This window comes from Ascaphus truei, chromosome 2 (assembly GCF_040206685.1).
Source record: "Ascaphus truei isolate aAscTru1 chromosome 2, aAscTru1.hap1, whole genome shotgun sequence".
Lineage (NCBI taxonomy): Eukaryota > Metazoa > Chordata > Amphibia > Anura > Ascaphidae > Ascaphus > Ascaphus truei.
This window is the reverse complement of record NC_134484.1, coordinates 202,764,857-202,909,035: the sequence shown is the minus strand read 5'-3', so window position 1 is coordinate 202,909,035 and position 144,179 is coordinate 202,764,857. Positions and strand designations below refer to the sequence as shown.

At 44.3% G+C, this 144,179-nt stretch overlaps 1 protein-coding gene across 1 annotated transcript; it reads left to right on the top strand.

The window, feature by feature from the left end:
* The first annotated feature begins 35,717 nt into the window (after nucleotides 1–35,717).
* Nucleotides 35,718–97,890, top strand: SERPINB5 (serpin family B member 5). The gene is made up of 7 exons (XM_075585842.1): nucleotides 35,718–35,866; nucleotides 48,202–48,372; nucleotides 52,011–52,148; nucleotides 82,402–82,519; nucleotides 84,054–84,196; nucleotides 88,163–88,330; nucleotides 96,884–97,890. Exons 2-7 carry the CDS (start codon nucleotides 48,205–48,207, stop codon nucleotides 97,274–97,276), a joined length of 1,128 nt encoding a protein of 375 aa, XP_075441957.1. The 5' UTR covers nucleotides 35,718–35,866; nucleotides 48,202–48,204; the 3' UTR covers nucleotides 97,277–97,890.
* The last annotated feature ends 46,289 nt before the right edge of the window (nucleotides 97,891–144,179 follow it).

Sequence of the window (144,179 nt, the reverse complement as noted above, 5' to 3'; positions counted from 1 at the left end):
AGCCATTGGGGATGTGAGGATGACACTCCACCTACCCCTAATCCACTAGAAAGTCCTGTTGTAATTAAATGTCACGTCCTCTTGAGGATCTATGCATGTTTCCCTCTGTAACGGATGTACTTGCCACAAACCCGACTGGACCGCAGGGCCTAGTTGGGGATAATGAAACAACGACCTGGAGCTGTGAAGCTTGGCCAGATTGCGGGTTCCGAAGTTGTGGGTAGCCAGGTCAGGGTTGGAGAGAGCAGCATAGTCGATATCCAGGCTGGGGTCAAGCCAGGTGCAAAGGAGCGATGGTCGGTGTCACAGACTGGGGCCGTACCAAGGAAGTCCTCAGCAAACAGGGACGGCAGGGTAGGCCTCAGGAAAAGAGAAAGCTTCAGCACAGGGGCTTCAGCACAGGGAAGGTCTCAGGAACTGAGAAGGCTTCAGCACCAATAGCCACAGGCCAGGAAAAGCAGAGGTGCTTGTGAAGAGCACAGGTCACAATGAATTATGCGCCCTTCCTGGTGGAAGAAGCTGACCTTAAATGGCAAGGAGAGACAATTTTGCAAGTCAAGCTGCAACTCAATTCCAGGAGCCGCTGCAGCCAATCACAAAGTCCAGGGAGAGGTTTGCCTGGAACCTCTTCAGCCATGTAAGGGTAAGTTCCATTCAAACCCTTGACTGAAAACCTTACAGTTTTCCCCCCTTCAGGAAAGACCATACGGGCAATTAGAGACTGGCTCGCTTAGTGATTTTTGTGATTTAGAATAATTTCGGAAACGTCTCAGACAGGTAGTAAAGTTGAGGCATGCCCATTTAGTGGGTACCATCTCTGAGATAGAGACCATTAGCACTATAAATCTTGATATGCAGAATGCATCATAGGAAGACTCAGGCACAGGCTGCATAAGCCTATCAGAAGGCCGCAATGCGGATGCAAATTTCTCAGTAATAGTCACAGAGCATGGAGCAAGAAGCACAGGTAAAATCCTCACATCAAGGTCCAGTCCAGTCACACATAGCAACTCATCAGCGACAGTCGAGTCGACAAAGTTGCTCCAGCGTTGGGCTGGCTGACAGCAAGGGACCTGTGCCTTAGGCAGGTGAGCATCAGAAAGGATGCATTCAGATGCCAGGGAATCCACGAGCAGTGAACTTGACTTGGTCATTGGAGACCTGGTATCTGCCATAGACACATCAAGCTCTGGAAGAGAATCAATGTGCAGGAAACTTGTCTCTGCAGTGGGAGCAACAGAATATGCAGAGGAAGCACCAGACACTGAAGGGTAATCAGAAAGAAGAATGCCTGTCCCCACAGCGGGAGCACAGGAAACAGGAACAGATATGTCAGGCAAAGCAAGGAAATCCAAGAGGACTGTGTCCGTCTTTGAAGGGGGCACCATGAAATAAGGAAAGGACACATCAGGCATTGCACAGGAATCAGTGAGCAGAAAATCAGTCTTGAACACAGGAGCCTTTGAATCAGAAAGGATATGAGGTACTACAGGAAAATGTGTGAGAGGTAAACCTGGCTTTGAAGCAGAAGTTTTTGAGTTAGTAATGGGTACCTCAAACACTGTGGAAGAATCAACGAGATACATTTGTCTTTGGAGTGGGAATCCCAGACTCAAAGGTTACCTGAGGTAATGTAGGGAAAATGGTGACAGGAAAACTGGTCTTTGATGTGGGAATCTTAGCATCAGTAATAAGTACCTCAGATGCTGCAGAAAAATCAGTGATACTTAAAATTGTCCTTGAAATGGGAGTCTCAGAGTTATCAACGGTTATAACAGGCATTGCAGAGCAGTCAGTGGAATATATGGTTGTCTATGAAATGGGTGTATGAGAATCAGCAGAGGGATCAGAGAAAGATACGCTAGCCTCTGAAGTTGGAGTCTGCAAAACCACATTAGGTATACCGAATACTGTGGATAACTTTAAGGAAAAAGGCTTAGAATCAAGGATAGGGGTAATAAACATTGCAGGGAACCCAGCAGTAGGGGAACTGGTCTTAGAAGAATCAGAAATAGGTATTTTGAACCATGTGGGAACATCAGTGAAAGCTGGACCTGTCTAAAGCAGAAAACCCAGAATCAGCCAAAGGGAACTCAGACATTGCAGGACAAGCAGAGAATGAGAAAGTTGACTGTGGCGGTGAAAGGGTTAACCAGGCCAATAATTAAGGTAGTATGCCCGGCTGGTTAACCCTAAACCTTGTTGGGACTGAAGGGTTTAAATTGTATATTATCATAATGCCATGTTTTCCCCTACACTATATTTATTGTCCCTGTTTTGCAGCCCAGAAGCTAGCTGCAGTTATGTGAATATATGTGAACTGTGCAAATTGTATTCGCGACACAACGGGGAGCTTCTAGCGCTGTGCCTAGCATTTATTGAATAAGCGTGCCTGCAAGTAAGTGGCTGCCTTGAGATGGGTATCACTTTCTAAGCCGCAGACGTCTAAACCGCAAAGTCAATTGAATAAGTGGTGTGTGGTCTAGCTGAAGTACCTTCTCGCTACATTGTAACCAGCCGTCTCGTTATCCACTTGAGGTGAATTAGTGGCGCACGTCTGCGGTTACCGATCAAACCCAGAACGGATACATTGAATGCCGGCTTGTAACCCAGACAGATTATAGGTCAAACCGCAACACACATCATAGAGCCCCTTCAATTAAGTGGATAACTTGCGCTAGGAAAGAACTAGGAAAGAGCTAGCACTCTAATCTTTGGACTGCAGCTAGTGAAAAATGTAACATGAACATACATATTGGTTTTATATTTGTTGAACATACAGAACCTACATATAAAAATAAACTGTATTCCAATGGTGTTTTAAATGTAAAGGCAGGAACCCTTTCCTGTCAGCCCGGCAATGAATCCATTAACATGCCCATATGTTATGGATGAATGAGCTGAGGAATTTTTCATCTCCGTACTTTAAAGCTAACCCTGCTAAGTTGGTGCACCAGTGTCTAGAGAAGTCCGGAGTTGAAAAGCCTGAGAGACCCTAGGTGCTAGGGTGGCTGGATTATTGTCATGTATCATATACCGGTTCAAAGTATGGGCACTACACACTTGGTAGCCAAACCCCAGACTTGCTGTCGCCAGGTAAGAGGCTGGGCCCGGTATGCTAAGCAGCTCAGGTGTAAGGTGTAAGGTTAGCGCATGCTTTCCCTAGCCAATTCCAATCTGGCTTTCGCCCCAAACACTGACAAGACTGTAACAATGGTATTTGGGACCAAGACTAAATTTTTAAAGCTTCCAGCGACTGAGCTCCAAATTAGAACCAACGCTAACACCACCCTAACCCCTGTGACTAGTTTTAAATACCTGGGCATATGGTTTGACTCCCACTTAACATTCGGGATGCACATTGATACACTGACAACCAAGACCTATGCCAAACTAGGGGTACTTTACAGGAACAAATCCTCCCTAAGGGCCTCATGCAGTAAGCGTTGATAAGGTATTTTTCGGCATTTTATAGCCAAAATTGGGTTTGAGATTCAGTAAGCGCCGATAAGTGCTTGATTTCGCCAGGTTTCGGAGCCGATAATTTTGTTATGGCCAGTCGGCTGTCGATAAGCCTGTTTTCGTCACTGATCGCCACTTTTTTAAATCGGCTGGATTCAATAAAAAAAATCAGCTTATCGGGGCTGATTGGCACTACGAAATTGAGATGTTATGGCCAATTTCTCCCGCCAACTAAAGTTGGCAGGTTGGAGGGGAGAACGATCGCTAAGGCTGCCGGAACGGCACTTAGAAAAAAAAAAACCTTCTGTACATCAATGGAGTCAATGGAGCAGGGACGTATAACACGTATAACAGTATAGTACTGTTTACGTTTCATTGCTCACAATACAAACGTCATTTGCATTACAGTGTGGGGGGCATTCCCTGCATTGTGTCACAGCTGACGTGTATTATTTGCATAACATTCTACTTTTACATGTTGTCAGCATTTGCGGGTCACATTACTCATCATGTGATGATGTGTCAAGGGAAAATACTATACTCAACTCTTAAAGGAGAACCTCACATCATATCACACATTTTACTGAACTGACCGACAATTCTTTACATTATGTTACACATGTCACACATGTCACACATACACAGTATATTCATGTTCCTTTACATTACACAATGCTTGTAATGTGTCACGCATCTTTAAACGTTCATGTACATCTTTATTCTCATGTTTACATATAGGTTTGGTCCTCCCTATTTTCATGACGTCACTTATTGGACGCGCAATCACATTGCATGTTTACATTATAACCGTTGCATTACAAGCACTTCAACCTAACTTATACACACATGTACAGTAATTCATCATTGGGACACCTTGTAAACTCATTCTACAGCAACTATCCTCATTACAGAAATGCATGCATATGCACACGACTATTCATTGTTGTCAACATGTGACAATAACATGCCTAATTACACATGTTACACCAAACTTTTCCCACGTCAATCTCAGCCTTTTTGTCTAATTACATGACTGACTGTTGCGTTCACAAGTGTTACATGCATTGCACATTACACTATTTATTTTCAAGCAATCTTTGTACAAAGCTTCACGTCACAACATTGGCAAATATCATCATTCCCTGCAGAATACACACAACAAATACTTCTAAGAACAACTGCACACAGCTTGCCACAGAAGTACTTTATTATGTTAATGTAACACCTTGCATTTTACTATGTCACCTGACATCATCACATACCTATTTAAAGGACGCCCATTACCTGCTCATTCACAGCTACTCATTTCAAAATGTTGAGATTGTTTAGGAGACGGAGGAACATTCTTTTCTATGACATGCTTGATGATCAAGAGAATGATATAGGGCAAGGGAGGGACACACCGAGGGACAGGGACAGGGACAGTCACGCGGATACGACAGGGACAGGGAGAGGGACAGGCCGAGGGACAGGTAGAGGGACAGGAGATCAGAGGAGAAGACAGAGGATACAAGTTGTGCCTCGTCCGCGTGTGTACAGGGAGAGAACCGTGTTAGATGGGATGAGTGAAGAGGAGATAGTAAGTCGCTATCGTTTGAGTTCAGCAGCAATCTTATCTCTTTATGAGGAGATAAGGGGAGATTTAGATTTTTTCACAGCCAGAGGTCGTGCAGTCCCTGGGCTTGTTAAAATGCTGTGCTCATTACATTATCTTGCTTCCGCGTCATACCAGACAACTGTGGGCATAGTGGGCGGGGTCTCGCAATCTACATTCTCGCGGGCCTTTACCCAGTTTCTCTATGCACTCAATAGACGCGCTAGGAATTATATTCATTTTCCTACAGAGGCAACAGAGTGGCTGGAAGTCAGGACTGGCTTTTATAATATAGCAGGGATACCATGTGTGCTGGGTGCAATCGATTGCACACATGTTGCTTTGATTGCACCTAGTCAGAGTGAGCATGTGTACCGCAATCGTAAGCACTACCATTCACTCAATGTACAGGTGGTATGTGATGCCACGATGAGGATAATGCATGTGGTACCCAAATTCCCTGGTTCCAGTCACGATTCCTCTATCCTGAGGAACTCTTCAGTCTTCCATGCGTTCGAAGAGGGACATTTTGAACATGGTTGGCTGCTGGGTGAGTACACATTTACATGTTATAACACAAAACACATTTTTATTTAGGAATGTTGGCATTGTACAATTTGATCACTAATGTCAGCTTATGTGTGTTACATTCATTATAGGTGACTCAGGATACGGAATTAGGCCGTGGCTCTTGACTCCGGTGCTAAACCCTCAAACTGAAGCAGAGGAGAGGTACAATGCAGCCCATATCTCGACAAGATCTGTTATAGAGAGGACATTTGGCCTACTCAAGACCAGATTTAGGTGTCTGGACAGAACTGGTGGGGTTCTTCTATACAAGCCTCAAAAAGTGTCTGATATTATCCTTGCCTGTTGCATTTTGCACAATGTTGCACTCAGGCACAATGTACAATCAGACCTAGCTGAGCCTTTGGTAGACGAGCATCCCACCCATGTAGCTGCTGAAAATGAACAAACAGCCAGTGGTGGCCAGACACGCCAGAATCTCATCAATTCATTTTTTTCTTGTAAGTAAAAACATATATGTTCCAAGTTATACTTTTATAGTTAAATTATGTTATCTTAACAATAATGTTTTTTTATATAACCTTCTGTTAGGACACAGATGAATATGGGTTGCACACCTTTCTTTTCTCTGCTGTGTGCACAAAGGGATGTGGCACCGGTATGTTATTGTTGCACAGGTTATATAATCCCTCTTCAATAGTACTTTAGTTGTGTGTATGTGAATACAACTGGGGTAACAAAGCACTAATATTTCAGCATTGTGTTGTTCCTTATGCTAACACAATACACATATTATGCCCATACTCATTCATGCTTCTAGTATGCTTACATACAATGTTATTGGTGCAGTGTAACATGTACATCCATATGATGTGTACACCAGGCTGATTAACATTTTGAATGTCATTAAATATACATGGTGTTGCACATTTAACACCAAATACACACTTTGCTGTGTTGTTTACGGTACTGAAGATGGCATGTCAATGTTTGCAATTTATATATTGTTCCTTTGCATTATAGGTATATCTCCAGTATGACTGATCATGGTATGTATATTTGCTGACATCTCTCATAAGATGTGCCTACCTCAATCTTCCTATAATTATTTGAAGTAAAAACACAACATATTGGTTTAAAGACAAATGTAACATACATGTACTTTCTGTATCATGTATATGCATTTAGCTACTCTTGAGGTTTCATGTGCATTGTATTAGAAAATGATTACTCACATTTCATCACATTTTATGTATGTTTCCTTATAAATTCCATTAATGTAATATAGAGGTGTTTGGAGAAAAGGGGCAACTGTACTTATTTGTTTACTTACGGGAGCTCATTCATCACGGATGCAATTGACTGATCATAACACTCCATGCATGAATGCCTGTAATCACAACAATGCGTACTACATCTTATATTTAGCAATGTAGGTGTTTATTAATGCTAGGAATTAATAGTCAACATTAATTTAAATTTGTGACATGTGTATGTATAAATCACACGTGTGTGGATGTGTCCTACATGTACCAAGTTGTGAGGAATCAGGGATCGCGGCGCCCGCGCCCTGGTTCCTCTGCTGATATATTCCCTCCTGCTGCCGTGGCGCGCACACCTCGCCAGCGCCACTCACCTCCGTCGGTTCTGGGGGTTCCCCGGCGTCCTCGGCGTCCCCGGTTTCCAGCAGTACCTCACGCGGCCGCCATGTTGCTCGGGCGCGCGCCTGAACAGCGCGCGCCGGGCGAAGTTAATTTATTCACTGCTCTGGCAGTGAAGACCCGCCCCCAATACAGGAATATGATCTCCTGTCAAGACAAGAGTCCTCACCTGTCTGCCAATCAAGGGAACCTATCCAGGATGGCTCCACGCAGTCCTCCAGGTCTGCCTTCACTTCTGATTGGTCAGCCACACTTTATAATGCCAGTCCTTCCTATCATTCATTGCTCGACATAGTTTTCACTTGGATTACTACTCTGGCGTTTTCTCTCTCATTTACTCAGGTTACGACTTGGCTTGGCGGACGTCTCTCTCTGGCTCTAGACCCCTGCTTGGACAAACGACCTTCCAGTATTCTCCAATCCCAGACCTTGGCTAACGGCAACGACAACGGCATTTCTACACCGGTACCGGCAAGTATTGCTAGCGAAATACACCTGGCCTGGCAACGCCAAAATCACCACACTCCGGACACGCTCCCTTTGCTGCGGGTGCGTGCTTCTATACGTTCCTCACCTCAGTGAAAGGAACGGGTCTGGTCTGCGGGCAGCACCGGCGTAACATTATGTCGAGCCCACAAGACGCAGACCAGACTGTGGACTCTATGATGACGGCCATGTACCAACAAATACAGGCCTTAACGGATCAAGTGGCTCTCCTCTCCCAACAGGTATCGGACCGCCCTTTACAGGCTCCGCCTGCGGCTGCACCCCCGGCGCAGCCTGACTTATCTTCCACTTCATTTTCAGTTCCGAAGATTCCGGCTCCAAGGCCCTACGCAGGGGATCCACACACCTGTCGTGGCTTTCTCAACCAGTGCGAGATCCAGTTCGAGATGGCTCCCCAGCTGTATGCTACTGGCCGGAAAAAGGTAGCCTACGTATATAGTCTGCTCACAGGTAATGCACTGGCATGGGCCTCTCCGATCTGGGAACTACGCCCTGATATTACCCGCGATTACGCGGCCTTCAGACGGGACTTTCGACAGGTTTTTGATATCCCCGCACGTCAAGAGACTGCTTCTGATACCCTGCTAGAGCTTACACAGGGACGTCGGCCTGTGGGTCAATACGCCTTGGAATTCAGAACCGTAGCAGCTGAGACTCATTGGGGTCAGGAGGCTTTAGTCGCCGCCTTCTGGAAAGGTCTATCGGAGTCTCTGAAGGATGAACTTGCTTCCCACACCAGGCCAGAGTTACTGGAGGATCTCATCACCCTGGCTTCTCGTATGGATCAGCGCCTTCAGGTACGCCGCGCTCAGCGTCAGCTTCCCCGGGCTACGCCTTTCCGTGCTTCCTTTTCCAGGTTCTCTACTAACCAGAGACCCGTCGTATCCCCGTTACCGGCGCTGGAGGCTCCAGAGCCGATGCAACTTGGAGTTCAGCAACCTCGGGTACCGTCACGACAACTTCGCTCTACTGGGGAATCGTGCCATCATTGCGGAGCTTCTGAGCAGCGTACCCGTAACCATCCTCCATCTCCGGGAAACGACTAAGCCCAGTGAGTACGAAGGGGCGCTCTCTGGGTACTGAATCTCCTTGTCCCCCTCCCAGAAGGGAACTTCCCAAAAGATTGACTATTCCCGTCTCCCTTTCAGGACCGACTTTCCGCACCTCCACTGCCGCATTTATCGATTCCGGCGCAGGAGGGAATTTCATAGATCAAACCTTTTCTGAGCAAAATCAAATTCCGCTTTCCAGGAAGGACTCTCCCGTTGCCTTGGTCGGGATTGATAATCGACCTCTCACCCCAGCTTATATCTCCTTAGAGACCGGACCTATCACCCTTTCTACTCATTCTCACAAAGAGACTCTGGGTTTTGATGTTATTCATGCCCCAGGAACACCTATCACGCTTGGCTTGCCCTGGTTACAGAAGCATAATCCACTCATCGATTGGGTGTCTCCTAACCCTATTAACTGGAGGTCAAGGTCAGAGAAACCCTTTTCCTCTATCAAGCAACCATCCTTTCTATTAGCCAATACATCAAGTTCTCTGAGGGAGTTGCCTTCTCCATACGCCGAATTCTTGGACGTTTTCAGCAAGGCTCAGTCTGAACTTCTACCTCCTCATCGTTCCTACGATTGTCCGATTGATCTGGTACCTGGTTATACCTTGCCGAAAGCCAAATCTTATCCTCTCTCGTTGCCCGAGACCAAAGCTATGGACGAATATATTCGTGAGAATCTTAAGCGGGGCTTCATACGTCATTCCAATTCTCCTGCGGGGGCTGGATTCTTCTTTGTCAAAAAGAAAGATGGTACTCTCAGACCATGTATTGATTACCGGGGTCTGAACCATATCACGGTGAAGAATCGTTATCCACTCCCACTCATCTCCGAACTCTTTGATAGACTTCAGGGGGCCAATCTCTTTACTAAACTGGATCTCCGTGGGGCATACAACCTCATCCGCATCCGGGAGGGCGATGAATGGAAGACTGCCTTCAACACCCGTAGCGGACACTACGAATATCTAGTGATGCCCTTCGGGTTATGCAACGCACCGGCAGTTTTTCAGGACTTCATCAATGACATCTTCCGAGACGTTCTTAATATATTTGTCATTGTATACCTGGATGACATCCTTATTTTTTCTCAAAACTTACAGGATCATATCATCCATACGAAGTTTGTGCTTTCACGCCTCCGCGAGAACCGGTTGTTTGCTAAAATGGAGAAATGCATTTTTCATCAGTCTACCACTTCTTTTCTCGGATACATCATCTCCAACAAAGGTTTGGCCATGGACCCAGAGAAGCTAAAGGCCGTCATGGATTGGCCACAACCCAATTCCCTCAAATCTGTTCAACGGTTTTTGGGTTTTTCTAATTATTACCGGAAGTTTATCCGCAACTTTTCCACCATTGTCGCTCCTATCACGGCACTGACCAAAAAAGGTGCAGACCCTTCATCTTGGTCTCCAGAAGCTGTCACGGCATTCGAGACACTGAAACAAACTTTTGTCTCTGCTCCCATCCTTCGACACCCTAACACGAATTTCCCCTTCACCTTAGAGGTTGACGCTTCGGACTGTGGGGCTGGGGCGGTTCTGTCGCAGAAATTTTCTTCTCAGGATAAACTTCATCCTTGCGGGTTTTTCTCCAAAAGATTTTCATCGGCAGAGAGGAATTATGACGTGGGCAATAGGGAACTTTTGGCCGTCAAAATGGCTCTTCAAGAATGGAGACATCTTCTGGAGGGGTCAAAAGAGCCATTCACCATCCTTACGGACCATAAGAACTTATTGTACATTGAGAATGCCCGTCGCTTAGGTCCTCGCCAAGCTCGCTGGTCGTTATTTTTCTCTAGATTCAATTTTGTTCTCTCATACATTCCCGGCACTAAGAACGTCAAGGCGGATGCTCTCTCCCGGCAATACTCTTCTGAAGAGAGATCAGAGAAAACCACTGAGTCCATCCTCCCTAAACAAAGAATCTTAGCAGCTGTGGCATTCAAGAATCTGGAGAGGATCATCAAGTCTCAAGAGAACATCCCGTCCGGTCTTGTGGTTCCTAAAGACTCTTTGTATGTGGAACCCAAATTTATCCCTGAAATACTGGACTGGGGACACGCCGTCCGTTCGGCAGGGCATCCTGGATTCAAGAAAACCTTGGACCTCATCCGTCGTACCTTTTGGTGGCCCAATATGGCTAAAACCATTCTGGAATTTACACGGTCCTGTCCGGTATGTGCGCGTAACAAGATTCCTCGTCAGAAACCTCAGGGTCTTCTCTTACCTTTACCTATTCCGGAGCGTCCCTGGTCCCACATTTCGATGGATTTTATTGTGGAGTTGCCTAGGTCGAATGGCATGAATACCATTCTTGTGGTAGTAGATCGGTTTTCCAAGATGGCACACTTTATCCCTCTCAAAGGATTACCCTCCTCACCCGCCCTTGCGGATATTTTTGCCAAAGAGATTTTCCGGATCCATGGGATTCCTACATCCATCGTGTCCGATCGGGGTTCCCAGTTCGTCTCCAAGTTCTGGAGAAATTTCACCAAGAGACTAGGTATCTCGTCTTCCTTTTCTTCTGGATATCACCCTCAATCCAACGGACAGACCGAGAGGGTTAATCAATCCCTCGAGAAATACTTAAGGTGCTTCGTCTCTAATTCTCAGGATGACTGGGCAGAATTACTTATCTGGGCTGAGTACGCATTCAATTCTTCCAGGAATGAGTCTACCCACGAGACTCCCTTCTTTATCAACTACGGATTCCATCCGGCTCGCCTACCTATTACTAAAGAATCCTCTGGGGTACCAGCCGTGGACGAACATATTGCTCTCCTACAAGACTCTTGGTCCAGAATACAATCTGCATTACAAAAAGCATCCTTGACATCTAAAAATCAGGCTGATCGTCACCGTCGTCCGGCACCCGAATACAAACCCGGGGACAAGGTTTGGCTATCATCCAAGAACATCCGTCTCAAAACGCCTTCCCTCAAATTGGCTCCTAGGTTCCTGGGTCCCTTTTCCATTTTGGAGCAGGTTAATCCGGTTTCTTTTCGACTCCAACTTCCTCAAAGCATGAGAATTCCGAATGTCTTTCACACCTCACTTCTCAAACCTTTTATCTCCAGTAGCCTCTTTCCGGATCACACTTCGAAACCAGATCCTGTGATGGTACAGGGTAACGAAGAGTATGAAATACAGGCTCTACTGGATTCCCGTCTTTCAAGAGGTAAAGTCCACTTCTTGGTCCACTGGAGAGGTTTTGGACCCGAAGAGAGGTCATGGGTACCCCTGAAAGATATTCATGCTCCAGGACTCCTCAAACGCTTTCGTAAGAAGTTTCCATCTAAACCATGGAAGGATCGTCCTGAGGCCGATCCTGAAGGGGGGGGTACTGTGAGGAATCAGGGATCGCGGCGCCCGCGCCCTGGTTCCTCTGCTGATATATTCCCTCCTGCTGCCGTGGCGCGCACACCTCGCCAGCGCCACTCACCTCCGTCGGTTCTGGGGGTTCCCCGGCGTCCTCGGCGTCCCCGGTTTCCAGCAGTACCTCACGCGGCCGCCATGTTGCTCGGGCGCGCGCCTGAACAGCGCGCGCCGGGCGAAGTTAATTTATTCACTGCTCTGGCAGTGAAGACCCGCCCCCAATACAGGAATATGATCTCCTGTCAAGACAAGAGTCCTCACCTGTCTGCCAATCAAGGGAACCTATCCAGGATGGCTCCACGCAGTCCTCCAGGTCTGCCTTCACTTCTGATTGGTCAGCCACACTTTATAATGCCAGTCCTTCCTATCATTCATTGCTCGACATAGTTTTCACTTGGATTACTACTCTGGCGTTTTCTCTCTCATTTACTCAGGTTACGACTTGGCTTGGCGGACGTCTCTCTCTGGCTCTAGACCCCTGCTTGGACAAACGACCTTCCAGTATTCTCCAATCCCAGACCTTGGCTAACGGCAACGACAACGGCATTTCTACACCGGTACCGGCAAGTATTGCTAGCGAAATACACCTGGCCTGGCAACGCCAAAATCACCACACTCCGGACACGCTCCCTTTGCTGCGGGTGCGTGCTTCTATACGTTCCTCACCTCAGTGAAAGGAACGGGTCTGGTCTGCGGGCAGCACCGGCGTAACACAAGTGTAAAACTGTTAACAGAAAACACAATTTTGTCGCAAATGTTACTGTCATGTAGCATTTCTAATTTCCCAATATGACATTGTTGGTAATATTTTTGGAATGTCAATCACGTCACTTCATCATTATCATGATGATAATTATCAAGTATTCTCACAATTGTAACGTCAATCACGTGCACATTAGCATAGACACACTTTTTAAGACAACTGTTTGTGTCTGTATCAATTTGTGTAGGATCCATGTATAACACCGACAAATGATAACAGCAGCTTTATTATGGTAGCTTATATGATCATATTGACTATACTATTTATTTTTAAAACCTTTAATAAACACAGTAAACTATAGTTAGTTAGGTTAATGAAATATACACAGAAACGTACTTCATTACATGATGTTGATGTAATATTCAGAACATCATGCATTGTAGGGGACCACAACATCTGGCCAATAACATTATTTGCTACAGTCCCAAACCATTTTATCAACATACCCATGTAACAACAGATTTTTAACAAGAAATGGTTAGTTGGTTGTAAGTGTCCTTTACATTGGGAGAAGGAGTGGCTCAGTGAGTAAAGACACACACTGGCACTGACAGTTTGAAGCAGGGGAGTCTGGTTCAATTCCCGGTGTCGGCTCCTTGTGACCTTGGGCATGTCACTTTATCTCCCTGTGCCTCAGGCGGCCAAAAATAAATTGTACGTTCCACGGGCCAGGGACCTCAGGCTGAAAAATGTGTCTGTAAAGCGCTGCGTACAACTAGCAGCGCTATACATGAACATGCTCATATTATAATTATTATTATTGTTACATAGTTTCGACAGTCATACGTTCCATTACACAATAGAATACACAAATGTGTTAGCAGAGTGGGAATGGTTGTTATATATAAAACACACCATGCCATAAAATGCTAGTAGTAATTAAAGAACACTTAAGAAAAATTCATGAGGCACTCTTTTGCAACATCATTATGTTAATTAAGTGCTTATGCAATATAGGCATAAGGGTATCACATTTTTAATTGTTTGTTAATAAGCGCTGCAAGCAATTTAAAATTAGTTCCATATGTAGTATAGTAGTCGGTGCCTCCTCCTCACAATCATCTCATATAAAGGTAGACTCTTCTGAAATCATACATTGATCCGATTGTATCTTCCCCGACATCTCTGAAATACAGCAAACACATGATGGTCAAAGATGGCACCTTACTATATATGTATCCGTGACAACGCGTTACACAGCTCTATATGATTGTGTACATACACACGTCACTCACTTATATGTTAGAAGTACAAGTGTACATCAGTATGTAATGTTTCTTTAAATTTGTAGCAGGCATAACTATGTATATGAAGTGAACGTTGCCTGTATACTGAAAAATGTGCGCGCACATCTTAGTGTGCGCACGCACTTCACGCTTGGCTCCACTAACTGTTAGCGCATGCGCAAAACAAAGCGTACGTTGTGCGTTCAATACATGTTGAAAATACCAGTAAACATAAAATCTTTATTTCAAATACAATGAAGACGAAACTACATTCGTTCTAAACGAGTACATCTGTATTCTTTTTAAACAGACGTGTTTGGACAGAAAGCACGGCCGATAACACAATGCGCAAATGCAATACGTGTGACGTCATGTTAAGCCAGCGTGAAACGCACGCTAACACTCCTCCCACTCAATTAACATTCGGCTAACGCCCAGTTGACGCCTACAAACACTGAGCCGCACGCATGACACACTGCAGTTACCGTTACTATAACAAAACATGACAGCCAATAGGCTTTGAGGCGCGCACGTCGCTTGGGGGCGGGACTTACATCCGTAATCCTTTTTAAGGACGCCTTGGCCCATGACAAGTGTCCCACGTCATACGTGGTGGACCCGGTTTTAAATGTTGTAGATGTTGCATGATAACAAAACAGGTATGTGTTAGAGTTATGGTAAAATGTTGCTAATATGTTTAAAGGTATAGGAAAGTACGTATATTTATTCCGTCAGCAATGTGTACTACTCTTTCAGGTTCTACTATATTGTATTAGGAAACAATTTCTTTGTGATCGCTACATGTTATGCAGTCTGCAATGTTACGCTGTATCCACGCATTGAAAGTGAAAATGGTGGTTACAAAAAAAAAAAAATTTAAACGCAGAGTCAACGCATAACGATTGTTATATTTACCATTCTTCTAGAATTAACTCTTCATCTGCCTGCAACTGGTCGCTCCAGAAATGCAAGGCATTTTCATCCACGCTTGACCCAAACGCTGAATCCAGTATGTCACACATCTCCTCCATGAAGCGCTCATAGGAATCGCCACTGCTTTCTTCAAACAATTGGTCCGGAGGTAGGTTCATTTCTTCGGGTACCCATTCCAATGCATTTTCTGCTGAAAGGCTTGCTACATAATCATAGTAGTTTTGTTCTTGTACAATGTGGGTTTCAGGAATGGAGGGTGCAGATATTGCAGCAGGTATCGATTCACACGGAACAGTAGTAGCGGATCCATTGCTATTGGCATTAGGAATAAATATGCCTTTAAGCACAATATGTGTGCCCTCTTTGACGGTGAAATGTTTTTCCTTCGCAATCTTCCAGAAACCATACTTGTCTTCTAGCTTATCCTGCACAAGTTCAAAACAGTCATTAGTTGATAAAGTGAATCTTACTGAGGAATTAAAATTGCGCGCATGCCCACGGTCTTAGTAATAAGGATATTTTGCTCGAATCAAATCATAGATTTGGCGTGTGCTCGCTTTGTGTCCGCAAGTTGATAAAATTGCTTCTGATACCATGTATTTATACCCTAACTGCGGATTCTGATTTTTAACGAATTCTTCAGCCATTGCAGATTAGCACAAAAGATGTGTGCAGGTATCTGTCCTTTGCTCATAAAAATGAAACTGCTCAATGGCTAACAAATTTCTGTGTTTCCTTTTCAAGGTCAACAAAAGTATAAACTTTTACTCCTCATTTCAAACGCCAATTGGATCTGTAGTTTTAATTGGTTGAACATTTGTGGTTTCTGATAGCCGCTTGTGGGACAAACATGTATCCTTTTTTTTATCTCGTTTCTGAAAACATTCCTACACTTGTAATTAAGTAACATTGAGTTTTCTTGCAAAATAACAAAGAGCACTGTGTGAAAATAGTGCTTAGACAGCCATATCAGTAAATACACACACCTGCAAAATGAAATGTTTCTTTCCCGCATACATTTCTGTGTGTATTTGAAAGTCTGGTTAACTCCCTGTCTGCATGAGTTTAAATACGTGTGTATCTATATATATATATAAATATATCTCTCTGATAAATATATATATATAAAGTGTATATTGTACTATATGTATATTGTGTGTATATATATATATATATATATATATATATATATATATTGTGTGTATATATATATATATATAGTGTGTGTATATATATATATATATATATATATATATATATATATATATATATATATATATATGTGTGTGTGTGTGTGTGTGTGTGTGTGTGTGTGTGTGTGTGTGTGTGTGTGTGTGTGTGTGTGTATATATATATTGTGACATAGTCCAAAGATGTTAGGCAGCTTTCTGCCCCATTTTAGAGCAGAAAGTGCAGGAATAGTTAAAAATGATCCGTTCCACAGCTTCCCATTAACTCAGGCAGCTGGATGGAAAATCCAGACCACAGATTACAATGGCTCTAGTTCTCCCTCACCTGCTCTTCTAATAACATGCACAGGTATTTAGAGCAGAGAGGTTTTGCATCTCACTCTCTCTCCTTAGAGCCTGGGGGCTGGGGGTGTCGCTGCTCCCCTGCATCCAGTGTCGGGGTTGACGGCCCCTCCACGTATCACAGTACCAGAGGATTTGCCTGGACACCACAAACAGATAAGACAAAACAAATGGTTACTGCTGTTGCTAAAAGACTGTGCTGTATCTTGTGACCCTAAATGAGAGAGCATTATTTTAAGCTGGGGAACCAGTTTAGTTGGCCAGCAGCTGTTAGAGAGACTGATTCTGATGTGTAGTTAGATCCCTGAAAGGGATAGGATTTTGCTTATATGATTTTGGTTTTATTTCTTGAAATAACAGTGGGGGGAAAAATTGTAACACTGAAATATGTGAACTGCTGAATGAAAGTATCTGAGTACCTCTAACCTTCACATGTTAAAGCTGCAGTACCTTACTTGGATGAAAATAAAGCAGGCAGAAGCCTGAGTTAAGCAGCATAATACTTTGCATGATCCTGTTTGTTGTATAATTAACCCTAGAAGACTGTGTCGGGAAGAACCCAGACAGACCACTACAAAAGAGGGGCGTTTGTCACAATATATATATATATATATATATATATATATATATATATATATATATATATATATATATATATATATATATATATATATATATATATATATATATATATATATATATATATATATATATATATATATATATATATATATATATATATACTCATCTGCATGTCTTAGGCAGGTCTGCAACCCCGCCTTTCCCCATTATCACCCAGCATACAGCACTTCCACTGCAGCAAGGGATTCTGGGAAATGACATGCAAATGAGCACACAGTGTCACTTTTTGCCTCAATAACCATTTTTAACATGGTTCCCTATAGGCTTAAGCTTGCTGCATGGTCACAGCTTTGAGCACAGCCAGGGTTAAGGTGCATACCCAGAAAACCACCCACAGACAGCTGTTTCGACCTTGATGGGTCTCATCAGTGTGGGGTTGATTTTACTGGGATGCAAGAGAGGCTTATGGGATAGGCCAAACCATAATACTGAGTTAAGTTATGGTGAGTAAAAAAAGTGACAAAAACCCTCCACAGGAAAGCAAATATGCAAATATAGCTGTATGCTCATCTGCATGTCTTAGGCAGGTCTGCAACCCCACACTGATGAGACCCATCAAGGTTGAAACAGCTGTCTGTGGGTGCCTTGGCCCTTTGGCTTAGATCAAGGCGATATGAGTGCTCCTCTCGGCCTGCACAGCTATGACCAAATGCAGTACTATCCTATCTGGGGCTTCAGTAGGAAAGGTCTGTGGCAAGCATTTGGCCCTCTAGCTCGTTGAGAGGTGGTGTCCAGGCCCCGGACCACAGAACCCCTGAGCGTTCGGGCTAAGGGGGGATGGCATTCGAACAACCAGCCCTTCGGGGCTGGGGTGCACCCGCACAACCCTCAAAAGAGGGGAGACGATGCGAACTCCCTTGCGGGCCTCGGGCCAGAGGGAGGAAGAGACGGATGTCCTGAATCCTAACGGAGGAAGGCATCAATGTCCCTGGAGACCTAGGCTTTCGGGCTGAAACATTCAGGGAAACTGTGCACTGAGGGCGGGTCTGACTTCGGTTGGACAGTCCAAGGGCAAGCTCCCTATCCACTGAAGTGGACTGGGATCCGATGAGCGAGAGGGTGTACCCTCTCGGGAGGGAAAAAAAAAAAAAAAAAAAAAAAAAAAAAAAAAAAAGCTGTCTGTGGGTGGTTTTCTGGGTATGCACCTTAACCCTGGCTGTGCTCAAAGCTGTGACCATGCAGCAAGCTTAAGCCTATAGGGAACCATGTTAAAAATGGTTATTGAGGCAAAAAGTGACACTGTGTGCTCATTTGCATGTCATTTCCCAGAATCCCTTGCTGCAGTGGAAGTGCTGTATGCTGGGTGATAATGGGGAAAGGCGGGGTTGCAGACCTGCCTAAGACATGCAGATGAGCATACAGCTATATTTGCATATTTGCTTTCCTGTGGAGGGTTTTTGTCACTTTTTTTACTCACCATAACTTAACTCAGTATTATGGTTTGGCCTATCCCATAAGCCTCTCTTGCATCCCAGTAAAATCAACCCCACACTGATGAGACCCATCAAGGTCGAAACAGCTGTCTGTGGGTGGTTTTCTGGGTATGCACCTTAACCCTGGCTGTGCTCAAAGCTGTGACCATGCAGCAAGCTTAAGCCTATAGGGAACCATGTTAAAAATGGTTATTGAGGCAAAAAGTGACACTGTGTGCTCATTTGCATGTCATTTCCCAGAATCCCTTGCTGCAGTGGAAGTGCTGTATGCTGGGTGATAATGGGGAAAGGCGGGGTTGCAGACCTGCCTAAGACATGCAGATGAGCATACAGCTATATTTGCATATTTGCTTTCCTGTGGAGGGTTTTTGTCACTTTTTTTACTCACCATAACTTAACTCAGTATTATGGTTTGGCCTATCCCATAAGCCTCTCTTGCATCCCAGTAAAATCAACCCCACACTGATGAGACCCATCAAGGTCGAAACAGCTGTCTGTGGGTGGTTTTCTGGGTATGCACCTTAACCCTGGCTGTGCTCAAAGCTGTGACCATGCAGCAAGCTTAAGCCTATAGGGAACCATGTTAAAAATGGTTATTGAGGCAAAAAGTGACACTGTGTGCTCATTTGCATGTCATTTCCCAGAATCCCTTGCTGCAGTGGAAGTGCTGTATGCTGGGTGATAATGGGGAAAGGCGGGGTTGCAGACCTGCCTAAGACATGCAGATGAGCATACAGCTATATTTGCATATTTGCTTTCCTGTGGAGGGTTTTTGTCACTTTTTTTACTCACCATAACTTAACTCAGTATTATGGTTTGGCCTATCCCATAAGCCTCTCTTGCATCCCAGTAAAATCAACCCCACACTGATGAGACCCATCAAGGTCGAAACAGCTGTCTGTGGGTGGTTTTCTGGGTATGCACCTTAACCCTGGCTGTGCTCAAAGCTGTGACCATGCAGCAAGCTTAAGCCTATAGGGAACCATGTTAAAAATGGTTATTGAGGCAAAAAGTGACACTGTGTGCTCATTTGCATGTCATTTCCCAGAATCCCTTGCTGCAGTGGAAGTGCTGTATGCTGGGTGATAATGGGGAAAGGCGGGGTTGCAGACCTGCCTAAGACATGCAGATGAGCATACAGCTATATTTGCATATTTGCTTTCCTGTGGAGGGTTTTTGTCACTTTTTTTACTCACCATAACTTAACTCAGTATTATGGTTTGGCCTATCCCATAAGCCTCTCTTGCATCCCAGTAAAATCAACCCCACACTGATGAGACCCATCAAGGTCGAAACAGCTGTCTGTGGGTGGTTTTCTGGGTATGCACCTTAACCCTGGCTGTGCTCAAAGCTGTGACCATGCAGCAAGCTTAAGCCTATAGGGAACCATGTTAAAAATGGTTATTGAGGCAAAAAGTGACACTGTGTGCTCATTTGCATGTCATTTCCCAGAATCCCTTGCTGCAGTGGAAGTGCTGTATGCTGGGTGATAATGGGGAAAGGCGGGGTTGCAGACCTGCCTAAGACATGCAGATGAGCATACAGCTATATTTGCATATTTGCTTTCCTGTGGAGGGTTTTTGTCACTTTTTTTACTCACCATAACTTAACTCAGTATTATGGTTTGGCCTATCCCATAAGCCTCTCTTGCATCCCAGTAAAATCAACCCCACACTGATGAGACCCATCAAGGTCGAAACAGCTGTCTGTGGGTGGTTTTCTGGGTATGCACCTTAACCCTGGCTGTGCTCAAAGCTGTGACCATGCAGCAAGCTTAAGCCTATAGGGAACCATGTTAAAAATGGTTATTGAGGCAAAAAGTGACACTGTGTGCTCATTTGCATGTCATTTCCCAGAATCCCTTGCTGCAGTGGAAGTGCTGTATGCTGGGTGATAATGGGGAAAGGCGGGGTTGCAGACCTGCCTAAGACATGCAGATGAGCATACAGCTATATTTGCATATTTGCTTTCCTGTGGAGGGTTTTTGTCACTTTTTTTACTCACCATAACTTAACTCAGTATATATATATATATATATAATGTATTATTTTTTGTTTTTTATATTGCAGGAGTACACACAACATATTGATGGCAGTAAGTAGGCCTTGTATGAAACCTATTTAAATGGTGATAAACATGAGTGAATTAAGTAATAAACATTTGTTTGCGCCCAATACTGTTAGAGGCTCACACTTAGTATAGTTCTCAAACATTAGGCCTGTATTATTAAAATACTGTGTTTTCACAAGGAAGCATGAAGTGTATGTTTTTTGTAAATACATCTATACCAGTTTAGATAGTACTATATATACATACACACACACACACACACACACAGTGTGTGTGTGTGTGTGTGTGCATATATCCATACATACTACATATATATATTAGTATACATTCAGAGATGTTCTTGAAACAAGAACACATAAATGATTAAAGGACAACATTACAATGCCCAAGCAAGGCAAAGGTAAGTAATATTTTACACATAATCCTGCTGTACACGTACAAGAAAGATGTTTGCAGTTAAATAGGTTTTTTTTTAATTGCATGTGAATAATATGCACATGCAATGATTACATCAAGTAACACACCCAAATGCAATATTTTGCTGCAAAGTCAATGGCAGCTTCTCTAAACTTAGCAACTGGCTCCTGGTGGACCATTACTGAACAGACGATTAATACATCAATATTTATAACACTATTCTTTAATTAGGACTGTTAACATTTCCAAAACTTCACGTGTACAAGAACATACTTGAAAGTTTGGAAACAACACAGTCTTCTGCATACATACAATATTAATTAGATAATCTGAAGTCAACAAAACAAGGCCAAAGACATATTTAGTGAATTATAACATTTTTTTTTTCCTTTTGAGAGCGAGTAACAGGCCTGCTTGTTGTCTCTTGTATTTTCCTTTTTCGTTTGGCAACAACTTTAGCCACAACAGAGCCACTTTGAGTGGCCTCTGGCACTTCACGGGCAGGGCTTGTGGCCAGTGACTCACCTACAGGGCTTTTGGCCAGTGACTCACCTACAGGGCTTTTGGGCAGTGACTGTTCACCGACAGGGCTTTTGGGCAGTGACTCACTTACAGGGCTTGTGGGTAGTGACTGTTCACGGACAGGGCTTGTGGCCAGTGACTCACCGACAGGGCTTGTGCCCACTGACACATGTGAGCAAGTTGGTAGACACTGCACAGGTGATGGTTGGTCTGTTTCATGTGTGTCTTTTTTTGTTTTTGACCAAAAACTGGTCAGTAGTAACTGCTTGTGCTGTTTTGTTTTTGTCGCCTCCTTTGTAGGTGTCAGCTGCTGATTTTGTACAGATGGCAGCGGTAGGATGTCGTCAGGAACCTGCACAGCAATGTCTGCTACTTGACCGGTAACATTCGGACCTGGTGAATGAAGATCAGAAGCATGTGGTGAAAACTGACCAGCATGTACAGATCCTGCCTGTGAGGTGTTCAAGTTGAATTGTGGTACATTAGTCATTCTCAAGTAATTTGCTTGGGTTTGCTGAACAACTAATGCTTCGAATGAGGTGTTGATTTTTTGCAACTGTTTAGGCACTTCAATGAAGACTCTGTGGAGATGTGCCAATTGTGATACTGTTTCTTCCTGCAGTGCAATCATCCTTTCCAGCACTGTCATCAGGTCAGAATGGCGACGATTTTCTGCTTCCACAATTTTTCCCTCAGAAGCTACAATTGCATCGTATGTGGTAGTTGCTGGACGATTTGGCGGTAAAACAGTTTCAATTGGAACCTCTTCATGGTCACTTGCTTGTATTTGTGTGTCTATGGCGGCATCATCATCATCATCATCATCATAATCCTCATCATCATGTTCTACAAATAAATGTACACATTATTAAATGGCATGTTAATCTCTGCTGTGTTACTATGTAATTATACTGTGTCATAAGTAACAACTAACATGTTTGCATACGTTTTATAACCTCACATTAAAAACTACCTTGACTTAAGAATAATGTTTGGACTCAGTATGAAATATGAGTGAATGAAAACTTGCTCTAAACTCACAACTCCTACATGATAGTTAACATCACTAACACAATACATGTTGCCTTACACTTCATTTTCACTGACACTAAGTTATCCTATTTAAAGAACATGTGCAAAACAAATAATGAACATGACAACATAACATATAGAAGAGCACATATTATATGGCCACCAACTGATACACTCACCTTCTAGGTGTGTTGAGCTGGCTGACCCAGGTGAAGACACTTGTTCCGTCTCAGGTGACACATGTCCTCCAGGGGCAACTATATATAACAATAACATAAGTTTCACATTTACATGTGTAAATATTGAACAAACAGTTATTGTATGTTCTGTATTTATGAGTACCTAACAGCATCAGTTCCTTAACCCAAAATGTGTGTGTGAAAGTGAACATAAATAGTTGTAATAACAATGTACATGCATGTGTACTTAGAAGTTTTGAGTTCCCTAACATACAACATACTATGTTTCTGCAATAATGCGTGAGGATAAATAGATTAAATTTGTACATAAAAATCATATGTTGTGAAGTGATATCAGTATCATAATGTACATAACTATCATGAGATGACCATTCACAATGGTTATCATGAAGGTGGTCATATTGCAAAAAGTTTTGTTTTTGGTACAGGATATGTGTGGTACATTAATAGAAGATGTGGCACACCTGAATGTGGCTGTCACTCAACAAGACAACACATGCAGTGTGTGATAATGTGTCGTTGATAGTAGTTCAACTATAGATATGAGTGAACTAATGTGTGACGTACGGTTTGATAAGTAATGAGTTGTTGGGGCATTTAGTAGCTAGAGTTAAGCTTTCAAATGAGTGTGATTAACTTCAGTTGTGCTAGTCAGGTTGTAAGAACGGTATTCCCTTCCCCAAAAAGCCTAATCAGCCACACCTTTCAATTACTTCAAACAGGTGAAAATGGTGTGAACTAAGTTGACCCTAAAATGAGCCTGTAATTTGTGTGTGTGCTGAACCCCACCCCCTCTGTTGAAGTGTATGCTGTGATGAGATATTAATTGCAGCTGCTTTAACACAATGGTAGAGGAGCTAAATAGTCGTCTGCAGTGTTTAAGTTATGAAAACAATGACATAACATATGATACGTGTGCCTCATTATGCTGTCTGTATATGACTGAAAGCAAAAATGGACCTTTTCATAAACAACTATAGATGTGTTAGTGCAAGTGATGTTTGTAGGCCGTTGCATGCAATATATTTGATGCATGCTTAAAATAGGCAGTAATGTCATGTTTGTAGGAGTAAAATAAATAAAATACACAATAATATTATACATATTTATGTTCTGTACCTGTAGCTAGTAATAATTTCTCATTAGCATGTGTTACACATGTGTACTACCCTGTTGTTCGCCATCTTCGCCCACCATCAATTGCTTCCACTGCAGCAATGCATTTTGGGAATTCACATGTAAATGAGCACGCAATGGCACGTGCTATATTAGTTACTGCTTTTAGTAGGACTACAACATATATGTCTATTTTGAGATATATATATATACAGAATCAGACATATACATATATAGATGCAGGTATGCTTATATTGTGAAGACAGTATAAAAAGCAGTGTAAATATGCAAAATAACTGTAAGCAACGACACGCCTAGTACAGTAATATTTCTCACCTGGTGGAAATTGTGAGGGATAAATTCCAATATCACGGTCACCAGGCAAGCCTTCCACGACGACGGGAAGTAATTTTGCCCGAAGCAGCTCCTCCAATGGAGTTAATATCAGACGTTGTGGTGTCGGCCCACCTCCAGTGCCAGTAGCATGCACGCGTTGGTGTTGTATTTTCTTTTTCAATTTTGACCTAATATCATCAAATCTCTTGTGACAATTCCGCTTGTCCCTGACATGATTCCCACACGCATTGACACCAATGACTATTGTGTCCCACATTTCTTTTCTGCTTGATGAACTTGTCCGCCCTTGAAAAACATATAAAATATATGAGGTAAATTAATAATAATAGAAGCACCAGTTTCCTACACTGCTAGCTGTTCCAAGAGATAGCAAACATGCTGTTTTAGGTGTAATATGTGAAGCACATGAGCATTCACTACTAAACCTATACATGTAAGCAAGCTTGCATTCATATTGTATGCAGTTATGGCAAATTGACCGCCTGTGTTTAGTTGTCCTTGTAACGCATGATAAAAAGCTGTGTTTCCAGACTAATTAACATAGAAAGATATTCTGAACCCATATTTGCATATGAACAAAACTCAGATGACCTAGGATTACATGTATTTGAATAATAAATGTAAAGGTACACTTACCTAGTAAATGTCCATATATACTGTCATAGTGCTCCAGAATGCCAGTGACAAGAGCTGTATTTTCCTGGTCATTGAAGCGAGGATTACGTGGCTTCTCCACACGTTTCTTCCGAGCAGGTTTAGGCTCAGAGCTTGGCTGGTGCTGACTGGACTCTCCTTCTTCCAATGGAAGAGCCTCCAAAAGCTGGCCACCAGCAAGCACGCCACCACCAGACACCCCATCAGCAACTGCGCCACCAGCAGCACTCCCAGCACCAGCACTCCCACTCCTAGCACCAGCACTCCCACTCCTAGCACCAGCACTCCCACTCCTAGCACCAGCACTCCCAGCACCAGCACTCCCACTCCCAGCAACAGCACTCCCACTCCCAGCAACAGCACTCACACTCCCAGCAACAGCACTCCCACTCCCAGCAACACCACTCGCAGCACCAGCACTCCCACTCCCAGCAACACCACTCGCACTCCCAGCAACATCACTCCCCTGAACAGTACGTTCACTCCGACGCGTACTCGCACGAGTAGCACTCCCACTCCCACCAGCATCACTCTTCCCACGCTTTGCGGGCATACTTACAGCACTCACAAAAAACAGACAAGAAATATACAGCCAATCACACGAAACACTTCCACATATAAAACAAGACAAAGATGTAAACAAAACAACAAAGGACAAAGCTCTCCCAATACACAACAAGTCTCTCAGTCAATATGCAAATCTTCAATCAGCCAGCTCTGTGCGTCTCTCTCTCTCTCACTCCCAACAACACAGAGAATGATTAGCAGTACACGTTGCCTTTAAATAAGGCGCGCTATCCAATACATGCTTGTTTCGCCTGATTCAGCAAGATTTGTGATTGGGCAACCTAACAGCACCCCGCCACGCACGCCGATACACCTGTGTGTGATTGGCTAATCATCGTGAGAGTGGGCGGATTTGTTTTCGGGTTGATTTTGAATGTATTCGGCACTTACTGCATACGGAGAGGAAAAATCGCCAATAACATGACTAATCGGTAAGCTTGCCGATTTCACATAATCGTCGCTTACTGCATGAGGCCCTAAGTCTCCTGGTCAGAAAGCATATTGCACAGCAGAAGCTAATGCCAATAATTGACTATGGAGACAAACCCACCTTAGCAAACTTGACACCCTCTACAATTCAATTTGTTGTTTTGTTCTCCAATGCAACTATAACACACATCACTGCAAAATTCTCAAAATACTCAAAGAACTAGATTGGTCATCACTAGAGTCTAGGCGCAAAGTTCACCTTTCCTGTCTTGCCTTCAAATTCTTTATGGGCAAGCTACCCAGCTACCTGAACAAGCTCCTCACCCCTACCACATGCAGCACCTATCATCTGAGATCAGACTCCAAAAGACTGTTCATGGTCCCAAGGATCAACAAAGTATCTGACGTTCTTCCTTCTCTTACCGTGCACCCCAAAACTGGAACAACCTACCAGGGACTCTCACATCCACCACCAGTCTAAGTTCTTTCAAATATAAGGCTGTCACACATTTTAATCTGGTCTGTAACTTTTTCATACCCCCATAATATATATTATCTTTAACTGTGCATGCAATGTCTTGTATATAATGTATACCCTGTTCATTTATGTAACTGTATTTGTAACAATGTATTATTTGGCTTAACTCTGTGCCCAGGACATACTTGAAAACGAGAGGTAACTCTCAATTTATTACTTCCTGGTAAAATATTTTTTAAATAAAAAATGCTCTTAGCAGACTGGGAAGCAACTTCTGCCCATTCTCTGAACTCCTGGCAAGTCTGGGATAGGTGGGAAAAGTTATTCCTACGGGGGCATTGGCTAGGTATGTTAGAGATAAGACCCTTAACCCTATAAAGATGCCTGCAGCCCAGTCCCTGTTAGTTCCATCTCAGATTTGTCTAAGAAACGTCCAAGTTACAGCGTCAGCGGTTCTGGAGTGTTAGGGGTTAGCAATATCGTAACCAAGGATCGTGCCCCTCTTTCAGAATTTGTTTGAGCTAAGGATTTCCAAACAAATCCTGTAAGGACTTTACGAAATTATTCCTTTCGGCAGAGATATAGGGGTGGCAAGTTGCACCCCTAGCCAAGGACTGTCGCACAGCTCAAATCGGGCACCCACTTGCATGCGTGCTGGGGTGTCCAGAGACTTTGTTTGCAAGTCATTCATTCCATGGAAACAAAAGAAAACAGCGCACAACGCCAAATAGTAAAGCAAATTCAACAATATATTATAGAATTAAAAAGGGGGTAATATATCTGCGTACATAAAAAAGGTTGGTAAAAGGCATGTAGTGTGTATCACACTGTTTACCACTCGGCTGTTAGCTGTAGATTCAGGTGCTTGCTTCCCTCTGCTGCTGCAGCTCAGTTGATTCTGGGGCAGGACGTCAGTCTTTTCACTCCCAAGGGGATTTCCCTTCATGCAGCCAGGTTCAGCAGCTGGTACTGGGGCTCGGTGAAATCGCTCCTGCTTCCTAGCCGATATGAAGCTGCTCCTGTACCTTGGCAGGTGTATCCTCTGCAGAGAGGTTAAAACGCAGCTTGCTGCTGTCTTCACAGCAGTGGTGGATTCAATAGGGAAGTTTGAACAGTCTTACAGAGTCTCTCACAAGTGTCCAAAACAGCACACAGGATGAAATAAAAACAGGACAGGCCAACACATAGACAAAGGCCAATGTAAGCAGATATAAGGCAATAGAATGTTACATCCAACTAGTTTCGTAGAATTAACTACTTCTTCAGGGAATTTCAGAGCGATTTCACCGAGCCCCAGTACCAGCTGCTGAACCTGGCTGCATGAAGGGAAATCCCCTTGGGAGTGAAAAGACTGATGTCCTGCCCCAGAATCAACTGAGCTGCAGCAGCAGAGGGAAGCAAGCACCTGAATCTACAGCTAACAGCCGAGTGGTAAACAGTGTGATACACACTACATGCCTTTTACCAACCTTTTTTATGTACGCAGATATATTACCCCCTTTTTAATTCTATAATATATTGTTGAATTTGCTTTACTATTTGGCGTTGTGCGCTGTTTTCTTTTGTTTCCATTCTCTTAGTGTGTGTGGGGTGCTGAGCCACCCCTGCGTTTACAGCTGCAGACGCCATTATCCCCAACACGGTTATGTGGCACTTATTATTTAATGTTTAACTATCTCACTGTGGGAGTTGTGGTTTAATTTTTTATACATTTTTTATCACTAAATTGATGGTATAGTCACTGCACTGTATATATTTATACATTTAAACTTTATAGGTAGTTAGGTAGTAGCGCACAGTTTTGTTTTTTGTATTCATTCCATGGACATTTAATTTCGTTTCTCCATCCCAGTAAGAGTTTATTGATTGTAATTGTAAAGATTTGTGTGTTGATGAGACCTGGTCTACAGTGACATTGACCCAGAAACAGGAGCCGTGAACAATTCATCTTTAAGCTTCAGGAATGCAACATTAGCTTGGGGCTCGAAGGGAAATGAAAGGGGTACCCCAAGTGGTTTTGGAGCATGACTTGATGCGCAGACTTGTCCACAGCGGGACTGCAACATAGTAGAGACGGTGGGGGCAGGTGCTGCTGTTGAACGCTGTACATATTGTGATGCTTCCTGGAAGGGGGTTTGGAGCTGATCCATTTGTTTCCCATTCCAGACCAGGTAAAAGTCCAATTTATGGAGCAGGTTTACATGCGGGGCCAGGACTCAACCCACCTCAGTGGAGTCCCTGTTTGTGGGGCTTAGCATACTGTAACGGATGTGCTCGCCACAAACCAGGACCAGACCGCAGGGCTATGGTGGGGATAATGAAACACCGACCTGGAGCCGCAAAGCCAGGTCCTGATTGCAGCTTCTATAGTTGTGGATAGCCAGGTCAGGGTTGGAGAGAGCAGCGTAGTCGATATCAAGGCTGGGGTCAAAGCAGGTGGCACAGGAGCAATGATCAGGGTTACAGACCTGGGTTAGTACTGGTGAAGTCGTCAGCAAACAGGGAAGGCAGGACAGGCTTCAGGAAAGAGAAAGCTTCAGCACATGGGCTTCAGCACAGGGAAAGCCTCAGGAACCAAGAAGGCTTCAGCGCAGGGACTTCAGCAAAGGGAAGGTCTCAGGAACCAAGAAGACATAAGCGCAAGGCTTCAACAAAGGGAAGACCTCAGGAACTGAGAAGGCTTCAGCACAGAATAGCCACAGGCCTGGAAAAGCAGAGGTGCTTGTGACAAGCACAAGTTACAATGAATTATGCTCAGCCCCTTCCTGATGGAAGAGGCTGGCCCTAAACGGCAAGGAGAGCCAATAGGTGCAGGACTGCACCACAGGCAGCAACAAGGCAAGCTGCAACTCAAATCCAGGAACAGCTACAGCCAATCACAAAATCCAGGGAGAGGTTTGCCAGGAACCTCTACAGCCATGTAAGGGTGAGTTCCAGTCCAACCCTGGACTGGAAACCTTACACCCTCCTCCAGTTGTATGATGAGGTAGAATAGGAAAATTGCACAAATTGTTGTGAAACATAAGATAAGCAAGTACTTACTCACTCCCTGTTATTTGATGAATCAAAAGATGTGCTCCAGCCATATGTAGAAAAGCAAACGAGAAATAGGATGGGAATACAGAGCTCAAAAACACAAGACTTGGACTACAAATGCTAGGTGCAAAAAACTTGAATGGCACATGAAAAAGGGGAAAAGAAACACCCCACCGGGTTTCGCACCAACTGTGGTGCTTTGTCAACGAGTATACTCTTCGTCACCGCAGTACAGTAGGTGCATTTGCATCGCCAATACAGAAAGTAGTTTATGTACTGTATGTAACGGGTATTCCACCCCACCCAATCTCATATATAGTGTGGGTGAGTAGAACATGTGGTGTTACCGGTGTGGTGCGTATACCTGCAGGCTCACAAGAAGTCTGAGCCTCCGCTAATGAGAGCCTGGGGTGACTCCTCTGGAACGTTTCTTGTTTCAGCGCCTCCACCTATGTAGGATTCTATGGAAGTGTAGAATGACCCTAACATAGGAACCCACTCAGAAACCACATACACCAGTATTATGGATAACAGGTTTACTAAATGAACAAACACTTTACTAACACACATATAAGACATTACACAACATCATAACCTTATGCTATAACCGTATCACCTTCTGCCCAATGTCTGGTGTTCCCACCCAGTGTCCGGTAATCCCCACCCAATGTCCCGTGCTCCTACGGAGATCGTGGGTGACTGCGCAGTCACTATGAACTAATAGGCCTGTTGGTGCACATATAATACAGAGGTACCTTCCGAGCACTCCGATGCTCGGGCCTGCAACACTCTTCTCAAAGGGTCAGACGTGCGATGCATCCGTCTGATCCTATCCAGATGATATTCTCCAGAACCCCAACGGGGGTCCAACCGCTCACGGGAACAGCAACCGCCGCTGAATCCCTATCTCTCTACTGGGCAGTAGCGTGACAGGAACCCTAACCTAGGGCCTGTCCCTGATGTACCGCAACCTGAGGTGACTTGGGGAAAACTCCTAGGGCCTGCGGGGTTAATAACCTAACCCTCTCCCCTAGCTACCCAAGTCCCTAATCCTCCCTAACATATAGCTACTCGCTACTCCTAGATACTAACAGCCTGCAGCAGACACACCGCTCTCACCGTCAGCCTGCAGACATCCACACACGCTGCACACACTGCGCCCAGCACATGCAGCGACACACACACAGCTCTATTTGCCAGTGCGCACAGCATTACCCGCTGTGGCACTGCAAAACCTGCACCTTACACACCTAAGGGTGACCTTCCCTATCTAGGGCCGTCCCTCTTCAGTTACCCCCTACCCTAACATGGAATTGGGACCTGCCTAGGGACTGGGAGAACCCTTACCTGGTGCAGGAGCCTCTCGCACCCTGCACCCTTCCTCCTCCTTCCTCCTCCTCAGCCTGACTGACGTGCGCAAAGCCCGCGAAATGTATCTATCTTCCCGGGCTGGGCATCCTTCAGCCCTATTGGCCGCTATGAGGCACCTGGTGCCTGTCTCCCTATGCCTCCTGGGAGTTGTAGTTCCCAGGAGGCTGCTATAGCGTTGGGGCCGCGTGCACGCTTCTCCTGTGCATGAGCGAACTACTAATGGCTGCCTCAACCTCTCCTGCGCCTTCCCTGCCCTCACACAACTTTTCCCTACCTCTCGCAACCTCCCTGCGCATGCGCGAGCTATCTGGGGCTCTCCTGATGCTGGGCCATCCCTGCGCATGCGCGAGCTAATGCGCAATGGCGGCGCCCTCGCCGCCCGGCTCCGGGAGCGCCAGGAGCCCTGTGACGCGCGTGCGGCCTTGGCAACCGGCCGCACGCGTCCCCGGCAACCCCCGAGCCGGGACCTGACCGCCCTCACCCGCGCGATTGGCTCGCGGGGCCGCCTTGGGACTCGGCGGTACCCGCGGTCACCCTCCCGGGGAGGGGGTGCTGACAGCCAGAGGAGACATGGCTACATGTATATTATTTTTTATTTCTTTCATGTTTTTTTTCCATATTATGGTTTTTAAATATATAACAAAAATATTTGTTATTAATGATTAAACCTAAATTCATTGGTTTAAATTATTTCTATGGTGTTAATGTTGTTCTTTCGGTGGGCTGGAAGAGACACTCTGGACATAGCAGTGGGACTTCCAATGCTTAGTACAAATGGTTATATTGAAATGATCTCTTTTTAATGTAGGATGCAATACCACATCATCGCCACACTGCATCTTCCAGCCACAAGACGACTTACAGACATAGTGAATATGGCAATAACTGAAAGGTATTTTGTGGTGCTGGAAGAAGTGGTGTACTTGGACAGGTTGTAAACATAACCAAAGGTGTCAACATTTTCCATATGTGACAGAGTGATGCTGCAGAAACAGGCACTAACACTACTAGTGATCACTGATAATATAGTGAAATATATAAACAATATAATATTTGTGACTTTAGTGACTCAATTAGAGCCAACAATGAGGTGATTATTAAAAGTTGCAACTCCCTGCTCAAACCCTCTGGAAGGGACTGTCTTCACTGGTCCCAAAAGGTAGATATGTATTCTCACAACCCAGGGGTACTGGGTACTTATTTCCGGTAAGGCTTTTGTGATTGATAGCTGCTCGGCACCAATCCTCTCTAGTTCTGGGCGGTCCTACTCTATGCGTTTCGCCAATAGAGTGTTCGGCTTCATCAGGAGTTTAATTGGATTGGAGCCGAGCCACTGTAAATCACAGAAGCCTTACTGGAAGTGACATGACGCATTGGAGACCGCAAACTAAGCCGAGTTACCAAACGCTGCTGAGAGGGCTGAGCAGCAGACGGCGGAGTGTTGTGGAATCCACTAGACACAGAACGGAGGCAGCGGGGTGAGGTTCGGTAGTATCCGACCTATGCTTCATTCACTTGAAAGTGATATATGTTGTTTTAATATTTTTATATTGTAAGTGTGTATTCTTAAGCTTATACATAAAGTAATACCATTTTACCATTGATCTGCACCATGGGTATTTTTCTCTGTCCTTATATTTCACCATCCTAATGATATCCGGGTTGGAGTGAATCTGTACCGGTGTGTAGAACATTGAACACATTTCCTATTGTTGCCCATACACTACTGCTATCTTGTGAGTAGGCTGCACATACGAGCCAAGACATCCAGTGAATTACCATAAACCTGATTTTACGTCTGCACTTACATTGTTTTTCATATGCTCCCTGTAGACGGACGTTCACAGAGGTACACAATTAGGAGGCTTTATAATGTGAAATTATAATAGGCTTTATTGTGCCTGTTCCTTTTCATCAGGAAATTATCCAAACACAGGGGGGGGGAACAAAGCTTCCATTCACTTGGGAGTATTTCTAGTGAAATCCTATGCAATTAGTTCACATCTCCATTAGTTAAGCATGTCTCGCAGCCCCAAAACATATAGCATGAAAATAAGCAGATATAAGCAGTCTCTTAAGAATAAAAGTCTTATCTGTTTCTTGGAGGGAAAATCTTCTCACTTCCTGGTTCAGCTTCAGGTGTAGTAGTTTTCCCTGTGTCTTGAAATCAGCTCTGCTGTGCAGAGCTCAAGACCGGTCAGCTCCAAAGGTCATCTCTCAGTCAGAGCTAAGGAGTCACTTCCTGTCTCAAAGGCAGGCTTTTTGTAAACAATCTAATCAGGCAGGTGGTGTTTAGTAATTAACTACCCCACTGCTAGATTAAAGGCACATTACTGAACAGGGATAAGTCCCCTGTTACACTCCCCCTGGGTTGTGAGAAAACAACATGTTCCATATCCCTTCTTCAAAACCTATCATTGTGTATATCAGTATTTTGGAACAGGATTTCCTAGGAGCCCTTGGGTTCCTCGGGCATCTCCAGGGCCGCTGACAGGGGGGAGAGTCTGTAAGCTGTGCGTGGCCCAGTCTGTGGTGCTGGAAGTTTGGCGTGGCCAAAGTTCGAGCCTAACTTCTGCGCCTGGCTGTCAGATCTCTAGTTGCTACTTGGCCGCAGCTGCTCTGAGCCTCTTTCCCCCAAACAGACCTAACTCTCCCTCTATCCATGCAGGAGGTTGGGCCTGACCGTAACTGCACTTGGTAGAAACTGTTGTCCTGGGCCCTGGGCATCCCTTAATGGCATACATCACTAATGCGACCCTGGGTATCCCTAAATGGTTCCCTGCAATTTTCAGGTAATTTGAAAATGGTACCAACACAGAAGAATTTACAATGCATCTGATATCAGATGCACTATTAGAGATGGTTGGGATTCCTGACAATGCACCTGATCTCGGGCACGCTATTACTGAAGGTTGGGGTTCCTTACAATGCATATCATCTCAGACACGCTATTAGAGAGGGTTGGAGTTTCTTACAATGCAGCTGATCTCAGGCACGCTATTAGAGAAGGTTGGGGTTCCTTACAATGTATCTGATCTAAGGCACGTTATTAGAGAAGGTTGGGGTTCCTTACAATGTATCTGATCTGAGACACGCTATTAGAGAGGGTTGGGATTTTTTACAATGCATCTGATATCAGACGCGCTATTAGAGAGGGTTGGGGTTCCTTACAAAGCATCTGTTCTCAGGCACGCTATTGGAGAGAGTTGGGTTTCTTACACTACATCGGATCTCAGACACACTATTAGAAAGGGTTGGAGTTCCTTACAATGTACAGTATCTGATCTCAGATACGCTATTAGAGAGGGCTGGGGTTCCTAATGTACTGTAGCTCTGTGTAATTTTGGGGTTACATGCCTCTCTCCTCCTGTGCAATAATCCCTGTTAAAAGGGCAAGTTTGCCAGGAGTAATCATGAGGTTTGACCTCATCCCATGTGATGTGTATTGTGTAGTGAAGGAAGTGACATCATGCTCTGTGTCCAATTACAGTGACACAGGGGTGGTGCCTACTGGAGCTATATAGTATGCATCACTTCCTGAATTTAGTGTGTTTGTGAGTGTCTCATCCCACTTGAATGAAACTGTCTGACCCAACACAGTGCCAGTGCTCTGGCAAGGATTGTGGCCCTCCCTTAGGGGAGAGGTGGGTGGACTATTCCTCTTACTCTATTAGAGAGTAAGGGAAGAGCAAGGACAGCTTCTAGGGCCCTGACTAGGAGTGGTGTCCAGGGACTTCCTTGTGGTGGGCAACATTTATGATGTGCGGCTAGAGACCGGCCGCAATGATGGGCAGTCTGCCACTAAAGATGACAATAAAGAATGTCCAAATTGAAAGAACCTTCTTGCCTGAGAGTGGAGTCATTCAGGGAGAAGCTGCACCCAGAGTTTCTCTTCCAGAGACTCCTCCCTGCTGTCGTGGGGACCTGGGAGAGATGGAAGCACTGTACCAGAAGTGAGTAGTTCTCAGCATTACCTCATGAGCCAGTCCTGATGTATTTCCCCATATCAACGCAGAAGACTCAGGAGTTCTGTAAGCCAGCAGGTGCACCACACTATAGTTCATGTAACATGGGGCAGTTTCTTCACGTAAGGGGCCAATATGAGATTGGGGGGGGGGGGGAGGAAACACAGTTACACTATCAAAAAGTTAAAAAACCACTGTTGTATAGCTTCCAATGCTTTTAATCAATAACGATAGTAATGAACCTATGAAAACACTTATTAAATAGCTAAGAATTTAGACCTGCTCTTTATCGTGTACATGTGTAATACACAGGTTGTATAATTTGCTCAGGCGTGGCATTGATCAATTATACAGTTAATTACAATATGTTTGAAATAGCAAAAACAATATATTCAATTGATATCCCGTTTAGTCTCAGGTTCATCTTTTTAGGCATTACTGCACCCATTCCTCCATTTATGGTGAGATATTTTAGTCATAATGGATACTATTTGGTATGCTGTGAAGACATTTTCCCTTTTGCTCAGGATAATTTTAGCTTAATTTAAATTGAATTAATTTGAATGGATCTGAAATGTGCAAGCAGAAGACGGCTGCATTGCATATTGTATCTGCTTGTGTTTCAGAAGACTTGGCCAAAAACAACTGCTTTCTTGTATGAGCATGTTTTACTTCTCAGTATTGCAGTAACATCCAGCTACTGCCTCAGTCCTTTTCTTTATGAGCTGCCAATAATTATCATTTTCTTTCAGGGTAGGAAAGAGACTGACTCATACATGTACATGCCTTCGTATATTTAAATGGGAGTGGCACTTCTGCTCAGGTGAAATCAGAGATTATTTTAGCTCTTAAGGGCATCAGCATATCTGTAAAATTCTTTCTGCTCTACAGTATACCTCATTTGGGATTGCTGCTCCCTGCCTGGATAAAAAGGTAAGCATTCATAATATTGTATTGTTAAATACATGTATCTGTCTGTTTGTAGAAGATCCTTAAGGAGAAAACATGTATACTTTATACTAAGGTGTAAAATATCTAGAAAATAATATAGATCAAAGGATTAACCAATGTGGAAATAAGGGAATGGTAGAAAGAATGGTACATTTTCCCATGAGCATACATGAGTGTTGTGCTAAACAATACCTAGAAGACAGCTACATTAAGAACAGATCTTCTGAAATGTTTGACTCTGGTACCTCCACTCCTCTCCTCTCTCTCTCTTTCCACACACAGGGCAGAAATAGAGTAAAGCAAGGATGCTAACATTTGCCTTACAATCTGATCCCTATATTTTAAAATTAGGATGAGGTGAAATTATTTAAAACATTTTTTTTATTGAATTGCACTAATAGAGTTAAAGTGATTAGGGTAACAGTGATTGGGGCACATGAAAAAAAAACTCATGAACGTGTTGTTCATTTACTGTATGCAACGTCTATCATCTTAGATTATGGTAGGAGTAAATCGGATAGGCACAATAAATACACTGTCTGATATTGCTGCAAACAAAACAGCTGCTCCTAATATAACAGCTGTATGTATTACAACAATTTGGTCATTCTTTTTTCTTGTCCACATTGCTGTTGTCACATTAGAGTATCTAAAAAAATAGCTGAAATGTCTATTCGTTTCTGATTTTAAATATAGACTATAACCATGGATGGCGCAATATGCCTTTGAATTCAACAAAAGTTTAAAAGCTACTTTATTTAACTTTCACACAGATTTAGTTATAACACCATCTTTGTCTGTATAATAAAATGATGAGTTGAGAAGGGAATTGCAGAATTAAAGTCTCATGGACACTGGATAGTTACAATGGTTAAAAGCAGTAATCAGGTGTACAGTAGATCACACTTAGGCTACAGCCCCAGTGCGTGCGTGGCGCGCGCGACGCCTGGCGGCTCTCGTTCCCTGCATCAGCGTGACCTGATGGACTCCAGGCAACTCGCGATGGGGAGGCGTAGCGGGGGTGCGGCCATGATGTCACATGGCTTCTTCGCCCTCATTGGCTGAAGCACCGCCGTGACATGGCCAATGCGTGGCCACCGCGCCACAAGACAAAAATCTTGTCTTTTGTCTGTGTGCGCACACGCACACACCCCGACTGGGGCCTGTTCCATAGAGGGCTGTACTTTGTGTGCAGTGTGTGAATGGGCGGGACGCAGCATGCTTTTTGAGTAAGACCAACTATCTGGCATCTTTGATTCCATTATCTTAATGGGAAAATGACAATGTGTTTTTATTCAAATGGAAGCAACTACAATGTACAGAAAACTTCCCGTTACATTTACCACTGAAAGTTTGCCCAGAATAGGTTCAGACACAGTATTATCCTACATTAATGCAATGCAAAATCAAGTTGAAGTATTATTTTGTACAGTGACAAAGTCCAATGAAAAGCAACTTTCACTGGCTAATCTAATTGAAAAAATCCAGCTGTTCTGTGATTAATCTGTCTGGAGTAAGTTCTGGTTGTTAATCATATGGGTGTGTACACATATGCACAATAAAAAAATGATTTGCAGCTTTCTCATACTTATATCTTACCAGGTAGATGAGTAATACAAAGCTGATGCTGTAACTAAATTCATAAACAGTTCTTGACTTGTGTCTAAGAGCTCCTAGTAGGCATTATTCACATTTTGTGTCTGTCATTTACATACACATTTTAGGAAGCAATTTTGCTTGCTTTTCTGTTTTTAGAATGGTTTTCAATAATTGCTTGAATATGTAACGCCACATACTGGAAACGAAATAAAATCTGCTGGTGAGACTCCTGAAGGTCTTAGACCAATGTTCCAGTTATCTTCTTAATGTCACATGAAATGCCACTGTCGTGTTTTGCCGGAAGATATTTGTTTCCACTGTTCAATTTATGCCCAGAAGGATTTCTTAATCCATGACATGATTACTTAAACTTGCTACTATTGTCCTACTTCATGTAGATAACTAAAGTACTCCAAGATTACCATACAGCTTTCCAGACAGACTAAGACCGTATGCTGGCGTATACATTTTACATTTCTATATAACTAATTAAAGCCACATGATCCATTGGAGTGATTCCAAAAAGGAGGTATCTCCCCTCCTTCCCCCCCCCCCCCTCCCTCCTCCCAAAAAATGTAATAGCGGTTCCCAGGCAGTACAGTGGGCCCTTGAGCCCATTTGGGCAATGCATACTTACTGGCCCAAACTGCTCCGTAGTATGGGGGGTATAGCTGTCAATTATAGCAGGAGCTTCCAAAGTCGGCCTCCAGAATGCTTTGCATGCTCAGAAGGAAGACACTGTGGGGGACTTATGAAGCTCCCTCAGTAAGTGACAGCAATATCAGTCATGCTGTCTACTGTACATACACTAACATGCAGTTTGGGGCAATATCAAGCTGTGTCATGAACGGCAACACTGTGAGCATATGACTTGAATACTGTAAGTGACAAGGTTTAATACCCACAGCTACAGTATCTAGCAGACCCACTTTTCACCCTACAGGGTCCCTCAAATGAGTAATACTGTATCTCCCCTCAATCCGTCACAAATATAGCCTTAAAACGCTATTAACAATAAAAATAGTATCAATATGTACTTGCAGAGTTTTAATCCCTGTACACTAAGAAAAATATGTAATTACTGTAGAACTTAAAAATCTATTGTAGCAAAATGTGTCAAAATATGTAATTACTCTTTAAAGCGTGCAAAGTTCAATTAGACCAAAAGACAATACTTCAAAAGAAGTACAATGCTTAATTTACAGAAAAAAGAATATTACACGACACGTACAGTACACTGCACTATTGATGCAGACAGTTTAATGAAAGAACGGGTAAAATCAGGAATGATATACGTCACCACATGACAACATCAGATTCCTCCCAAAAGAGGTATTTGAAGCAGGGAAGATGAGAATTCACATGCATTGTTGGCACACCTCTTGTTACATTTCAAATTAATCTCTCAAATACATTGTTTGTATCCTTAAAACCTGCATACATTGAAAACTGAATAAATCTACCTTCTGGATTCTCTCCCCTCCCCCTCCTCTCTCATTACTCTCTTATTATATCTTTATGACTTTGGGAAAGAACCGGGATTCTTCCTTAAGAAATAAAAAGGAGCATCAAAACATTCTCATAACGTTATCCCCAAAGCTCTGTTCTGGGGTCCCTACTCTTCTCAGTGTTCCTCATTGTTCTTCCTACAGCTTGTAAGGAAGCTTCAATACACATGTAAGCAGATGACACAATCCTATATGCACACAGAGTTAGCTTCTCCGACCTTGAACACATACTTCAATCTGACTTTTTGAGACTTGAAAATTGGATTTCCCCAAACAAACTGTTTTTAAACACGTATAAGATGGTATTTGGGACCAAGGCTACATTTTAAAAGCTTCCAATGATTGAGCTCCAGATCAGAACCAACACTAATACCACCCTAACTCCTGTTACGAGTTTTAAATACTTGGGCATATGGTTTGACTCCCATTTAACATTTGGGATGCACATTAATACCCTTGCATCCAAAACCTATGCCAAACTATGTGTACTTTACAGGAACAAATCCTCGCTAAGTCTGCTGGTCAGAAAGCGTATCGCACAGCAGATGCTAATGCCAATTATCGACTTTGGGGACATAGTATACAGCTCGGCACCCCAAACCCACCTTAGCAAAATTGATACTCTCTACAATTCAATATGCCGTTTTGTTCTCAAATGTGCAACACACATCATTGTGAAATGCTCAAAGAACTAGATTGGTGATTACTTGAGTCATGGCACAAAGTTAATCTTCCCTGTCTTGTCTTCAAATACTTTCTGGTCAAGCTTCCCATCTATCTGAACAAGCTCCTCACCCCTACCACATGCTGGACTTATCATCTGAGATCTGACTCCAAAAGACTGTTCATGGTCCCAAGGTTCAGCAAAATATTCGGCTGCTCCTCCTTCTCCACCACAAAGCACCACAAAACTGGAACAATCTACCAGAGACTTTCACACTGGAGACACGGCCCTCGTGGGCACCCTCCACCATTTTGTCTGTAACACCTCTGGTACTCGACTGACTCCACCACGACTTGGTGGCTCGGGGAGAGTCAGCTACCTGGGATGCTCTGGTCGCCGGCATTGTAGCAGGGATCAGGACCTTCTTTTCTGGCTGCATACTTGGGGGCACACAGCCTTCCACCATCTGGCGGTCGCGAGGCAAGGCACCTGCAGGGTGCCTTCCTCAACCTGCAAGGTGGCTCTCATGGAGACAGGTTTGTCGGCAACATCTCGGTCGACCTCTCCTTCAGCCTTTCTGGCTCTCGGCACTGTAATGGATTAAGGACCCACTTCTCTGGCTGTGTCCGTGTGGGCACACAGCCCATTGCCATCTTCATGGTTGCAAGGTAAAGCGGCCGTGTGGTACCATACTCAGCCAGCAAGGTAGCTCTCTTGGAGGCAGATTCGCCGGCAACGTCTCGTCGAACTCGCCTTCAGCCCCTCTGGCTCTCGGCTGACTCCACCACAGCTTTGTGGGTCGGGGAGTGTCAGCTACCTGGGCTGCTCAGATCCCCGGCACTATAGCGGGGGTCAGGGCCCGCTTCTCTGACTGTGACCGCATTGGCTCACAATCCACTGCTCATAGTGGCTGCTGGATATGGCACCTGCTTGGTGCCACACCTGACAGCAAGGTGGCCTTCTCACAGCCATAATCGCTGGCATTGAGTCAGTCGATTGCTCGATAGATCGCCTGTGCCCTCCTGCTCAGCATGGAGGTCAGGTATCTCAGCCACTCTGACTCAGGCACCTGGAACATCGAGCATTGGCTCTCGAATGCCCGCAGGAAATCCTCAATCGCATCGGTGCCATTCAAAAACGTTGCTTAGTTTGAGACCAACACCCTGCACGGGGAGTCCGGGGACCGCGACTCCTGGCCAGGGATGGGGTGGGAGGAAGACCCAGCAATATTTGGGCTAACTGTAGGCACTGTTCTGCCATCGCATCAGGACCCAACTAAGGCACACAGAACGTTCAAATCACACGCCATAGTTGGAACGGCTACTGGGGCAATCACAGGAGGATTGGCGTTCTCCACTTTACTCTTGAGGTACTTGGCCTCCAGGGTCAGCCTCACTGTACTCGGCCATGCTGCCTTCATACCGCTGAAGGTCCTCTGCAAGGACCATCTTGGCTCGGCCGTCAGTCGACTACCGATAGCGCTTGCAGCGTGCAACCACCCTGGCTCGGTGCCATTTTCAAAAACATCCTGGCTGGTCAGCCATCACAGAAATGACAAAAATAAGGGTAAATGGAAAGTAAAGTAAGCAAACTGTGTGCAGTGTATTTGGAATTACTTGTCCTGCGGTCTTAGACCGGCTTTCAGCTAAAACATTCCCGCAAGAAGTTTTAGCAGTGACACCTAGTGAACCCCACTGCTGCCACCAAACAAAAGCCTGTCACAGGAGACCAGTAATTTTAACAACACAAACCTTTCTGGGATGCACAGGACAAAGTAATTGAATAAACAGAGTTTATTCTGGCAGAACCAGCAAATACACAAAATACACAGTGTCACGGTAGACCAGGTCTTTTAACACATGTATATTTATGGAATCTTTCAGTAGGAAAAACAAGGCAGTGAAATAAAATGGGGTTTATTTGGATAACACCTCCGAAATACAACAACACACGAAATACAGAAATATACACACTTACAGGGGTCTGGGGGTTGAGATCTAGTCATTCGTTTGTGCAGAGCGCCCACTTGCAAGGGCTTACCCTGATCGGAACCTTGTTATGGACGTCCTGGACTGAGAGCCAGCAGAAACTCCTGACCGGGACCTAGTCCTGATACTCCTGGAACTGTGTTCGGCAAGTAATCCGTACTGCGATCGCTACTATGATTTGTAGAACGTAGCCGCAAAAGATGGGACTTAGCCTCTGTGAGGTAGGCTTTTATAGCTTCAAAACAAAGCCGAATGCTCTGCTATTTCGAACAGAGCAACTTTGAATAGCTCGCCCTAGCTTCATCAACTCAAGCCACCGGATAGTCTGTTTCTCTTACTTGAGCTTCTCCTTAAACACCCTCTGCTAAGCTATCTTCAGCATGGAGGAAGGGGAGCGACCAATCAGAACGTGGGAATTCCTCCCAGCAAGCCAATAGAAAGAGGGGCTCATACTTTTGCTGATATCAGAGGAGAGATGTTTAGAACTGGCTCGGGATGCCCCGTGAGCGGCACATTTGAACTGACTAATGGGAAACGTGCCGACATTCTGACACTTCCCCCAGTCAATCCATTGCCACCTACTGGGCAGGCTCCACTGAGTCTGGCAGATCAGAGGGTCCTCCCCAAAGGGGGTCTCTGTTCTCCGGACCCAGTACTCTGCACTGCCCTGGTCACTTAGCTGACACACCTCAACATCCCGTCTCCTCTTTGAACTACGGACTCTATGCAGACTTGCTGGCATCTTAACCATATGCCCTTGCTGACTGCATAGTGCCTTATAGTAAATGTAAAACACATTATAAAGTAAATGTTTAATAAAGAATATACTTTGGGGAACCTTATACTTATACGGGAACTGGATTGGGGATATTTGGGCTCGAAATCCAGAAGTCTGGGGACACTGGGTAGTCCCGGTATAATTCACTACGCATACCGGCAAATCATGCCTGCTCGCTGGGGAGAATTAAACGACTACCGGTAACTTTGGCCCCCGAACTCCTGCAAACAAAATAATTGCATTTCCACCCAAATATTCCACCTAAAACTGACACACAAGAAATCTCACAGTTCTAGGGCTAAGGGAACATGAAAACAGAAAAAAGCAGAGGTCACTTTATTTCCACATGTACTATCCCTGGTCCTTGGCTTATGTAGCTACCAGGGACCCCATGGCTTCAGAGGTAACTGGAGGGCTTAACCTTTATTGTATAGTCTGGTTACCCCCGCCTATCACACACAGTTATAACATACAACTGGAGACCTGGAGAGTAGACTCTAGCGTCGCTAGGTGCAGGGGCCTGCTTAAAGTAGGTTTGCCCTGTCCACTTCTTGTCCAAGATATCATAGGAATGAACACACATGAGCCACTCTGAAATATATCTCCAGCTGATCACCGTCAGGATCCAAACTCTGTCTAACTCCAGAGATGTTCTCCATAAAACTCCAAAGATGTTCTGATGCTGTTACGCCGATGCTCACCACAAACCGGGACCGGACCGCGGGGCTGAGGTGGGGTTATATAATCACCGACCTTAGTCCACGCAGACTGATCCGGAGTGCGCAGTTCGTAGTCGTACATCGCAGGGTCAGGATTGGAGAAGGCAGCATCGTCGTTAATGAAGCAGGAGTTCGGCAACAGAAAATCAGGAGTGCCCCGCTTCAGCTTAGGAGCGTGAGCGCGGGGGTGGCTTCTGCGCGAGGAGCGGCCTCGGCCCATGACGCCAATCTCAGCAGGAGGAGACAGCAGGCTGGCCGAAGTTCACCGCAGGGCAGCGTCGGGAAGAACCAACGCTTCAGCGCAGAAGTCCAAGGCAGGCCACTGCAAGAGGATCGCAGCAGGCCGCAGGAAAGGAAGGGTAGCCACTGCTAGGAGGGAATGCAGCAGTTACCAGTGCTGGCATCAACGCTTCAGCACAGGCGTCCAGGGTAGGCCACTGCAGGAGAATAGCAGCAGGCCGTAGGACAGGAAGGGTAGCCACTGCTAGGAGGGAATGCAGCAGTTACCAGTGCTGGCATCAACGCTTCAGCACAGGCGTCCAGGATAGGCCACTACAGGAGAATAGCGGCAGGCCACAGGACAGGAAGGGTAGCCACTGCTAGGAGGGAATGCAGCAGTTACCAGTGCTGGCATCAACGCTTCAGCACAGGCGTCCAGGATAGGCCACTACAGGAGAATAGCGGCAGGCCACAGGACAGGAAGGGTAGCCACTGCTAGGAGGGAATGCAGCAGTTACCAGTGCTGGCATCAACGCTTCAGCACAGGCGTCCAGGATAGGCCACTACAGGAGAATAGCGGCAGGCCACAGGACAGGAAGGGTAGCCACTGCTAGGAGGGAATGCAGCAGTTACCAGTGCTGGCATCAACGCTTCAGCACAGACGTCCGGGGTAGGCCACTGCAAGGAGATAGCAGCAGGCCAGTGCTGGCAACAACGCTTCAGCACAGACGTCCAGGACCAGGCCTCTGGATACTCAGGAACTTGGAAGGTAAGAACGCTAGGAGAGAGGCCTGGGGTGGTTTGTGGCAGAGACAGTAACATAGAGGTAGGAATAGTTATGCTCGGCGCTGGTTCAGAGCCAACGCCTAGAATATAAAGGGCGGAGATCCAATCACAGGAGGGGGGTGTGTGAGAATTCCTCCAATGAAGTAGCACAGGGCAGAAGCTGCAATGAGAGGCAGCACCTGTGCCATAGATTGCCAGAGGAAGCTTGCAACTGCACAGGTCTGCAAGGCAATAGTCAAAGCCAGTAGTGGATTCCTTACAGATGCTCTGATCAGCAGTGCTCCTTATATAGCCCTCAGTGGCTATCTTTACTCTGGAGAGGGAGCCGCCAACCAACCAGAGCATGGATTGTGATGGTGCAGCCAATCCCCAGCCGGGAGCACGTCTGGCTGCACTGCTCAGAGGAGGGGTGTTCTAAGGCACTCAACCTCCCACTGGGTCTGCAAGAAATAAATCTCTCCTTGCTGAAAGCACATCCCGAGAACTGATTGTCCGCCCTTCACCACTAACCAAATGTCTTGCCACCTTTGTCTCAATCCTGAATTCCTATGCAAGTGCTTAGGCTAAGTTAATTGCCCAGTCTGCTTGCATAGAAATAATTACATACAAGCCACATTTACAGGGCTGACACTCAAATCACATTCATTACAGTGATTAAACACACATCACAAATCACTTCACATTGCTATGCTGGCTCACTAGACTGGGGGATTGCATTAACAGGGAATAAAGTGCTTTACTGACAATATATTTGCATATAAGTTATTTTACATTACCACACCGACATTAAATACATTTGGCTGAATTAAACATTACTGAGCCAGCCAGTTGACACGGTTTTTAGGGGTATCTAGCTGGGCATCACCTTTATTTTGTGATGACAGCTACCCCTACCATCACATTCATAATATACACATCTCATTTTAGTGTGCCATCAATGATAACGCCAGGTTAACCTCTGGTACTCTGGGTACTTTTACTTGTTGCCTTCATCTAAACATCTCCTTGTTTTAGAGGGCAATATAGTAAATACTGTATGCCCCTTTGCCTTACATGAAATTAAAATTGGTCGTTTAAAAATGTCCGTTAACCCTTGGTGTCCCAAATGATTAAAATACTCAATATTTTAATAGTATTATCATGACACCTAATCATGTGCTGTACATTTCTTAGCCATGTAAAAGTATAAGTTTGTGTATCCCTGATTTCTCTCATGAACTAAAAGAAATCGATATTTCTCCAAGATCAATTCCTCCACTGAAACTTAGGTATACTGTAAACAAAACGATATCTCCTCACCATAGCAAAAGAAAATAAATTCGGCACCTGGTAGTGGAAACTCAATATAGTATGACAATAGTCACAAAATTAGGGTATACAACCATTCGATGTCCAGGTAGAAGACAAATGTCCTAGTTTATCCCAGCGAAATTCAATGCAGATGGAATTCAGGTGCATGAAAATAGAAGAAAATAGCACATAGCATAATACTGTATAGTAATTAGAACAGCATAGAACACAATACTAGATAAATGCCACAGAGAAAATTTTACTCTATGGTTTTATATCACTCAATGTTTGCCACCAATAGTGCCGTATACATTAAATACTAACAATATGTAATTTAATCACGTTATTATTGTGCAAACAATGATTGAGAATATGAAGCTAACCAATGGTGGGATTAATTTGAACACCCTACAGTGCAAAATTGGCTTCCTAAAATCCAAATGTTGTATTTAGATCTAAAATATATTCAAATGTTTGTATCAAAATTACAATAAAGGCTTGACCTTTTTATTAAATGACATACGATGGTGGAACCTCCATATTTTGCTGTCATAGGGGACAATATTATTAGTATTTGTCTCTTCGGCCTGTTAATAAGTGAGAATAAAGCTTTTTCATATTATATTAATTATCCCATATATGTATCAAGTACAATTACCGGAAGAAAAATCTACCTGATATTCCTAATATTCATTTATCATATATCCAATCGTTTGTAGCTCCGATGCAAAGGAAACAAAGAGACAGAACAAGAAAAAGGCATAATCCCACTTCCCAACAAATGTCAGAGGAGGCATCAGTCTTCTTTCAAGAAGGCCTTAAGATCAAATTCAATGTTTAAATCATTTTGAACCAGAGTACTAAGTTCATAGATCCAATATGATTCTCTTCTTCAAAGAAGATTGGATGGATCACCTCCTCTCCAATGGGGTATAGGTGCTTCAATAGCTTTGCATATAAAACCCCTGGGATTTTGTTCATGAACTAATAGAACATGATTTGACACACTGTGGGTGACCAACCCCCTTTTTATATTGTATATGTGTTCATAAAACCTCCACTTAATAGATCTTGTGGTCATAACCATGTAATCACAATAGCCTCACTTAGTGAATTTGGGATTAATATGGTTCAGGCCCTATTTAGCAGGTTTGCATATTTTACATCTCAGGAATAAAACCTTTAATAGGATTAAAACATAATAACGTCACATTATTTTCTTTATTGAGTACAGCTTTACCTAATGCATGTGTTAACGCAATATTAATTATACTACTGTAATGCCTTTTAGTGAATGTGGGCCCTAGTCAGGGCACTTGTAACTGCTGAATTACCCAGTAATCAGGCCGATGAATGGATAGGTGTAGATTCTAATTTTTAATAACTACGGAAATAGACACATTTGGAATTACTGTGAGTTGACTGAAAAGGAACACACTTACACATAATCAAAACATTGATGTGAAATCCCATGGTCATGTTCCCTTTAACAAAAGCATCAATCACTAATGCCTAATATCCTTGCAGTCACAGAACATCACTATAGTACAGTATACTGTATGTTCCCAGAATTTTTTTTATCATAAAATGATGCTCTTGAAGAATCACAGCAGTTATCTCTGTAGAGGGAGTCACATTCCAGGGAAGGATAAAAAGGAATATGGAATAGATTTTTCTTACTAAGGGGCCCATGGCCAGCAGGGCCCAGGAACTCAAGCAGGCAAAACAACCACAAGACAGGTTTTCACTAAATACACCTGATACAAATCCATCTGTTAAAAGTTAACGTTTATCAAACTTTTCTTAAAAAATACTGCAATTATTTGCAATATTGTCAACCTGTGTAAAATAAACTCATATGCATATATTCATTTTTAATGCTCCCATATGGTTGTACGGATTTATTTGGTCATATTGCAAATATTGGGCAATTTATATACAATTATTTCCAAATGAATAAAATCCCCAAATTAAGATTTATAAAAGTGTATTGGGATTCAAGGATATGATCTTGTTTATTTCTGAAGTCCTGATGGGGTTCAGAGAGGACTTAAATCATCTTGATGTGCACCTAGGTAGTGCTTGTCATTCTAATTCATTTACTCACAGAGTGATTTTGTATGATAAAGAAAAACAGCATCCATCTGCTGATAGATGCTGTTTTTGTTTATCGTCACCTGTGAGGAGTCTCTACTGTACTGGTGGGTAATGAATAATATACTCCTTGTGGGAATCAGCTTGGGGGATTGCCAGGACTATATTTTATTTGCGTGGCCATCTGTCTTTCTTGGCAAACACTCCCAGGCATATATACACACCCTAGGAATTTGGCTACACAAGCCAAGCATCAAAGCATTTAAAACAAAATCATACTTGCCTTAATTAATAACACACACTGTATTACATTGCTTATAACAGCTGTGACACTAAATTCAGCTTCCAACGTTATGGCGCCTACGTCTAACCTTAATGAGAAAAAAACGGATGGACAATTTATACTCCATTTCCATTGTGCAGTAGCAGTACACATATTGTGAATTATAAGGTTCATACATGAATTGAACCCAGCCATTGGCACTGCATCTATATGTGAAACATTATTGTAACCCCTTCTCAACAAAACAATGAAAGGTTATGTATTGAGGCCCCTCTTAAATATGCAATGAAGCTGTATTCTGCTTATCAGGGAAGCCTGAAGCTATTCAAATGAATGGAGATTAGGTTTTCCTGCTTGTGTCTCACTGCTTTCATTAATTTGTGTTTCAGGTCATGGATACGCTTCGTCTGGCAAATACAGCTCTGGCAGTAGACATTTTCAAAAAACTGTGTGAGAAAAGCAAGACAGACAATGTCATCTTCTCACCTGTATGTATCTCCTCTTCTCTGTCTCTGGCTTACAAAGGGTCCAAAGGAAACACTGCAACAGAAATGGAAAAGGTGGGTCAACTTTCCAATCCAGAGCACATGTTCAGAGTTCTATGATCTGTTTTCACTATCAGTCTTGACATTATAATATTTATAATAATATTTGCTTGCATAACTCTGCACTGTATGCAGCATTGTACATGTACATAAATGTTTAAAGGTGCATATGGTATTTACTAAGCAGTGCCAAGCCATAAGACACCTTACAACCCTTAAGGTCCTTATAGCAGGGGTGTGCAAACTTTTTCGTCTGTGCCCCCCCTGCCTGTTCTCCCCCCCTGCACGCGCCCCCCACCCCTTACCGTATCTCCGGCATTTCTGACGTCACAATGTCAGTTGACGATGCGTCGCCAGAAGCCGCCAGAGACAAGGTAAGGGAACTTACAGAGGCTTCACATGCAATCCCCAGCATTTAATTTAAATGCTTTGGGGAAGAGCACGGTGCCTCTGCCATGCCCCCCAGTTTGCACACTCCTGCCTTAGATCACTGTATGGCGACTTATAGTTTACTTCGGATTTTAAACTAATTTGTTCAGTCTGAAGATTCAGACTGAATGAATTAGTTTAAAATCCGGAGGGCCCTGAGTTTCTTTTCTCTTTATCCTAATCCTGGATTATAGCAGATATTCCCTGAACCAGGGAAACTGGATATTTCCTTTTTCATATATATTGTTTGGTGTGCAGCATTATCTACACATTTTGACTTATAGTTTACCACAGATAGTCATAAATCTGTTCCAATGAGTCCCCATTTCACATATTGTTATTCTAGTTTTGGTGCTTTATGGACACCTTGTTTTAGATAGATATGAAGTAGGGGGTCTCTGGAGCTGAATCACGTTATTTTCCACCCCAGGGACCCCCTGCTTCCCGAGATCCTTACAAAGGCAGGTAGCATCCCCTCCAGGGGAAACGAAATGGTGTTTAAAGCTTCAGAATTACGTGGGCCAATAGGAAGCAGGGACATCATCTGGCGGAAAGGAAGTAACTGGCGGCATCTTTCCCAGAATGTATTTGGGAACAGGGTCGGCTAGGTATTACGTGGGGCTCAGTGCAAGGGCTTTCGTGGGCCGTCCTAACTAGTCCGGTGCTCTCCTTTTCAGCTGTTGCGGCGTCATGATGTCATGACGCTATGAGGAGTTACATCATGGTAACGTGGTGACATGCTGTGTCATGTTGTCAAGGCCACGCAGGGCGATGTGGTGTCGCGACACCATGTGACATCACATTGCCATGGCAATGCGCCACCATTTCATATTGCGGCACCGATGACGGGACAATGTGGGAGGAGATGCCGGGAGATCTTTCCGGACCAGATAAGAGATACTTACAGAGGCCTCACGCTCTCCCCCGACAATCAGTTTAATTGTTGTTGGGATGAGCGCAAGGCCTTTCTATAAGCGTGGGGCTCAGTGCAGGGGCACCGATGGAACCGCCATCTAGCTGGTCCTGCTTGGGAGCCAGGAAGTCCCTGTAGCTGAAGTATATTTAGTTCAGCTCCAGAGACCAACTGATTCACACACATATTTATATATATATTTATGTATAGCCCTGGTCCCCTTACCAGCGCAGGTCCCCAGCTATGGTACGCTTCCCCGCGCTCCCCCTGGCATAAGGGCAGGTACTGCGCGGTTAGCTAAGGTGGTGCGGTGAGATAGCCGGCAGCAGGAGGCGCAGGGAGACTCTCCACTGGTGTGCGCTGCCATCCGGGCGGGCGCCGCCATGTTGGAGTTGACCGCACGTGTGCGATCGCGTGCGCATGTGCAGATGAGTGTGGCGGCCATCTTGTGTGTGGCGGCCATCTTGTGTGTGGCGAAATGGCCGCGCATGCGCAGCAGAGTGCCGGGAGTTGTGGCGGCCATCTTAGAGGTGGCAGACAAAGCGCAAGGGAAGGTAGAGAGGCAGGAAGGTCCCCTTGAGGTTGCGCATGCGCTGGAAAGTGGCGCGGTGGCCATTAGGATAGCGCAGGTGCAGATAGAAAAAGGTAGGCGGCCATTAGAGAGGGGCCAATGCGGTCTCCATAGGCAAGAGCCTCCTTGGGAACTACAGTTCCCAGGAGGCATAGCTGCAGGCAGTCAGGTGCTTTAGCTTAGCCAATAGGGCTGAGGAATCCTCCTGTTTAGGGGAGGATCTAGTTAGGGATATTAGCAGGTTTCCAGGAAGGAAGTCACTCAGGGATAGGAGGCAGACAGGGGAGGAGGTAGGTGTACAGGGTGATCGCATCCAGAGTCTGGGATCAGACAGACTCTACAGTAAGAGATCTTCTGCATGCAGGGACTAGGCCAGAGGTAATCCCCCAGGGCCCAGTTAGTTCCCTGAGCCACTGTAGAAGTGTTGTATGTGCATGATAGGGAAAGGCCTTAAGATAGGGACTCTTTCCATATAGCTAGAGAGAGAGAGAGAGAGAGAGAGATATGCTGCAGGACGTTGCCTGAACGCCAGTGCAGCTTGATAGCTGAACGGAGATCTGGACTCAATAGTAGAGACTGTTCTCAAAGGATTATCTGGCTGGGGGTCTCTTCCCCAGAGGAGTCAGACGGTGGAATCATTCCTGCAAGGAGCAGCGCGTCGCGCAACTGGACCACGTTGCAGAGTTGCTGAGTGTTGCTTATTATCCTGATCAGGACTATGACCGGGAAGGTATTATAAGTGCAACACTGGGCCCCAACACAGGGAAGCACTAACCCTCACACTCACACTCACCTTATCGTTTGTGGACACTCAGGGGTTAAGTGCCCAGGCACATTGGTAAGGAAAGGACAAAGAGACAATGGAATGATTGACATGAAGGGTGATGTAATGCTATACATGCAGGGGGATGCAATGATATACATGAAGACTGATGTAATAAGATCTATGTAGAAGTTATAGTTATATGCCTAGTAAATACTGTTCTTATCCAACTGTGTGTTTTTACTGTGTATGTTGGTTCTGGTAAGGGAACACTCCCCCCAGGCTGGGATCCCTCATCAGTGGAGGCGCTGCACCGTGTATACCCCAGGCTCCCAGTGGCGGAGGTTCAGGCTTCCTGTTAGCCTCACAGCTGACAGCAGCACGCGTAGTTGTAGTACCCCGGGGGTACAAGGCTACATTTAAATAGTAATTGTATATTTAAAAAGGGCCTTTAAATAGTTTGTCAGAGGTCACAATTAACTTATACTATTCAGAACCACAGGGGTCGTCCCAATACAAAGACAGTTCAACAGGTAAACAGACCTGTATATAGCTTTTCAAAACTAGACCTGAAATAGTTGGATCTAATTGACAGACAAGATAGGATAATTGTAGGTTACCATACCACAAATTGTGAACGTTTATCCCTGATTCCTTAAACGGACATTGACACCTGCTGTAAGTCACTGTCACATATCGCTGCAGTACCTTTAGGAAGCTATGTGCAATTTTAATGTGAATTTTACATATGTACGTGTAACATTACTGCTCCATGCTTGTGTCATGGAGCTGAACCGCTTCACATTTTGCCATTGACCTGATAAATGTTTATTGTATGAGCCAGTGCAGCAGTCATAGTGATACCAAATTCCTATTTCATATTTAATTAGGCACACACACATTTTTATAAAATGAAAGTTTCTGCCGTGCGCAGTCAGGTAAGCAAAAGTTGAGCAGCTGTATATTTCTCTTAACAGGTTCTTCACTTTGAAAAAGTCAAAGATTGTGATTTTGGATTCCAGACTCTAGCTTCGGACATTTCCAAAATCACTTCAACATCTTCACTGAAACTGGTGAAACGTCTCTATGTAGACAACAGTCTGAACTGCCTTAAGGTAAGAATACACGAGTTGCATGTTTTATAACCTACTAAAAGGTTTATTTTCGTTTATGATGCATGTGGTATATCATTTCAAAACAGAGGGATGTACAGACTGACAAAAAAAAAGTAAATAACAGAAATCAACAACATTTGTATTGAAATAAAGAAGAACCTTAAGGATACAGTATGTTAGAGCAGGGGTGGGCAACTCCAGTCCTCAAAGGCCACAAACAGGTCAGGTTTTAAGAATATCCCTGCTTCAGCACAGGTGGCACAGTCCAACTGAGTCACTGATAGAGCAACCTGTGCGGAAGCAAGGATATCCTTAAAACCTGACCTGTTGGTGGCCCTTGAGGACGGGAATCTTCGATTGAGCCACTGATTGAGCAACCTGTGCTGTAACAGGGATATCCTGAAAACCTGACCTGTTGGTGGCCATTGAGGACTGAAGTTGGCCACACAGTGTTAGAGGCTTCTACTTAAAAAAATGGGATTTCTTTTTATCAGTCGGAAGTTTCACTAACCGGTTTCATACGACAGACGTTAGGTGAAGCACTTTGTTGCCATAGGAGCCTGCAATGCATTATATAGCAGCACACTGCAAAACTCTCTGGCAGCAAAGTTGTCTTGTGGAGTAGCATCATTAAATATGGTCCTTTATGGGAGCGACTTGCAAAATAGCAGAGCCCATTGCAGAGTACAGTAAGTGTGTGCAGGGCCTCGGGGAAGAGTGCAAGACTACGGTAAGCATAGTGGCCTGGTGCAATTGCCATCAAGCTGGTCCTGGTCCTTTATATGCAAAGCTGCTCCTTCTCCCAAATTGAAACGCCAGTGTTTGCTGCTTCTGCGTGACTAGAAACACCTGTAAGTGTCTAAACACACCTGTAAATGTCTATCTATAGCTCAGACACATCTACATCCCAGCATAGCAAGCCCTGGAAACCAAATCACTTATGGCATACAGTCATCTAGTTCCATAATGTCGTTTCTAAGGAATGGTGCCCAAAATTGTACTCCATATTCAAGGTGTGGTCTTACTAATGCCTTGTAAAAGGCATACTTATGTTTACTTCCCTTCCATCCATTGCCTGTTTAATGCAAGATAAGATGTTGTTTTCCTTTGCAGCTACGGCATGACTTTGGGCACTATTGCTAAGCCTGCTGTCTACAAGCACTCCTAAATCCTTCTCCATCAAGGATTCCCCCAATTTATCCCCATTTAATTTGTAAGTCGCCTTTTTATTCTTGCTTCCCAAATGCATAACCTTACATTTATCTGTATTAAACCTCATCTACCATTTACCTGCCCAAGTTTCCAGTCTCTCCAAGTCCTTATGGAGAGAAATTACATCCTGCTCTGATTCTACTATCTTACACAATTTAGTATCATCAGCAAAGATGGAGACTTTTCTCTTGATGCCAACCACAAGGTCATTAATAAACAAGTTTAAAAGCAGTGTACCGATCCCTGAGGTACTCCACTCACGACCCTAGTCCAACCTGAAAAAGTTAAATTTATGACAACCCTCTGTTGTCTGTCCTTCAACCAGTTTTCAATCCATGTGCATATATTTTTACTGAGTCCAATTTTCTTTATTTTGTACACAAACCTCGTGTGGAACCATATCAAAACCTTTGCAACATCTAAGTAGACCACCTCAACTGAATTACCCTGGTATAAATTCCTACTTACCTCCTCAAAGAAACAAATATGGTTAGTTTGGCCTGATCTATCCTTCATAAATCCATGCTGACTATTACTAATAATTTAGTTTTCCATTAGTATTCCTAAATATTATCCCGTATTAAACCTTCAAGTACAGTAGTTTCCCCACTATAGAAGTCAGGTTTACAGGTCTGTAATTCTCCGGTTGTGATCTATCTCCCTTTTAAAATATAGGCACCTCATCTGCTTTACGCCAATCTTGTGGTACTGAGCCAGTGGAAATGGAGTCCTTGAATATTTAATGTAATGGTTTGGCTATTACTGAACTTAACTCCTTGAAAACTCTTTGATGTATGCCATCAGGGCCAGGTGCCTTATTTACTTTAATTTTTCAAGCTGCCTATGAACTTCTTCCTCAGTTAACCAATTGTTCATTAATATGGAGGTTATGGCTTCCTCCTGCGGCACTATTATTGAACTTGATTCTTCCCTGGTAAACAAAAAGGTAAAGAATTTGTTTAATACTTCTGCTTTTTCCTTCTCTCCAATAATCTGCCTACCCATCTCACACTGAAAGAGTCCTATATTTTCTTTTCTCATTTTTTTGTTATTACGGTACTTAAAGAACTTTTTATCGTTGACCTTACTGCTGCGGCACAGTTTATTCGAGCATTTGCCCGTTCTGTGCCGCAGCAGTAGCCTGGCGCGCGCCCGAGTGTGACGGGCGCACGCCGAAGCAGCGGAAGAGCGCCCTCCGATCGGGGCGCTCTCCCTACCGCTGCCGGGTCCGCCGGGTCCCCCGGAACCCCCTGCCGCTGTCCCGCGATCGCGGGACACCAGGGCTCCCTCGGGGAGCCCCTGGACACGCGTGCAGGGGGCGCACGCTCCCGATGACGCGTGACCGCGCGACTATGACGCGCGGCACGCCGAGGGGCGGCCACTAGCAAGCCGGGAGATTTCCCGGCTTGCGGTACCGACCACACTTCAATAAAGTGTGTCGGTAGTGTACTTTCTATTGCCATCCTTTTTTCATTATCCATTTTTGCCAATTTGATTGCCCTTTTGCAATTTTTGTTACGTTCCTTATAATTCTGATACGATGCATCCACCCCTTCTGACTTAAAGAATCTAAAAGCCTGCCTCTTCTTTTCCATTTCCTCCCCTACCTGTTTATTTAGCCACATTGGGTTTGACTTATTTCTTTTATACTTATTACCCAAGGGTATACACTGATGAGTGTGCTTTTCTAACAATGTTTTAAAGACTGCCCATTTATCTTCTATATTTTTCCCTGCAAAAGCATCATCCCATTGTATTACTTGTAGATTAGTCCTCAGATTATTAAAATCTGCCTTTCTAAAGTTTAAGGTCTTTATTGAACTCAAGTAATCTGTTTTTTGATCATTTATTTCAAATGAGACCATGTTATGATCACTGTTACCCAAATGTTCCAGGATTTGAATATCCAGGTTGGTTCCTCAATAATTTGGGTCATATAATTGTCTTTAAGCACCCCAAAAACCTGTTGTAATGCTAATCTCATTGCCCCAGTCTGTCTGGATAATTACAATCACTCATTATGCAAACATGACCTAGTTTTGATGCCTTCTCCATTTGCAAAAGTATTTTTGCTTCCTCAATCTCACTGATATTTGGTGGTTTATAGCATATCCACACAAACATTTTCTTTATACTTATACCTCCACTGCTAATTTCTATCCACAAGGTCTCTACATTTTCATCATTCCTTTCATAAACATCTTCCCTTATAATAGGTTTTAGATCCAGTTTAACATATATGCATACTACACCTCCTCTTCTATTTGATCGATCATTCCGATAAAGAGAATAACCCCCTAAATTTACTGCTCAGTCATAAGTTTCATCCTACCATGTTTCAGTAATGCCTATGATATCATACTGCTCCCTTGTAGCTATTAATTAAAGCTCCCCCATTTTATCTGTCAGGCTTCTTGCATTAGCAAGCATGCATTTAACTTTTTTACAGTCTCTACTATTATCTTATCTTCTCCTTCCTTTCTGCGCCAACTTGGTCTAATCTTTAGAACTTTTTTGGTATTATCTGAATTTACTATGAGTGTCTCGCTGCTTGTCAAACTCACACTGGCCCACATTCAACCTCCATAACCCTTTGTTTCCTCATTTATTCTATTTAGTACGTTATCTGTGTAGCCATGTGTAAAATTGGTGTACAGATCTCTCTCATGCTGGCAGTAATCCTGGTAAGTAGGCAGGGTTGCCAGTAACTATCATGGAGGTTTACCCTCAAACCCTGGTGAAGTGTCATATGTAGCAAAGGAAGTGACAACATGCTTTGTGTCCACTGTTAGTGACACAGAGGTGGGTCTTTTGTGGAGTCTATATAAGACACAGCACTGCCTAAAGTTAGTGGTTATGTTCAGTATGCTCGTATGTTCCTGAGTGAAGTGTCTGCAGCAGTTCAAGTCTGTCAGAGAGTCAAGTGCAAGCTAATTACACACTGTGTCCAGGGACCTGGAACAGCTGGTGGTCTCCCTTAGGGGAGAGGTGGAGAGCAACTCAATTAAGAGAGGAGGAACATTCTGCATGGAGTACCTCAACGAAATGAGCGGCTAAGTGTCGGCCGCTATGATGGGCAGTCTGCCATATAACATGCTATTAAAGGTGCCCTGGTTCAAGAGATCCTTCCTGAGTGAGTCTGGAGTTATTCACCAGGAAGATGCACCAAGGAGTTCCCTGTCAGATACTCCTCCCTGCTGCCATATGGATCCTGATGAGGTGGAGGCGCTGTACCAAATGTGAGTAGGACTCAGAACACTACCTCAGACGCCTGTCATGGTGATATTCCCCATACCAACCAGCGGGAGACTCAGGAGTCCTGTTACCTGCAGGTGCACCACAACACACATACATGTAATTGGGAGCGGATTGCACCCACAGGGGCCAATATGAGATTGGGTGGGGGGTCTGACCGTTACATTTTTGGAGGCGCTGCTGAGAGACCTATCAACAGGACAGGCTGTTGCCAGTCAGTGCTGTGGATGGGAAGGGACCTAGGGGTAGTCAGGAAAGGTCTGGACGACTCGCAAAGCACACCCTAGGGGCCCTGAAAGGAGTAAAGTGGGTCTGGAGACAGGGCTATAGCTGTTCAGGTCACCTTGAGGCAGCTAGTTGTAGGATGCCTGAGGGGATAGCCTGGTTATGAAAAGTTCAGTCCGCGCTCTGGCTCTTTAAACTTGGAATGTTGATTCCTCTCTGTTCTTTTGCTGCTCTTGTGTTATGAGGTGTCTCCCCCACCTCCAAATGTGGCTTCCACCGGAAACTCCGACGGCGATACCAATGTTAGCAGAAAAGAAAAAACACAAAAGCGCACCAAGATAAGAGATGTATATTGTATTAGAAATAATAAAAATAATAGTAACTTACATATAAAATTTCTTTAATAATCCCCGATTCTGACGTCTATCACAGGAGTAGGGCATCACATAGGAAATAGATGGGCAATCTCAGTTCTGGGAGATCAGACCCGCGCGCTGGGGCTGTCTCTGTTCTGTCTCCTGTCCTCCACATGTGGTAGCGTGGTGAGGAGTGTAGTGCACGAACCGGAGCCCTCTATAGGTGTCCTTAGGATGCCTGTCCATTTTTGATACCGTAGAAACGATCGGGAACGGGCAGAAACGATACACTTGAATGTGTACTGGTGGTGGGTAGTGAAACCACCAGCCACAATAGTCGCGACGCGTTTCGTTTACCAAAGTAAACTTCTTCAGGCAATATCTGGGGCACCTGTTTAGGGGTCCTTTATAGGTCTAGTGCTGTGCGTCATTGGTTAATACCCAATGACTGCATGGCCAATCAGGCTCATATGCTGGTAGGGGCGGGCCAAATTGAAAAGCCCTCCCTATTTATGTCTATACTCCATGATGAATTACACTATATAAATATATATGTGTGTATAGAAAGGTAAACAGACCTTAAAGGGGAGCCAAAAACATGTGTCCCATATAATCAAGTGTAATGAAATATGCATAATAGCAGCATAAATGGCAAAGTGTATGTGCATTCTAACAACATTAATAACATTAATGACATATAAATAACATTTAAACATGGGAAATAAAATGGGAAAAACAGGGGAGGGAGGGGGGGGAGGGGGGGAAAAAAAGGGAAAGGAAGGGAGGGAGGAGAAGGGGGGGGGGGAAGAGAAAAATAGCTTAAAAGGATAAAAACCACTATAATGAAAAATGAAAAAGCAGATAAAAGATCGGATAAAAAACAGATAAAAAAATCAACTGAAATATCTAAGGGAAACAGAACCTTATATTAGACCAATGATTGGATCAAAGTACAGTGTACATGAGTTCCCCTCAAAAAAGGGGTTAATTCCAAATAGTCGTTCAAACCCCCCGGGTACTTAGATTGGAGGGTAAATATCCAGAATTGCTCCCTTTTCGCAATCTGAAGATCTATGTTACCAGCCCGTACATTAGTTGTTATATGTTCGATGCCCATATATTTAACCCCTATAGTACTACACTGATGGACATCCTTAAAATGCGACAATAAGTGTGTTAGTGGTTTATTAGATGCCAGTAATTTTGGAATATTAGTGATATTTCTGAGGTGCTCCATCACTCTAATTTTGAGCTGACGTTTGGTACGGCCCACATAATGTAATCCGCATCCACATTGCAGGATGTAAATAACATATGTGGTTACGCAATCGATGTAGCTATTGATTTCATATCTAATATCTGTCACTTTAGATTTAAAGTAATCCTGAATAAGCATTCTTAGACAGATTTTACACCTATTGCATCTGTGATTACCTGTTATGCCCAACATCTCCCCGAGATCTTTCTTTTTGCTAGAATCACTGCCTTTAAGGAGACTTGGAGCCAAGATAGTTTTTAAATTGTTGGATCTCGTGAACACAATCGTTGGTCTTTCTGGTAATGTTTTTGCCAAGATTGGATCCATCTGCAAAATGTACCAGTATTTGTTCAAAATGTATTTGATCTTTCTATGAGAACTATTAAATTTTGTTACAAAATACGGTGTTTGTTTCTCATTTTTTCTTTTATTGTTTTTAAGGTCTGTTTCGCTTGATTCTAAATCGGGCAATGTGGTAAGAGAACCATTAATCACTGGATCCTCCAATGGTTGGATTGATGTATTTCCAGTGGAAACATACTTTTGTTTGCCATTAAGTTTACTGTTCTTTGGTTGAATCAGTTTCTTCCTATTAATGTTTAGTGCTCTTTTGTAGGCTCCATCTATGAGAGTCACATCATAGCCCTTTTGAAAGAAACGCTCAAAGAGTATTTGTGATTGTGCTTTGAACGTTTCTATGTCAGCACAGTTACGCCTAATGCGTAAAAACTGGCTGAATGGGATGTTATTAATGCATCTCCTTTCATGTCCGCTCTCTGGGTGTAGAAAGGAGTTAACATTAGTGTTCTTAAAATGTGTTTTGGTATGCAACTCGTTGTTAGTTATATAAATTTCTAAGTCCAAGAAGATAATCTTACTTTGACTTATTTCACTGGTAAAAGTGAGATTGAACAGATTATCATTCAACCTTGCAACGAAGCTATCAAACGAGGTATCATCACCGTCCCAGATAACAATCACATCATCGATGTATCTGCGCCACATAATCAACTGTGGCGCAGATACATCAATGCCCCATATATTGGACGATTCCCACCATCCCATGTACAAATTTGCGAAAGATGGTGCAAAACGTGTCCCCATAGCAGTGCCACACAATTGTAAATAAAACTCGTGTTCAAAAAGAAAATAATTGTGTTTCAATATAAATTCAATTGAGCTGTGAATAAACCTACGTTGGAGAAAAGGTAAAGTGCCGTGTAGTGCCAAAAAGTGATCAATAGCATCTAAACCCCCTTCGTGTGGGATAGAGGTGTAAAGTGATTGAACATCAAGAGTGGCTAAATGATAAGAAGATTTCCATGTGAAATCTGTTAGAATAGTGAGGAGAGAAGTAGTGTCTAGTAAATGTGATGGTAATAATGGTACTAAGGGTTGAAGAAAAGAATCTACATAGGAAGAAAGATTAACAGTAAGAGAATTAATACCCGAAATAATGGGTCGCCCAGGTGGATTAGTGAGTGATTTGTGAATCTTGGGCAAATGGTACATAATAGGGATGGTGGGAGCCGTGCAGCATAAAAATTCAAACTCTTTTTTATTGAGAACGCCTGATGTTAGGGCGGATTCCAAATGTATATTTAGTTTTAGTTTGAATGCAGCTGTGGGGTCTTTAGGTAATTTGCAATAGGACAGTGGATCAGACAATAGTCTGACAGCTTCTCTGCAATAATCTACTCTGTCTTGGAGTATTATACCTCCACCCTTGTCTGCTTCACGTATAATTATATTAGGATTTAATTGTAGCGTTTTTAACGCATGTCTTTCCTGTGCAGTTAGGTTAGAGTTCTTATTCGTGAGAAATTCTTTCCCTTGTCCCAAAGTTTGAAATTCCCTTTCGACCAATTTATTGAATATATCAATATGGTGTCCCCTAGAGTGATAAGGGTGAAAAACAGAATTAGGTTTGAATAATGAATGTTGTATAGATATACTTTCTTTGGTTTTGGTAGTGCCCTCATCCATTAGTGACATCAAGTCCACTAGTTGCGTCTGTTCACTTGTGGACAATGTATGTACAATAGGATTAATGGTATCAGGGGTAGTTTGATGGCCCCTTTGATCCGAAATAAAGTGTCTACTTAGAGTTAACTTACGATTACATTTTTGCAGATCAATGTAAAGATCGAAATTGTTAACTCTACGTGTAGGGGCAAACGAAAGACCTTTACCTAAAACATTCATTAATGTATGGTCTATACGGGAATTAGATAAGTTAAAGATACCCTTAGATCTCAGTGTTGTGTCATCTGGGTAAGTTTGAGAGGGGAGTGTTGTTTCTCTACCCCTTGTTCTAATTCCCCTATGCCCTCTCCTGAATCCTGTCTTTTCCTTGTGATTTTTTGGGGGGCTCCCAATAGAGGCGGATGGTTGGAGTCCCAAGTGGATATTGATTTTCTCATTTTCTCCAACCTGTTTAAAAAATCCTCATTCTCCATTCCCTCATTTGAATCCTTCAAAACTTCATATTTGTTTTGCAACGGGATAGCATGAGATATGTGTGCATGTTTTTCCCTAAAATTAGTATGTTTTTTAGGGGCACTAGTATCTCTCCTATTTTGCGGGGTATGTGATTTATTGCTATATCTCCTATTTTGTTTGGCATAATGAGGGTTAGATTGCTGTGGTCTATGTGTGTAATTGACCTGTCCAGAGTGATCCATAGTCTCATTCCTCTGGTATTTAGATGGTCGTCTGGTATGTTTCTCATGGGTGGGTTTCGCATAAAAATTAGGGTCCCTTGGTGTTCTTGGGATGGTAACATTAGTTTTAGGATTAGTATGTTGGGTTTGTAAGGATCCTTTAGTTTGATTAGAGGCTGTGACATTGGATGAATTAGTGTCACGTATGGCAGGGTCCCCATCTGCAGTTATTTCCTTTACTGTATCCCAACATCGCTGAATGTTAAGTGCATAATCCCTCTTATCTCTAAGGAATTTTTTGTTTTTATTGATCAAAATCTGATTTTCTGATCTCCTTAGTTTGACATTCATTTCTTTGGTCAATTGTGGTAGTTTGTCAAGGCAGGGGATCTCCAAGATTTCATTCTTAGCTTTTGTTATTTTACCATCTATTTCGATGATTTCTTTCTTCCTCTCTAGGATTAACAACCGCATTAGCTCCAATGAGCAGTGGTCTTGGATCCTTTCCCATTCCTTGACAAACTCAGGGCTGTCTGTATTATATGTAGATGGTTTAAGGACTCTAAGCCCCCTTGGTATGCGACCCACCCTTATATACTCCTCTAATGTGGCCATTTCTAGCCATGTCTTAGTTTCTTTTTCCAAAAGTTTATGTAATTCATTCATTAGGGAGGTTAAACATGGTGTTGCCACCTCTTCTATTGGTATATCTGAGAATATCTTGCTAAACAACTCTGGTTTGTTAAACCTATTTTTAAGACAATCCAAAAATTAGCTGGTGTTTGATTCAGCCATAATGCGTCCGTATAGGGATGGTGACAAGGGTGGGGAAGACAGAGAGAGTGGAGGTGGAGGTGGGAGAGGAGATGGAAAAAAGGAAAATGAGGAAGGAACAATGGGAGGGGGAAGGGGTAGGAGAGGTGGACGAAACATGTTAAAAATATATTAAATACAATGCAATAATAAACAATGACAAATAATGCACAAATAAAAAATCAATTAAAACAAGGATATGTAAAATTGGGAAAATTAAATAAAGAGACTTAACGTTGCTGCGTAAACTGGATGGGAAAAGGAAGGAAGTGACTGGGTGACTCAACAAGTGAGTTACACAGATTACCAGTGATGAAAAGTTCAGTCCGCGCTCTGGCTCTTTAAACTTGGAATGTTGATTCCTCTCTGTTCTTTTGCTGCTCTTGTGTTATGAGGTGTCTCCCCCACCTCCAAATGTGGCTTCCACCGGAAACTCCGACGGCGATACCAATGTTAGCAGAAAAGAAAAAACACAAAAGCGCACCAAGATAAGAGATGTATATTGTATTAGAAATAATAAAAATAATAGTAACTTACATATAAAATTTCTTTAATAATCCCCGATTCTGACGTCTATCACAGGAGTAGGGCATCACATAGGAAATAGATGGGCAATCTCAGTTCTGGGAGATCAGACCCGCGCGCTGGGGCTGTCTGTGTTCTGTCTCCTGTCCTCCACGTGTGGTAGCGTGGTGAGGAGTGTAGTGCACGAACCGGAGCCCTCTATAGGTGTCCTTAGGATGCCTGTCCGTTTTTGATACCGTAGAAACGATCGGGAACGGGCAGAAACGATACACTTGAATGTGTACTGGTGGTGGGTAGTGAAACCACCAGCCACAATAGTCGCGACGCGTTTCGTTTACCAAAGTAAACTTCTTCAGGCAATATCTGGGGCACCTGTTTAGGGGTCCTTTATAGGTCTAGTGCTGTGCGTCATTGGTTAATACCCAATGACTGCATGGCCAATCAGGCTCATATGCTGGTAGGGGCGGGCCAAATTGAAAAGCCCTCCCTATTTATGTCTATACTCCATGATGAATTACACTATATAAATATATATGTGTGTATAGAAAGGTAAACAGACCTTAAAGGGGAGCCAAAAACATGTGTCCCATATAATCAAGTGTAATGAAATATGCATAATAGCAGCATAAATGGCAAAGTGTATGTGCATTCTAACAACATTAATAACATTAATGACATAGAAATAACATTTAAACATGCGAAATAAAATGGGAAAAACAGGGGAGGGAGGGGGGGGGGGGAGGGGGGGGGGGAAAGGGAAAGCCTGGTTAACCTGGGTCAGGAATTCCTGAGAGGATCTGCGCTAGAGGTAGCCAAGAGTAGGTTGACGCCCTAGTACTGCATGGGAGAGGCCAGAGTACTCTAGCCAGTATATGCTTTACTTGATGTATTTGAGTGCCTAATAGCTGATATACAGCCTAAAATGCATCTATTTTGAATGCTTAAACAGAGCATCAGTATTCCATTTTCCACACCCATTTCTCACGACTAGTGATAGTATCTGTTTGCGGATACACTGACAGAATACTCTATACTCGTACCACACACAGAGACAGGAGGCTCTTATAAGGGTTTGGTGGGCATTTATTCAGCTTAGCAGCTATATCTATCTGCTTGATGAGGTATAACTATTTAGACTTAAATACTATATAATTACCCACCTAGGGATTATGTCCCCTCCGGTTGTCACCCACATCTTGCGTTTTAATTGTTTTTATTAGAATTAGAGCATATTTGTTACTTTAAAGCGTTGTCATTATGTCTATTAATAAAATGATATTGTTTTGGCCATATAGGCTCTACTGGTAACTGTCCTCCCCCAGTGTTGGGAGCGGTTACTTACCTGTACCTCTTGCAGCCTTTATTCAACTATTGTTGAAAGGTATTTGAACCTTAAAATACATTCATCAGCCCTGCTGTGCATTAACAGGAATCTTGAAGGAGATTTCTCTTGTCTCCTTATGTGTTTTTTGTACTCTAGCCAGTAGCCAGAACACTTACCACAGAGCACATACTGGAGGAAGGTAGACACAGCATACACAGAAAGAGTGAGCCTAGCCTGAGGTAATAACATGAGTCAGATATACATGGGATACATGTAGGTGGTGCACTGGCATTCTTTATGGCATCGAAATGGCGGCTGCCCAGCAGAGAGGAGCACCATGTGTGATCGCAGAAATACACAAGTAAAGATGGCGACCGCAAGTAGTGAAGTTCCGCGCGGTGCGGAGAATCTAAGATGGCGGCCAGAGCCTGATGGAGAAAGCACACAGACTACCGAAGTGACTTTGGCTAGTTTGCTATGGAGTGGCGCTAAAGCAGTGGCTGTGCCATTTTTGTCCTGCCAAGGATCCCGGGGTGCTACCCTGGAGGACAGTGTTGAGGACATTGTTGTTATGTGCGGAGTGGATGGAGAACCTGATTGCCAGACGGTGATCGACAGACAAATATCTACCTCAGTTGCTTATGTGAATGGCCGGGCAACCCAAGATGGCGGTTCCCGCTTCCCTGGGAGACCGCGTGGACCGATTGAAGAAAATTCTGCAAATACTAAGATTGCAAGGAGTTGGCCGGGATTGGCGCGAAATAAAGAACCCCACCCTGCTGGGGGAAGTGGCGCGAAAGCTGTGGCCGCGCCCTCCTGGACTTTGACCGGCTCCGAGCCAATTCTGGGTCATCAAGTGAACCTGTGGGACCCTCCCTTAATATCTACTATGTCAATTACGAACCGAGTTGGCTGAGGGAGGAGCTGGATGTGCGCTTCCTGCCCTTCAGTTACGAGGAGCTGGTGAACAGGCGAGACCACTGTGCAAAGTGTCTCCCTTGACCAGTACAATTGAGAATGAGATGGACATTGCAGTGCACCCCTATTCATTGCCAGGAGGCTTCCTGGTAGTAAAGGCTGGGTATGCAGTGGATGCAGTGCAGGTTGCCAGGCGGAGAAGCCAGTACCACTGCAAGGTGTCCCCAATGTGGCATATATTATCTGCGGGCCGTGCAGCCCTTTGTGCCTGGGCATGCCGCGGAGGCGGGAGGAGATACAGCCAAGCTGATGGCTGAAGCCTCGTCCAAGATAAAAACGGAGAAAGCTGATCCCGGAGAATGGGGATCGTTGCTGATGATCGCTACGGAGAAGAAAGAGATTGGGGCCTGCAACCTCAGCGAGAACCCGGAACCTCGCTGTCTGTCCCCTGCGGAAGTACCACTACCAGCGTCGGAGTCTGCTTCATCGGACGAGGAGCAAGCAAGCCTGACATTGGTGGTGATGTGCCTACCGGCGGGCCACTACAGTGGTGCTGAAAAAGAGCCAGCACTTACCTGTGACGTGGCGGAACCGAGTCCTGAAAGTCCGCGATCACCTGCGCTGATGCGACCGGAGCGGATGAGTCCTACAGCCGTGGCGACTCCCAGCATGGAAGGAGAGGAGGACCCCATCACAAGCCGATGGAGCTGTGAGACACCCCTTTACCCTCCATAGGCACCGATGGAGGCGATGGCGAAGGAAGGCCCAGCCAAGGCCTCAGCGGAGCAGCGGGAGGAACCATCACTTCTGGCGGCGGATGTCGTTCTGGAGGAAGAGGTTCCGGTGGGGAACCCAACCCAAGATGGCGCTGCCTCGTCCCGCGAGATCGATGATGTCACTTCCGGCAGACATAGCGGAACCGGCTGGAAGATGGCCGTGCCCTCGCGACCGCCGTGCTGTACCAGGTCGTCTGGAGGAGAGAAGAGCAAGAGATGGCAGGCCCTGCAGAAGCCTGGGAACCAGGAGACTGGGGAGCCTGAACTGCAACCCGCTGGTACTGGTCGAGGTATTGTCAAATTGCGGATAGTGATGCCGCATCGCCAGCACGCATCCCCTTTTGTTCTGCCCTCGCCCACGGCCCAAACCCCTGCACCTGTCACCTCGTCATCTGGGTCCCAATCGAGCCAAGGGTTGTCTGGGGAGTCCCGGGATACTTCCGAGGAACGGACTGGGTCAAATCTGGACTGGGGGTATTGTTTTACTTCCGATGAAGGATCGGGGAGGGAAATGATTGCTTCGAGAATGAATTCGATTGGCATTGCAATCAATGTGAGGGCTAGGCTGAAACGCTTAGGGTCAGCCTCTAGGTCCACAGGGACATCAGGAGTGTCTTCTGGGGGAGAACCGGAGGAAAGTGAGGTAACAGTGGCAGTGAAAGAGCATGCTGTGGAGAAAGAAACCAGATGGTGGGCTCCTATGTTTTGAGGGGTATGAGGCCTGGTAGGATCGTACGCGATTCATATTAATAAGGAGTGACATAGTGGACCACTGGTGGGATGAGGGTGAGTACTCAGATGAGGAGCGCCTAGAAGAATTAAGGAAAAGGTGGTACGATATTCAGAAGGGCCTAGTTACTCCCCGAGGGTCGTCCATACTTTATGATGTGGTTGCTTCTGAGGAACCATTGTCGTGGGTGTTGCCAGGCAGGGCAGGTAATAAGAAACTTATCCGCATCAGCAGGGCTGAGAGAGCAATAGTTGCCAGATACAAAAGGTCTCATGGTCTGGAATATCGTATGTGCCTGAACCTCTCATGCAAGAGATCGAGGATAACAGGGATACGTGGTTGAGGGAGACTGTTGAGGATTACATTATGTCCAAATCGGGTGGTCACGCACCGTACAAGACCGAGGAGAGGATATCTTACCTTATCAGGGTATGGAGTGTTGGGCGCAACATCTTCATGTATAAGATGGAGTATAGGCCAGAGAAAGGGCCGCCTAGATCTTACAGCATTACAGTGAAGGATGCCAATGGGAGGTAGGTGCAGAAACCATACCCTAGGCATTATTACTAAATTAGGTTCTCTTAGGAGCAGTACAGTCTTGCAGGTCAGGATGTAGCTGTATGTGATTATGTTTCCGATGTAAAAATGTGTTCTGCGATAATGTATTCCTATTCTAACGTATATTGATGTGTGTTGCAGTGCTACCTGATGGAAGGTTCCGCAAATTTAGATCACAGCTGGGTCGTTGGGTTCCACCAGGGGGAGATTGTAGCCATGTGTAAAATTGGTGTACAGATCTCTCTCATGCTGGCAGTAATCCTGGTAAGTAGGCAGGGTTGCCAGTAACTATCATGGAGGTTTGCCCTCAAACCCCGGTGAAGTGTCATATGTAGCAAAGGAAGTGACAACATGCTTTGTGTCCTCTGTTAGTGACACAGAGGTGGGTCTTTTCTGGAGTCTATATAAGACACATAACTGCCTAAAGTTAGTGGTTATGTTCAGTATGTTCGTATGTTCCTGAGTGAAGTGTCTGCAGCAGTTCAAGTCTGTCAGAGAGTCAAGTGCAAGCTGATTACACACTGTGTCCAGGGACCTGGCACAGCTGGTGGTCTACCTTAGGGGAGAGATGGGGAGCAACTCAATTAAGAGAGGAGGAACCTTCTGCATGGAGTACCTCAACGAAATGAGCGGCTAAGTGTCGGCCGCTATGATGGGCAGTCTGCCATATAACATGCTATTAAAGATGCCCTGGTTCAAGAGATCCTTCCTGAGTGAGTCTGGAGTTATTCCCCAGGAAGATGCACCAAGGAGTTCCCTGTCAGATACTCCTCCCTGCTGCCGTAGGGATCCTGATGGGGTGGAGGCGCTGTACCAAATGTGAGTAGGACTCAGAACATTACCTCAGACGCCTGTCATGGTGATATTCCCCATTACCAACCAGCGGGAGACTCAGGAGTCCTGTTACCAGCAGGTGCAACTCAACACACATACATGTAATTGGGTGCGGATTACACCCACAGGGGCCAATATGAGATTGGGTGGGGGATCTGACCGTTACATCTGTTTCATTCACCTCCATCCTAGTTTAAAATCTCCTCCAACCTCTTTAACATTCTCCCCCCTAGCACAGAAGATCCCTATTCATTGAGGTGCAATCCATCCCTAGAATAAAGATGGCACCTCTCAGAAAAGGAGTCCCAGTGCTCTAAAAACCCCAAACTCTCCTTCCTACACCACTTTCTTAGCCATGCATTAACCTCCCTAATCTCTGACTGTCTCCCTGCGGTAGCGCATTTCACTGGTAGAATTTCAGAAAATACTACATTGGAGGTCCTTGCCTTGCAAAAGCTTTTGGCCTAGATCCCTGAAATCATTTTTTAGGACCCTCCACCTTTCTCTAACTTTGTCATTGGTGCTAACATGTACCAAGACCGCCGGGTCAATCCAAACCCCTCCCAACAATCTGTCTACCCGATCCGCAATGTGCCGAACCCGAGTAGGTGGATAATGTTGCAGCTTCCTATAGGATGACTGCGGACACCATCTTTGAAACTCTAGAAAGTAAACCCACAACTAAACCAGTAAGTATGCTGGGTACCAGGGGCTCCCCGAAATGTAAAATAGTGTGATTCAGCTGTGATGGACCCCCCAGTTCAAATTCTGTAAAACAAACAACATGGAAAATGGACGGGAGTGTTCCTTTAAATGATGTCCTGCACATCCATGAAGGAATAACAGGACAGCAATGCTGACATCTAGTGTCCCACTGTCAGAACTACTCTACAAGTTTAAAGAAAATAGCAGTGCTGCTTGCTATTACTGGTATGATATCCTCTTGGAAGGATATTATCATGTCAGGAGAATGGGGCCAAATTGTGGAACCAGAGGTCATTCATTAGTAAAGCGTCGACTGGTTCCCAAATATAATCACACAGCATACAGTGTTTCTACTGCCACCAGAGATTCTGGGTAATTACATGCAAATGAGCACTCACTCACAGTGCATCACTTTTTGCTTCTTATCCACTTTAACATGGATTGATTTAAGCTCATGTCTGCTGTATAACAAAGCTTTTTACAGCATACAGTAGACTGGGTCAAAGAAATTGTCTTGCATTGTGAGCTGCCAGTGGGTACACATTGTTCCAGATACACACACACGTTATGGTGAGTAACAGGTTGAGCTATTTGTATATACTCACAAGCGTTCTTTATTATTACTGTACTCACTTTTTGTCTCATCGTAACTTGTTTGTGCAATTTTATCTGGTATTGCTGGCCTCATAATTACAATAATTACAAACACAGAACAGAACTGAAAATTAACTAGATTTGTGGACAAACAGTCATCAAATAAGAGTTTAGATATAGATTGTAAAAAAAAAACCATCCAAAGCTATGTTACTGTGGTTACTTTTTTATCGGAAGCACTTATTCCCATGATCTGTTATTTGTATTATTTGTTTTTTATATGATTGTCACGTGAATTACTACTGTGAAGCGCTATGTACATTAATGGCACTATATAAATAAAGACATACAGTGGTGTGAAAAAGAAAGTACACCCTCTTTGAATTCTATTGTTTAACATATCAGGACATAATAACAATCACCTGTTCCATAGCAGGTCTTAAAATTAGGTAAATACAACCTCAGATGAACAACAACACATGACATATTACACTGTGTCACGATTTATTTAACAAAAATAAAGCCAAAATGGAGAAGCCATGTGTGAAAAACTAAGTATACCTTGTGATTCAATAGCTTGTAGAACCACCTTTAGCAGCAATAACTTGAAGTAATCGTTTTCTGTATGACTTTATCAGTCTCTCACATCGTTGTGGGGGAATTTTGGCCCACTCTTCTTTACAACGTTGCTTCAGTTCATTGAGGTTTGTGGGCATTTGTTTATGCACAGCTCTCTTAATGTCCCGCCACAGCATTTCAATCGGGTTGAGGTCTGGACTTTGACTGGGCCATTGCAACACCTTGATTCTTTTCTTCTCCAACCATTCTGTTGTAGATTTGCTGGTGTGCTTGGGATCATTGTTCTGTTGCATGACCCAATTTCGGCCAAGCTTTAGCTATCGAACAGATGGTCTCACATTTGACTCTAGAATACTTTGGTATACAGAGGGGTTCATGGTCGACTCAATGACTGCAAGGTTCCCAGGTACTGTGGCTGCAAAACAAGCCCAAATCATTACTCCTCCATCACCGTGCTTGACAGTTGATATGAGGTGTTTGGGCTGATATGCTGTATTTGGTTAGCGCCAAACGTGGCGCTGTGCATTATGGCCAAACATCTCAACTTTGGTCTCGTCTGTCCAAAGGACATTGTTCCAGAAGTCTTGTGGTTTGTTCAGATGCAACTTTGCAAACCTAAGCCGTGTTGCCATGTTCTTTTTAGAGAGAAGAGGATTTCTCCTGGCAACCCTTCCAAACAAACCATACTTGTTCAGTCTTTTTCTAATTGTGCTGCCATGAACTTTAACATTTAACATGCTGACTGAGGCATGTAGAGTCTGAGATGTAACTCTTGTCTTTTTTGCAATTTCTCTGAGCATTGCACGGTCTGACCTTGGGGTGAATTTGCTGGGACGTCCACTCCTGGGAAGATTGGCAACTGTCTTGAATGTTTTCCACTTTTGAATAATCTTTCTCACTGTAGAATGATGGACTTTAAATTGTTTGGAAATGGCCTTATAACCCTTCCCAGATTGATGGGCAGCAACAATTGCTTCTCTAAGATCATTGCTGATGTCGTTCCTCCTTGGCATTGTGTTAACACACACCTGAATGCTCCAGACCAACAAACTGCTAAAACTTCGGCTTTTATAGAGGTGGTCACTTGCTGATGATCAATTAATCAAGGGCATTTGATTTGCAACACCTGTCTGCAGGGCCATTTTAAGACCTTCGTAGGCCCTAGGCACTTTTATTTCTAGAGACCTGTGTGTCCGATATTTTTACTCATTTTTATGCTAATTTCATAGTTTCCTTGTTTCTTTCGATACTAGCGATATTTGGCACCGATACTTTTGTTTCAATATTTTAAAGGTATCGATACTTCGAGGGCATTTTAAATTAAAATGTGCTGTTTTCTCTTATTTTGTGATTTATTTTGTTTAGGTATTTTTTCAAGTGAAATATTGTAGGCTCGTAGGCACTGTGCCTAGTCGGCCTAATGTATAAAGCTGCCCTGTCTGTCTGCTACTTAGCATCTTAATTCCTATGGAAGCAGTAAGGGTGTACTTAGTTTTTCACACATAGCTTCTCCATTTTGGCTTTATTTTTGTTAAATGAATCATGACGGTGTAATATGTCATGTGTTGTTGTTCATCTGAGGTTGTATTTACCGCATTTTAAGACCTGCTAAGGAACAGATGATTGTTATTATGTCCTGCTATGTAGAACTATAGAATTCAAAGAGGGTGTACTTTCTTTTTCACACAACTGTATATACTATGGAAAGATTAGAAAATTATTTCAAAATTCTTATTCTGTATTTATTTTTTCAATCACCATATTTAACATAATAAAAGCTACAGTACTGCCGATTGGCCCTAGGTGGAACTGCTGCTTTAAACTGCATGCTAGAGGTGATGATGAAGAGGTTAATTATATTCAGTGTTTCACTAGCAGTGCCCTCTAGTGGGTTATTCTGAAAACTGTTCCTCACACACAATTCTATGGATTTGAATTCCAATTATCTCTATAGCCCTGATGACAAGAATCTGTTTGAATAGGCACAACTGATTTTTAACTATATCCATAAATAATATGGATGGAAAGGAATAAGAATTGATGCTATTTTGGTTGAGTAAATTGTTGCTTAACGTTATAATTTTGTTGAGGAAAAGACTGGATAAACCTAGTGTGTTAACAATTAGGGAGGAGTAGAGCTGTGCAAAACAATCTCAAAGAATATGCCCCTTGCGAGACAGTCGTTAATATATCAAACCACACCAAATACCACTAAACAGGAAGATTGCACTCCGAGCAAATTCGGTAAGATTTTGATTACAATTGGTGAGAGTGAGGTCTCCCAAGGAGGGAAGGAACGGGGCTCAAAGCATGTGGGGTGCACTGAGAAAGGAACACAACGGATTACAGGCAAATCCTGAATTCCTTAGACTGAACAATGTTGATAATACAGCAGGAGGCACCCTAAGCAAGTCTTAATGTAAATCCATAAGCAGATATAGGAGTCTGGTGGAGGTGTAAAGAATCCCAGTCAGATAAATGCAATGTAGCAAAATGAGAAATCCAACATCCAGGGAAAACCTCCTATTGCCAAGAATTAATCCATATAACAAGATGAACAAGCACTCACATAGAGATGAGGGAATCCTTCTCGTTTAGTGTGAGTCCACTTTATTGGTGAGGAATCTTCACTTGATGGGTGCCATCCCTAGTGTGCGTAGCGCTGTAGAGGTAAGCATATAGAAAAAAAGGCAAAAAAAAAGCCAAAAAACGCTGCACCACTTCAAAGAAAAGCAAAGAGGGTTAAAAATAAACAAATGTATTAAGGGCAAAAAAAGGAGAAAATCACACTGACATGTTTCGCCTGAGAAGGCTTTATCAAAATGTCTGTTTTGCCTTTTTTTTCTATGATTAAAATTGGTGACTCTTTTTATATCTTCACATAAAAGAAATTGAAGAGTGTGCACTTTCAGATCTTATCAAACAGATTTAACTCAATTGTTTCATTTGCTTAAATGTTGTCTGAAATCTGCTCTGATGATTAACTGAGTCTCTCAGTTATACTAACCCCTTTGGCTGGCAACATACTGCAAAGCACTATTATTTTTATTGGAACACAATGTGATGCTTGGCACTTTTGAAAGAATGGGGTTGTATTAATTTTTAACCTTCCTACTTCCTATAGAAGCAGTTTATATAGATAACATACATGTAATGAAGACAGTAATACTAGCCAGTGGGCATTGAATGAACAAAGAAAGCATCTCTTAGGCCGCCTCACGTGCTGATGTAGCTGGTGCAATTCCTGGCCTGTGGAAATGTGCTGTTGCATGCGCGGGGGTGGGGGAGAGGGGCATGTCTGGGGCGTAGTCGTGACGTCACAGAGCTGGTTCGCCGCTCAAGTGACCCACCATCGTGCTGCAAATACAATGTTTTTTGTCTCCTCATGCTGCTCTCCAAGGAACGCTCACGTATGCGCGCGCACATTACAGATGATCACATTGACATAGTGTCATTCAATGCTCGGCGCTCAAGTGCGTCCGCACGTGCGCTCTCGGCTTGGATGCAGTCTATGGCAGGGCGGCAGCGCTATTCTGTGATGTTATGAATTTAATTTTCATGTGCGTTCATTCTGATTTCAGGTATGATACTGCGATACTTCAATATATTTCCTCATCTCTACTTCTATTATAACTAGAGATTGGTGAATGTGTCCAAGCTCAGACTGCAAAGAATTACATTAAAAATTATATATATTTGCAAACCCACGGATTTTCGTCTTGCAGTTTTCCAATAAAAATCTGCTAAAAAGAATGGAAATTTGACGAAGATTTAATTTAGCTTGTTTTCCCTTGCAAAAAAAAAAACATTATGTTTTTACTTTCGATTCAACAAATGTTGCCATTTTTTTTTCCGAAATTGTTGGCGGAAAATGCAAATACTTTACTTAAATGAATAAAAAAAAACAAAAAGGAAAGTTTGTCCTGACTCAGATGGGTCCATTAATATTCATGCTTATGAATTTATACCATATTCGCTACAGATTCCAATGAGTAATTCCCCCATTCTAAATATAACACTCACATTCAATATTTGGTTCTTAAACTAGTCCTCTGGGACAAACAGCCACACCAGGTTTTAGGAATGACTTACGTATGCACTTGCACACAGGTGAGTGCACTAAATATGCACATGAATGGAATGTTAGGTTGTTGCTTGACAAACGTGGTCTGGTTCAGGGCCCTGAGTAGAAGTTTAAATATCACAGCAGTATACTGTATGATAATCTACCAAACACTGTGTTCATTTACTCACATTTTTTTGCAGTAACCTCTGTGGCCCCCTGTAAGTAAGAACGGGCTATGTATCCTTCTCCTACTGGAGTAAGCCCTGATACGGGCAGGCGCCAGTAGTGACCATGGGATTTCCCCCTTCAAGCCCTGACTGGAGTGATAGAGGATGGGCCCCCTGACTCTGTGCAGGCCTAGACAGAGGGGAGGTCCTGCTGACATCATGAGGGGCGGGGCTGAACTCTATTTAGTGGGCTGTCCTGTGTGTGTGGTGTGTCAGTTGGTTGAGTCAGTTCTGAAAGCTGCCTGGTTGGAGTGAAGTGTCTGGCTGGAGAGTCAGAGTCTGGAGAGCAGTGTGTCTGTTCTCTGCAGTAGAAGAACCGTCAGCCTGAGAGTGCTGAGAAAGAGAGAGAGATGACCCTGTGAAGGTTGAGCGTTCAACCTGTCAGTCTGTGGAGTGATATCCTGCGAGCTAGGAGTGACATACTGTTCTGAAGCGGAGTAGGGCCCAGCAGAGCTATGAATGAACTGAGAGACCACATGTAGAGTGAGAACGGTGCTTGGAGGAGATATTCAGAGCCCCTCTGAGTAGAGCGGACCGAACTATAGAGGTGGACCAATGCCCCTCACCCTGTTTAGGGGGTGAGGGGAAAGTTATCTAGCCTCACCCAGAGGGCCTACCCTGGGGGGAGTGGAGGCAGGGGTATTGAGGCCCCATCCAGACCATCCTGCAGGGATACAGTCTGGAGGAGAAGGAGAGGAGAGAAAGAGGGATTACAATTGGGAGCACTGCTGAAGTGTATGAACTGCTGTGTACTACCTCAAAGTGTTACCAAAAAATAAAGACATTGCTGCTGTTTTACCTAAGACTGTGTGTGAGTTCTGGAGCATTCACCCTGAGACCAGGGTTCTTTCTCTATAAGGGTCCTACCCCACATCCCTGGGGATTATAGAGAATGGAGGCGCTGCACCATTGCTAAAGAATGAAGGCCAATACCCCAGAAGCCTGGTCCTGTTGTCCCCAACACCAACGCGGGAGACTCAGGCCCTCCTGTTCCAAGCAGATACGCACCACACAAGTACATGTGGCCAGCCCTCACTACACCCTAGATAGCTATCTGTGTCTGGGGGGGGGGGGGGGGGAGAACATGGGTTACACCTGTTTTCATCCTTATGGACATGGAATAGTTCTCAGAAACTCATGTTCAAAACATGAATATATACTTGTTATGTTAGTTTACAAAGAGGTATCAACACTAGGAAGCAAATCAAATACATTTCAATGCATCTGTAAAAAGTCAATTAACCATCATATCTTCTTCCAAGATATAACATTTTAGCATTTAGGTTTGGCACATAAGAACTATTTATTCAATATTACTTACAGATACAGTATATGGAATTTCACATAAAAACATGGCATGTGCTTTTCCAAGATGGCAATTTGTCACTCCTGTTAATTTCTTTCTGATGTTATCCTCGCCTATAGATTCCTGTGCTTCCAATATAGATTTATTCTTTCTGGATGGATTCCTCTCTCTCCTCAGCTATCTAATCTGATATTCTGCTCTGTTTTCATGCAGATTAAAACCACCAAGTTGGCTTTTTTCTCTGTATATGGCATCACCATGTATTTTTGTCTATCTGGCATAATTATGAATAGCGTCTTACAAATATGGAAGTCAACCATGTCTAACATTGGCAATCTATGACCGGTTCTCTTCACGGATAGCCCACAATAGCTGTCTATAAAATCATCTTTAACCATAACTTTTTTAGAAATTAGTCCCACCCTTTACCCATAAATAACCTCTTTACAAACTGTCCTTATAATCAATCCCTCATACTGTATGAAGGGAAGAGGGACAGAGACATTCTAACATTCCCCTCTGAATTATGTTTATAAAACATAAATAAATCCTGACACTATGCCAAAAGATTACTCTAAAGTAAAGAATTCTTGCTGAGAAATTTGATGTCTTGTATAATTTTCTGTCTAACATTTTTTTCAATGTTATTTCTCCTTGGGTCATTTTTACATTTATGTACACTATGTATACCTTGAAAACGAGAGGTAAGTCTCAATGTATTGCTCCTGGTAAAACATTTTATAAATAATTAAATAAATAAATAAATTTCGTAATACATATTAAAAATAGTTGAAAACAATACATAATAAAGTTACACAAAGTACAATGATGAAATGACGAATAAAAAAAAATACCCAAAGCTGATCTTACTGAAGATTTTGATAACATTGTAATAGATTTTTTACATTTTGCACACCAAGGTATGTATCTATAAGGTATGTATCTATGTATGTATGTAGGTCTTTATTTGTAAGCGCCATTAATGTACATAGCGCTTCACAACAGTAATAGTTACAATCATATAAATAATAAGATATAAATAACACAAAGGGAAGAAGTGCTTCAGACTTAAAAGTAACATTTAGTAAAATGAGTCCCTGCTCCGAAGAGCTTACAATCTACAATCAGGTGATCCTGACATTATAGACCATTCATGTTCTATTTCTTTCAATGGACCCTGTTCATGTTTGAAAACCATTTCAGCTTATTTTAATTGTTTCTATAAAACCTGAAGTAAGCCTTCATCTTTCTAAATTTCCCCAGTCCATTTCTCACAAGAAAACTCAATTCTAAGAGATATATTACATATATTACATTCCCCTTCGCCCCCCCCCCCCCCTTAAGGGAGATTATGTCGCTACCTGATGTATTCTGGTGCGGTGAATACCTGGTGCTTCCTCCACGCAGCACAGATCTCACTGCTAAATTCAAACCTTAGAGGAAGATCACCTACATCTCAGGAAGTGGCTTGTAAGCCAGCCTCCTATCAAACATAGACCCTTGTAATACCAAGCTAATCCAGAACTCTTTAAAACCAGAGACAGAACATAAAACACAGACAGAGCTCAGTTTTAGCACATCCAGTGAAACTCATACACGGTACAGTGCCTAAATATATATGTATAAATATCTATTAAGTAAAATGGTCTTTTAGTTTGACATTTTTGGCCAAAATTGTTGTAAGCCCCTGAGCCAACTGCACGGCAGACCACAATTCAGGGGTCCCTAACGCTAATATAAATTCTTAATAACCTGTGTAATAACAGGAAGAATGATTTATAGTAAATCTGTCAAAAAATATATATTGCCGTGCTCAGTAGCACTCCTCTGTGACACTCATATGCTTATATATATGTTGTGGTTATTTTGGGGGCTCAATAGGAGCTTGTTAGTTGTCCAGTATGTTTTACAATTGTTGTTCAGCTAGTCTTGGCTGATTGGAGGGTGGCAACCTCCTACCTAATTGAAGCTCACCCCCTGCCACATTTAAATGGTTAAGGGCTCACTCCATAGCATCTTCCAGTCAGGGGAACTTGCTTGCTTGCAGTATGGTTGTGTCAACTCTAATACAGAGTGCTTTTCCTGGTAATGTACTGGTTAATAAAAGCTTCAATCAGACTTAGAACTTTGCAACTAATATTGACAGATTTACTATAAACCATTCTTCCTGTTATTACACAGGTTATTAAGAATTTATATTAGCGTTAGGGACCCCTGAATTGTGGTCTGCCGTGACGTTGGCTCAGGGGCTTACAACAATTTTGGCCAAAAATGTCAAACTAAAAGACCATTTTACTTAATAGATATTTATACATATATATTTAGGCACTGTACCGTGTATGAGTTTCACTGGATGTGCTAAAACTGAGCTCTGTCTGTGTTTTATGTTCTGTCTTTGGTTTTAAATATATATTGCCATGCTCAGTAGCACTCCTCTGTGACACTCATATGCTTATATATATGTTGTGGTTATTTTGGGGGCTAAATAGGAGCTTGTTAGGTGTCCAGTATGGAATCCAGAACTGTATTAGCAAACGTACATATAATGACATAACCAGGCCCTGCAGGATTTGCTCCCCAAACTGATCACTCTTTACTGGGATTTACAGTGCTGGAGGGGCCAGAGAATTAGTAGCCCAGGGGTATTTGACTACCCCCTCCCTCTGGTTTTGAAATCCCTCACAGCCCCACGAGGGCATAACATCACACCACATATTTATATAGTAAAAACACAACATGGTAATAACATTATAACGTTGGCATAACTGATTCCACCCTGATAATTTGCCCACCCCTATTCAGATATTTTAGACCTCACATTTGGCATAACCGCCACATGGGATGGGGCCACAGACATTACAGGGGACACAAGTAAAGGGGACAGTGGCAGGCATGTGGCACCATAGTCGGAGCCCCGGGGACGGAGTTCAGGGCTGGGGGAATGGTTAGAACAGGCGAATGGGCAGAACAAGGTGAGTCCAACAGCTCAGTCATGTTCCGCTGGGCATTTAGTGTCCTGCATCCCAGCTTTATCGGCAACCGGAATAGTCGTCCACATTAGGGCCTTCAACAGTCCTCGCCCTGGAGAGGGAACTGTAGCAGCTGAAGGTTTGGTAAGACCCCCCGTGCCGAATGGCAGAGGGACTAACCTTTTTGTTGAGCTCCTGCCTCCGCTCACTGCAATGCAGTCGGTGCAGCAGGGGCGGTTGCAGGATCCGGAAGAGAAGTAGTACCAACCGGTACAGTTAACGAAGATTCCTCCGCGCTGATCATCTCATCTAGGCACTCGGCGTAGGAAGCAGCCATATAGGCAATGGCTCGATCTCGCCCCTCACAGATGGCTTTGCACTGCAACCGTAGCTGGGACATTCCTCCAGGGACAGCAGCCCAGCGATGCTCGACATCTCAAATCGACACCTGATAGATGTCAGGGCTCGAGATGGACAAATAGGTCTTTATCTTGGGATCGTTGGAGGCCTCGTCCGACACCTCATCGAGAGACGCACCCTCGCTGTCCTGCCAGAAGCTCATGCATCCAGCGATGGAAGATACCTCCTGCAGGGAGCAGGGCACCAAGGGTGTGGCAGGCACCACTCGGCTGTGCCTGTGAAGACAACAGTTCGCCTCCTCTAAGGCACAGATCGGAGCGGGAACTGACTGGAGAGCAGAAGAAGAATCACACCGTTGAACACCGGCCGGTGTGGACTCAGGTATGTCCGCTGATAGTATTCCCTCCACAGGGCTGGAGAGGCTGCTTATATCAGTTCCCATAGCTCCCTGAAAGCCTGCTCCAGACTCTATACTTTTTGAGCTGCGGCTCTCATTCAGTATTTCGGAACCGACCAGGTTGTGAAACAGGATCCAGTAGTCTGGCCGGTAGGTCTCGGATGACTGTCCATCCATATCCATCAGCACGTGGAGAAACCCGGTGATATTAGGCAGTCCTCCAGTGTGCAGCTGGGTCTTGGCGGTCTCTGCTCCGGGTCCCTGGAGGTAGAGGTATGGTGCATTGCATTCAGAGCACCGGGAAGCGGTTCCCAGTGCAGGTCCCACCCGATTGCACAACAGTCAGACCAAGTGGAGAGAGTTCTCCCCACCATTTGAAAATAGTAGTAGACCTCCTGGGAGGGCAAAGTTAATGCCTTGCTTTGCATCCATTGTCGGCAGCTAGTTGAGAGGGAGCGGTTAGGCGTGTGTCTGTTCAGCAATGCTACCACGTGTGACTGTGGCTAAATCCACACATCCGCTGTGCAGCAGTAGATAGATACACTCTCAGCACCTCCCTCTGGTAATTCAGTAGCACGGCTGTAGAGAACACGATGCGGCTTGTCTTTCGCGCCAAACCCGGATAATTCTGCAAAAAGGGTGTGGCTAGACTTCGCGCCAAGCACAGGAATTTGCAGACAATTTCTTGCAACTTTTGCACAAGTTGCCATGCGGTTTCCCGATTTCGGTGGGAACCGCCATTTTACAATGAAAAGAACAGGATGCAGCTCTCTTTGGTGGAGACCGCTCTAGTATGGCTGCAACTCCTCAAACAGAGGTCCTGGCTTCTTTAAGGTCAAGAGCTCCTCCTCGGATACCTGCCTGCACACACTTATCTCAGAGTTGCACGGTTCAGACCAGAATTCCCTGGGATGGGGCCCCTGGGAAACTACCCCTTCACCACTTCTTAGTAAATGCGTGTCCAGTGTAGGCTACAGTTCCCTTTGGTGAGGCCTCTGAGACACTACCCCAACACCACTTCATAGTAATAGAACTGTACGGTGTAGGCTGCAGTTCCGGGGTACGGCCCCTTTCAGGTCCCATGCATCCCCTGGCACACTAGCCCCGCACTACTTCATAGTAATAGAATTTCTACATGGCAGTCCCCTGGGTGGGAACTGCCATAGTATAGCTGCAGCTCCTCAAACGGAGGTCCTGGCTTCTTGAGGGTCAAGAGCTCCTCCTCGGATACTACCCGCATATACAGTATTCATTTCACAGAATAAAGCTGCATGGTGCAGGCCACAGTTCCCTTTGGTGAAGCCTCTGGAAAACTGCCCCCGCACCTCTTCTTAGTACATGAAGGCTACATACACTGAGTATATGTAGCTGGAAGTGGAGGGATCCATGTCATAGCTGCATTTAACGATGAGCCTGGTCCTCAAGATCCCATAGGGACCCCTATGGACACTATACCTATGGGCCCTTTGATTTTGAGTAATAGGAGAGCAGCTCCTTCTCTCACTGCAAAAGCTTGTCCTGATGTTAATCTCAGCAGCGCCTCCAAATGTAGCACCTTTCCCTCCCCCTTAAGGGTTGTAGGTAGTTGTCACTACCTGATGTATTGTGGTGCATACCTGTTTGACGGAACAGAAGGCCTGAGAGCTCCATGATGGTATGGGGAGGCATCAGGACAGGCTCCCCATTATGGTTCTTCTGTCAGCACAGCGCTTCCATCCTACTGCACCGACACACTTTATTCGAGCAAATACCCAGTATGTACCTGGCAGATACCTGGAATGCGCCGCTCCTCACCTCAGACAAGCCCCGTTGCGTTTGCCTTCCCAGCCATGGTTCATGCCTGGCTGACGGGCGGCTGATCTGTTAAATGATAATGATTAGGATTTAATAGGCTGCAATGCTTCGCGTGTCTACCAGATGGCATAAATTCATGAATTGTAATGCAGTATATATATATATACTGTGCAGTATTGCAGCCAGCGGGAATAAAATGCTTCAATCCCTGTCTGGAAAATACCTCAATGCACTCGGGCAGAAAACAGTCACAAACCTCAATACACCCGGTATACCCGAATTCGTGGGACTAGCCGAGCTCGAATAAAGTGTGTCGCCAGTGTATGAGGATCCTGGGCAGCCAGGATGGTCCTCACAGGCAACTCAGTTTTCAAGGAACACACCAGAGATGATACAACTGGGTATTTATTTGGGTACAGCATAGATATCACAGACTCCATTCCCTGAAAGCAGTACCCAGGGCTCATAATGTGCACACATAAGTTAGAAATCTTTCAATATTTCCTTCTCTGTCATTACTTGTACACATACTTTTCCTTTCTCTACAAAAGTAACAAGATCGTAAAATGTTTTTACTGTCTCAATACAACCTTAACATGAAGTGTGATTATGAAAACATGAATCGTAAATAGTCTTAACTTGGTGTGATAAACAAATTATTTTAGAATTAAAATGTAAACAAGCAAAAAGATCCAATTGTTCAATTCTTGCTGTATTTTTATCTAAATTATATTGGATATTATAATATAATTGGATATTGTAGTACACCTTGTACTTTTTCCCCAATAGCCTTCATTATAGTCTTATTGTTCTTTTTCCTAATAAAAATGAATAACTATTCAGTCCCATAGGTGATTGAAACAATGGCACTCACCGCCAGGAGTGAGAGGATGTAGATGAGGATGTACTTTCTGACATGAAATTATTTTCTTTTGCTTAGCTTTGTTGATTTTTCTTTAGTATGATCATCAGATACCATTCGTTACCCATCATACAATTACCTATGACATTTCACTGGTTCTCCTTATTAAACCTATGCTGTTCAAGACCTGTCCTGTCCAAATGAATGTAACAACAAAAAACTCAGCCTCTTCATGTCTCTGCAAATATCTGACACTGCTTCTCGCAGCTGTCTCATTCTGTACACCCACGTGGTAGACTGGGGAATTCTACCTAACATCCGATTTCAGCTTCTTTCTTTCTGAAGTCTTGGATCTGGGATTCTTTTGCAATATTTTCCTGCAATTTCCCCTCTCAATCCAATATGAAGAAAGACTGAATACTGGTGGCTCGCCAATGTAAATAGTCAATTAACAATCACATCTTCTTACAAGATTTAAAATGTCACCATTCAGGTTTGGCACATAAGAAATGTTTATTTAATATTACTCACAGATAGATATATGGAATTTAAGATCAAACATAGCATGTGCTTTTCCAATATGGCATCTTGTCATTCCTGTTCATTTCTCTCTTATGTTAGCCTTTCCTATGGATTCCTGTCCTTCCCTTATAGATTAATTCTCCTCTCTGTATGATTCCTCTCCCTCCTTAGCTATGTATGAATAGCGTCTTGCAAATATGGAAGTCAACCTTGTCTAACATTGACTATATGACCGAACCTCTTCACAGATAGCCCACAACAGCTGTCTGTAATATCATATTTACCATAACCCTTTTAGGTGTTAGTCAGTTAGTTCCACCCTTTACTCATAAATAACCTCTTTAGCAACTGTAATTATAATCAATCACTCATAGGAAAGGGAGGAGGGGAAGAGACATTCTAACAGTATCATTTCTGCCTTTTAGGATTTCATAAATTCAACTAAGAAATCGTATCCATCAGAACTGGAAATGGTTGACCTTAAAAGTCAAGCTGAAGAAACAAGGAACCAGATAAATACTTCAGTAAAGGACCTAACTGATGGTAGGTAACTTATAACAGATAAGACAGATCTTCATGTGGCACATACAATTGCTAAACGTTTACAGTATTTGTTGATTTTGTACTCAACCAAACACAAAAATATTACCTCTGTACTCTTCACATTTATGGGAAAAGTTACCATTATGTTATCAATTATGTCCCACAGGCCTCACCAGAGTTGTTAACCCCTATGTTAAATCTCAATTATGATATGCTCAGAAATACTATTAATTATGTTGCATTTTGAAAGAGAACCAGGGTATGTTTTGACAATTTACTGTTGGTGAAAATAGGTTAATATATTTCTAAGGAGTAGCAAAAAAAAGTTCTACTGTAAAGAAAAATGGAACAATGTAGTTAATGTGGCAAATGTAGAGCATATGTCCCTTTAGTGCACCCTTTAATCATTCTTTTACTATTTGTGAGCTAATGGAAGCGGTGCTAGGTTTTCATTGGATGTGAAGGTTACCATTTTGTGGTTGGTGACTTTTCTGTATCAAACTACAGCACATACAGTACATTGATATTTATTTTATTGCTTACTATTCAGAAGCAATGACCTCTGACATATTGCAGTTCAATTTGCTTTAAAATAGCCAAATATAAAGAAAGTTTTCATGTACCATAAAAACACAAAATGATGATTCACAAATAGCTGTCTTCCAAATCAGGCTTGAGCTACAATCATAACATTTTACACACCCGAATGGAAGTTTCAGCTCTCTCTGTCTTTGGGCCAGATGCATTAGCCATTAGGCTATTTGACCTAACATTAATTTAAATTAACATTTGGTTAATCATAATGCAGATCCACTAAAGAGAACAACCTAACGTTAACCCATTCCAACTCCTTGAAATTATCTATCGTTCCATTTTTATGGCTGCATTTTTATGAAATGCAAAAGATAAGTTCCCCCTAATATTGCATATCCACTACAGGCCTCAGGGAATTAACATTTGGTTATTTACTTTAGGTCTTACCTAAAGGTAGCATTACTCTTAGCCAGACCCCTTTCTCTCCCATTTTCTCTCCTCCTCAACCACCCCTTTCCTCTCCCGCTCCCAAAACTCCTATTTCAGAGTCTGGATGGGAGTAATGCCACCTTTAGTTAAGACAGGCGTTACATGAGTCATGTTTTTTAAGCTGGTTATTTTAACCTGGCATTAAACCTATCCTAATGAGTTTAACAATGACTGTTGTTTTTGCATATACTGTTAGTACCTTTGTGAATATGCCTTAAATAACGTTAGTTACTAATTTATGTAGCCTAACATTAAATGCCTTGATTTACTGGATCTTAGTGCATATGGGCCACTGCGAGGTTTGAGCTACAGTATTCCTCTAGTATATGAGATAGTGATTAATTGTTTATGATGAAGGATGTAGATTTGTTATGAAGAATGCATGGCACAGATTTGTAATGGGCGACTTTGAAAATCAGCCTTGAGGCTTTCAGTACATGTTACACCACTGATGGCATACGTATGTCCCGTTATTCTTTATAAAAATTTGTCAACATTTGATTTCCTGCAGGTAACATTGAGTGTGTATTGAGTGAGGGGCTATGTGATGAGCACACTAAAATCCTTATTGTTGGAGCTGCCTATTTCAAGGGATGCTGGTTATATAAATTCAATGAATCTGAAACAAAAGAAGCAGAGTTTAATATTAGCAAGGTAGGTATGTGCAAACTGGTAAAATGTCATCGTAATGATGACTTTGACTTTGTGCTGGAAGCCCTTTGGTGTTCAAGCAGTTTGTAAGGTGCATTTTTTTAGATAGACAAATGCTATCTTGCTCTGTGCATATACAGCCATCAGGACAGTGCATGAGTCCAAAGATTGATCTCATACCAGATTTTTTTTTTATCTTTTAGGATTCTTCAACAAATGAAGCAATATTTACTACACAGTGCTGCTCCACGGGTCACCTTCTGGAGTTGGAAGGCACCTTAGCCTGTATTTACTAAGCAGTACTATGCCATAAAACACCATCCAGTACTAGATAGCTGTAAGGGGTCTTATGGTTTATTATAGGCTAAATGTATGTAAATTCAGGGCATTATTGAAATTCCTGCTCTCGGATTGGTCAAAATTCTAGTCACTATTAGTCAGTAATGCCTCGAATTTTCTTACACCGTGCCAAATCAGAGAGCCGGAGTAATCTGTGCAAATGCTCACTGCCACTACCCCTTCATCCAAAAAAACTCACCCGGAAACCTCTCACTCTCCTGCCCACACCACTTACTTGACATAACTGATTCACCCTCCCTCCTAGCCTAATGTATGACTCACGCTCCTTTCTGCTGAAAAAGTGATTCGCCCTCCTTTCTTCACTTTAGCACAAACCAATGACTCAACCTCCTTCCTTCCCGCCCAAACAAGTGATTCACCCTAATTCCCTCCTTTCCAAATGAGTGACTCACCTTCTTTCCCTCTTGCCCAGCTAAACAAGGGACTCGCACTCTTTTCCTTCTGCCTGGCTACCCTCCTTCCCTACCACCCAAACGAGTGACTCATCCTCCATCCCTACTGACCGTACGAATGACTCACCCTCTTTGCCTCTCACCCGAGTGACTCGCCCTCTTTCCCTACTGACTGCACGAATGACTCACCCTCCTTCCCTACTTACCGTACGAATTAGTCACCCTCTTTCCCTCTCACCTGGACAAGAGACTCACCCTCCTTCCCTCCCACCTGGACAAGAGACACCCTCCTTCCCTCCCGCCTGGACAAGAGACTCACCCTCCTTCCCTGCCACCAGGACAAGAGACTCACCCTCCTTCCCTGCCACCAGGACAAGAGACTCACCCTCCTTCCCTCCCACCAGGACAAGAGACTCACCCTCCTTCCCTCCCACCAGGACAAGAGACTCACCCTCCTTCCCTCCCACCAGGACAAGAGACTCACCCTCCTTCCCTCCCGCCAGGACAAGAGACTCACCCTCCTTCCCTCCCGCCAGGACAAGAGACTCACCCTCCTTCCCTCCCACCAGGACAAGAGACTCACCCTCCTTCCCTCCCGCCAGGACAAGAGACTCACCCTCCTTCCCTCCTGCCGGGACAAGAGACTCAAACTCCTTCCCTCTTGCCTGCATGCTCCATTTTTGACACCCACCCACCCCCAGAAAACTGCCATACTGTGAAAATGCATACTGTGAAAATGTCACGCCTTCCCTGTGTTTACTTCTTGACCATTTTACCTTTGTTTGCCCCCCACATAACCTTGCAAGTCCAGAATAGTATATTGTATGTAGTTGTAGCATGGTGTAGCAAGGCAAGACACCAGAGATCAAAACAGCTTTACTTCAGCAAAATATGCAAAAACAACAAAAATACCATATATCATATAGATAGAATAACAAAGCCAGTGTCTGGTCCTTCAGGAGACACTATCCCGATTGTTAGCATCACAGTTTTTACTCCCAGTTAAGGACTAACAAAAGCAGTAGTACAACTGCAGCTGCCGGTTTTAGATAACTTGCCTTGAGAATTCTACACTAAAACCCATCCAATGCTGCAAGATTTCTGCAGCACGCTGCAAGATTTCTACAGTTAGACTAATGGCCCATTGGATTAATACAGCGGGGGTCCCTGCATTTGAATGGGACTTCAGCTGTGTGAATCCTACTGGGCTGCAAGTCCCATTCAAATGCAAGGACCCCCGCTGTGTTAATCCAATGGTCCAGTACAGCCTGCTGTGGACAATCTCAGGAGTTACTGTGAGGTGGTCACAGATTTTCCAAGGCAAGTGATCTAAAACCCACAGCGGCCTCTGTATAGCAGCCAGGTCCTTATGTTACAGGCAATGCAGAAGCTAGTGCAGTCACACCTACAGTATCTCCTGCAGTCTGCCTGAGCTCCCTGTCTTTTCCCTGATGTAGGGCTAGCAGTCTGGTTAATTAATCCAGCACACCTGGAGCTGAGAAATTAGCTCCACAGCTCCAGGTATATTAAAAACACATAACTGGCTCAGGCAGACACAGTCTACCTACTAAGAAAGGGCAGTGTATCTTTCCCTGTCACATCGGTAAATATAATGTTTGTGGTTTACGTGGAGATATACATCTCTTGTGGTACCATACAAATACACTGTATACAGTTTCATAGTATACACTGCATTTATTTGTGCACACAAACACACATATACAGTACCACTTTGCTATCCCTAGATGTGAACTTTATATTTCGTTATCACTACTAGTCAAGTTTATAATTTTTTTCCGAATTATTTTGGTCTTGCCTTTATTATACACTCTTGGATCCTGCCACTATTTTGGTATGTATGTTATCAATAAGGGTGTCTTATGTGGGGCTGAGCTAGCTGACCTCAACAGCCCTTCATTCTCTCCCCTGCACCAAACCTTTCCTCATTCTCTTAGACTGTGCTTGAGCTGGAACCAGCCTCAGTCTGGGGGCAAACTTTCTTGGCCCTGTCAAATGACCTGATTCTATTACTACTCTGTGATATTTTCTCAGTCTTCATCTCTATAATTTTCTCTCTTTACCCTACATTCCACCTTGCTTTATATGGAGAAGGTAGCTGGCCATCAAGTTTAAAAAAAAATATTCATAATTCATACATTTAAAAAAAGCAAGTGTAGCACTGCTTTCCCCCCCCCCCCCCCTGGGAGATTTTGCCTTGGCTACTTGTTTTGTGGTGCTTCATACCTGTGAGGTTCCAGGAGATACTGAGTGTCTGCTTTGGTATGGGGAAAAAGGACAGGCTTTTGGATGTCTTCAGGCTGTGTTCTTCCTTATCTGGTGCAACGTCTCCATTCATAGCTGGCTCCAGCATAACTGGAAACTCTGTGAAAATCATCATTGATACCCCTACCCAATAGACTGTGACTTAGGCAGGGTTATATAAAGCAGGATCCTTTTATTAGCATCCACTGCAGGTGTTATTGCAGCGAATACATTTCTCAGTATGGGATCCCAGCCTCTGGATGTGCCTGGCCTCTTCCCTGAATTGAGGCCTTGCAATCTGTAGGATCTATTCTCCTCAACCTCCTAAGGAGCTGAGAGCATGACTCAATCCCAGCCGGGCGAGACTCAGACTGACTAATTTAGAATACTTTCTTAGTGCAGAAGGGGAGGATACCTGGGCTGCACCCTGATTGGGTAACTCGCAGACCTTGTTCCACTCCTGTCACTCAAGGAGGCTGCATGAGGGGGGTAAACCCCACAGGATAGCCTGCCACTGCCTGTAGCTACTAGGACTTATGTGACAGGGGGCAGAAAGAAAACCTGGACCAGCCATGGCTACACAGGCAATAGGTTTCAGTTTAAACAGCCTCTGTAAAGTGTCTCCTGAGCTTGAAATGTCCTATAGTACTAGTATAGTAGGTGGAGCTGTGTTCACATTCTTAGCTTATAGATTATTTTGCAGAGTAAATGTCTTAAATTAGTCAGGAGGTGGCACATGGTACATACTACTGAACATTTACAGCTCTATATAGAGAGCTATAGTAAGGCTACAGTGGTTGTTCATTTACATTTTCCCTGATTACTTTGGTGCTTAAGGAGCTGAGAGCACGTGACACGTCCTTGTATACAAGGGCAAGATCACCATGTTCTCAAATCTGTGATAATATAATACTATATATCTTCTGACATTTTCCTTTCCTCATGTTTCTTCCAGACTGAAAGTAAGCCTGTGCAGATGATGTACCTAGAAGCCCGGCTGAGCATAGGATACATAAATGATTTGAAAACGATGATCTTAGAGATCCCTTTTGTGGGCAAGCACCTCAGTATGCTCATTTTACTTCCCAAAACTATTGAAGATGACTCCACCGGCTTGGAAAAGGTAACACCAATATGTGCTCGATTGACACCAGATTAAAAGGTACAATCGCACCTAGTTCCAAAATTGAACTCATGTTAGTGAAATGTTTAATAGATGACAGCTAATTGATCGACGACTATCTTTGTAAACGTAATCAGAACTTTAAGGTGAGTTTTACTACCTGCATCATCTGTCACCTGTGAGCAGCTGAGACACTTATGTCCCAGCAGGGCTCCTCAAATATTTACCCTCAATCCATCACAATATATAGCTTTAATCACGGCCACCACCAAGGATAAAGAAAACCACAATCTCCAGGGTCCTTGATCCCTGTTTACTAAACAAAATATGTAATTAATACACATAAATCTATTGCAGACAAATTTTGCTGAAAATGTAATTACTCTTTTCAAAACGTGTAAAGTTCAGTTAGAGTTATTATTAAATATTAGACTTTATATACAAAAATAGTACAGTGCTAAGGTTGCAAAAAACATTATTACAAGAACATACAGTACAATAAATGCAGACAGTTTTTTCCAAATTATTTTGGTCTTGCCTTTATTATACACTCTTGGATCCTGCCACTATTTTGGTATCTACTATACAGTATGTTATCAATAAGGGTGTCTCAGGTGGGGCTGAGCTACTGTAGCTGACCTCAGCAGCCCTTCATTCTCCCCCCTGCACCAAACCTTTCCTCATTCTCTCGGACTGCGCTTGAGCTGGATCCAGAGTTCTGTATTAATTGATTTGACAGAACCCTATGGTAGAACACATAACTTGCCCTCCACCATGCGAGAGTGATGCAGTAACTAACTTGTTATTATCAGTTCTGTTATTACACCAGTGTTGAAATCTCACACCTGGTACATTTTTACAGCAATATTGATGAGTTAGGTTATTAAATTGCAATCAAATGACCCAGTCTTTTTTTTTACTGGGTGCGATATTAACTCTGTTTTAACAGAGTTTGATGACTCAAGACCAAGGTGCATAAACTGAAGGGCGCGGCGATTCCATTTTCTGGGGGGGGGGGAGGGGCGCGGCGGTTACTCTTCCCGAATGCATTTAAATTAAATGGGGGGGAGAAGGCTGAGGGGGGGAGGGGTTCACACTGAAAAGTTTGCACAGCCCTGCTCTAGACCATTGTTTAATTATGTCCTATGTGGGACTGCATGTCTAACAAATATTAGCAGGTTTACATTACATTTTGTAAGATATGTGGAAATTTCTTGACATAAATATATAACAAGACACTGTCCCCAGCACCGCAGGCAAGAAAGCAAAAGTCTGCGGCATTGGGACAGTGTCTACCGCGATATCGCTGTGGGGGGTTCATGCTTCTGAATGGGACCCCCAATAGCGTTAATGCTCCGAGGGCCGAGAACACCGCGGTCACGTGACTGTGCTTGGCAGCGGCACTGAAGACAGTAAGTCTTGCTACATCTGTAAGCTCAAAATCCCTTTGGTCAGTTTTAGATCAGAAATGCACCCCGTGAACTTGATAAATCACGCCACGTGTACGTTTCTCTAATCAACAAGCAGGCAACAGGTAGAGTGAGGAGCTAATTAATTAGTCGGGGGTCACTCCACTAAGCAATAATTGATCCTCTATAATCAGTGTTCGACAAATCACCCAAAAATCTACTCGCCCAACCAAAAAAATCTACTCGCCACCTAGTCCCGCCCCCAACCCCGCTTTAAAATAAAATATATAAATAAAATACATTTAATAAATTCCTAGTCAGAACAACATTCGTTTTTGACAAATGTATTTATTACATTATACTACAATTAGTCCTTGTTACGTGTGTGTGTGTAAGTGTGTAAATGTCGGATCTAGAAATAAAAGCCACAGGTGAAGGACTAGTTTCCTGAACCCCTTAACCAGTGTCTGGACGTCCCCGCTTCACAATATCTAAAGCAGTAATCCCGCCTGGGATCTTACCTGATCCGCAGTACCTCAATGTCCAGGTACCTCATTCCCGCAATGTTATAAGTTGGAGGGGATGTGTTCCCTACCTGTCTTCTGGGTTAGGGGAGGGTTCTGTGTGAAGCTTGAGTCAGATCTGGAAGAAAGCAGTATAAGTTATTTTGGTGTGGTATTGGACAGTTAAGCTATATAGGGTAAATAAGATATCCAGATACAGAGAGGGAGAGAGAGGGGAAGAGAGAGGGGAAGAGAGAGGGGAAGAGAGAGGGGAAGAGAGAGGGGAAGAGAGAGGGGAAGAGAGAGGGGAAGAGAGAGGGGAAGAGAGAGACCGACACCAGAGAGAGACCAGAGAGAGACCGACACCAGAGAGAGACCAGAGAGAGACCGACACCAGAGAGAGACCAGAGAGAGACCGACACCAGAGAGAGACCAGAGAGAGACCGACACCAGAGAGAGACCAGAGAGAGACCGACACCAGAGAGAGACCAGAGAGAGACCGACACCAGAGAGAGACCGACACCAGAGAGAGACCAGAGAGAGACCAGAGAGAGACCGACACCAGAGAGAGACCAGAGAGAGACCGACACCAGAGAGAGACCAGAGAGAGACCGACACCAGAGAGAGACCAGAGAGAGACCAGAGAGAGACCGACACCAGAGAGAGACCAGAGAGAGACCGACACCAGAGAGAGACCGACACCAGAGATAGACCAGAGAGAGACCAGAGAGAGACCGACACCAGAGAGAGACCAGAGAGAGACCGACACCAGAGAGAGACCAGAGAGAGACCGACACCAGAGAGAGACCAGAGAGAGACCGACACCAGAGAGAGACCAGAGAGAGACCAGAGAGAGACCAGAGAGAGACCAGAGAGAGACCGACACCAGAGAGAGACCAGAGAGAGACCGACACCAGAGAGAGACCAGAGAGAGACCGACACCAGAGAGAGACCAGAGAGAGACCGACACCAGAGAGAGACCAGAGAGAGACCGACACCAGAGAGAGACCAGAGAGAGACGACACCAGAGAGAGACCAGAGAGAGACCAGAGAGAGACCTGAGAGAGACCAGAGAGAGGAGGGGAAGGGGTGACTGACTGACTGACCGGGGCAGGGGTGGGTGACTGATTGGGGGGGTACCTCTGGTGTCACACATACTCCCATACACACATACACATTCTCCCATATATATACACCCACACACACACACTCCCACATATACACACACACACACACACACACACACACACACACACACACACACACACACACACACACACACACACACACACACACACACACACACACACACACACACACACACACACACACACACACACACTCCCACACACTCCCACATATACACATACACACACACACTCCCACATATACACACACACACACACACACTCCCACATGCACACACACATACACACTCCCACATACACACACACACACACACACACACACACACACACACACACACACACACACACACTCCCACATATACACATACACACACACACACACACTCCCACATATACACACACACACACACACTCCCACATGCGCACACACATACACACTCCCACATAGACACACACACACACTCCCACATATACACACACACTCCCACATATACACACACACACACACACACTCCCACATATACACACACACACACACACTCCCACATATACACACACACACACTCGAACATACACACTCCCACATATACACACACACACTCCCACATATACACACACTCCCACATATACACACACACACTCCCACATATATACACACACACTCCCACATATACACACACACTCCCACACACACATATATACACCCCCCACCCATATATACACACACACACCCATATCTACACACACACACACACACATTCACACCTATATATACACACACACACACTCTCCCATATACACACACACACATTCTCTCATGCCCACACACACTCACTCTCTACACACATTTTGGAAAGGCCACGACCAGCACCACCACGCTCCTCCCCCACCCCCCGCCAATCTCCTGCTCCGCGGGGACATGAGGGGGCAACCCCGCTCCCATCACCCGGCGCGCTCCCTTACGTGGGACCGGGGGGAAGTGGAGGGGGGGGAAAGCGGGGACATGAGGGGGCATCCCCGCTCCCATCACCCGGCGCGCTCCCTGACGCGGGACCGGGGGGAAGCAGGGGGGGGGAAGCGGGGACATGAGGGGGCATCCCCTGCTCCCATCACCCGGCGTGCTCCCTGACGCGGGACCGGGGGGAAGCGGGGGGGGGGGAAGCGGGGACATGAGGGGGCATCCCCCGCTCCCATCACCCGCCGCGCCCTCTGACACGGGACCGGGGGGAAGCGGGGGGGGGGAAGCGGGGACATGAGGGGGCATCCCCCGCTCCCATCACCCGCCGCGCTCTCTGACACGGGACTGGGGGGAAGCGGGGGGGAGGGAAGCGGGGACATGAGGGGGCATCCCCCGCTCCCATCACCATAACTGCAGGCAGCAGGAGCGCCGGGGAGGGGAGGGAGGTGGGGGAAGGCACAGATAATACTTACTGTGTCCTCTATCCTCCATGGGAAAAGAATGGCTGCTCGTTGGGGGCTGGCTCATATAGAGCCTGGCCGCGCGCCCACAAAGCCTGGGAGCGCGCTCCAATCAGCAGTCAGGTAGGGGGAGGTTTTTTTTTTTCAGCCAGCGTGAGCAGGGAAATTTCAGCGCGAGCAGGGAAAATTTAAAAAAACAAAACACGTGTGCTGCTTGGGCCAATAGTTACTCGCCCGGGGGTTAAATCCACCCGCCCCGGGCGTGTAAATGTATAGGATTGTCGAACACTGTCTATAATTTTCAGATGTAACCTTATATTACAAACTTATTTTACTTACTAAAATTGGTGCCACGAAGCAAACAGCAATGCACACCCATGAACCACAAAACATCCCTGTCAAACATGATATTTTTATGAAGATCCAGTGTGATAAACAGTCTTCTGTCAGTGGCCTGAATGTCATTTTTCAGTGATCGCGCTTCAGAGCTTCGTAAATAAGAAACTTAACATAATTCAAGATTTATTTTCGTACATTCTGAAATGTGGGCGAAATAAAAATACAATGAAATATAATGCAATACGTCGTGGAATACAAAATGCATATAGAAATTAGTCAGTTACACCTAACAAAAGAAGCAATTACAAAGATGCTCTGACCAAGGGTTTCTTATAAAGCAATTTTACAAAATTCAAAAATAGAATTTTACATCAATAAAATATTTTGATGAACATATATGTATTTTTCAACCTAATCTACTCCAACATGTAACTTTGTATCCTTTGTTATGTATGACATATTTACAATCATAATAAAATTAAATAAAGGGCACCAACTAAATCAGGGGTGAGCAAACTTTTTATGCCGAGCCCCCCTTTTCATCCATAAAATTTCTCGCCCCCCCCCCTGCCTGATGTAATCAAAATCACATGAAAAAAAAAAACCTTTATTAAACGGTATACAATATAAATCCAAATATGTCTAAATACTTACATATTTCAACAGCTCACGCTTGCAAAATTAGGCTGCGTCCACACTGCCGCTGAGAGCGGTGATATCACCAACTCTCCAAGCATGAGCGCAGGGTGTCCTGCATAATTTTGCAAGCTTGGATCGGGGCTATTTGTGTGTGTGTCTGTGTGTGGCTGTGTGTGTGTATTGACTGCTGCTGAGCGCACTTCAAAGTCAATTTTGTTTGTCTTCCCAAGCGCCAAGCGGGGGAGAGCGTACGTGCACAAAGGCAATACTTTTGGGGGGCATTCATCAACCTCTTTGCTACCTCCCTTCCCTCTCCCCCCCCCCTTTTTGTTTCTACCTTCCCCTCCCTGCTTTTTGTCTTGCTATCCCCATTGTCATCCACACTCCTACCTACAGTATTATTTATTTTTTTCCGTTTTCAATGTTGTGTTTTCAGTTATTTTTACATTATTTCTGTACATTCATAGTATGATTGATACAGTGGCAGCCGACCCTTTCACTTGCAGAGGATCGCAGCGAAGCAGGTTGCCAGCGGAGGAGAGCAGGAACACAGCGCTATTGCAGGACAGACACCAGAAGGAGGGGCGTTTGACATCACAGCGCTGGGGCGTGCTCCTCCCCGTACCTCCGAAGCCCCTGCGCGTGCACTCACACACCATCACGTGCCCGCCACCTGCACTATCCTGTTCAGCCACCCGCACACATCTTCAGCTGCCCGCCCGTGCACATCTTCTTGGCCGCCCCTCGCGCACAGCTTTTTCGTCCTCCCGCGCACAGCGTCTGCCGGCCCGCGCACCAAGTTTTTGCCGCACGCCGCCTGCGCCCCCCTAAATAATCCCCCCCACACACACACAATCCCCCCCCCCACACACACACACACACTCAATCCCCCCCACACACACACTCAATCCCCACACACACTCAATCCCCCCCCCACACACACTCAATCCCCCCCACACACACACTCAATCCCCCCCCACACACACACAATCCCCACCCACACACACACTCAATCCCCCCCACACACACACATAATCCCCCCACACACACAATCCCCCCACACACACACAATCCCCCACCATACACACTCAATCCCCCCACACACACACTCAATCCCCCCCCACACACACACTCAATCCCCCCCCACACACACACACACACTCAATCCCTCCCCACACACACACACTCAATCCCCCCCACACACACACTCAATCCCCCCCCCCACACACACACTCAATCCCCCCCCCACACACACACACTCAATCCCCCCCTACACACACACACTCAATCCCCCCCCCACACACACAATCATTCCCCCCCCCACACACACACTTAATCCCCCCCCACACACACACACACACTCAACGCCCCCCCCCCACACCCACACACACACAATTTGTCCCTGAAGAAGCTCCTTTGCTGGAGGGAAACGCGCGTTGGACGCGCAATGTTGTCAGTCTCCTACTTGGAGCTGTTTTAATGTAGTGTCTGCAGTCTCCTGGTTCTAACTGTGTAGACCCTAGTAGTTAGTCATTCATTTATTTATTTTCATAGTTAGTGTGCCTGCTTTCCTTGCACTCTATGTGAGGCGTTTTCATAGTTCATCACTGTGTAATTCACCCTAGCACTGCTGTGTCTGGCAGTCTTATGTTGCAGTGTTTGTACCACCATTATCACTGTATGTGCCAGCTTTATTATTCAGGCACTTTTACTTCAACACACTTAAGTCTCTATTGCAGTGCGCAGTGCTGGTTAATCTAGCAAGGAAGCTGGATATTTAATCCGTTGGCCACCCACTTGTAAACAACTATATACTCCTACTACTCGGTCTCACCGTTGCTCCAGAGGGGTTAATACCCTGACTCTTAGCATCCCCTGTCCTCTGTATCCCACCAACATTAAGTGGTCATCTGGGATAGCATGACTTTATAATTAACGACACGGATGCCAGATAACTTTGATTTAATATATTTTTAATTCACATTACACATTACTTTGGTAATATATGTTTTAAGGAAATTTATTAAAAGTTAATTTTTACACTAGTTTGGTGTGCATATAAGTGAATTCTTTTAGGGTGCACATCCAATTTGTGTTTCCCTTCACTTTTTCTGACACACACAATCTCACTCAATCCACACACACACACAGATACACACAATTTCACGTGGGGGGGCGGCATGCTCCGATCCCACAACCCCCCCATGCTGCTGAAAACTGGTGCGGGAAGCAGACAGGAAGAGAAGGAGGGGCTGTCTGTGTGCAGAGAGAAGCCCCGCCCCCTCTGCAAGACACAGACACATAGAAGCAGCAGCACGGAGCTTCTGGCCGCCCGTGCACAGCTCTACCCGCCCCCAGGTTTCCCTGCAAGCAGCCCGCTCCCCCCCTACATAATCGTGCGCCCCCCAGTTTGCGCACCGCTGAACTAAATGATTTAACATGATACTGCAGCGCCCCCCAGTTTGCGCACCGCTGAACTAAATGATTTAACATGATACCTCACCAGAAATGGTCTTTTTTATAAGCAAGCAAGTAATATGTTTCCATAACTGAGTGTTTTAGCATTTAATAGGGCACATGTCATCTGGATTTATAATGTTGATTTAATTCATGCAAAAAGATAATCTGGATGGCCAATTCAGTTTACAAAAATTCAATGTCCTCTTGTAGCATGTAAACATTGCAATAATGTCCTAATCATAATTCAAAGAATGTGAAGAACTGAATATCAGTTCCAATGCTGTGGATGATTATTCTATCACCTACTTTCAAAATTAGAACCATTTTCTGAGACTACTTTCAATCAAATAAAATACAATCAAATAAGCTTTCTTGGCATGACTAAAGAACATTTCAGTATTGCCAAAGCATGAATAAACGGGAGTAGGGTCTAATGATTATACAGTACATGAATAACAGGGTTTAGGGTATAACGATTACAAATTGTTAATCAATTGGATATTGTTTACAATTGTTTTTTCTTCTTATACAGTAACTAATCTTTATTAAACAAACTAATCTGCTTTAAGGACTTTATGTCCACTGTTTTAGTTGGCAAGTTGTTTTCTGATCCTTTATTTGTCATTGTTATTTTAGCTGGAACAGGAGATGACTTACGAGAAGTATGTTAATTGGACTAATCCCAGCATGATGGCCAACAGCAAAGTGAAACTATGCCTGCCCAAATTCAAGCTGGAAACCACCTATGATCTTAAGGACACTTTGAAGAGCTTGGGAATGAATGAAGCTTTTAATGAAGAGGTGGCAGACTTCTCAGGAATGTCAGAGAGTAAAGGCATTGCTGTGTCTCAGGCAATACACAAAACTTGCGTAGAGATAAATGAAGATGGCACTGAGACAGCAGATGTGACAAAAGAGAGGCTTTTTATGCACAAAGAGGAATTCTTTGTTAACCACCCGTTCATATTTATACTTAGACACAATAAAACACGTAATATCCTTATGTATGGCAAGTACTGTTCCCCTTGAACATCACTAATTAATGTTGCAACGTTTGTCACTGCTATTGTAGATATGTATACAGATGTAGCAAGGCTTAGTGTCTTCGGTGCTGCTGCCACCCACGGTCACGCAACCATGGTGCAAGTCTGTGCCCAGGACAAACTTGAAAACGAGAGGTAACTCTCAATGTAATACTTCCTGGTAAAACATTTGATAAATAAATAAATCATGGCACCAAAGGATTAATGCTGTCGGGGATCCCAGTCAGATGCATGGACCCCCGCAGCTCGATCGCGGCAGACACTGTCCCTGACGCCGCAGAGTTTTGATTCTTCATCCAGGGCACTGGGGACAGTGAGTCTTGCTACATCTGTATGTGATACAAGCTTGTTTCTAAAATAAAATGTGTTCTTTCCCCCCAATGCTTTTAACATCTCAGTACTGTGATATCTTCCCATCATTGTTCTGCAGTTCATACAAGGATGATCCACCAATAAAGTGGTTCCATGTGTTCGTGGACTAGCCTGCATGCCATTCTCTTGTCTAGCTACTTTAACAGATTATAAGTTCCATTTAGTTGCTTACTTACTCTTATGAACAGTAATAAAAACAAAGAGGACATTACATGCATTACAATCAAATATGTGTTTGTTTATTATTTCTTTTACTGTACATTTACAGTGTGCCAATAAGGGGATTCACAATATATTACATATGGACACTTCAGTTTCTTTACAGTTTTAGAGGAACTTGAATCATTTTAACTAATGATAAATGTATGGGGTTTCTCTGGGTCATTGAGATATATATATAAATAAATATATATTGAGGAAAAAGGTCAAGGAACGAAGCACAATATAATTAGAAGAAGTTGGAGTTGCTTTTTGAAATGTTGTATTTCCAGTGGGAAACAGATTGTAGGAGACCTGTAGATCAATTACATTGGTAACTTGTGCAAAAAAAGTTAAAGAAGGGTCAAAACTAAAGTGTAGAAAGACATGTAAAATATTTTTTTATATATATTTGGAAGTCTGGACATGTTCCATTATTTTCACATACTATGAAGGCGCTTAAGATTGGAGAGGGTAATTGCCATGTGTTTGCTCCACCTAAGTGATAAATTAATCAGTTAAATCCCAAATGCCAAATATAGCATAATAGGGGGTTTCAACCTGTGTACTTTGGATCCCTGGTAATTTAATCAAATCTCAGTCGTATTTTTGTCATATTTTTTCATTTTAGAATTTAAAAAACATTATTACCCAGCTCCAGAAATACATGTAGCAGGTATAGATACATTAACCAATACATGCATATACCTGTGCATGCATACAAATTAGTAACAGATTCTTAGCACACAGACTCTGATAGACACATACTCATATACATGCAGCAGCACTCAGACAGACTTCCATTTGCAATTTGAGCAGTATCCCGAATAGAGATAGACGTACCTGCCAAAATCTGTTCCGAGGTTTTTCTCAGGCTGTGGGGGTCCAATCTGATGCATACAATGAAGTCTGAAGTTGTGTCATCTTAAGTCCAAGTGGAAGCTTCAGAATCCGCCGGTGGGCTCTTGCTATGCGGCTTCATCTGCTAGGAGCCATTCCACGGATTACATTGTCCAAAACTGAAAGTATTTATATTGCCACTCCTACTTACTACAGTCCTGTACCTGTTTGTCACAGACTTCCTGGGGAGGGAAGGGAAAGGGTGGGTGGGGAAGGGAGACAAATAGAGAGATAGAAAGATTTAAAAAAAAAATTGTAGTAGAAAGAGAAGAAAGAGAGATAAAAAAGAGAGAAAGATAAAAAATAAATTTGGGATATTTTTTATAACTTTTTAAATATTTTTTTTTTTATTTTTTTTTGTTTTTATTATGAATGATAGCATTCAGGGCAGGAGGGGCTCTGCCCATGCTTTGAGACTGAGGAGGTATTTGTCCACCTCTTGCTCATTTGGCAGTGACAGCAGAACAGCAAGGGCAGTGGTTAAAGTAGAACCAGCCGTACAGTGGCGGCCGATCTGAGTCTAAGTCGGCTAGAACCGCGGTTCTCAGATTATCCCGGTTATGTGCGTTTTTTTGTCATTTTCGCCCGGAGTGAACTGCGTTATTTTCGTGCTCATATTATTCTCGCTGTCTGCAGTACTGCAATGCCATGTAAAAACTCAGGGGGCGTTTGCGAGCTGTTGTCTTGGAAGTCTAATACCTTCGCGGTTCAACCTAGGTCAGTACACAGTCAGTGTGTGCGCGCGCAGTAATTGTAAATTTGCACATTTAAAGTATACATGCATTTGCAGTGCTGTTCTGCAGTACAGTATGTCTCATTTGAAAATTGTTGAAACGCATAGGCGTGTACTGTACTGTAACAGTGTCACATTTCGGCATATACAGCGCTCTCCCCTCGCTCAGGATAATTAACTGCACTGCAGGGTATTTCAAATTCTTATCTTCTGTGCAATGCAGTACATCTCTCCCACACCATTCGTTTGTATGTGTGTCTGGTTTCAATCACATTCCTGCTTGACAGCAGGAATTTACTGCACATGCGCCTGTAACTTCGCCCACCACTGGTTGCTTGAGTGAAAAAAAATTTTTTTTATTGTAATTTTTTTTTTTCTCCACAAGCCTGCAAAAACCATCTTACTGTATTACGATATTCAATCTTTGCTGTAGCTTTTGTCTGCGACCCTGTGCGTTTGACTGCACATGGTTGATTTGTGTGCTTTTTATGTAACGTATTTGGGGGTGTATTATTATGATGAACTACCTTTTCAAATTAAAGTATGTCTTTAGCTTTGAACTTCATGCGGCTGTCTTTAATTTTTTGAATCTTGCCATTGTGTTCTTAATCCGTCCATAGCCGAGCTTCAAAGCCTCACTGCGCCTGCGTGTGATCCTTTTTCAGATGGGAGCTATTTAGCAGCTTAGCTGCTTACTGCGCATGAGTCACCAACCCCCCCCCCCTCTCCACAGAGTCATTAATTTTCTGAATCTTGCCATTGTGTTCTTAATCCGTCCATAGCCGAGCTACAGTACAAAGCCTCACTGCGCCTGCGTGTAATTCTCTTTGAGACGGGAGCTTTGAGGCTTTGTTTATGGCAACATTTTGGAAAATCCCTTCTCGAATTTTATTTGCACAGAGCATTACCTTGATATTTTAATAATAATAGCATGTTTTTGTATAGCGCTGTTAGTTACAGTATACAGTACGTAGCGCTTTCCAGAGACATTTTGCAGGCACAGGTCCCTGTCCCATGGAGCTCACAATCTATGTTTTTGGTGCCTGAGGCACAGGGAGATAAAGTGACTTGCTTTTTATGTACTGTATTTGGGGGTTGTATTTGGGGGTTTACTGATCAAATTATTATGATGATCCGCCTTTTGAAATTACTGTACTCTACTCTACAGTATGTAATGTCTTTGAACTGCTGCACAACTAATCTTTCATCCCTCCCCCACGCACACACAAACTCTTTTCGACAGACACCTCCACAGTCATTCATTTTCTGAAGTTAGTCATTGTGTTTTTAATCCGTCCCTAGCCGAGCGTCAATTGCCTCACTGCGCCTGCGTGTACTCTAAGCCTCTTTTAGATGGGAGCTAGCTGCTTAATGCGCATGAGTCACCCAACCCCCCACCCTCTCCACAGAGTTATTCATTTTCTGAAGTTAGTCATTGTGTTTTTAATCCGTCCCTAGCCGAGCGTCAATCGCCTCACTGCGTGCGCCTGCGTGTACTCTAAGCCTCTTGGAGATGGGAGCTAGTTGATTACTGCACATGACTAAAACAACCCTTTGAGGCTTTGTTTACAGTAACGCTTTGGAAAATCCCTTCTCGAATTTGAAATGTAAATCTGATTTGCACAGCATTGTGAGAATTGAGAGTAAAAAAAACCATTAACTGATTCATGTTGTTTTGTCATTCATTCTTATACTGTAGGGGTGGGGGGGGGGGTGGTTGTTGTCAATGATTATGATTATCAGGAATGTGAATAAATATTTATTTTATTTTTTCAGGAACAAAAAAATACAAATATAAAAATAATCATGAATAATACATAATGCAGTCTTTATTAAGTTCTTCTGCCAGATTGAAATTGGATAAACATTTAGAAAACATTTGTAAAACATGGAGAAACATGAATTATACACATTTATAAGAATATTATTTAATAATATATATACTGTAATGTATAATATATATATATATATACTGTATATACATATACAGTATACATAGTAATATTATTTTTTTCGTCTTTATCTTGTTCCTCATTCCGTGTACAGTACACTAGTTCATTGAGAGAGGAGAGGTTTTGTGTACATCAATACTGCTGTTTATAGACTTTACATTTGACTGTGCAAACAGATTAGACTGGACACAACACCACACCTCCCCCCAGGCCACCCTTTTTTCCTGAAACGACAAGAAAACAAAAAAATTGTGCAGTTATGTGCGTACTGTATTATGGCATTGTGTGATGTGTAGTACTACTGTAGATGGCTGGTGCTGCTTTCTCTGGAAAGAAAAAAATTGAGCAGTTAGTAGGCAGTTACTGTACTACTGTCAAACTAGTCTACTGTACAGTATACTGGAACTACTGTATACTCTGACTACTGTTAAATGCTACTGTATGTAACCTGATGGCTGGTGCTGGTCTCTCTGTTAAGAAAAAACTATAACTACTGAACTGTATACTCTGACTACTGTTAAATACTATTTAACCTGATGGCTGGTGCTGCTCTCTCTGTTAAGAAAAAACTGTAACTACTGTATAGTCTGACTAGTGGGAAAGAAAAAATCTGTGTCATACTTACCTGTATCATACTGTACTTACAATACTACAGCACAGTACTACATTTCCTGATGCTTGCCCATTACGCGCGATCACAATGGGCAACACAGTGGCAATATGGTCTATATATTTATTGCAGCGTTCCACGGTGAGTACATCGTTCCAAAAACTCATTATGCCTTTCAACAACTCGTCCTTTTTGGAGGGTTTTGCTTCTTTCCGGATATGGTACTTCTGCTGATGCCAGACCATTTTGATCAGATTGAAGTCTGGCGATCTGTCATTGGAAAAAAAGGACAATTAGTTTAAGAGATACAGTACACAGTAAAAACAGTGGGGAAAAAATGAGACACGGTTACCGCAATTACTCCGCTGGCGTCTTCACCCAGTTGATACCGCGCTCAAGGATATGCGCTGTTGACGCGGTGTGCTTCGGATCGTTGTCTTGGTAGAAGCGGTGACCATCAGGGACAATGTTGTCTTGGAAGAAAGCTTTATTCATGATTCCTATAGCAAGAAAAACAAAAGTGCTGAAAAAACTGCACAATAGTACAGTACAGTGCATACAGCAAGGCTACACTAGTAAAGTACAGTGCATAAGGCTACATTATATTTGATATATTTTACCTTCAAAGATGACAATGCATGCTGGTCCACGCCTAGAGATGGCACCCCACACATGCAGCTTCACGGGGTGATTTGGCCGCGGCTTCAAAGATATGCGGCCTTTTTTGTGGAATGCAAAGCTTGCAAATCTCTTCAGCGACACAGTAGACTCATTAGTGAAGATGCAATCCTGGAAAGTTTCCCCACTGTCTATCCATGCCTTGGCCTGGACCACTCTTTTGATTTTGTTTGCGTCCTGTATCATGGGTACGCTCTGTAATGACAAGGAATAAATAATTTTAGCGGTACAGTACAGTTTCCTAAACAACACTTTTACCTCCTGTACTGTCCAGTACTAACCTCACACGTCCATATTTATATCCAATGCTGCGTCTCATCTTCTTTATGCTGGTCTCGGATACAGAGAGATTGTGATTTTCCTGCAGAGTATATTTGACCCTTAATGCACTCTTCTCATCATTCTTCTCACTTATTTTGTCCACCAGAAGAGTTGTCTCCCTACAATGTATAGAAAATATATTGTTTTGTTAATATGCAGCAATATAAAAATTATATATACTGTTGTACTGTAATATAAATATAAAAAAATATATATACTGTTGTAAAATAAATATAAATATAAAAAAACAATACTGTTGTAATATAAATATACAAAATATATATACTGTACTGATATAAATATAAATATACATAATATATATACTGTACTGATAGAGATATAAATATACAAAAGACATATACTGTTGTAATATAAATATAAATATACAAAATATATATACTGTTGTAATATAAATCAACAGAAATAACAAAAATATTAGATTTAAATTAAAAAAAATTTTTTTTTAAGTTGTATAAATATACTTACGCGTTAGTTACCCTTGGTGCCCTTTTGCGGTCTCTGGTTTTTCCGTGTGCATGATAGCTCACGGTGGTTGCTGGCACAATGAGGCCAAAAGTAGCTAACCAGTGTTGGATAGCAGCAATTCGGTGTCTGCTCGTGTACATCTCCTTAATTCGCATGCTGAGATCCTTGGAAATCTTTTTAACAACCATTGCTGCGAGTAGAAAGAAATACAAACACAAGAATGTATATTCGATGTTTAGTCGATGTGTATTCAATGTGCAGTGAATCCACAAAATGGATGGTGTATTTATACGGTAATGACTCACATTAGAGTACGCCCACTTTCAACACCTGTACCTCGCTGCCATGCATAAAATTTTACACACTTTGCGTAGCCCACCACTCGATGATCTTTATCTGAACTTGCCCATGTCCAGATACTGCATTACTGTATGCCATCTGCTTCCATGGATCAACCCCGATTCTACGGACGCAGGAACACACTCGCCTCTGCCTTGCCTGTCAAGCAGAAAAAGCGAAAGGCGGTTGCCGTTTCCACGCCAAGGCAAAAGCGACAGGCTAAGGCCAATTAAGAAAACCTTCTGCTGACCCCAAAGGCTAAGGGTTTTCTTAGACGTCAGCCTTATTATGTCAAGATGATATACGGTGATGTACTCTCGACGCAAAACGATTGGCAGCCAACCCATCGAATCCGCAGACCACTTCCTCACATACGCTTCGACGACTCTGCCGCCGCTGTCCCGGAAATCTTCAGTCCGTCTTCTCCACCCCTCGTCCTCGACGCTGCCGCAGCACTCCTGGAAACCCACAGGTTATCCTCTTCAGTTCTATCCCACGATGCTGCCTCTGAAATCCACGGGTCACTTTCTCCTTTGCTCTTAGACGACTCTGCTTCTCGGCCGGAAATCCAAAGGTCACTTTCTCCATCCCTCTTCGACGACGCTTCCGCTTCTCCTCTACCGGATATCCACAGGTCACCTCCTCCACCCTTCTTCGACGTCACTGCCGCTTCTCTCCATGGAACCCCCATCTAATCCTCCGTTGCACCCATCCACCCAGATTTCCAGACGCCATGCACAAGAAGCAGCTCGTTAGACCGGATGCTGAATGGGATAACTGTGGATCTCCCCGGGAACTCTATTGTGCTAGCAAAGATAGATTTGCTTCTGGAGACCATGCTAAATGTGGAGCAACGGATGATACATATGGATCAATGGATGGATCGAAGGATGGAGAAGATAGAGGCTAACATAGCGGGTATACATTATTTGCTCTGTGTTAATGCCCCTGTTTCCCCGACGCTGGAGCAAGGGGGTGACATGGATATGATGAATGGGACCTTCGACCCCCTTCCATCACCAAGCGCACCCACTCCACCAGAAGATGTAGTGTACATGTATGCCGTTGAGGAAGACATGACAACTCCGTCAAGACCACGCCAGGAGACAACACAGCGACCAAGACTGGAGGAAAGCTTCCTCCCAGACAACCTACCATCGCCCGTCGCCTCAAGCACACCCGCTCCCAAAAGACCTACATTCGCTCGCATCAATACGGTGCCCGACATCACCCTGTGCGATCTGCCACCGGCGCTCAGGGAGAAGTATAGGGTGATGAGTGCTGGTGCACCCCACAAGTATGCCATGTTACTTTTTAAGCACCATGTTCCCTACTTGTTGTACTGCGACTGGGCCTTCAAAGTGAACTACGAAGGAAATCGCATAAAAAGGCGCTTCCTGCCAATTTAAGAACGAACATTCTGGATGAAATGCGGCGCTTTTATCCAATTACAGATCCTGTAATGAAAGGCGTTCGAGACTGCATTAATGGCGTTTTGCGCAATGCAAGGAATCGGCCATGGACGGACAATGTGGAGGACTTTCTGTAAGACCATACTGTTGTGCTGAACTGTATTGTACTGTACTGTACATGTTTTGACCTGCTGTACTTGAATAAAGGAGATGTTGTGTGTTTTTTTTAATGTATTTATACAGAAATGTTTTAATTTGCTGTCCACACACACAGGACATGCACAATTCCAGTCCCTGAGGGCTGCAAACAGGCACTTTTTTCAAGGTTGTCCTGAAAACCTGCCCTGTTTGCTGCCCTCGAGGACTGTAGTGGTGCAGGTCTGACTGACAGTTTTGCACACCATCCCACTGTACTGTATATGTTTCTTTAATAAAGGAGATGTTTCGTTTGTATACTGTATTTTATGAATAAAGTTTTTTTTGTAATCACAGGTAAGACCATACTGTTGTGCTGAACTGTATTGTACTCTACATGATTTGACTTGCTGTACTTGAATAAAGGAGATGTTGTTGTGTGTTTTTTTACTTGTATTTATACAGAAATGATTTAACTTGCTGTCCACACGCACAGGACCTGCACAATTCCAGTCCCTGAGGGCCGCAAACAGGCACGGTTTTCAAAGGTTACCCTGAAAACCCGCCCTGTTTGCTGCCCTCAACGACTGTACTGGTACAGACTGTTTTGCACACTATCCCACTGTACAGTATATGTTTTGACTTGCCATTTTTTAATAAAGGAGAAGTTGCGTTTTGTTTATTTTATGAATAAAGAATTTGTTTTTAAAACATGTGACTGTAAACCATACTGACTGACTGTAAATGTTTTTACTTTCTATACATAAATGTTTTCATAACTGTAGCAGTAAACCATACACCTGTTGATGTTTTGAATTGCTGTGCACTTAAAATGTTTCTACATTGTACAGTATTTGTAAATAAATGTTTTTGTACTTACTCCACCAATAAAAGACCATGTTTATTTGTTTTACATTGTTCCATTTGCTCCTTTGCTACTGTAACAAAATACAGTGTTTCTAGAATGTTGAGACATACTGTACTGTATACTGTAGGCATGCTCAGTATATGAGTAGTAAAAAAAAATAGAATACACATTCTGTACTGTACTGTGTGTACTGGCACTGTATAGAAGACACATACTGTATGTACAGTACTGTAATACATGTAGAATAAATGCATAGTTTTTATTTTTTCGGGTTTATTACACAGTATACTGTATATAAAAAAAGTATAGTATACTGTACGGCCGGAAAACATCAGCATACTGTTTCAGGTACAGTATTCTATCCTAATCAATAACAACGGCCACTAAACTGTAGACTCCGGTACGTGGCTTTTTAAATCCGATTCAGCAATGTGCAGGCATTGTTACACAAAGCGATATTAGCCATAGAAATCCCTCCATTAGCCGTTTTCTTTTCTGAGGAAAAACAAAAAGAAAAGTTTTACTGTAATGGTCAGCCCCCTAAAGACGCTCCCAGCCAGTCCCACCAATAATTTTCTCGGGGGTGTCTCCTGTTCACTTGCGCACGCGCCTACCGTCGATGTAATGACACGCATATGCGTTTCAAGAATGTTCCAATGTGCATGCGCCTAGCGTTCCACCAATTGTTCAGTATCTGCAGTACAGTACTGTAGAAGCTGCTCAGCCAATGATAGTGCTTACAGGAGAATCGCTTGACTTTCGAATCGCACCGATATTGATACTGCATTGTCAAAATAAAAAAAACACGGAAAATAATACGGCAACAATACTAACAATACTCACCATAGAATTTCCCATTCAGCTGGTGCCGGCGCCGGTCCACTGCCAGTCCAGTGTTCTTGATCATCCACGTCGATAGTTTGCAGGGGGACTAGTCCACCTGTAGTCAGCTGATGAGGCTGGAAATTGCTTAGGTACATGCAAGCTTGATCGAAACTGCACGCAAAATCCGGCTCAGGCTTGCTGGATAGACAGCAAGGGTTGTCACTGATGGTGGGACCGTCATTGGAAGCCGTTGCTGATGCATTGCTTGGCATCGACAGTCGTTTCTTAGTTGGTTTTAACACGACCTTTCGCCTTTTGCCGTCATCATGATCATAGATACAGGAAAAATCCGGTGATACACACCAATACCTCCAACAAATTGTGGCTCAATACGATAAAAACAGGGATCGCTACATAACCTTTTCCTTATTGCACGCTTCCACGTATGAGGAGCTGGCGAAAATTTGTAAAAGTCATAGTTTTCGATAAAATACTGATAAATTTGAACAACTGTTGCCATCTTATCCTCTGTTGCATTAATCGCGGCCCATATCAAATACGCGTAACTTCTGTCGGGTTTTTGGAAAGCGGGCTGCACTTGAACACTCATGGCGGGCGGCGGGTCTCTGGAGAATACTGTAACCGAAACTGGTCTTTGTCTTTCTTTATTACTGTATGAAAAGCCTAAATTGATACATTTTTGTAACCTCTTCCTTCAGTCTCAAGGACAAGTTACAATAGCACACTGTGGTATCTTTTTTACACAAAACACCTGCAAGTCGACACATTACTGAAGCGCATGCGCATTACAATTCATGAATATCTGCCATCTGGCGGACACGCGAAGAATTGCAACCTATTAAATCCGAACCATTCTCAATAAACACATCAACCGCGCGTCAACCGTGCATGACCCGTGGCTGAGAACGCAAAATGAATGCGGCATGCTCCAGGTGAAGTGCGTCGCATTCCAGGAAAAAGCCAGGGGAAAACGGCGATGTGTTAGACTCAGATGAGCCGCAGCAGTAGGAATACTCATAGCATTGTGGCTGCTGCAACTCCAGTTGTGAGTACTGTCGCGACCGAGTTTATTTGAGCATTTTCCCGGTCTCGGCCGCGACAGTATCCTGGCGCGCACCGGGATGTCCCAGGCGCGCGCCGAAGCCTCGGAGGAGAGGCCCGCCGATCGGGGCTTCCCCCTCTCCTCATCGGGTCCGCCGGGTCCCCCGGAACGTCCCGCCACCGTCCTCACATCCGCGCGACACCAGGGCTCCCTCGGGGATCCCTGGGCACGCGTACAGGCGGCACAGGCACCCGATGACGCGTGACCGCGCATCGGTGATGCGCGGCATGCCGAGGGAGTGCGGCTCGCAAGCCGGGACATATCCCGGCTTGCGGAATGAGCCACACTCAAATAAAGTGTGCCGCCTGTGTATGCAACAGGAACCTGCTGAATATGCTGCTACTACCTGCTGGTCATCCTGTGTCAGAGCTACAGTACTTGTTACTGTTCCTCTGTCTTAGAAGAAACAGGTAGGACCGAGGATTTGCAGGCTATAGCATATTTGCTGGAGATTGAGCGCCAATTTGTCAGTAGCTATTTACTCTGTGTCATCGGCCTCAGGTCATTCTGTCTGTATACTGACAGAGACTTATGATGCTTCCTGTGCGCATGCCCAGCTGTTGTTTGAACAGGTGTGCGAGCAGAAGATGCAGCAGCATGGTTTGTGTGTGCAAGCAGGTCAGGTTGCTGGAGCAAGGCTCACTTCTAGCCTGTATTGGTCCGCCATGACAGGTTTTTAATCTGTCGATGGATCTAGTTCCAGCAGCACCATCTGAGATTGCTATGCCCAGCTGCTCTACTCCTTCCTTCTTGTCAGGAAATAGCCCTAAAATATATTTTCCTAGTTCTCCCTCTCTCCCAGTTCCTTTCTCTGTCCACTGGGTGTGCTACTGTTTTCTGTGTGCTCTGGGGTCCCCCTGTCTGCCTGTCCTCTTGTTGCTCCTGTTCTCTGTCCTTATAGTTCCTGTTTCCTGTTCCTCCCTTGCCTTTGTTTTGTGTCAGACTCCTATGCCATGCTTATGCCTCTAATCTGTTCCTGTACAGTCCTGTTTTGTATTTGAGTCCTGTTCATATTAAAGGCCCTTGCTATTTAGTGTAAGGAATCGGGGGCCACGGAAGTGCTGTATAGTGTAAGGAATCGGGGGCCATGTCCCCTGCGGCATGACCCTTCCTTACCCACTACCAGTACTGCAGCGGCTGCTGCCCCTGCCCCCCCCGTTGCATACCTTGAACTCTGCCACCATCATCTTGGATTCTGGCACTGGTGTTACAGACTCTCAGCTGTGCTCTACTACTTCCTGGTCTCTCAGCCACACACGAGCAGCTACTCGACACGCCTCCGCCATGCCCCTCCTCCGGATTGGTCACTGTCGCTTTAAATATCCTGCTTTGCCTTCACTTCCTTGCTCTGCATAACTCCTTGCTACCTGTGTTGCCTGGAACCTGTGTCGTGCTCTCTTGTGTTTATTGCTTTCAGCTACTGACCCGGCTCGTCTGCATACCCCCTCTGGCTCCTGAACTCGGCTTTCCTACAGACTACTCTAACCTCTAAGACCCTCGGACTCTGCTACAGATTTTAACTATGGAACTTTCTATATCCTTGGACTCGGCAAGTACTGACCATTCTTTATCTACATCCAGGCCTGGCTACGCTACTACACCACATCCCGGACATGCCCCCTCTGCTGTCAGTGCGAATACTCTACATCCCACCTCAGTACAGGGGACTGGTCTGGTCTGCGGGCTGCACAGCGTGACAACTAGATTGCCCCAGTCTGTTTCCTGCAACCAAGTCCCAGACCTGTCCCTGATCCCTAGTCTCAGTTCCTGCTCCCCTACCCAGTTCCTGCTCCCCTGTCCTGCTCCTGCCTTCCTGTTGTCGAACCCCTCATGTGACCCAGACGTTCCTGCTTGATACCTGCCTCTGACCTCTGGCTGTGACCCCAACATTCCTGTTTGCCGCCTGCCACCGACCTCAGCCCGTGACCCCAACAATTTTTTACTGCTCCCTATGTTCTGGCCAATGAGATCCTACCTTCTTCAGGATCTAGCTTGGGCTTAGGAAGTGTCATCAGTTGGGGATGTCGAGATTCAGGAGGTGGAACTGCAGGCAGGAGGAGTGGGTAGGTTATCAGTGAGCGCTTTAAGCATTGAGGAGGCTGCATCTGTGAGCTGGTCTGGCCCAAGGAGTGCATCAGTTAAAGTTGTACAGGGTGAGGGTGTCATCGGTGGTGCTGATGGTGATGGTGGCTCACCTGATGATCTTAGCGAGGTAGTCCTGGAGAAGGTGAGGTGGAGAAACACGGATGTGCATCTCAAAGATGTCATGGTGGTAGTCCCCAGTTTGACCTTCAGGGTATTCCTACTCTAGCTCACAGACACCACAGAGACACAGTCGTCTGCTCAGAGGATTCACTTCCATTGTGTGGCAATACTTCAAATTGCCTCAATGGCTCAGTGAGTGACTCTGGACACTTGTACACCAACCACTAGGAGTTGGAGAGGCAGCATCAGTGAACCTGTGGATCCTCATATGTCTCCAGACATGATAATCCTGCTACTGGACATCTTGGAAGAGTCGCCACCCCTACCACCCTCCAAAAGAGGCGTCACCCACTTCTTTTTTTTTTATCTTGGTGAAATCATGTTATGTACAGTAGAAGTCGGACATCAGATTCATCATGAAGGATTACATTGGGCTTTGATGATATTTTCTCTCTCTCTCTCTCTCTGACTGTGTGTGCTCAAATCAGACAAAGTCCTGTCCAAGTCATGTGTCAAGTTTATCAACCTAAATGTTGCATTGTTGGCTGATGAAGCAGTCGATTTATTTTATAAAGGTTAGATCTGTGGTACCAGAATTCTAGTGGTTTTTTTTTTTTTAACTTTCTTTTTATTTATTTTCAAAACATATTATATTCATGACATTACATTATTCTGTCCTGGTGGACAGACTCTTTAACAGACTTACAACATTGAACCGACGTGGGGAGACGACAGGACGTAGAGAGATGGGGGGACAGGGAGTAAAGGGGGGGGGGAAGAAATAAGGGGGGGGATTAGGGAGGGCTAACAACTTTATATCTTGCGTCTCTTTGTACGAGGGTTGGTCATCCTCGACTTTCTCTGTTGCGACTCTTTCTCTGTCTCTGTTGCGACTCTCCCTTCTATAATAGGGATTGAGGGTTTCCCGCTTTTTCCCGCCTACTGGTACGGGGGTGATTATCGACGAATCCCTACATCCAATTTGTCTTTTACACTGCTCATCCAAGGAGAACTCATTTTAACCTATCAAAGCCAGACGGTGGTATTACTCACCCCGGGGATATCTGTCTGGGCTAGCCATGGTAGCCAGACTTTTTGGAATTTTGAGCCAGTGTCATTAACCAGGCTTGTTAATTTTTCCATCTGGAATACGAAACAAATTCGATTTCTAATTTTGTCTATCGATGGAATTGCGTTCTGGTACCACAGTGCTGCAGTCTCGCATCTCATAGCTGTTGCAAAATGCGTTATTAGTTTGTTTCCCGTTCGTGAGACTTCGTCTGTGGGTTTGCCTAATAGGAACAGCCACGGGTCTAGCTGGATTTGGAGGCCCAAGAATCCCTATAGCCAATCTTGAATCTGTTGCCATACTGGCATAAGCTTCGGGCAGGACCACAGCATGTGTACCAGATCCTCCGGTTCCCCGCACTGCCGTGGGCAGAGTGGGGAAGCGCCTTTGATAAATTTAGCTAATCGGGTTGGGGTGAGGTACCACCTCAATAATACCTTATATGAGTTCTCCTTCAATGTTGTGCAAATCGAGCTACTCGCTGCTGCTTGAAAAATAGCTTTCCAGTCCTCGTGCTCTAGTGTTTCGTGCAAGTCTGCCTCCCATTGACTCATAAATCTGGGTCTGTTGGTGTCGTCTTTGTCTGAACCGACCACATTTCTGTATAGCGTGGAGATCAGTCCCCGCGTGTCTGTGCCCCGCACGCAGAGCCGTTCAAAATTCGTTAAGGGTGGTCTCACCGTGTGTGTATTGTAAAATGCCCTGACCTGGAGGTATCTAAGAAATTCTGTGTTGGGAATGCCTATTTCCGACTTTAATTGGTCAAATGTTTTAATAGTGTTGTTGCCCTCCAGGTCTTTCAATTGATTAACCCCTAATTGTCTCCAGAGCCTGAAATTTTCCCCCTCCAGCCCAGGAGCAAAATCCGGGTTACCATACAGAGGTGCCATAAATGTATGTTTAGAAGTCAATGAGCCGCTATGTTTAGACCCCTCCCAGACCGAGAGTGAGTTGAGCACCGATGCCAAAGGCTCTTTTATAGCTTTCACCCTTGTCCTCGGATACCAGATTAGATCCCTGAGCTCCAGTGGGGCACACAGCTCTCTCTCCAGTGCCACCCACCTTCGTAGCCCTGGGTCTCCGTGCCATTGTGTAATTTGGCACAACTGCGCCGCTTTATAATAGGACAACACGCATGGCACTGCCAGCCCTCCCGCCTCTTTGGGTTTGTGCATAATAGCTGCTTTGACCCTCGGTTGTTTGCCGTTCCATATAAATTTAGTATTAGAGTTTTGTAAATCTTTGATCTCTGATCTCACTACGGGTATAGGATGCGTTTGAAACAGATAGATTATCCGGGGGAGAATGTTCATCTTAACGCTGTACTGCACCGACACACTTTATTCGAGCAAATACCCAGTATGTACCTGGCAGATACCTGGAATGCGCCGCTCCTCACCTCTGACAAGCCCCGTTGCGTTTGCCTTCCCAGCCTGGGTTCATGCCTGGCTGACGGGCGGCTGATCTGTTAAATGATAATGATTAGGATTTAATAGACTGCAATGCTTCGCGTGTCTACCAGATGGCATAAATTCATGAATTGTAATGCAGTATATATATATATATACTGTGCAGTATTGCAGCCAGCGGGAATAAAATGCTTCAATCCCTGCCTGGAAAATACCTCAATGCACTCGCGCTGAAAACAGTCACAAACCTCAATACACCCGGGTATACCCGAATTCGTGGGACTAGCCGAGCTCGAATAAAGTGTGTCGCCAGTGTATATGCGTCCAGCCATGAAATACCAAATGCCGACCTGTCTCTAAATTCCTTTTCTAGAGTCTTCAATAGACTGGGATAATTGGCTTGATATAGGGAAGCTATACTTTTTGTAAGATACACCCCCCGGTATTTTATGGACTTGGGCTGCCATTTAAACTCAAAATTGAGTTCTAGTAATTTCTGCATCTCATCAGGGATGTTCAAGCCTATCGCCTCAGTTTTCGTCTGGTTGATCTTGAAACCTGAGATCTGATTGAACCGCCCCAAGAGCGCAAACAGATTGGGGAGGGAGGTGAGCGGCTTGGTAATTGTCAAGATAATGTCGTCTGCATATAACGCTATCTTGTGTTCCTGCGAATGTATTTGGACCCCCATAATGTCTCTATTACTACGTATGTGTGCTGCTAGTGGTTCAATGCATAAGGCGATAAGCAGGGGAGATAACGGGCACCCCTGCCTCGTCCCACTTTTAATTGGAAACAGCTCTGAGGGGAAGCCTTGGTGCATCACCTTCGCTGCCGGTGCTGAATATAATGCTTTTATTGCTCTGAGGATCTTTTCCCCGAATCCAAATGCCCCAAGCGTGGTCTCCATGTATGGCCAGTTGATCCTGTCAAAGGCTTTCTCCGCGTCTAGACTTAACACCAGGCTCCGAACCTTGTTGGCGTTGACAAAAGCTACTATATCAATTACTCTTCTAGTTTTGTCGGCCGCTTGTCGATCTCTAATAAAGCCAACCTGGTCCGGATGGATCAGTCCCGGCAGGACGACGCTTAATCTATTGGCCAGCAGTTTAGAATAGATTTTGACATCCGAATTTATCAATGAGATCGGCCTGTAGCTTTGGCAATTTGTGGGATCTTTGTCTTTTTTGTATATCTAGGAGATTGACACCTGGAGCATCTGCCCCAGGAAAGGCTCACCCGCCAAGACCCCATTGTATAGCCGGAGCATATGAGGGGCTAATGTGTCTATGAATTTTTTATAGTATAGGTTGGAGAACCCATCCGGGCCCGGGGTCTTGGAGGACTTCAAGCTTTTGACTACAGCCGTCAGTTCCTCTCGTGTGAAATCCCCCTGTATTGCCTCCCTCTCCAATCTGCCCAACTGTGGCAGTGCAGCTTCAGATAGAAACTCTTGTAATATGCCTGTCGTCTTCGCATTATGTGTCACCTTCTCCCCGTTATACAGCTGTGCATAATATTGTCGAAACTCCTCAACTATAAATTTGGGGTTAGAGGAAGTCTCCCCTGATTTAGTTCTGATTGACTGTATATTATAATTCGGTTGCCTATTGCGAAGTCGGGTGGCTAGCATCGTGTCCGGCTTGTTGGCTTTCTCATAAAATTTTCTATGTGTCCAACTCAGGTCCCTCTCGGCCCTGGAGGTGAGGAGGAGGCCAAGCTCAGTCCTTACGTCCTTCAGCTCCTTTAGGGTATCCCCTCTGCCTGATCGGTTATGCAGTACAGAGAGATCATGTAACCTCCTGTATAATTGTGCAGATTTGGCATTTCTCTGTTTTTCCTTTTGGCTGCTATGCTTATCAGCACCCCCCTCATCGTGGCTTTGTGAGCCTCCCACAGCAACGTGTGGATTCCACACTGCCCAGGTTGGTCTGAAAAAATTGTTTAATCTCCTCCTTAACTACTTTCTCTAATTCTGGTATAAAATCAGTGATTCGTTAAGTTTCCAGTTTGCTCCCAGGCTATTAGGCCTAATTTGTGTGCATCTCAGCTCTACTGATGCATGATCCGACCACGTAATGTCGTGGATTTTGGAGTCGGAGATCTGTGGGACCATTCTACTAGACACGAAGAAGTGGTCAATTCTGCTGTAGCTGTCATGTGGGTTCGAGTAGAAAGTATAACTCTGCTCACCGGGGTGTTGTTCCCTCCAGATGTCTATCAGACTCCCTCTCCCGGGGTGTTGTTCCCTCCAGATGTCTATCAGACTCCCTCTCCCGGGGTGTTGTTCCCTCCAGATGTCTATCAGACTCCCTCTCCTAAGGCCTTCCAACAGAGGGCCATTCCCCGCTTGTCTGTGTTTTTGCTGTCGTGGTGTTCGATCTACTCTGGGGTCTAACACCTTGTTAAAGTCCCCTGCTAGAATTATGTTCCCCTCTGCCCATCTTTGCAACGTCAGGAAAAACTCGTTAAAGAATTGCGGTTCATTCTCACATGGTGCATATACACAGGCTAACGTAATCCTACACTGCTGTAGAAGCCCTACTAAGATGAGGTATCTCCCCTTTACGTCTCTTTTAACTTTTTCTACCTGAAACGGGAGTCTATTACTGAATACAATTGACACCCCTTTCTTTTTCTCCTTAGCGGAGGCCAGGAAGAACTGTCGGTATCCTTTGTCCAGGAAACTGGGGCTACTTTGTGTACTAAAATGAGTCTCCTGTAGGAAAACTACATCTGCATTCCTCTTTTTAAATTCTGAGAAAGCTACCCTGTGTTTTTTTGGGTTGTTGAACCCCTTAACATTCTGGGAGATCTGATCTGGGAGATCAGTGTTACAGCGTGTGGGGTGTGTGTTCCTGTGTGTGCTTTGGGGCAAGTTCTTACCCAAGGGAGCTTGTTTTGGTAGGTGGTGACTTCTTTGGTGATGATTCACCCGCGCACTTGGTCCTCCATGGTGGGGGTAGGGTACATTGAGGGAAGGAGACACTGGGGAAAAGCAAGGGGAACAACAAACATGTAAACAAATAGAAAGAACCTTGGTAGCCTCTAGGGGCCCCAGGTTCATTGCCCGGTAGTAACTCCGCCTCTCTGGACCCACCTCCCTCCCAGTCCAGAGCCATGGTCTCCAATGCCGACCATGTATTCCCGGGACTTTTACAGGGATGCGGGGGACACCCACGCCCCTGTCACCGAAGCGCATGCCTGCGGGTAGGAATAGTGGTGTACTCCCATCCACCCGCCGGCAATCACCGTCCATCTTCACGCCTGCCACCTCTCAACCCGGTGGTATTCCACTACATAACAGAGTCTTAATATGCCTGTCCTCTAGCCTCCCTGGGGGACCCCTCTGTCCTCGAGTACCCCCTGCCTGCTGCCGTCTTTTACGGTTCTCATCTGGGGACCCATCGAACTGCCCCTCCTCTGAGCTGGTGTATCTCTGCCCCCTCCGCTGCTGGGCTCCCCAGGCCTCCTATCTGCCTGACTACCCCATTCCCTTCTCCCGCAGGGGTCGCGCTCTCCTCTTCTTGGGCCCTCGCCTGTTGTATGTGCCCTATGCTCCTGCGGGGTCTCATCCTGAGTCGTGTCTCTCCCTCCCCTAGTGCCTACTATGTCTTAGCCTCCCTTATTCTGTGGTGTGGGTGTGGGGGGGGAGCGGGGGGGGGGGGCTCCACTGCTCGGCGGTACCATCCAGATCACTGTCTGGCTTATATGCCTAATAAATAAATAATTATTTTGCTACTGGCCCTTTTTTCATTTTTATTAGCAGTGCTCTACTTTTTTCTTCCCTGTTCCGTCCAGATCACTGTTCCCCTCTCCGGCAGTGGAATTCGCGTACCCCTGCTGGAGTGGAGTCCCCGGCACTGCAGTTCCGGTTCGTCATCACTTCCGCATCCGGGTCTCCTCTCTTCTGCCACGTCACATCCACCTCCGCTGCCCCATCCCGTCATTCGGAGGCTGGCTGTGGGCAGGGGCGGACGTCCCCATGGGCATGCTCGTGCTGCTCCACACTCCGTCCCGCCAAATCCTCAGCCACCATGGATATCGGCCCGCCGACCGCCCTTCTTCATCAGGTAAGTCCCAGAGCGCCATTTTACTTTGCTTTTGGAGGCAACTTTCAGCGACTTTGCTTTATACGATGTAGGGGTAGTTTCTCTTCACTGGAGTTCCTGTCGTGCTACTTTTGTAGTCCGCCCAGGCTTGCGGTCCAAACTAAGCCATTCTGGCAAAAAAAACTTTAACTTGAAACGTAACTCGTTAACTTTGTGGATCATCTGCCATCTCCGCTGGGGATTACTGGGTGTCGGGGGCAGCCCTATCTTTGCGACGTTCTGTCGAAGTAGACACAGTTTCCCATTATGCTACCCGTGGCCGCCGTGTCTCTGGGCCCCCCGCTTCAGGCACTTCAGCAGCAATTCCCAGTTTTTTGAGGAAGGCCTTTCCATCTGCTGGGTGTTTCAACACGTGGGGGCAGCCATTTCGTATAACCACGAGGGCAAAAAGGAATGCCCAGCGGTAGCGGACCTCTCTGTCCCTCAGTACCCTAGTGACGGGCTGCAGGGCCCGTCGCCATGCCAGTGTTAACGGGGAAAGGTCTTGATAGACTGAAAGTGAGAGACCCTCGAAGGACACCGTGGGGGTTGATCGAGTGATTTTACTGATCTCCTCTTTAGTCTTGTAATGATGCTTTATTAGGCTATTAATAAGGCTTTAGGATCACATCTTGCCGGGCATGATAGAGGTCATCCATCTGCTTATTAGCTCCTCTGGGTCAAGGATCTCCTCAGGGATACCCCTGATCCTCAGGTTATTACGCCGGTCTCGGTTTTCACCGTCCTCTTGCCGGTCCTCCAGCTCTGCCACGCTGGCCTCCAGGTCCCCCAACCTTTTGCTCGTTTCACCATGGCATCGTGCGCTCTCCACCATCTTTTCCTCAAGTTCATTGGTGCGTGCCCCAATTTGCTGAATGTCCTTACGGAGGCCCTCAACCTCTCCTCTGAAAAATGTTTTTAAGTCACTGAGGAGCCTGGCTATTTCTTTCTTTATCACGCCGGTTTGCTCCGATGATGCCCCCTCCACCTCTGGGGCAGAATCCAAATCTGACACTGCCGGGGTCCCCTCCGGCCGTGCTTGCTTTCCCTCAGTGAAATAGGAGCGCACGCCCGTCTTGCGTTTGTTTTTCAGCTGAGTTGTCGCCATGACCCCTTGTGTTTAGTATGTTCTTAATCAGTGCGAGTTCACGGTCCCAATGCTGTGTTTGGATCTTGGGTGGCTGCGCCGAAAATTCCTGTAATTAGCTTGTAAATGCCGACAGGTGCTTTACACCTCCTGCACCATACCCGCCGCGCATGCGCCTCGGAATCCTATTGTTTTTAACGGAACAAATAGGAAAAAGACAGCCACATTAACAAAGAATAAAAGCAATCAAAATGTAACAAGTGCACTGCAACTGAAATATACTGTAGTGCCGACGAGTATTCTAAAACAAATCTGGGGCAATCACCAACAAGACCCAGGTACATGCTGAGTACATGCTGGGTACATGCTGCAACATTTCAGTTACATTTCGGCAGACAGACTAATGGCCCATCGGATTAACAGCGGGTGTCCCTGGCAGTCCCATTCAAACTGAATGTGACTGCCAGGGACCCTTGCTGTGTTAATCCGATGGGCCATTTGCTCTGCAGAAATATCACTGAAATGTTGCAGCATGTACCCAGCATGTTCCTGATTCTTGTTGGTGATAGCCCCAGATTTTCCAAGGCAAGTTTTAGGCAAGTTTTAGAATACTCGTCGGCGCACCTGTTCACTGTACTAAATCAGGGAAGGATGTTAAAAGTAAAATAATCCAAATGGGGGTTTACCATCCACCCCATCTCTAACACCAACTAGAAGTGAGGCAAACTCTAAACCGACCCAGTGGACTCGGTGTGGGTGTGCTATTCCCGTATACGGGAGTGTACCAGTACCCGGAACAACACCATGATGCTCATTGTAACCTCCGCCACTGCTTCCTGGTCTTACATAAATGCCTTGGCTAATGCAGGGAGCAGGAACGTCACTCGTTGCCAGTGGCCACTGACCAGTAGTATTACTGGGCAAAAGATTAGTGACGACCATTCTAAGTGTGAGTTGTGGGCGACCGCATCTGGAGACTTGCAGGAGGTGGGGAATAAGGAGAGGGGAATAGAAGCAACTCTGCCGCAACTATTTGTGCTCGCGTCTCCTACTCTGGTGGAGTCACACATAAGCAGCTTTGAGCAGCATTGAGAAGTTTAATTTCATGCTCCTCTGTTGTCAGTGAGAGCATCAGTTTCCTCTCTGCTATGTTGAGATGGAGAGACTTCTGAAATTCCACCCGGTCATTATATATAATAAATTATATATATATCAAAAATATTTTGAGCAACAAAACACGTGACTTAAGGGAGTGACAGATGTTGCTGGGTCATTGAGTCACACCTTGAGTCATTAGCCATATCTTAATTTTAGGACATACAAATGGTAAGCAAATCAAGCACTGTGACAACTGCCAACCTAGATATTACGCGAATGTTGGCTGCTGGCCAGCCTGCAGTGTCTAGTGTCAATTCCACCTGAGATGTTATGGAACTGCCTGGCATGGAAAAGCAGTTTGGGTACTTGCTTGTTTGGATTCCCACTAGATGATCAAAATAAAATAGAATGCCATTTTTAATCTTTGAAAATGAGATAATGATAATGATGACAGCAGGCACACAGTGACACTGACAGACTCCGTGACTACTGGCAGGCAAGTCTGAGACGGGGATTAATTATATAGCTGCAAAGCATAGCTACGTTTATTTTATCTCAGTCAGCCTCTAGGACCAGTTAATTAATTATTCCTGTTGTTACTAACTTACTGCATTCAGAGTCAGACAGTCACTCAATTATACCAGAATAGTGGCAGTGGAGTGGACAATGCATTAATTCCCACAGATACAAATGTAGCAAGACTTACTGTCCTTGTGGCCGCTGTAATTATTTTTTTCTTAATAAAAAAAATAGGGTCCGATTGCAGCCTCTCCACGGCAACAAGGACAGCAAGTTTTGTGGCCTGGAAGGATTAATGCTTAGGGGTTCCATACAGTTGAATGAGACCACGCAGCGTTATCATTGGTATTAAGATACCTAATGAATAAATCCAAGTCATCACGTGTCCAAAGACCAAATGATTAAAATATCATCGATGTATCGCCGGTAATACTTTAAATATTTCCTATAAGCATCATTATTCCAGACAACATCAAGTTCCCATTTACCCAAGAAAAGACCAGCATAATTAGGAGCAAAATGGGTCCCCATGGCCGTCCCAGTGGTCTGGAGATATAAGTGCCCTTCAAAAGAAAAATAATTGTGTTGAAGTAATTTGTGAGGGTTCTGTAAACAAGAAAACAAAATAAGAGGAATCCTTAAAAAAAACATTGGGATATCCTAAAAATGGATCCCATTTTACAAGATACAATAACTACAAATCCCAAAATAACATTCAGAAAAGCTAAGAATTTCCTTCTCCAAACACCCTGGGAAGTAAATCACATGGAAGGCTGAATAAGCTTATTGAATTGGCCCCATTTTTGAAATAAATAATGTATGGTCCTTAGCTCACTAGGAGTCATCATTTTATCTACCCTACAATGACGCACTCTCTGTTTTTTCTTTCCAATTAGGAGGTGTTTCAGTCAACTTGGTTGATTTTTGGTTATGGGTTATCAGTGTATTCTTGGAAAGTTCATTAAGAGTCCTGTAAAAAATTATTTAAAAATTATGTGATGACTATGTACACATTGGATTGTTTATGTAATATATTTGTATTATATAAGGTTCTAGTATGGTTTTTATTACATTCATTTTCTGTTAGTAGTCAAGATTTATGCTACCATTACAATCAATTGTGTTTGGGAAGGTATATAAATACTGTATAAAAAATATATGTATAAAAAATATAGAAAAAATATATTATACATCATATTGAAAAAAAATAAAAATAAAAAAAAAATATATATATATATATATATATATATATATATAAATATATATATATATATTTATTTTTCAATATGATGTATAATATATTTTTTATATATTTTTTATACATATATTTTTTATGTATATTTTTTATGTATATCTTTCATTATATATTTGATTTATAGGGTAATATAATAACAAAGACAAAGTGCGAGTTGTATAGCGCTGTTCTAAATATAATAACTGTATATCAGTGATTACCACTCTGTCAATATAGAAAAGTGATTAAAATAAATTGGGCTGCCAACTAAAAACACTAACTACCCAAAGTAAGTGAAATAAACCAAGAAAACAGATAATATGGGCGCCCTTGCATCTATAACAAGGTTTGTGATAGATGAAAAAAACATATATTAAATAAATGTGACAAAAATTGCTGAAACAGTTCCCATAAATTTCATTGGATGTAGAAAACTGGAACCAGTCATCATTAGCACTGTCAATTATGTCACATTCCTATAGTAACAAGTACTGATATAATATTGGCAGTTTTTATATCATTGAGCCAAGGATCCTGCGAGCTTAGCTCTGATCCTTGCAGATTAAATGCAAGCTGCGATGGGTTGGAAATATTTCTAATTTACCATCTCTTGCAAGTTTGTATATATATATATATATATATATAAATATATATATATATTAATATATTTATTGTTCACAGGCAACTAATCCTTTCACATATGGATTTATAAGGTGTCCTAAGTGTTTTATATGTGTGTTATTTTGTTTGTGGGTTTTTTGTTTACATTATGTTTAGCTAGTCAATTGTCGTTTGTATGTAACTGATTGGAAGGTTGGGCTATTGTACCCAGACGGTGATTCTCATTGTTTGATGTACTAACCTACATAGGTATTTAAACATCACCATTAGATCACATGACTAACCCCTGAAGAAGTGTCATTTGACACGAAACGCGTAGGTGACGTCATACGCAGCGACGTTACGTCCGTGACGACGGACTTCCACGCTGCAGCCTAGAGACACCACTGTAACGCCTGTATGTCCGCAGACCTGGCCAGTCCCCAGTACTGAGGTGGGTAAGGTTATAACACGCACCCACAGCAGTGAGGGCATGCCCGAAGTGTGGTAGTGCGTGGCGGGCCTGTTGAGAAAAGGTTAACAGATACTTGCAATGTCCAGGATTTTAGAGTTTGGGTAGTAATGTCCGTGTGCCAGAGTTCAGGGGTAACAGAGAGCAGCGTAATCAAGTCCATAAACCAGTGTTCGAGGATAGTAGAAGGCAGTGTAAACGTATCCGAATGCAGGGTTCAAGGGCAGGAGAAAGCAGGGTAATCCAATTCAAAGCAGAGTTCAAGCCAGGGAGATCCAAAGGTAAACAGGGACAGGAACCAGCACTGAAAGAGACAGGAGAGCCAAGCAGAGAGACTGCACACACAGGGGTCACAAGATTCTATGCCGAGCAATGAGCTAGAGGACAGACAGGGATTATAAAGGAGGGAGCACCAATGGGAGAGAGAGGAGGAGCAGGGAGTAGAGTGGGGTTGTTGCAGAGATAGGTCAGAAGGAGTGAGGGAGGAGACAGGTAAATCAGACAGGGAAATAGTGTGCAAGCTATGAGGGGCGGAACCAGGGCTCAGGGAAGACCTACAAGTGGAGCGTGTGCGCGCGCCTTCTGTAAGGGCTGGGTGCGTGCTCACATTGTGTGCCAGGGAGCGTGAGTAGCATCGCACCTCGGGGGCGCTCGCCACGGACGGCGAGTGGGCAGGAGGCACAGCTGAAGGAGGTAACGTGATGGGAGAGGGAATAGAGAGGCGCCGCGTGCACTGAGTGCCGCGGGAGGGATCGGGTGTTTGGGGATAAGTGCGCACCTTGCGGGGAATGCATGTGACAGCTGGGCGTGCGTCCGGACAGGTCGCAGAGGAATGGGTGCGGGAGGAGGAAGGGAGAGATGAACGAGGAGGCAGAGGAGAAAGGTCAGAGGCAGGGAGAACAGGAGTGACGGGGACACATTGGGAAGCAGGAATCCCCTGAACCTTGAGGATCGATCACCGGGCGATCCTGCCATGGCTTCTGGGGGAATTTTCGATGAAATTGCCAGAGGAGTTTGGGGGCGTGAATATGACGAGAAGGAATCCATGAACGCTCCTCTGAACCATACCCCTTCCAATGAACGAGGAACTGTAAGTTGTTTCGGGACCAACGGGAGTTGATTATGGAATGAACCTCATATTCCTGCTGTCCGTGGATGGTGACAGGGTTTGGTTTTCAGGAACGGTCCGGAAAGTGGGAGCTTTGGATGAAAGGTTTGAGCAGGGACACATGGAAAACAGAAGGAATCCTCATGGTGGGAGGAAATGCCAGACGGTATGCGACCGGATTGATCCTCTGCAGTATCTTGAAGGGACCCAAGACTCTCGAGGACAATTTCAGAGATGGGGTCTTGAGCCTTATATTTTTTTAGGACAACCACACTCTGTCTCCGGGTTTAAACGAAGAACCCAGTTGGCGTCGTCGATCTGCCGTTGTTTTTTGTCTTGAGACGGCAGTTTGTAGAGTCTTCAGAATCCTACTCCAAGAGTTTTGAAGAGTAGAGACATGAGAATCCGCTGCGGGAACACCAGAAGGGGAAGAGGAGAGTGGAAGACTGCTAGGGTGGAATCCAAAATTAATGAAGAAAGGGGACTCTTGCGTAGATTCATTTTTAAGAGAGTTAATTGCAAACTCGGCCCATGGTAAAAGAACCACCCAGTTGTCTTTAGACTCAGAGACGAAACATCTGAGATACTGCTCTAAGGTCTGATTCATTCTTTCTGTTTGACCGTTGGTCTGAGGGTGATAACCAGAAGAAAATAGAAATCCCAAGTCTCTGAGAAAACGCACGCCAAAATTTAGAGATGAATTGAGAACCTCTGTCAGAAACGATTGTATAGGAACACCGTGTAATCTGAAAATTTCTTTTGAAAAAATATCAGCCAAAGTAGCAGAATTAGGGCGGCCCTTGAGGGGAAAAAAGTGTGAATGCTTGGAAAATCTATCTACGACAACAAGAATGGTATTCATTCCTTTAGAATTGGGAAGCTCAACAATAAAGTCCATAGAGATATGTTTCCAAGGTTGCTCCGAAATGGAAAGAGGCATGAGAAGACCAGAAGGTTTGTGATGAGCGGATTTACTCTGGGCACAGACCGGACAAGCTTTGGTGAAATCAAAAATGTCCTTGTTCATCTCAGGCCACCAAAAGGTCCGTTTAATAAGATCCGCTGTTCTCTTGAAGCCTGGATGGCCGGCTGATCTGGAGGAATGTCCCCAAAGTAGAATTTTGTGACGGAAACTTGGAGCTGCGTATAAACGTCCCTCTAGCACCTTAAGTCTCCTGGGAATGTGAACCTGGACTTTGTTGATTTCATCCAAAATATCAAAATTGTTGGCAGAAATTATGCACTTGGCGGGGACAATAGATTCAGCGGATTCATTGGAGTCGTTCTCCGTGGCGAACTGGCGAGAGAGAGCGTCTGCTTTGATATTTTTGGTACCGGGAATATAAGAAATTGTATAGTTGAAACAGGAGAAAAACAGAGACCAACGAGCCTGACAAGATCCTAAACGTCGAGCCCCCTCAATATACAGTAAATTTTTGTGATCAGTGAGGATGGCAACAGGTTCCTTGGTACCTTCGAGAAGATGTCTCCATTCCTGAAGAGCCAACTTAAAGGCCAGTAGCTCATGATTCCCAACATCATAATTACTCTCGGCTGACGAGAATTTCCGAGAAAAAAAAACGCAGGAGTGGAGCTTCTCCTGGGGAGAGGATCTTTGAGAGAGTACTGCACCGGCTCCTACATCAGAGGCGTTAACTTCTAACGTGAAGGGAAGCGACGTATCAGGATGTCGTAGGATGGGTGCAGAGACGAAGGGCTCTTTGAGAAACTCGAAGGTGTCAATGGCTTCGGGAGACCAAGTCGTAGGGTCAGCACCCTTTTTAGGCCGAGTCCATAGAAGGACAGGCCGCGCTGAGCCGTGCAGATGCTCCGCGCTGAGCCACTGCATCCTCAATGAGGATGCCTTGAGAGGGGGCTCACGCGAGCGTCCGCAGGCGTGCTGAGGAGTTGGATTTTTCAGCTGGCAGTCAAGCTGTTTTTCAGCGTGCTGTTGGCTGAAAACATCGAATCAGCGCGGAGCAGTGTCAAGGTCACGGCGCTGTGACGTCGGCGCCGTGATGTTGACGTCGGTGCGTCACGGGCTATTGGCCCAGTGACGTCACTGCCCCGCCTCCCTCAGTCTCCCCCCGCCTCCGATCGCGCCCGCTGGCTCGCCTGCATGGGCATGAAATCGCGCAGATTTAAGCAGGCATGAAATCGCGCAGATTTTAGCAGGCGAGCCTCAGCGTCAGCGCGGCTCCGAACTCCTCACCCCTCTATGGCCCCAGCCTTAGTCAGGGCGGTGATGGGTAGCGCAATGGAAGAAAAATTATGGATGAACTTCCGGTAATAATTGGTATAGCCAAGAAAGCGCTGCACGACCTTGAGAGAATTCGGCAGCGGCCTGTCGAGGACAGACTTCAATTTTTCTGGGTCCATAGAAAAACCTTGGTTAGAGATAATATAGCCTAGGAAGGCTGTGGACGTTTGGTGGAACAAACATTTCTCCATCTTGGCGTATAGGCGATTAGCACGAAGCCTAGAGAGTACCAGTTTGGTATGGCGAATGTGCTCTTCCAAATCTTTAGAAAAATGAAAATGTCATCCAAATATAAGATAACAAATGTTCCTAACACGTCCCGGAAGATATCGTTCATGAACTCTTGGAAAACGGCAGGAGCATTGCATTGCCCGAAGGGCATCACTAGATACTCATAATGTCCAGATCGCGTATTAAATGCGGTTTTCCATTCATCCCCTTCTCTTATACGGATGAGATTATAGGCCCCTCTTAAATCGAGTTTGGAGAAGACAGAGGCTCCTTGTAGACGGTCGAAAAATTCAGAAATTAGGGGAAGAGGATAACGTTTTTTTACCGTAATTTTGTTGAGTCCGCGAAAGTCGATACAGGGTCTTAGGGATCCATCCTTCTTCACGAAGAAGCCTGCCCCAAATTTTCTTGGATGTAAGATGTCATAGCCTCAGTTTCAGGAACGGATAAAGAATATGACTACGACTTCGGGAGGATGGTTCCTGGAATTAAATCAATCGGACAATTGTAGGGACGATGGGGAGGCAATACCTCAGCTTGAACTTTATTGAAAACATCCAGGAACTCGTGATACACCTTCGGCAGAATAGATAGGTTGGAAGGAACGGAATCCAAACCAGTGAGCACAGCAGCAGGCAGAGTGGTAGGCAGAGGCTCAGGCGAAGAAGACCATTGTAAAAGGTAAGGTATCGGTCCAATCTATGCACGGATTGTGGAGCTGCAGCCAAGCAATCCTAGAATGACCTGAACGGTGGGAGAATGGAAGACATAAAAAACTATTACCTCCTTATGGCCATCTGCCGTGGTCAACGTAAGAGGAATGGACTCCCAGATAATGAAAGCTGGCTGAAGTGGACGTCCATCGATAGCTTCAAGTCCAATGGGTGCTTTTCTCTTGACCAGAGGGATTTGATTCTCAGAGGCGAAGGTGTGATCCAAGAAGTTGCCGCCAGAACCGGAGTCAATGAAAGCTTTTACTTCTAATAGAAGATTAGGGCCCATCAGCGTTACAGGAAGCAAGAGTTTCTTTGTGAGGTCCTTAGGGAGAGAGGGGCAAGAAGAGATTGTACCCAGCAAAATCCCCTCTACCTTTACTGGGTGTTCCCGTTTTTTGGCTTCAGGGGACAGTTCTGGAGCCGATGTTCTGTGGAACCACAATAGAAACAGAGACACTTCTGACGACGTCTCATTCTCTCCACAGCCCGTAGTTGTAGGCTACCGATTTGCATCGGTTCAGGAGCGTCCAAAGCAAGGAAGGGCGAAGCAGGAGATCTGTGAGAGACAGAGGAAGGAGGAAGAGAACGGGAACAGTGTCGCTCGTGACGTCGTTCTTGGATAAGTTGATCCATACGTATGCTTAGAGTAATAAGTTGTTCCAGAGAGGATGGCCGGGCGTGAGTTGCGAGATCATCTTTTAATGTATCAGACAGACCGTGCCAGTATGCTGCGGCAAGTGCCTCGTCATTCCATTGAGTTTCTGCGGCAAGAGTGCGGAACTCTATAGCATATTTAGCAGCCGATCTTCGTGCCTGTGAGATGTGAAATAAAGAAAAGGAAGCCGTCTCCCGGCGTGCAGGATTGTCAAACACTTGTTGGAATGCATGCCTAAATTTAGGGTAATCTTGGGTCAACTCAGGTTTGTGCTCCCAAAGGGGAGAAGCCCAAGCGCGGGCTTCGCCGGTTAGTAAGGCGTAAATGTAGGCCACCTTGGTACGGCCGTAGGAAAGAGAGAGGGGACATTTCAAATTGCACCTCGCATTGGTTTAGGAATCCACGGCAAGCGAGCGGGTCCCCATCATACTGGTTGGGAGGTGGTATACGTGGTCCTGAGTTACCATAGGACACTGAGACAGGAGGTGATGGAGCCACTGGGGTTTCCTGGAGAGACAGGTTAGCAAGCTGCTGCGAACTGTTAACTGGCTACTGACAAATTGTAAATGTTCCAAGGAAACGCCTTGGCCCACCTTGGGGGGGTCTGCATTTATTGGGCTCTGCATAATGTAACACCTGTATGCCCGCAGACCTGGCCAATCCCCAGAACTGAGGTGGGTAAGGTTATAACACGCACCCACAGCAGTGAGTATGGTAGTGCGTTGCCGGGCCTGTTGAGAAAAGGTTAACAGATACTTGCAATATCCAGGGTCTTAGAGTTTGGGTAGTAATGTCCGTGTGCCAGAGTTCAGGGGTAACAGAGAGCAGCGTAATCAAGTCCATAAGCCAGTGTTCGAGGATAGTAGAAGGCAGCGTAAACTTACCTGAACGCAGGGTCCAAAGGCAGGAGAAAGCAGGGTGATCCAATTCAAAGCAGAGTTCAAGCCAGGGAGATCCAAAGGTAAGCAAGTGGAGCGTGTGCGCGCGCCTTCTGTAAGGGCTGGGTGCGTGCGCACATTGTGTGCCAGGGAGCGTGAGTAGCGTCGCACCTCGGGGGCGTTTGCCACGGACGGCGAGGGGGCAGGAGGCACAGCTGAAGGAGGTAACGTGATGGGAGGGGGAATAAAGAGGCACCGCGAGCACTGAGTGCCGCGGGAGGGATTGGGTGTTTGGGGATAAGCGCGCACCTTGCGGGGAACGAGCGTGACAGCTGGGCATGCGTCAGGACAGGGCGCAGAGGACGGGTGCGGGAGGAGAAAGGGAGAGATGAAAGAGGAGGCGGAGGGGAAAGGTCAGAGGCAGAGAGAACAGGGGTGACGGGGACACATTGGGAAGCAGGAATCCCCTGAACCGTCACAACCACAAGGCCAACCATGCCATAGTAATGGATCATTTGTCACAGGGATGGACCACAAATTCTGCTTCTGTTCCTGACATTGCCACCACCAGCAATACCACCAGCAAAACCACCATCATCAAAAGATATTTGTCATGAGACCTCATGTGAAGAAAGCGGTGATAATGACAATCATGTTGTGGGTTTAAGTACGGAATATATGCCCACTGAGGCTGTCTTCTGTGAACATTGCTTGCCCTCCTGTTTCTGCCTGTCTTTTTAAAACTACCTGGACACAATCAATTAGCTTCTCCTTGCAATTTGCCACAGACTCTACAACATGGCACAACAATCATTCATTCTGTCTTTGAATCGATTGTGTACAAGTGTAGCCTGAAGGTATTGTATTGTATTGTATGTCTTTATTTATATAGCGCCATTAATGTACATAGCGCATCACAGTAGTAATACATGTGGTAATCAAATAAATAACAGATAATATAAATAACAGATCATGGGAATAAGTGCTTTAGACATTAAAGTAACATTAAGGAAGAGGAGTCCCTGCCCCGAGGAGCTTACAGTCTAATTGGTAGGTAGGGAGAACGTACAGAGACAGTAGGAGGGAGTTCTGGTAAGTGCGTCTGCAGGGGGCAAAGCTATTTGTATCATGTGTTCAGAATATCTACAGTGCTATTCATATGCTTCTTTAAGCAGGTGTGTCTTAAGGTGGGTCTTAAAGGTGGATAGAGAGGGTGCTAGTCGGGTACTGAGGGGAAGGGCCTTCCAGAGGTGTGGGTCAGTCAGTGAAAAAGGTTTAAGATGGGATAGGGCTTTAGATACAAAGGGGGTAGAAAGAAGACATCCTTGAGCAGAACGCAAGAGTCGGTATGGTGCATAGTGAGAAATTAGGGCTGAGATGTAAGGAGGGGCAGAAGAGTGTAAAGCTTTAAAAGTGAGGAGAAGAATGGAGTGTGAGATGCGGGATTTGATCGGAAGCCAGGAGAGGGATTTCATGAGGGAGGATGCTGAGACAGATCTAGGAAAGAGTAGAGTGATTCTGGCAGCAGCGTTAAGGATAGATTGTAGGGGAGACAGATGAGAGGTAGGAAGGCCGGACACCAGGAGGTTATAGTAATCAAGACGGGAGAGAATGATGACCTGAGTCAGAGTTTTAGCAGTCGAGCAACAGAGGAAAGGGCGTATTTTAGTTATATTGCGGAGGAAAAGGCAACAAGTTTTAGAAATGTTTTGAATGTGAGGGGCGAATATAAGAGAGGAGTCGAGTGTGACCCCTAGGCAGCGTGCTTGGGCTACTGGGTGAATTATCGTAGTTCCAAAAGTAATGTGGAAGGAGGTAGTAGGGCCAGGTTTGGGAGGAAGTATGAGGAGCTCTGTTTTTGCCATGTTGAGTTTAAGGCGGCGGAGGGCCATCCAGGATGATATAGAGAGAGACATTCAGAAACTTTGGTTTGTACAGCAGGTGTAAGGTCGGGTGTTGAAAAGTATATTTGTGTGTCGTCAGCATAGAGGTAATATTTAAACCCAAAAGATGTTATTAGGTCACCTAGAGAGAGTGTGTACAGAGAAAAGAGAAGAGGTCCCAGGACAGAGCCCTGGGTTACCCCCACAGAGAGATCAATAGAGAAGGAGGAGGTGCTAGCAGAAGAGACACTGAATGTACGATGGGAGAGGTAGGATGAGATCCAGGATAGAGCTTTGTTACGAATACCAAGAGTATGGAGAATATGAAGGAGAAGAGGATGGTCCACGGTGTCAAATGCTGCAGAGAGGTCGAGTAATATGAGCAGAGTGTAATGACCTCTGTCTTTGGCAGCATGGAGGTCATCAGTTATTTTAGTGAGGGCTGTTTCCGTGGAGTGAGCAGTGCGGAAGTTAGATTGTAGAGGGTCTAGGAGAGAATAGGTGTTGAGAAAATGGTGCAAGCGAGAGAATACAAGACGTTCAAGGAGTTTAGAGGCAAAAGGCAGGAGGGAGACAGGTCGATAGTTAGAAAGACAGGTAGGGTCAAGCTTGGTGTTTTTGAGTAATGGTATGACTGTTGCATGTTTGAAGGAGGATGGAAAGGTTCCAGAGCAGAGGGAGGAGTTAAAAATGTGCGTGAGCGTAGGGATTATAGTAGGAGCAAGAGGTTTTAGGAGATGGGAGGGAATGGGGTCAAGAGGGCAAGTGGTAGAGGGAGAAGAGGTGATCAACAGCGACACATCCTCCTCTGAGACAGTGGAAAAAGAGTCAAGGAAGGCAGGAGGAGAGTTAGGAAGAGGTGTAGGATGGGAGGAAGAAACAGAGGGGATGTTCTGCCGTATGGATTCCACCTTTTCCTTAAAATAGTCAGCAAAATCCTGAGCGGAGATGGAGGAAGGAGAGGCAGCTGAGGGTGGTTTCAGTAGAGTATCAAAGACAGAGAACAGTCGGCGTGGGTTAGACTTGTGCATGTTGATTAGTGCAGAAAAGTTGGCTTGTTTAGCTTGCGAGAGGGCAGAGTTGAAAAAGGATAGCATAAATTTGTAGTGAAGGAAGTCTGCGAGATTGTGAGACTTCCTCCAGAGGCGTTCAGAGGAACGAGTGGTGGAACGCAGCATGCGCGTGTGGGAATTTAGCCAGGGTCTAGGGTTAGAAGGGCGAGGGCGGTAGAGAGAAAGCGGGGCATGTAGATCAAGAGACGAGGACAAGACAGAGTTGTAGTTCCTGACCAGGTTGTCAGGGTCTGTAGCAGATCTGAGAGAGGAGAGGGAGGAGCGTAAAGTGGACTCAAAGTCAGGCAAGTGAATAGAGCGCAGGTTTCTGCAGAACCGGGGGGTAGATGGAGGTGGAGCAGGGGAGAAGCGAGATAGAGAAAATGAGATGAGGTGATGGTCAGAGAGAGGAAAACGGGAAATGGAGAAATTGGAGAGAGAGAAGTTTTTAGTGAAAACCAGGTCTAAGTAGTGGCCATCCAGAGGTATTCATCTCTCCATTTGATACTGACAACACAGGGGTCATTTATGAAATGTAGCCCCCCCTTTTGGACTCCAGAGAGGTTTTGGAACTGATGGCCACCATTTGGATGGAAGAAGTGCCCAGTGATAATAACCGGGAGCACCGGGGAGAGACACAGTGGCAGCCATGGAGAGAGCCAGTCTCTAAATGGCGGAGGGAACCACGAAGAAATCCAGAGCAGAAACGTTGAGGACCAAATTTCTGTTATGGTGAAAGAAGGGCACTATGCCATTCATTGCTAGAAGAAAGAGAATCTACCTCAGGTAATTAAACAGTTTATCTGCTCTCGGTGTAACCTGGGAAATTATTTGAGACCCAGTGAAGGAGAATACTGGGCCCCATGTATTGAAAGGATCTATTTGGACCACACAAGCAAGAGAACATCATACATCTTATTTACAGCACTTTGAACAAACAGACCACCCTGGACCAATATACCATACCCCACATGGAAGATGCACTGGACTGCCCCACAGGGAGTAAATGGTTCTCGGTCCTCGATTTACGTAGATGATATAATCAGATTCCAATGTGCGAACAAGACAAACAGAAGACCGCCTTCATATGCCCATTGTGATTTTATCAATTTTAAGCTCAAGGCATTTCCAGGGCCCCAGCCACTTTGCAGAGACTGATGGAACGAGTTGTGGATGATATAAATTTACTGGAAGTACAAATATATTTGGACGACTTAATAGTTTTTGGGAAGACCTTGGAAAAGCTTAAATCCCATCTTATGAAGGTACTGGACCTACTGAATGAGAGTGAGCTAAAGCTGTCACTGGGTAAGTGTCAGTTCTGCTGGATGTCTGTCACTTATGTCGGGCACATCATGTCTGAAGAAAGGGTGGCTTCGGATCCCTTTAAATTAGTAGCCATTTTATCCTGACCTAGGCTAAGACAGCTGATGGCACTACAGCTCTGTGTATATTATAGACACTTTGTGAATAACTTCTTGGATATAGTACAGCTTTTGACCCAACTGACTAAAGGGTACTCAGGGAACACAATATGACATCTGAAACCACCAGCCAGGACTACTTCAAGATGAATGAACCATTTGGAGATTGATGGACTCCCAATTGTGAGGAGGCTTCAATGTCTGCCTCACTAATGCACTCGTACTAGCACTTGTTGATCCTCAAAACCCTATATATTACATGTGATCCACAGACTAGAGGGGCTGAGAGCTGTTTTATACTGGGAACATTCCCTTGGACTTTGGCCTGTAGAATTTGTGAGTCGAGAATTGGCACCGCCTGAAAAGAATTACCCAGTGCACAAACTCCAGACATTTACTCCTTTTGAACCCCATAGAGCAGGATGATGGACTTGAAACGACTTTGGTGTAGACTACTATAAGCGGCCCCTAGTGTAGGGTAAGATAAACCTGAGCTGCCTATATCCCATACACCCCTAATCAGCCTTGAGGGGTGACAATGGCACCGTAGATGTACTCACCACACCCCAGAAGGGAGATCAGGCCCCCCATGAGACTGACCCAAGATTCTTCTAGAGTGTTGACAACAATCCCCATGGTTAGAGTGGCTAAGTGGCCACCCTTGCACAACCTGATGTTACAGAGGCAGTGAGAGAATCATCAGATTCCTTGCATCACTGCAAATAGAATGGATGCTAGCTCTTCTATATGGTATAAATGTCTCTAGTGATGGATATCTGTAGATGTGATGCGATATTCCAGCCTTCTCCACGATGTTACTCCATACACATATTCAGAAAAAGAGACAAAGAAAACACATCATAGTGCAACAATGCAGATACTAACATACAGGACAAACAAAACGGAACAAACACTAACAGCTCAGCTATACTACGATGAGTTCACAGGAGAATTAGAGTGCTTTAGAATTAGGTCTGTGTTTTTTCATCTAGCATTCCCAGCACATTCTCCCTTCCTGTTACAACTAGGACAATTGTGATTTTGGGTTTTTAACCCCTTTACTCCACGTTGCTTGGGCTCTATATGTACCAACTATTAGTGTCATTTTAGACAGTTTTTGATTTACTATGTTTCTGTACTGTATATGTGTGTTTATATGATGAATTTTCTTTCTATGATATAAAGTATATGTATTAATTGTGGGTCTTTCTTGGTTTCATTTCATGCGCTCCTATTTTTGAGTTTTATGGATTTACAGGTGACTACATTTGTGATGGTGAGGGGGTAACCAGGCTCTCAATTTAAGGTTAAGCCGTTCGGTTACCTCTGATCCATGTGGGGTTCAAGAGTGTCAGCTCTTTAGCCTAACTGTTGTATCTGCATGATATGTGATTGTGCGACAATAAATCATTTTTATATTTTTGCCTTTACACAGATGCCAGCAAGCAGGGATTGCTAGGGTATGAGGTTCAAGGGGGATTTTGCGGAGAAAGTGTTGTCAGAATGTGTCTAGGTAGTCGGGGTCCAGAGTTGCTGGATACCTAAAAAATGTATCAGGGATGTGCTTGATTCCTGGATACATATAGGCACATTGTCCCGGCACTCTCTCCCCTTGAAAACGCTTGCGCGACTCACCGTTGGGGTTCCCTGCTTCAGCATAGCCCAGAAAGATAAATGGGGCACAGGGATGCAAAGGGTCCCTGTAACTATGTGGGATCCTTAGGTTGAGGGGAATTTCCAGTTAATGCCCAGGTTACTCAGAACCGGTATAGAGGTTCTGGGGTGCTCGAAACATATATAGGGTTGTGAGGGGATATTTAAAGTTCAATCCAAGTCTATTTTATACAGTAGTTTTTGGGGAATACAGGCCAGTAGAAAATAAAGTGCAGCTTTCTATTCTATTCCCCATAACCAGAGACTTAGGATATATAAAGTATACTTTATTAACAAGTGTTTAATAATGTCCAGTATGTACTTTTGTGTATGGTATTATGAGCTGGGACTTTCAGAACCAATGTTCTAACAGCCCACTGGGCTACCAACTTTGTGCCAGTAAGTCTGCTCAGACATCGGAGATGAAAGCCACCAGAGGATGTGAGAGCCATTTACGTGGCAGGGCAGGTCTCAAGTACCCTCATTCTGGGATGAATGGAAGTCATCCGGACTACTACAGTATTTGCCCCATCAGACTTGGAGGCGCTTGACCAAGCGGGTGGCATCTGAATAGCAAGGAACTTAGGTGGCAAACTTGCACATGTCCCTTAGCAGATTCCGATTCCCCACTTACCCGACTCTCCAAACCGGCATCGTGCTGATTGGCTGGTAAGAAAGTTCCCACGCTGTTATTGGCTGTAGTATTTTGTGAATGGACTCCAAAATACTATAAGAAACCTTGTATCCAATCAGCCGACAGATTCTCAAGGGCCAAAACAGCGGCGGGTTTTTGAATGTGGAAAAAGATGCTCTTGTGCGAATAGCAGAGCCGGCTTCAGAAAAACCAACCCAGAATATTTTCGAAGTCCAGCTTTTTGCGACCAAGTTCTGAGAATTGAACGTAGCGGCCGCGGCTGGGATTTCAAGCCGATTTTAGTTTCAGGTGGTTTGGAGCTAAGTCCCGGTCAAGCAAAAGCAAATCCTCCAGAGAGAGGGGAGTGGTGGCGTCTGGAATTTCATGCCGATTTGAGTTCCAGGACATTTGGGCCAAGTCCAGGTCAAAGAAAAACTCTTGTTTAGAGTGTCATTTAGCTAGGAATGTCCAGTTTTTTTTACCCCAGTTCCCAAGTAAGTGTGTCTCTTCTTATGTAGTTTGTGGTCCATTGTGTGTATGCCTTTTCCTGCAAATAAATTTACAATTTATTTCAATTTGATTATTTTTCTCAATGTATGATCCTGGTAAAAAGATGTACAGTAAATGCCTGGTCTCCTGTGACAACGTTTCTTTCAGCATTACAACGACTGTACAATGAAAATTGGATATTGTTATTTATTCTTCTTTAGTGATTTCTTTAATTTCAACACTGTTACTGGTAAGCAAATTAAAGCAGTCTATTCTCTTATGCAAATGTTTACTATAAATAGACACAGTGCAGTTGAGTTATGAACTTGGTGCATAATTACTTATAGTATTGACATACTATTAACTATTACTCATTCATAATTAATACTTCCCACAAAATCAAAAGCAACGTCATTCTGACTAACCAGGATAAACAAAGCATTATTTAATGTAAACAATGGTGTATGTGTATGGAAGGAGGTTTTAATTAGTTGCAAAAAGTGCCACACCTGGGACATAGCTTATTCAGAGAAGTGAAATTATAGATAGTGATGGGAATTCTAAAATTAGAAGCAGAGGATATCAAAGCACTATTCACGCTATTGTGGCTGCACCAGTTATACCCACCATAAAAGTCAATGGCAAATATAGACAATTTGTCTGTAACAGCGAGGATCACACTTTTATGAGTCCTGGCCAATGTGCCCCTGAGTAGCTGAACAGATTCTGATTTCAAGAGACCCCAAATTTGTTCAGCAAGAGTGGGAAAGGGGCCTTTTAAAACACCACATTTTATAAAGGTTTAGCTGTATTGTATTTATTAAGGGCACAACGGGATATAGCCTTTTTAAATTATGTCTATAAAAAAGAATTGAACATGCACTGTAATATTGTTAAATAGAAAATAAGAGGTACTTTGGCACTGTATACTACAACAAAAAAAACACAAAGGGAGCACTGAGCTACTTACAATATGTCAAAAATACACAGTGAAAAATATATATATATATATCTCTTGAAAAAAGGGAAATTTAGTTTAACCCTTTGGCCAAAGCATTATAAGCCTGCGAACCACTTCAAGGCATGACCAGATATCACAGGTCCTAACACTAACTGATTAAAATTCTTATTTACCTGTATAATTACAGGAAGAATGCTCTGCATTGGATCTGTCACAACCAGCTGCATGAAAAGACATGTACATATGGAAAGTGGGGAGGGGCAAGCTTAAAACCTTGGGAGGAGGGGCCACTAACCTCCAAAACAGCTGAGACAAGCTGGACAAAGTTAATAAACACACAGATACCCGTAAGCTCATATAAACCCCCCAAATTACCACAATGTATGTATGTATGTAGGTATGTATGTATGTGTCAAAAGAAGTGCTACTGAGCGTGGCATTGTATACTACAAAAAAAAAAAAAAACACAAAGGGAGCCCAGAGCTTCTTCCAATATGACAAATATATATATATATATATATATATATATATATATATATATATATATATTGAAAAAAGGGTAATTTAGTTTAACCCTTTGGCCAAAGCATTATAAACCTGTGAGTCACTTCAAGGCATGACCAGATATCGCAGATCCTAATACTAACTGCAGTCGAAGACCCATTATTTTCAGGTCACCCTATTACATTCAGCCCAATCATCTAATCTTCTCACCACGTCATGAACAGTGGCGACCAACTTTATTCTAACTCGGCTAGCTCCGCAAATTTCAGATTATCCCGGTTATGTGCGGTTTTGTATCATTTTCGCCCGGAGTGTATTGCGTTATTTTCGCGGCTGTGATTTAAGCATTTTATTCCCGCTGTCTGCAATACTGCAATGCCGTCATGGGGGCGTTTGCGAGCTGTTGTCTTTGAAGCCGTCCCCTGGCGAGATGTGCTTGCAGCAGAGAGAGATCCGCTGCTCTCTCTGCGCAAACATCGGCACATTAAAAATTATTTAAAATACATTTTTATTCATAGTGTAGATGTGCAGGGGGTCTCCGGAGGTGAACCGCATTGGTTTCAGGTCCGGGGACCCCCTGCTTCCCGAGATACAGGCCCCTTTATGGGGTGCCGGTATCCCTCTGCATTTAAGGTCCCGATCACGTGACCGCGGAATGTAAACAAAGCAGAGGGATACCGGCACCCCATAAAGGGGCCTGTATCTCGGGAAGCAGGGGGTCCCCGGACCTAAAACCAAAGCGGTTCCGCTCCAGAGACCCTCTGCACATCTACAGTATGAATAAAACACCCATATCAATAAACACTCGTTCCTTACCTTTGCGGCTATGTTCTATGGTAACAAAGCAGCATGAATGTATTTTTAATAATATTGTACAGTGAGCAGGGGGTTCCCTGAGCCACAAATCAATGCGGTTCAGCTCAGGGGACCCCCTGCTCCTGCAAAATATTATTAAAATACAGAAATGCTGCTTCATTACCATAGCTGATAGCCGCTAATGCAATGAAGGGTTAAGGCAGAATAGCATGTTTATTGGGGACATTTGCCCCAATAAACATTGCAATAAACAAAATACAGTATACCCCCTGTGTATTTAAAATACATAAACAACAATAAATACATTAAATACATATTTTTAATGTGTCTGTTAAATTTCCCTGCCTTGACTGTAATCTGTGTAAGGCCCCCTCCCCCTAATGTGTCTGTTAAACTTCCCTGCCTTGACTGTAATCTGTGTAAGGCCCCCTCCCCCTAATGTGTCTGTTATATCTCCCTGCCTGTGTTCCTGTGAGTGCAGTTTATGTAAATGTGGGGCGGGGGAGGGGGATCCCGTTGTCCATACAGTATAATGCAGCGCCTCACTGCCAATGGCCCACCCCATGAGGCCTAACCACCCTCACACACTACCCACAAGAGAGGCCTACCCACATACTGTTGCCACCCCCCTCCACCCCCCCATCCTGCCCATGGCCCCTCCGCTGCTGCAAAACAGAGACAAAAATTAAAACATCCAAAGTAATGTCCCCTAACCCCATAATCACCATAGTGTTTATTAACCGCTACAGTCATTAAGGGGTTAACCCACCCTCACCCACCACTCGGGATGCCTACATACCCTCCCACACTAACCCCCCACCCCGTGAGGCCTAACCCCCCTCACCCACTACCCACATGGGAGGCCTACCCACATACCGTTGGAGAAAATACCACCCCCCCACCCCCAGTACCCACAATAAAAACAATACACAGCCCCACAATAAGCATCATTATATTTATTAAATACATTACCCACCCCCTGTGCCCCCCCCATAAATACAAGATTTATCCTTTTACAAACAGGGTTCATAACGCAGCCCCACGCGAGTCACCGGTGGGCTGGCGGGGCACCTGACAGACCTACAGGGTACCAGCAGCCCTTTTCAAACAGGTTCTGGAGGCCTGCTGGTGGGTCCCGCCAGCACCATGGCCCCCAGGTGGTCTCCTTGGGTCACTTTGGGCCACAATTGGGTCCCCACGGTAGGCCCAAGGATGTCTGGGAGCCCCAGGTCAGACCCACAGGTGTCTGGGGGGCCTCGGGTGGTTCCCTCGGGGGTCTGGGGAACTCACGAGTGCTCACTATGGGTCCGCGGTGCCCCCACAGAAGTGGGACCACACATCTTCATCCCCGCACCTATGGGTCGGCGGTGCCCCCACAGATGTGAGGCCACCGCTTCATCCCCACAGACTACGGGTCTGCGGTGCCTCCACAGATGTGAGGCCACCGCTTCATCCCCGCATGTGTCACCCGTGGAACTACCAGCCTGATACCCGTGAGATACCAGAGGAGACCCGCAGGTGGTCTCCAGAGGTCCCACGCAGAACCACGGAACAAACCCTGAATGTAAAAAAAAAAAAACCTGGCCTATACATTCAATACATATTGCCCCCCCCCCCAACACCTACAGTAAAATAATGTGCAAAATAACTATTATCCAGATATGGATAATAGATTAATTGCCCATTATTAAAAACATTAACTAGCATATTCAAATAAATAATGTACTACTGACCTCATCAATAAGAAGTCTCCATCCCCAGCAACATCCTTGTCTTGCCCACTAAATACATAGAAAATACAAAGCCAATACATTGCAAGTACATTCAGATATCAATTAACCCCTTAAACACCTTATCAGATAATAACCGCAAAGGTAATTAAGGGGTTATATATATATATATATATATATATATATATATATATATATATATATATATATATATATATATACACTGTATATATATTTATTTATATTCATGAATTTATTTATTTATTTAGATTTATTTATTTATAGTGGGGCTGCTGTGTGAATTTTATTTATTGTGGGTAGCGGGGGTGAGTGAAGGGTGTATGAGCCCCAATGGTGGTTGTTTAGGGCTTGCGGGGGTTTAGCGGGAGGGGTTAACCCCTTCATGACCGTAGCGGTATTAATTGCTACGGTCGTGAAGGGGTTAAGTGCACCCCCAACCCCACCGCAAGTCCTAAACTCACACAAAGGGCCAAATACCCCTTCACCCACCCCCGCTACCCACAATAATGCGGGCACGGTGGGTTATCCCCTTCATTGCCTTAGCGGCTATCAGCTATGGTAATGAAGCAGCATTTCTGTATTTTAATAATATTGTGCAGGAGCAGGGGGTCCCCTGAGCTTTGATTTGTGGCTCAGGGAACCCCCTGCTCACTGTACAATATTATTAAAAATACATTCATGCTGCTTCGTTATCATAGCACATAGCCGCAAAGGTAAGGAACGAGTGATTATTGATATGGGTGTTTTATTCATACTGTAGATGTGCAGAGGGTCTCCGGAGCGGAACTGCTTTGGTTTTAGGTCCCGGGACCCCCTGCTTCCCGAGATACAGGCCCCTTTATGGGGTGCCGGTATCCCTCTGCTTTGTTTACATTCAGCGGTCACGTGATCGGGACCTTAAATGCAGAGGGATACCGGCACCCCATAAAGGGGCCTGTATCTCGGGAAGCAGGGGGTCCCCGGAACTGAAACCAATGTGGTTCAGCTCCGGAGACCCCCTGCACATCTACACTATGAATAAAATTTATTTTAAATAATTTTTAATGTGCCGATGTTTGCACAGAGAGAGCAGCGGATCTCTCTCTGCTGCAAACACATCTCGCCCCCGCCGGCCTATAGTATCATTGATGTGCATATACAGTACTGTATGTGTACAGTATGTTAGGGGTTATAGGGGTTGTTGTTATACAGTATATATACTGTATATATACTGCATTACAATTCATGAATTTATGCCATCTGGCGGACACGCGAAGCATTGCAGCCTATTAAATCCTGAACCATTATCAATTAACACATCAACCGCGCGAGTCAGCTGGGCATGACCCGTGGCTGGGAATACGGCATGCTCCGGGTGAACAGCGTCGCATACCAGGAACAAGCCAGGGACAAACCGGTGACTTGTTAGAATAAAGTCTGACCCAGCAGTAACTTCAACAAGTCTTCTGCATTGATCTTGTAACATTATTGTCATGTACATTATACATCATAAGTGTGTCAGGAAACTGCGCCCAAAATAATCTTGCTTGTTAGAACTATCTCCCAAATCACTAGCTAAAAGACATGTAATACATTCCCCAATATAATTTTCTTAACAGTAATTTCTTATTTGTTTTAAGCATTTCAAATATGAAACATAAAATTGAGTGCTATTCCCCTTTCTTTTGTCTGACATAGAACATTCACTCTGTATGTAACAGGGGAGTTATCCCTGTTCAAGTAATGTGCCTCTAATCCAGCAGTGTGGTGGTTAACTGCTGGTAGTCAATTAACAAACACCACCTGCCTGATTAGATTGCTTATAAAAGCCTGTCTTTTGAGACAGGAAGTGAGACTCCTTAGCTCATACCTGAGCTGACCTTGGAGACAGAGCAGAGATTGTCTTTGACTCTCACAACTTGTCTTGAGCCCTGCCAGAAGACACAGCAGAGCTGCTTTCAATACACAGGGAAAACTTCTAAACCTGAATGCTGACACACCCTGAGGAAAAGGGAGCTGAACCAGGGACAGAGAAGATTTTCCCTCCAAACCACAAGCAATAGATAAAACTTTCATTTATGAGACTTCTTATATCTGCTTATTTCATGCTATATGTTTTGGGGCTGGGAGACATGCTTACCTAAGGGAGTTGTGAACTGCATAGTATTTCACTAGAAATACTCCCAAGTGAATAGAAGCTTTGTTTACCCCTTGTTTGGATGGTTTCCTGATGTTAAGGAAATAGGCGCAATAAAAAGCCTTATTAAATTTCACAATAACGAGTCTCCCTTGCATACCTCTGTGAGCGTCCGACCACATATGGTGTCAGAAGTGGGACGAGAGGAAGTCTTTGAAGTTAGAAAGGACCGGAGATTTTTTCTGTGAAATTTTTTTTTATGCTTTTTGCCTACAAACAGTCTGAGCAACTTAAAAAAAAAAAAAAAAATCTCATGCAGCAGAGATCAGAGTTAAAGTGATACACACCACTGCACTGAAACTTACAATACCACAGATGGACACTGTTCCCCAATCCCAAAAGGAGGTAAACCTTTATTTGCCTATCACAACGTGTAATATGGTCATTGAAATAGGGGGTTTGCCTTCTAGCCATAGTCAGGGGTCAAGACGTGAGTTAGCCCTTAAAAGGGATAGGTGTTTGTTGTTTTCAAAAGTTTCAATGAAGCAGTGAATACAGATGGTGACCCATGAGCGGTACTGATTTTGCAAATAAAGGTGGCCACACCGCATAGGACTACAAGCTGTGAATGGAGTATATGCAGAAAAGTGTGAAAATTGATGTAAGACTGTGCTGAAGCAGGGGAATTTTTAGCAAACAAATGCTGAGTGTAAAATTGCCCTACAGGGGAAAAAGGGATTGCTGAACTGTGTAAAATGTATTTCAAAGCCAATTGCTGAGTGTTGAGTTACCCTGCCGGGAGTGAATGAAATATTCCACTGCAAAGAATGTTTTTTTTTTCTGCAAGTAAAAAAGTTTGCTTATGTATCTTGGGAGCAAAACAGACACCCAAAGTGTGGAGTGGGAATGCTATAATACCCAAAGAGGAGACTGAAAATTACTGAACTCAAGCAGAAAACCACATTATTTGGTTGAAGCAGAGAGATTGCACCAAGCAAGTAAATGGTGGAAATCAAACAGAAGTTTTTACCTAACAACTACACATTCAGCATACCTAATGAGAGATTAAACCTAGCAAGTAAATGGTGTAAAGCAAATAGACTTTTTTACCTAGCAACTGCACATCTTGTATACCTGATGAGAGAAAATGTATGCACAGTACTGCTGATATTGTAAAACTTATCCATGAAAGAAAAATTCTACAGAGATGCCTGTGAGAGCTACGACCTCTACAAGCAAAATATGCCCACCTGTAGGATTAGCAGGGGGTTCTAGCAAATACAGTGGCAACAGCTGCAATAGTGCCTCCTGAGATCAGGAAGAAAATTACATCTGATAGCCTAAAAATGGAGGACAAGATGCAGCGTTCCTGTAATGAACCCTACCCCACGGAAGAGTGGCCCTTCCAGTCCAATAAAGAGGAAGACATGTCTTACGGGGAACCCGAACCGAGTCACACCCACAAAACACACCAAGAATGGTGGGGGTGCCTGAACTCGGCACGAACCGAAAAAAACAATCCCTTTGATGACGAATATGATCAGCAGGAGACAGAGCGGGAGCAGTGGATCACCAAATATTTCCGTCAGCTATTACAGTTGCAAGAAAAGCAGGGTGGATCCAGTGACGCTGCTAAAATTTCAAATAAAGATGGAGACCCCAGTATCCCTTGACTTCGTCTGTCAACTGAAAATTTGTCATCCAAATTAAAAAGGCGGAAAAAGAAAAAGAAAAGCGTTTCTTCACTTACCGTGGAAGGAACAGACAAGTCCGCAGATCCTGTGGAGGAAAAGGGGGGCCGAGTTACAATGCAGCCTAGAGAAAATGAAGAATTCGTCCAACGGTTAACCGAATATCTAGAGGGCCCAAGGCAGAAGTCGTGTACCCCAAAGAAGTGTCTGTCTGGTGCCAACAGTGAGGAACCCTCAACCAACCATCCCAGGGAAGCGGAGCCGGAACCAGTGAGTTACGATCCCTTGACTAGCCCTGAAGATGCCCTGAAAAATGCCAGGCATGACTGTGATATGCTCTGTGAACAATTGAAACAAAAGGAAGATGGTTACACAGAGCTACAGAAAAATAACGTGAGGCTACAAAAAGATGTGCTCACAATTTACTCTTTAGCCAGGACAGAATTAGACGATCTCAAGACTGAGCTAGATACTGCAAATGCTACTATTTCCGCCATGGATGAAAAGCAGAGACAATCTCATAAAATGGTGGCTACGCTAAAGCGGAAGTATGAAGAGGCACTGAAGCAGATGACAGTCTTCCAGCAAGAGGTTCACACTCTTCGCATAGAGCTGAATGCCTCACAACAGGAGGTCAACAGTGTCTGGATAGAGGTGGACGTATCTCAGAAAGAGGTTCAGACACTCCGCAGAGCACTGGATGCCTCACATCATGAGACCAACAGCTGCCGCACAGACCTGGAAGTTTCCAGAAAGGAACTACACAGTCTCACTGAGGAGCTGGACATTTCTAAGGAAACGATTGTCAATCTTAATACAAATCTCCAAGTCTCCCAGAAGGAGCTTCAGACCCTCAACCTAGAAAAGGATGTCTCACACCAGTAGACTGTCATTCTCAAAGCAGATGTGCGTAAATGGAAGGAGGACTGCAAAGAGGCCCTGAATAGTACAGAGACTGAAAAAGGAGAACATTTAAGATTACAAAGAAAAAACTTAAAAGTCAAAGAAGAAAATTTTCAGTTGACAGACGAAGTCAAGGAAAAGAATGAAAAGCTGCACGAGCTCAAGAAAATAAATAGACTTTTGGAAGGTGAGAAGTTTGAAGCAGAGCACCGACTGCAGAACCAACTGCAAGGTCTGCATACGCACCTCGAGAAGGCCGAGGAGAAGCAGCGAAGTCTGCATGAAGAAAATCTGCAGGCTGTTAAAGAAATCCAAGTGCTTCCGGAACGTCTGATGACCCAGTATGTCCCCGCAAAGCAGCATGAGAAACTGAAGGCTACCTTGAGCGTCACCACTAGAGGCCAAGCTTAGAACCCAGGTGACCCGGC

Excerpts from the sequence above, each read along its gene's own strand:
- SERPINB5 (XM_075585842.1), top strand. The coding sequence starts at position 48,205 with ATGGATACGCTTCGTCTGGCAAATACAGCTCTGGCAGTAGACATTTTC. Across the intron at positions 48,373-52,010 it reads CTGCAACAGAAATGGAAAAG|GTTCTTCACTTTGAAAAAGT; the intron begins GTGGGTCAACTT and ends TTCTCTTAACAG. Across the intron at positions 52,149-82,401 it reads ACAGTCTGAACTGCCTTAAG|GATTTCATAAATTCAACTAA; the intron begins GTAAGAATACAC and ends TCTGCCTTTTAG.